Source organism: Dysidea avara, chromosome 9 (genome assembly GCF_963678975.1).
Source record: "Dysidea avara chromosome 9, odDysAvar1.4, whole genome shotgun sequence".
NCBI classification, from domain to species: Eukaryota; Metazoa; Porifera; class Demospongiae; order Dictyoceratida; family Dysideidae; genus Dysidea; species Dysidea avara.
This window is the reverse complement of record NC_089280.1, coordinates 5,283,228-5,425,624: the sequence shown is the minus strand read 5'-3', so window position 1 is coordinate 5,425,624 and position 142,397 is coordinate 5,283,228. Positions and strand designations below refer to the sequence as shown.

General features: G+C 37.7%; 8 protein-coding genes and 2 long non-coding RNA genes across 16 annotated transcripts; 7 read left to right on the top strand and 3 right to left on the bottom strand.

Annotated features, from left to right (window-relative positions):
* Positions 1 to 2,585: 2,585 nt before the first annotated feature.
* Positions 2,586 to 5,964, top strand: LOC136266909 (coiled-coil domain-containing protein 180-like). Of its 3 annotated transcripts, none has more exons than XM_066061938.1 (8): positions 2,586 to 2,726; positions 3,842 to 4,002; positions 4,206 to 4,343; positions 4,395 to 4,506; positions 4,647 to 4,721; positions 4,774 to 4,856; positions 5,561 to 5,650; positions 5,702 to 5,964. In XM_066061938.1, the coding sequence occupies exons 2-8, from the start codon at positions 3,868 to 3,870 to the stop codon at positions 5,816 to 5,818; spliced, it is 750 nt and encodes a 249-aa protein (XP_065918010.1). In that variant the 5' UTR covers positions 2,586 to 2,726; positions 3,842 to 3,867; the 3' UTR covers positions 5,819 to 5,964. The 3 variants fall into 3 exon arrangements, with proteins under 3 accessions (XP_065918010.1, XP_065918008.1, XP_065918009.1); XM_066061936.1 differs by having other exon boundaries at positions 5,687 to 5,964; XM_066061937.1 differs by having other exon boundaries at positions 2,599 to 2,740; positions 3,843 to 4,002; positions 5,687 to 5,964.
* Positions 5,909 to 18,401, top strand: LOC136266908 (kynurenine--oxoglutarate transaminase 3-like). 3 transcript variants are annotated; one of them, XM_066061935.1, is made up of 16 exons: positions 5,909 to 5,965; positions 6,144 to 6,231; positions 6,286 to 6,323; positions 6,376 to 6,427; positions 9,483 to 9,575; positions 9,624 to 9,701; positions 9,805 to 9,876; positions 9,924 to 10,010; positions 11,498 to 11,614; positions 12,644 to 12,764; positions 12,815 to 12,891; positions 12,942 to 13,031; positions 15,949 to 16,135; positions 17,968 to 18,035; positions 18,081 to 18,167; positions 18,217 to 18,401. In XM_066061935.1, exons 1-16 carry the CDS (start codon positions 5,955 to 5,957, stop codon positions 18,277 to 18,279), a joined length of 1,329 nt encoding a protein of 442 aa, XP_065918007.1. In that variant the 5' UTR covers positions 5,909 to 5,954; the 3' UTR covers positions 18,280 to 18,401. The 3 variants fall into 3 exon arrangements, with proteins under 3 accessions (XP_065918007.1, XP_065918005.1, XP_065918006.1); XM_066061933.1 differs by having other exon boundaries at positions 5,958 to 6,027; XM_066061934.1 differs by lacking the exon at positions 5,909 to 5,965 and adding an exon at positions 6,018 to 6,049.
* A 15,869-nt stretch (positions 18,402 to 34,270) lies between these two features.
* LOC136266907 (NLR family CARD domain-containing protein 3-like) lies at positions 34,271 to 48,648 on the top strand. The gene is made up of 5 exons (XM_066061932.1): positions 34,271 to 34,715; positions 44,080 to 46,973; positions 47,037 to 47,253; positions 47,355 to 47,467; positions 48,412 to 48,648. The coding sequence occupies exons 1-2, from the start codon at positions 34,337 to 34,339 to the stop codon at positions 46,950 to 46,952; spliced, it is 3,252 nt and encodes a 1,083-aa protein (XP_065918004.1). The 5' UTR covers positions 34,271 to 34,336; the 3' UTR covers positions 46,953 to 46,973; positions 47,037 to 47,253; positions 47,355 to 47,467; positions 48,412 to 48,648.
* A 9,382-nt stretch (positions 48,649 to 58,030) lies between these two features.
* On the top strand, positions 58,031 to 59,214 carry LOC136266906 (uncharacterized). The gene is made up of 3 exons (XR_010706360.1): positions 58,031 to 58,280; positions 58,380 to 58,434; positions 59,193 to 59,214. It is a non-coding gene; the product is annotated as an uncharacterized lncRNA (long non-coding RNA).
* A 19,024-nt stretch (positions 59,215 to 78,238) lies between these two features.
* Positions 78,239 to 87,657, top strand: LOC136266905 (protein NLRC3-like). Of its 2 annotated transcripts, XM_066061930.1 has the most exons (6): positions 78,239 to 78,746; positions 80,992 to 83,888; positions 83,950 to 84,038; positions 84,091 to 84,173; positions 84,226 to 84,376; positions 87,394 to 87,657. In XM_066061930.1, the coding sequence occupies exons 1-2, from the start codon at positions 78,344 to 78,346 to the stop codon at positions 83,868 to 83,870; spliced, it is 3,282 nt and encodes a 1,093-aa protein (XP_065918002.1). In that variant the 5' UTR covers positions 78,239 to 78,343; the 3' UTR covers positions 83,871 to 83,888; positions 83,950 to 84,038; positions 84,091 to 84,173; positions 84,226 to 84,376; positions 87,394 to 87,657. The 2 variants fall into 2 exon arrangements, with proteins under 2 accessions (XP_065918002.1, XP_065918003.1); XM_066061931.1 differs by lacking the exons at positions 84,226 to 84,376; positions 87,394 to 87,657 and having other exon boundaries at positions 84,091 to 84,174.
* Positions 87,658 to 91,937: 4,280 nt separating this feature from the next.
* Positions 91,938 to 92,840, bottom strand: LOC136266589 (uncharacterized). The gene has a single exon (XM_066061588.1). It carries the CDS (start codon positions 92,838 to 92,840, stop codon positions 91,938 to 91,940), a length of 903 nt encoding a protein of 300 aa, XP_065917660.1.
* A 3,894-nt stretch (positions 92,841 to 96,734) lies between these two features.
* Positions 96,735 to 103,893, top strand: LOC136266904 (ubiquitin carboxyl-terminal hydrolase isozyme L5-like). The gene is made up of 10 exons (XM_066061929.1): positions 96,735 to 96,894; positions 99,436 to 99,499; positions 100,480 to 100,588; positions 100,635 to 100,760; positions 100,809 to 100,870; positions 101,325 to 101,519; positions 101,663 to 101,777; positions 102,963 to 103,127; positions 103,620 to 103,718; positions 103,771 to 103,893. The coding sequence occupies exons 1-10, from the start codon at positions 96,828 to 96,830 to the stop codon at positions 103,822 to 103,824; spliced, it is 1,056 nt and encodes a 351-aa protein (XP_065918001.1). The 5' UTR covers positions 96,735 to 96,827; the 3' UTR covers positions 103,825 to 103,893.
* A 951-nt stretch (positions 103,894 to 104,844) lies between these two features.
* LOC136266902 (uncharacterized) lies at positions 104,845 to 106,022 on the bottom strand. Its single transcript, XM_066061928.1, has one exon. It carries the CDS (start codon positions 105,898 to 105,900, stop codon positions 104,926 to 104,928), a length of 975 nt encoding a protein of 324 aa, XP_065918000.1. The 5' UTR covers positions 105,901 to 106,022; the 3' UTR covers positions 104,845 to 104,925.
* A 1-nt stretch (position 106,023) lies between these two features.
* On the top strand, positions 106,024 to 121,002 carry LOC136266903 (uncharacterized). Its single transcript, XR_010706359.1, has 4 exons — positions 106,024 to 106,080; positions 106,659 to 106,742; positions 119,884 to 119,921; positions 120,792 to 121,002. It is a non-coding gene; the product is annotated as an uncharacterized lncRNA (long non-coding RNA).
* Positions 121,003 to 125,614: 4,612 nt separating this feature from the next.
* On the bottom strand, positions 125,615 to 139,843 carry LOC136266889 (NACHT, LRR and PYD domains-containing protein 4B-like). 2 transcript variants are annotated; one of them, XM_066061917.1, is made up of 6 exons: positions 139,379 to 139,843; positions 131,667 to 134,499; positions 131,521 to 131,609; positions 131,387 to 131,468; positions 126,745 to 126,835; positions 125,615 to 125,775 (listed from the first exon to the last, which is right to left on the bottom strand). In XM_066061917.1, exons 1-2 carry the CDS (start codon positions 139,740 to 139,742, stop codon positions 131,678 to 131,680), a joined length of 3,186 nt encoding a protein of 1,061 aa, XP_065917989.1. In that variant the 5' UTR covers positions 139,743 to 139,843; the 3' UTR covers positions 125,615 to 125,775; positions 126,745 to 126,835; positions 131,387 to 131,468; positions 131,521 to 131,609; positions 131,667 to 131,677. The 2 variants fall into 2 exon arrangements, with proteins under 2 accessions (XP_065917989.1, XP_065917988.1); XM_066061916.1 differs by having other exon boundaries at positions 131,387 to 131,609.
* Positions 139,844 to 142,397: the final 2,554 nt, after the last annotated feature.

Sequence of the window (142,397 nt, the reverse complement as noted above, 5' to 3'; positions counted from 1 at the left end):
TGGCTACCATATTTGGGGCATGTTCAAAGAGGGTGGAGTATTTACACTGCTCAGTCATGACACATAAAGCTCCATCGAAAGTCGGCTTCTTAACTGAGTCATCAACAAGTAATGCTACACCAGCCCCAATATCAGCTGTTAACATTGCTAAGAGCATACTAGAGTTAGTAGTGTTGATTGTGATCAAATGTGTAGTCTGTTATTGTGTATGTGGTGTAGGTATGTTTCTACTAAGAGGCAATTTGTCTCTGAACCTAATTTTGATGCAAACCGATCACTTGTAGGTGAGCACTTAAAATACTCTATTAAAGCAATAAGAGTTAACAATCACATATTTGAATTACCGTAAACAAGGAAAGTTTTACTGGGCAAAGCTTTTGCAACTTTCACATTTTCAAAGCAAACCGTGACAGTTTCCCCCTCTACGTCAAACCGTATGGTTGTACAGAACTGTTTAGTAGGGTTCCTCCTAAAGTGACATGTGCCATTAAAAAAGCAGTGTCGAAAAACCATCATGGAAATATCATATGTGGCAAAATCACCTTTATGGAATAGTCTTACTCAATCCATTCAGCATCAATTACAGCATTAAAAACAAGAAAACACATCTACAGGTATCTGGATATTGAATGTAAAAAAAAATTGCCATTTACTCGAAATTTTGTCTGACTGCCTGTTTGCCTGCTTTAAAAACAATTGCCACACCCCTTCAATGATCAGAGCATGCCACGACAACGATCTAGCTCTATAGGAAAACAAGGCGTTGTGTCATGAGCTTGATGTACTGCATAGCTGATTGGTGAGATCGAGGTACTCTAATAAAGCAGTCACAGCCACACGTTTATTTCATAGCTATGCTCTAACAAAATGTTAACTAGTGCAATAAAAATTATCAATTTAAATGATTCCAGCAATAAAAAGCAGTGAAACAAGAGATGATGGTAGCTACGAGGAAAAATCCCTAGCTACTTGGCATTGTAGCAATGTGGGAAATCCCTACTTTGGCATTACTCCTACAATGCCAAGTAGATTTTGGAACCCTTCTTCATTTTTAAATTAATATATTTTTATTGTACTATGTTTATTTAATTTTACCATGAAAGTTTTACCACAAGTAGTCGTGGTGAGCCTTAACCACGAAACTTCCCCATCTACAATAGAGAATGCCTAGTTTGTAACTTAGAGGCCTGTGGAAAATCATCAGAATCTGATTTAAAATAGTAATTAATTCTATTAGCAATTGATGAGGTATACATGGTTTAGGAGTTGCATATAGTGTAGCACTGTTGAGCCATCTGTCAGTAAATATTACAATATGTGTTGTCAGATTGTATGAAGTAGGGATGCTTTGATGGGTGGGGAGAGAGCATGTGATGCAAACACAGTACCATGATAAATTTTACCATAACAGCACTGACAAAATGTCAGAGTAATTTTGGCAGTTTGAACAATTCTCATAACTCCACTGTAACATTTTGCACCATCTGTTAAGATTTCCCTGTATGTATGTATGTTAGTAGCATGCATACCCTATTGTGTTCTGTAGCTGGCCATATTCCACTGTACAGTAGCAGGGACAGTGTCAGGGTAGGTACCCTCATCATAGCACAATGCACACTAGTATTTACATGTTGTCATAATAGACTTCTTCAGTAGCAGCATCTTCACAAGAAGACAAGAGGACATCTAGACAACAGAGGTAGTAGATGTATATCAGAGGTGTACCTGGGATGTGTTGAAGAGCTGAGCTACATAATGGGTGACTGTTCTATTAGAGCAATTGACATGTTTCCTGATTCCTTTATTTGAAGTTAATTTATAAAATGATTAACCACTTTTGTCTATTGAGTTCTGTGTACTAGCTTCTGCTAACATACCCAAGAAATAAAGTGTTAAAAATATTTGTGCAATATTCTTCCATGTTGAATCCCTCAATTGAAAATTTTGGAGTCCAAATTTCTCAAGTATGTCCCTTGGGAACTCCCCTGAGTACACCCTGTATACTACATACATATTATCACATGGTTGGGTTATAGTAGGAAGAGGAGAGTTGAGAGACTTATTGACAGGAAGAATGTCAATTATGGGACAGGTGATGGAGATGATAAGTCTGAGTGAGTAGCAGCCATTACCCCTAATGATGATGATAATGATGTACTTGTTGTAGTTGTTTCCTTCCCAAGATCAGGAGAGTGTTACGAGAGTCTCGTCTCAGCCTGTACAAGACTTGTGAAGTAAGTGTATAGACACTGTACATGTCAGAGAAATATATTGAGGTTTCTCAAGTGGTCTCAAGTTAAAGGGTTCCACTCCAGCTTTGTAACAGAGTTGTTATAAAGAGTGGTTGTACATATAGCATTAGTCAATTTTGTAAGTACATACACAATGACACAGGGTATATGTAAACAGTCTATATTTTGTATTGAACTGTCATTAATAGGCTCCAAACTGTCATTAATAGGCTCCAAACTGTCATTAATAAGCTCCTATTTAAACCCAAAATCATTATCACCTGTTGACTGCTTTATTAGAGAAGTTTACTACTCTACCAGTGACACTATCATATGCTCTTTTACTATAGCAATACTACCGTACTAAGGGGGCATCCCCTTCAACCAGACCGGATGATATTCCTGACACTTTTGAGGCTTGTATGGATTCCCTGATAGAATGACTACACTCCTACCAACTACAGGCAGAGGAGTACAGCAGGGAATGTATTGATGGTATGACCTCTAGATCTGTGTGTGTGTGTGTGTGTGTGTGTGTGTGTGTGTGTGTGTGTGTGTGTGTGTGTGTGTGTGTGTGTGTGTGTGTGTGTGTGTGTGTGTGTGCGTGTGTGTGTGTGTGTGAATTATATATATGAATATTGCATGCATGCATGAATGCACACACACATGCACGCACAGACACACACACACACGCAAAGTTGGTTGCAAATCACCTAGAGCATACATAAGGAAAACATTGCAGAGAAAAGTATAGAAACAAGTTGATGTTGTGCTACTTCTAAAAACCAGGCGCCATGCAGCTAGCTAACTCATCTGGAATAACCATAGACAGTATATACTACTATGAATTAACCAACTATGTATTACTACTTTACAATAGGGTAGTTTGGGTTGTGCAATAATATAATTAGCTATTTCTCGTATTTCGTAATTCATGAAATATTCGTAATTCATTCAATTATGTTGCTAGCGTTTGTTAAATAAACCGCTTTTACGAACATATTACGCACAAAACTATCTTCTAAACTGTTTTATAGTGTGACTAACGTGTTTTTTCCCACAAATTCTCTTGACAAAGCCTCAAAGCTGCTCTTCATTTTCGTTCACGTACGTAAGGGATACGCCCCCTTGAAGCAATAGGCTATTCCTGGCAGTGTACAAGGCCTGCACCGTTGTTTTTCAGTTGCTAAATGCCTGAAAACCTCAAAGGGAAGGTAGTCTGAGGAAAGTCACCACACCCGTATTTCAGTCCGCCAAAAAGAAACCACCTCAGAGCAAAGTTCACCAGTGCAGAAATTTAATACAGACTTCATTTCACTTTTACTTCTTACGTAAAAGCTGCTTTTACCATTATTAAACGATTTTGCTCACGTGGGTGCGTACGGACAAACATAGGTAGATAGGTAGATAGGTAGATAGGTAGATAGGTACACACACACACTTTTACGAAAACAATTTCAGTAAACCAGGCGCACGCCCACAGCCGGCCGAAGGCCGGCTGTGGGCGTGCGCCTGGTTTAATAAGGCTGTGGTTTCTCAAGTAGTGTGTGCAATAATCCAGTCACATACATAACATAATATATCAGATCTATTGTTGTATACTATTGTAGAGTTTAATAGTCAACTGAGAGAACTGATGACAATACTAATGGGACTACCACTAATAATATTATCAGATGTTACTAATAGACACACTGTATTGTGTAATAATGATACTGGACAACTGGACAAGGATCATCAACAATACTTGAAGTCTTCACAAGTACAACAAGTAAGTGTGATAATGTAGTAAAGTTCTCTTGTCAATTTATTATTGTGACCATTTTAAGTATGTCCCACTTAAGGTGTACTCATGACTTCATTAATAAGATCACCTCAATTTACCAATAGTGACCATGTCAAGTAGGCCCCACGAAAGTGGCTCTCATTAATACGATCATCTTATTGATAGTTATAGTTTTTATACCCGTAAAGGTACAACACAGATCATCCCTCAGACCAGCACTAGGTCACCCTAATAATGCTAAAGAGTTATCCATTCTTTGTGAACAAGAAGCTGATAGACACCAAAAGACACTGGACACTATCAATGATCACTTGTTAGCCATACAGGTCATTGTATAGTAGTAGTGTGTGTATTGTGGAGTACATTATAATGTATAGAACAAAGAGAAGGAACACTTGGAGTTATTTGTGATGGAGTTAGTTAGTAAGACTCAGTCATTGTTGACATCACTTGATGATTGTATTACTATTGATGATGTGATCAGTGGAGGTAATGCCTTGATCAGTGTCTTACTGACTGATTGTCATGTTGATCATGATACATGAATGTTAATTGATCATGATTTTGATGTTGATCATTATTCCACCATGCTATTACTGTTGATATTTATCTTGATGTTTGTCCACTAGGTAACAAGTATTGTGAGAGGCCAGAGTTAGAACAGTTACCGAGACAACACATGAAACAAGACAGTGACCCTAATGGTAACGATGCCCATCACACATTATTACTGGTACACTACACATGTTATTACAGTAACTGATGTTACTGGTACTAGAACAACTAGTAAGACTGGTGTTGACTGGCCACCACTAGCTACTGGCAACCTGCCATTTAAGGTAACATCTTGTGTGGTGAAAATGTATGTTGTGTAAAATTGGCAGACGTGTTGATGTCTTGGGTATTAAACAGTGTACTAATTAATTACCTGTGCTACTTTTTATGAGGTGTTTAGCTAATATCATGTGCCCTCCATGTGATGTAGGCCACTGTCTTTTCTAATGCAGTACACCATACCATCAGAGACATATAGTTTGGTAATGTGAGGTCTAGTGACTGTTTTATTAGAGTGGTCCTGACTGCTTTATTAGAGTAAAAGGAATTGTCAGTCATGTTATTAAATTTTTTTGAAGGCAAGTGGTCTCTCCACAATTGTGTATGTGTGAGTGAAAGCAGTTAACTGTTGACCAATAGTTAGTTAGATAACTGTACATTAACAATGGGGAAACCATCAGTGACAAAATGATTTGTCTCATATCCCTTGGCATATGCCTGGATTGCATGTTGTGGGGGATCAAGTCACTACTGGGTCTAGGATTTTTTCTCTGTATTCTTCACAGTTTTAGATACATGTTTCTGACTCCCTGTATTTACAGGCCTCACCTTCTCACAGGCCCCTAGTGGGATAGCACTTAACAATATATTATATAAAACATTAGCTAACCAATACTGATTGTTAGTTCATTGCTAATTCTTGTATTGTGAGTACTGTTACCAATGATACTGCAAATATTTGACCACTCTGTATGATTATGATGTACAGCTTGATCGTACGGTGGTAGCAGTGCCAAAGAGCAAGAAATCAACATCAGTTCATGGTGCAGTCATTACATCAAGGGATCAACTCTATCAGGTGACCATAGAGCATCACATGATACAATGATAATAGGATCATGTGAGCCAGTACAAGGAGAGGTTACGTCAGTGGGAAGGTGTTAAGACAGATGAGGAGATCAATGAGCAGAAGTGGTCAACAAGTTGGAGCAGCTCTGTAGAACAAGTCAAACAATTATATAAGTGATAAAATCATCTTTTGTTGTTCATGTTAACTTCATACATTCACAAGCAAAAGTCGACAATGAAATGCCTAATATATTTTTCTTGTGCGTATTTATAAATACAGTGTAAATCCGTGGATTAATTAAAATTAACGAAGGATGTTCTTGAGGTAAGAAGTTGAGTTTGGGCGTGTATGCAAATCGTTCACTATTATCGTGTGGCCTGTGCGAAGTAATATGGTTATTCATCATTGGTATTTATACTATTCGAATTGTGTGGTGTAACTTGTCTTCTGTAGTTGTATGTCCTCTGCTTAGTTGATCATGAGCACGTGATATCGTTTACAGGGGATTTAGACAGCTCGTAGTCACTGCTAGGAACACTAATCCTTTGGTGCGGACCATGGCCAGTAGCTCGATATCGGAGAAGTTCGCGGTAAGTCGGATAATGGTGTATATTGCTTGAGGGTAACTCGATCGCGATGTGTAGCCTGCAGCGAGACTGGAGGGCATCGACAAAAACGTTTGGTGAGTTACACAGTGAGTGTGCACGTTTCAATCAACTGTTATTCACATGCAGGGTGGAGTTTGTGTCTCTAGTATCCAAATATCAGCCAGTCAACTTGGGCCAAGTAAGTTCTTTACTGATAGTCGAAGTGCATCATATATCTTCCGCCTTGTACATTCAATACTAATCAACATGTCATTGGGGAACTGCAACATGTGTACATATAGTATTACATATGTACCATACAGTTTTCAAGGATGAAAACTTTATGTTTATTGCTGTTGGCGTGTTCACAAATCTTCATTATTGTTATAACTGCAAGTCTGGTTCAACCTCACCACTATCCTGCCATACAGTATAACTCTTGAATTGAATAAACTAATTTTGTGGTCCTACGTCAATAATAACTGTAAGTGGTTTAACATTTCACATATTTTGAGGGGTCGGACTAAGGTGAGGTTCGTTAGGGTGATTCATGTGAGGTAGCCCAAGACAATTTCTAATGTTCGTATTGAGAGAAGTTGTTTAACAGTGATGTTTGTGGACCCAATTTCAATGTATGTGAAGTACTTATATTGACGACGGGAGATGAATTAATCCACTATACAAGTTCTCACAGACTGCCTGACCTGTGATAGGTGGAATATGACCTTGATAGGTTTACTTTAAGTCATTAATGACCTTTATGAAACATGAGAAGTTGTGCTATTAACTGCTGTGCCGGTTGAATGTAGAATACAATCCTGGATCCCAGGCTGTGTGGCCTAGACTTTAATGTTATGTTCACATGTTGTAGCCTTACTTCAGGTCCCTAGTAAGCAAACCTTCTGATTATTTTTAAAATCCTGTCTTGAAGTACGTATGGTGTATGTACATGCCGTATGGTGTATGTACATGCCGTATGGTGTATGTACATGCCGTATCATACATGTTACATGATATGTACATCCGTGCATGATCATGTCCATGGTTGAACACTATAATACAGATACAAAAGGTTGTGTTTGTTCCAATGGTAAAACTCTGCTATCATCATGGCTATCAGAGGAGGGAAAAAGCATTTTAGGCACTGCTTTAAAATAATATTATGTTGATTGCGTAGTTTGTTTGGAGCGCACATTACATGATGTATTTTGTAAAAGTGCTTCGTTTTCTAGACAGATCTTATGAAACACTATTTCATGCCTATAGTGATTCTTACAATAGTCAACAATGTTTCTTCTAAACAAAGCAATGATGTTACACTTTGATACATTGTTCCTACATTTTATTTAATCAGAAAACCAATGGTTTTGTGTACTTCATTTTAATGGCGCTTAAACTGCTTCCACCCTCCTCTGTACGACTGTTATACCACTTGTCACATCACTTGTGACCTCTCAGTAAAAACCCGTTTAACTTGCACAAGTACACATCTGTGGTGAAATTACGCATGCTATGTATAAAGAAAAAATATAAGCAAGTCATTACACAGGGAAATAAATTGATGGAACATTAAACATATATGTGTCATTATGTGATCCTCTGAGCAAAAATGAGCCGTTTCTGCAAAATACTAATTTGCTATTAAATATACAAAAATAAACCGGATTAAAGTATACGTGCTACATAAATATTTTACGCATGTTTTAATCACTTCTGTATACACTGAAACTAAATAAAACCATTGGGTTTACCTGTTAGTGCAGAGTAAGAAATTTTTTTTTCATTTTTTACAGCAAAAGGTACATGAATTATGGGCCCTTATTTTTGATGTGGTAGAAATAAAGTTTACCTTCATCATTTCTTTGTTTGAAGATTTTTATTCTTTGCCACACAGCTATGAAGGGTCTGGATTGATTTTTACTTCAAGTGTTATACAGATTGTCTAAACAACCAAGTAGCACAGCAGTGGCAATCTCTTCATAGTCTAGTCTTGCAGTAGACCAGCTTCTTTCGTGAGCCATATGCATGCCCACTTTAATATTGGGAATATGTGATACCAAGATACTCCATGTACCATGAAACCACCTAACTTCAAAGGAGAATTCCAGGGTATATATCTCATAAACCATGGCCTTGATATCTGGCGAGGTAACGTTGTTTGTTTTTATAAGAATCCTGGCAGTATTCGATTGTGGGAGTTTATTATTGCTCACGTGATGAAAACCATGAATCCGATTTTGTATTCTACGGCACTCAGATGGAGGTGATTCGACCTTACCACCCATGAGTTGACAAACAGAAGTTTAAGGTGAGAACTAGTGTCATGGTTAATTTACAATAGCGTGTCCGTGTGTTTGATTATGTACCACGCCCACTTTTCGTATATCACGAGGTAACCACTCTACAGTGAAGCTTACCCCTCTGGATGTTTAGAAAACATTGTAAACAGTGGTTAAATGATGTAGCAACTTTGCAGTACTTGTTAAATTGCAAAATTGAGTGTTTCCATGATATTTATAGGATTTTTCCATTTATATTAACAAACGTAACTGCAACGTTACTTACTGCTGACCCATAATCGAATTTTACAAGACTCTCTATATAATAAATCCAGCGGGTTGCCTTGTATTGGCTTGGGTGATTAGTCGCCCACCACAGTAGGCTATTAGCCTACATGGTACATATCAGTTGTATCACGTGCCCTCATGATTTGCCTGATATGTACACCCACGCTCTCGGGTGATTTGCCTGATATGTACACCCACGCTCTCGGGTGATTTGCCTGATATGTACACCCACGCTCTCGGGTGATTTGCCTGATATGTACACCCACGCTCTCGGGTGATTTGCCTGATATGTACACCCACGCTCTCGGGTGATTTGCCTGATATGTACACCCACGCTCTCGGGTGATTTGCCTGATATGTACACCCACGCTCTCGGGTGATTTGCCTGATATGTACACCCACGCTCTCGGGTGATTTGCCTGATATGTACACCCACGCTCTCGGGCCTAACGGCCCTCGAGCTTGGGTGTACATATCAGGCAAATCACGAGGGAACATGATACAACTATTACTTGTAAGTATATTGTTCACTTATGCCTACAAGTATCACACACCAGGAGCCACAGTAATTTATCAATAAAGTGAGTTGAAGTTTGTATGACACACATAACTTTCATGTGATAAAATTTCCGGGTATACAGTATTGTATTGTGAAAATTTTTAAAATGTGCTTGTTACTCCATGAAGGGATTTCCTGACTTTGCTCCACCAGACTACATTGTTGAAGCTCTTAAGGAAGCATCAGGGAAGCCATTAATCCACCAGTACACTCGGTCACAAGTGGGTGTGTCATTGTTAATTTTTGTGTGATCACTATTGTCATCACAGGGTCATCCACGATTGGTTAAAGCTCTAGCCAACATGTTCAGTAAAGTGTATAATCGTGATATTGATGGGATGAGTGAGGTAGATGAATAATACTTTGTACATGTTATAGATTATAGAGGGTCGGCTTACGTACACCCTCTGTAATCATGATGTTTGAGTTGATCTAAATTATTCCACACAGATCATCACAACTATTGGTAGTTATAATGCTCTGTTCTACTCATTCCAGTCTTTTGTTCATCCAGGAGATGAGGTGGGTGTGGCTGGTAATGTGGGTGGGGCTCATCATTTTCCTTGAAGGTGGTAGTGATAGAACCATTCTTTGACTGTTATTCTCCAATGACCAAGATGGCAGGTGGAGTACTCAAACCAGTGCCTCTTAGACCTGTAAGTGTATCATCAAGAGTTAATAATAAGAGAGTTAACTCTTGGTATCATGAAGTATGTATGAATGCTGATATTCTCTGTTATCGAGTTTTGATCTTCACACACACCATGAATTGATAGCCACACCACATTTGTGCTATAGCCAAACCACAGAGTTTCTCAAGCTACTTTTTCGGGTAGGTTTTTAGAGGTATGTTTCTGCGATACGTACTGGGAACATACTGGAACCTTAGAATTCTGTTGGCCAGCTGGAGCATGGAGGTAGAGACATGATATCCTTGGACAGTTGCTCAGCTAACTTGTATGTGTATTTTTCTATCACTTTGAGTGGCTTGAGAGCTCTGGAGGCTACATATGAAGTCCTCAGTCATTTTCTAATGACATACACTTCAGTACCAATACCACCACCCGTGTGACCTGTATGGCTTGTGTCACAGATTGCTTAAAGGTATGTCTGTACCAGTAGGTAGCCTACACTAAAAAAAGATTAACAAAATTTTATGTAAGTGAAACAAATATGTAGCACAAGTTGCTGTAAACCTTCAGTGCTGGTCACTGCAAAGCATTAATAATAATAGTAATAAAATTACCCCCCCATCTGTGGCATCCTAACCGTGACTTCCAGTTTGTCATGTCCCATAAATTCTCGAGTTATTTGTATTGTACTGTGAAAATGTGTCTATGTTCTGTAACATGAAATATTTATACATTGTCTATCATGTACCTTTATGATGATGTGATAATTATCATGATGTACCGTATTTCCTCGTATAAAATCCCGGGCTTTTATTTCCTTCCCATCATTTTTGATCCAGCCTGTAAATGATTTGAGACCAGGAATTTATTTCAACCGATGCTCAGTGTTTAATTGAATTCGGGTGGTGGTAGAATGGAATTACTGCAATGGTAAACATAGAAAGCAGTGATATGGTGTGTTGACTAACTGTAGTAAAGGCTTAAAATGATTGGAAAATAGTTGTATCATACAAAGCTATCTGCAAAGCATGCAGACTTGCCCGGACCACTCACATGATTAGTCGTAGTACCTTCATCCCTCATAAATTCAAGTATGAAGATGCAGCAGCAACAAGGGAAACAATTAAAACCATTAACAGTAGACTCAAGTAATAGCCCAGGCCTCTATTTGAGACCGAGTGCTTATTTTCCAAAAGTGCTGGAAACCCCCTGGCTTATAATTGGAAACCCCTGGCTTATAATTGGAAACCCCTGGCTTATAATTGGAAACCCCTGACTTATAATTGAGACAGGCATTTAATTGAATGCAGCTTTTATATGAGGAAATACGGTATGATAATTGATATGACTATAACACATCACTACTCAGTAGTAAAACTGTATGTGCTCAGTAAACTACCAACAGTACAATTAATGTGTTTATCATATTGTACACTTTATGTTGTTGTGTGCTACATAATGTGTATTTTAGTATGATCATCATGATAATTTAGTTCTTATTTTCGCTACAGAAAAATGGTGCTACCTCATCAGCTGACTGGGTACTTGATCCTGCTGAGTTAGAAGCTGCCTTCAGCCCCAAGACTAAACTGTTCATTATCAATACTCCCAATAATCCACTGGGGAAGGTAATGAAGTATACAGTAGAGGATCTCATGCTAGCCAGTATAATAAAATAAAAATAAAAAACATTTATCAGGTTTGATGTTGTTTGTATGAAATAAGAAGTTTCATGATTTAACGTTAGTAGCTAGAGGTCATAAAGAGGTTTCCTACCTATAGTACGTACACTCTTTAACTATTACCTCAGTGTATAGTGGAATAGTAATAGGACACTTAGGAGGACAAAGGTAAGTCCATGATGTATGCTGTGGTAGGTAAAGAAAAGACATGTCTAGGGCCTAAGCAACATTAACCAAGCCATTAGCTTTTATATAACTACTATGGAATTATTCTATGCTTGGCTGGGTAGATGTTGATTCATGTGTAGTACTGTAATTGCTTTTGTATTATGAGAATTGTCCACAATTTCCGTAATGAGTGGACTACTTTAATTTGTTAATAACAGTGCCGGAAGGTGGGGGCTACAGGGGCTAAAGCCCCCTTTCAAAAAGCAGGGGCAAAGCCCCCCCTCCCCAACAAATGTGTTTTGTGACGTCATAAGATGTATCACACGATCAACACTGTATACGCTTGTAAGCATGCTTACAGGATCACTGTAGTGGTTCATAGTTTGAGTATTTAATGCTAAATTATAGCAATGCTTACTTGTTTTATGACTATTACTCTAGCATTACTGTGATTCAGATTATTGGCTAAAACTGCCTCCAGATTCAATTCCATAGCACTTAATTTTCAAAAAATTTCTTGGGGGGGGAGGGGGAAGCCCCTAGATCCCCCTAGAAGGAGAGCATGTTTGATGCATGTATAGCCACAATAACTGTACTCAGCCCCCTAAACTTTTCATACCTTCCCCCACCACTTAGTAACACTGAATAATGGCAGAAGTGAGCCTCAAAATGGACATGTTGTTTTGTTTTGCAACTACTCTATAATATGGCACCACTGATTCTTTATATGGTATGTGCTAGTTCACCCATCATAAATGATAATTCTTCGTATACTACTCAAATTCAATATACTACTTGTCTTTACAGATATTCACCCGGTCAGAGTTGGAGATGATGGCTGAGATGTGTCACAAGTACAATGTGTTGTGTATCAGTGATGAGGTGTATGAGTGGCTGATCTATGATGATAATGTGTTCACTAAAATTGGTCAGTGACCAATGTACAACTGATTGTGGGTTTAAGATACTACTCTACAGCCACACTACCCGGGATGTGGGACAGGACTATCACTATTGGTAGTGCAGGGAAGACATTCAGTATGACAGGATGGAAGGTATCCATCTCACTGTACATGTGTAGTGTTCACTTTGTAGTTGATGTTAGACTGGATGGGCTGTGGGGCCAGCAGGACTCATCAAACACATGCAAACAGTCAACGCTAACTCTTGCTTTACTGCTCCTACTATACTACAGGTATATCATCAGTTCTAGTATATTATCAGTAATATCAAATGTGATAATTATGGTAATGTACGCACACATCAAACAGTACTGTAGTACTGTTTAAGTAGGAAGTGATACACGTCGCCTAAAATGCCACCTTTAAAAATCATCCTAGAGGCATCTTACACGACAAAAATCACCTTTGTGCAATAATATTAGTTCATCTAATATGTTAAAAACAAGAGAACACTCACCAGTGACCGGATGTAGAATTTTTAAAAAAAGATCGCTCACTCACTGCCTGACCACAGTCGCAAGTCCAGAGGCCAAACAAAGCAGAGCATGGCCACAATTTTACGCCACAACAAACTCACCAGTAGGATGTGCCTTTTGGGTTCTGATGAGTGTGTTCCCTTTGTGCCTTGTCTTTCCTTTTATCTTCAATCAGGTTGGTTGTCTTCTTCAAGCATCAAAGCCATATCAAGGCATTAATTTTCCGTATCAACACTTTCTTTCAGCAGCATATTTAGACACCACAGAATTATTTTAGAGTTGGATATCAGAAGTACTTCAGTCCCGGTGCTACTATAAGAGGTATACTAGCAAGATATTTGCAACTTTGCAATTGGAATTGCGTTTGCAGTAGGTTCGTGACCACGCCTATCAAGTAAAGATCTAGGTGGACTAATAGTGATAGAGTACGGAGACCACACCTCTTAACAATCTAGCTACATATTCACTTAACTGTAAACAAGATGACTTCACCCCTTATTGGTCTATATAGCTAGCTGCACACCCCTTGGCTGACTTGAGATACTCTAATACAACAGTCACCCTAATACAATTAACAATATATTCTAATAGAGCAGTCACAAGTTGCACTGTAGCTAGCTTTGCTACTACAAAAACTACACTAACTAGTTTAAAAATAATAATTGTTAATTTAAAAATGAAGTAGGGATCTATGCAATAAAAGCAGTGAAACAAGAGGTGAATGATGGTATTACAGCATAGCTCAGTGGGAAAGTCCCTACTTTGGCACATTAGCTATAACAATTATTATTTTGTTCAATGCCAAAGTAGGGACTTTTCTACCGAGCTATGCTATAATACCATCATTCATCTCTTGTTTCACTATTTATAGCATAGATCCCTACTTCATTTTTAGATTAAATTGACAATTTAAAAAACAAATAATGGTTAGACTTTGAAACAAAGGATTCTACGGAATTTAGTAACCTGAAGGCCCTGTGGTGTGGCACCCAAGCAAAGCAAGGGTACTACTACAGAGCCCGAGCGTTTCTAAATTCTGTGGAACCCTGTGTTTCAAAGTCTTTACTGATGTAGCTTTACAGCTGCTTGTGACGCGGTGTTCATTAGTAATATGTGTTGCTTACTGCCTAGATGCCATGAAGATACATTGTGAGGCAGGTTTTTATTCAATATTTTATGGTGACAAAGTGCAAACTTCCATGATCCCTAATAGCAGTCAGTGAGAGTTAATAAGTGTAGGTTGAAGACCTACACACAATGAAGGATCTTTGTAGATTTTGATAACTGAAGCAAGTTTTGAAAACATAAAGATCCAAGGGCATGATCTCCTAGATAATGGAGATGTTTTAATGGGTATATAAGTGAAGTTGTTGGATTGAATTTTTTTCACTGAAAATTGTCGCAAAATTGTGGAAAACTGAGAATGTTTTCAATGAAAATCAAAGCTTGCACCTTATTGGTGCTTCCTGAAGTTAGACTTGGATCATTGATAGTGATCATGAAGTAGCAATGGTACCACTGTCTATGGAGTAACAGCAGTATAAAGAACAGGTGTATAGCTAAAAACAATTTGAAGATGTAGCTTGAGTGGATTATGATTACCATGAGTTATTACAAGTTGTTATTTATGGTGCCACAGCATAAAAGCCAGGCATGGTTTTGAATACAGACCACACCTATAGTTAGTTGAAGATGATAACAGGCTTAAAACACCTTTAGAAAACAGATGGGTACTAAACAGAATTTGGACCTTTCCATTTGTACAAACATGGCTACAAAGTACAGTATAGCTACTGTACCTCCCATAATCAAATTCTTTTATAAACTAATTGTTTTGTTTTTTAAATTCATGTTGGCTTGAGTGACTGGTCATGTGCTGTAGGCTCTTAACATAGCAAATCAATGCTTGAGGTCTTTCTGCTAGGAAGTCTCTTACTGATGTGACCATCTCAGTGCAAACCCATCTAGTTCGCACAACCTCCAATTTTTTTTTAAATTTCTCTGCATTGTCCAAGGAATGGTTCACCAAAGTTTCAGCCTTCTGTGGTGAGTAGTTTTGGAATTACTGTGCTCATATTGAAAATAGCCATTGGGATTGCGAACCTAATAAAATTTATTGAATTTAGCAGAATTCTGCATATCTACAGACATGGTAAGGTCAAAAACGCACGAGAAACCCACTAAAAGTTGGCTTGGGAAACATGGTGTCTATTTATATAGGCCTACAGAAACTAGGAACAAAGCCATGTTACTCACGTGGCACTATTCTCGAAGTGGCTCTCCTTAACTTTTGTCTTTAAACTGAATGGCCCGCTCTAGGGCAACAACTCTTTGTACAATTCCCTCGAATTATTGAAGAATTATTCATGTACACAATGTTCCAGACCGTTTTTTTGTGTTTAAACTAATTATTTTAAGGTGAATTCCCATAGTCTTGGCAATGGGTGAATCCCACAATACATTAAGTATTGGGCAAAACTTGTGCGAACCAGACAGGTTTTCGCTGAGACGGTCACCTATTTTAATGACCTTCTTAGTAGATTTTGAAGATCTTAAAGATTACTGTTATATATACCAGTAGATTACTGTAGATTACTGTTGTAATAGTGGTAAGGATGTTATTAACTCTTGTGTGATGGTATTTCTCTTACTTTGTTGTTCCCTTGTCTTGTAGGAAGCTATTGCAGTTGGTATTGAACATGAGACAGCAGTGTTGGGACAAGATGGTAGTTACTTCAAGGAACTGCCACGTATGTTACAGGTCAAGAGAGATGAAGTGTACAAAGCTCTGAAGGAAGTTGGGATGAACCCCATCATACCACAAGGAGGTTACTTCATGTTGGCCAACACATCAAATTTAGGTGTGTATGTTAACATAATTTATGGGAAAATGCTTTGATCTTAGGGAGATAATGAGATCTTCATAAAATCCACTAAAATACCTGCTAGCAGGGTCTTAAAATGGTAAAAAAAACATGCTAGCAGAGACCTCGAATTGCAAATCTCATTGTTGATCATTGATTTATGCATTTAGCCTGCAGTGGGTGGAGTCACCTAAGCTAACACAAGTGTAACTGTTCCATTCATTTGATAAGCATGCCTAACAGGTGCATTAATAAAACAGTTTGAAAACATGCCTTGAGTGATTACAATGGTGATGAGTTGCCACAAGTTGTTGGCTATTAATGGTGCAACAGCAACATAAAGACCAGACATGGTTTTTGTGTATGAGCCACACCCACGTTACTGATAACACAAAATAACCATTCTACAAGGAAGCTTGCCCATCGAGGTCTTTGGTATAGTCCATCTACAATTAGTTGCAGACAAAACATGCTTAGAACACTCTAGAAAACAGATGGGCACAAAACAGAATTTCGTGATATTATATACTGGACTTCTCCATCCATCCTGACAAATGTAGCTATAACTTTTAACTGTACCTCCCATAATCAAATAGCCGTATTCACACTGCTGTGACACCATGACACGGGAAATGACAGTAACCTGTCAGATTCCTTGTCCACATGATTATCTTCACTCTAACCCACACGTATGGGTCATTTAGAAGACTACACATCATTATAAAGTGATAATTTTACAAATGTTGATGTATAGTGTGCCTAGCCTTGGGCAGCTGTAGAGTCCTGTCTTAAAGGAAATGCACACTTTGTTATGAAAATAACTAAACTGTCTGTTCCCATGTATCTTTAGTGTGTACCCTTAGCCAACTGGTAGGCTGGTTATGTGGGTATATACTTGTGTGTCTGTGTGAATTTGTATGTGATGTGTGAGCAAAAAATTTAGCTACTTAAAAGAATGGAGGCCATTCATTTATAGACATCTGGGAAGGTAAATTTAATGCTTTTATAAACCTTTAATTAAGGAGGTGTGGCCAGTTTCTAAAATTATTGACTATGTGTCATACAGAGTTTTCAAAAACAAAATTAACAGGAGCAAATTGCATTGACTTAAATGTGGGTGGGCATTACTGTCATGTTCACCTGAACACTGTGTATTGAACTATGCATTACTATGAGTAATGGCTAAAGAATTTGTGAAAGTAACAACACATTTAACACCTGTCCCAGCCATTGATTACTACTAAGCAACATGGTCATCTAACTTTGTTTTCAGTCTTGTTACATTGTTAGCTACACAGTGTGGAATATGAGGAGGAGCTGTACCAGAATATTGTCGTTTACTTCAAATGTAGAAGTGCGGTACTAACTCATGGATGATTCCCATTTCATTATCACGTGGTAGACAATACAGGATGTCACCGACATGTTACCAATTTATCAACACCTTTGTGCACGAGCAAAGGTAAGCGTATGATGGAGGTAGTGTAGCTGCTGAAGTTGACAATAAGCCCCAAGCAACATTATGCAATCATCAAGCTTATTGTGTTAGCCTTTGTTGAGCTGCGCTTGTCTGTACTAGGATCATACAGTCAGTCAGTTAGTTAGTCAGTCAGTTATCAGAAATTTCTGTCGCCATAGAAACCTGTCAAAACATTTTAGCTTGCTCTGATATGAGGATATCTTTCAGCATGGTTATACCTAAACAGTACTATCAATTTGTCATGAATGAAAGGTGGGACTAATTTTTTTGGATTGATTTTTTGTTGGGAAAATGATTATGCATATACAGTGCTACCATATGTAACACATTTTCTGTTGTGTGTTTGTAGGTCTCACATTTGACAACAATGATGAGGCTTATGATTTTCAAGTGTGCAAGTGGATGATAGCCAATAAGGTAACTGATATCCAGCCACACCCACCAACAGACATTTTCTTGCAGGGGTTAGGTGCCATCCCACCAAGTGCCTTCTACTCTTCTAAAAATGCTCACCTCATCACTAACTACATTCGGTTTAATTTTGCTAAGGTAACCATTGTATAATCACTTATTACTGATAATAATATTGATCTTGTAGTCTGATGAAACTGTTAAAGCAGCACTACAAATCCTACAAGATTGGGCTAAAGAAATTCACTAGCTATTCAACTATACCTAATTATCACATAAACACCATCACCTTGTATGCACAGCAGTTATGATGAACACACTTACACAATATTGTAGTTACAGTATGTGTCTCATGTTATATGTTTGTGGTCACTTTGCAACATACAAACACCACATACACACACACATCTGCACATGCATCTTGCTACTGTTCTGGCCTGAATGCCCAGCTTGCAACAATTGAGGTTGGTTGCTTAGGGCATTTTACACCCGTGACGCTGACCAATGTATCTCATGCATGCAAGTTACCATCCAGAGCTGGCTATTAAGCCATTGTTTGATCAAACTGCCAGAATTGCTATATCCTGCTCATGCAGAATTTTCAATGCTTGCTCCTCAAAACTGGTATATGACAGATCTGTCAAACTAATTAATAATATTTGTGACCGGATTTGCGAAAAGGTACCTTTTCCACACATTTGACATACCAGCAAACAAAATAATGTAACACATGACTCCTTATACCAATTAACTTGCTCTTAGTATCAAAATGTAGCCAGATACTGTGGCTACATTCATTGAAACTTTCAAGCAATTATATGGTATGATCAAAAAGTTATGAAGCTTTGAAGTCCAAACAATAGGTCAAATTTTGTGTGTGAAAAAGGTACCTTTTTGCAAATCCGGTCACATTTGTAGTTTGTGTGTGTTTTCCTTGCCAGGGCTCCAGCTGCTTTAAAGCTTCTTGGCACTCCTGCTTCTAGGCTCCTTAGACCGCAACAAAATTAATCTTATGTTCCATGGATGCAGTGGGTCAATGTTTTGGCAAACCCAAAAATAAATGTAAATCACATGATCACTTAAAAAAGAGTGCTAATATGGATAATATTGTGCAAGCAGTAACAGGTGTAGTAGCAAGGGGAAGGAAATGGGTGTCCATCACTTTATTTTGGAAGGATTTTAGCTTTTGCACCTGTCAGGATCAAGATACTCATATAAACAGTCAGTTGTACCTAATTTATTTTTCAACCTGCCAGGTCACTAGAGGGCAAACAATCTGTGAAACTTGGCATGGCCTTATTTTTTTCTGTACATTTGTCTTAAACCATAAGACGTATAAATCAAAAATACTGTATCTCATTACTACAATAGCCAACCTTGGAAACCCATTTAATTCTTCTTTGTGTGTCTTTCCTCTATGACATTTTACAAAAGGTACTCATTATGTTTCGACTCCTTTTACAATTTAAAGTCCTCCTGTACAAGGCAACATTCCCTTTGTATAGTTCCACTACAGGCCACAATTAATACTTATTGGTACTCACGTTTTGTCTATTTGGAATTCTATACCACACTGCATATTGTCTCTCACCAAGGTGGAGTCCTTTCGGAAGGCTCTGAGAACTTATCTTTTTGGTTAATTTCTTGTTTCTGTGCTTATCTGTATAATGTAAACTATGAAATTGTGTGTTATGTATATTGTTTGTAAGCACCCTTGTACAGGCTGAGCGTTTTGATGCAACCCTGTCTTTAGAGACAAATTAGATAATAATTAAATACTAGTAATACTATTCATAGATATATATCTATGTACTATTAAACATGTCATCATGCCACACAAGTGCATTGTACCAGCAGTGATTTTGTCAATGAACTGATGAATGTGGAGAAAGCAAGTTTCTTACCATTAGTGTATTGCATCTACTCAAGGGGCCGGGTGTGACTCAAATGGATGCTGTATTATGATACGATCTGCGACTGCGGTCAAAGCCGGTCAAGATCGATTTTTGGTATTGACTGTTAACTTTTTCAGAAATTTGTGATCTGGTTCTATTTGTTTTTGCTATATTATTTTCATGTACTACTTACTCATGCAGCTTTAGCTGTGCTGGGGAAACAGCTTGATCATTCCCCATCAGGAAAAATTGGCCTAGCTTGAATTGTTCGTTGACCTTTTGCTTTGAACATGGTCACAAATCATGTACTGTGGCTATTGGAGTGACTCTCCCTTGCGACAGGTGGCATAGGTGTAATGCTAATACTGTATTTAGGAAAGTTGCCTTCATGTTGGCTGATAAGTGGAGTGTTAATTGTAGTACATGTCTGTGCTTGTGCTGTAGGTTGCATAAATAAGATCTGCTGTGATGTGTTTTAGGAGTTATCTATATAATCATCCTATATATGCCATTTATATTGTCAATCTGGCCTACTCTGAGGGTTGCCTTGATTCTGGCAGCCTTGGTATTTCCAGCTTTCCAGCACTTTAATAATCCATCAAAATCATCCAAATTAGTAAAAAGTAAAAATATATAAAAGTTCTGTAGCTTTAGTTAATGATCACTTTCTCTTTTAGTCTGGCTCCACTGCCCCTTCGCAAAAAGTAAGTTATGGTGATATACAGATCCCATATCATTTCAAAACGCGTGTAATTGCTGGTTATTTCAGATGAGTGGGGGAACACACAGATAGAAGTCACTTTCCATACACTCTGCAAAATGTGAAGCATGAGCCTTCTAAGTGGCCTGGGGGCATGACACCCCAGGAAATTTTGAAAATATAACATTCTGAGATTGAATTTGGTGGCAATTTTGACTGAAATTGATTTATAGTTTAACACTGGAAGTATATGAATACCAATAGTATAGCTACTGAGTTAAAAACCAGACTTAGCTATATAGCATAGTGTAAAGACCTATGTAGGCTGCTCCATAAGGAAATTTTGAAAATTTAGCATTCTGAGATTGAATTTAGTGGCAATTATGACTGAAGTTTGCTGAGTTGTGAATGTTAATAGTAGCTATATACTGAGCTAGAAAGAATTAGGTAATATATATATATATAGTATTAGATTTCCCCAAGGAAATTTTGAAAAATCTATTTTCTGATATTGAATTTGGTGGCAATTTTGACTAAAATTTGTAATATTATGAAAATTCAATGCTGGAAGCATGAATAGTACTGAGATGGTAGTAGCTATAAAGTCTGTAAGGAAATTGTGAAGAATTGACTTTTTGAAAATGATTTTGGTGCTAATTTTGGCTGAAATAAGTTGAAAATTTTAATTGAATGTTCAAATATTACCAAGCTACAAAACAGAAACATCATACTGTCCTCTGCACAAGCATCACAAAATATTTAAAAATATAGAGATAATCCTGGCATGTGGTGTGCAACTGCATGATTTTCCATCTCCAGATAATATTTCTATGGTCACTAGGGTGTGAATATAGTCAGTAACTCAGTTTATAACAGGTGTTTTAGTTGTTTCAAATGATAAACAGTGTTATGCTACTCTTGACTGTTTTATAACAGTAAATAACTGTTCTATTAGAGTATCTTGATTTCTAAACGTAGAGGGTGCTCTAATGCTATGCCTGTGTGGATAAACATTTGCTAGAGAAAAATTTATTATATAATATACACAGTCATAAACTGCATTTGAATTATGTCCAAGGTGCCTATCTATGTTCAATGAGCAACACTAAAAATTATGAAGGGGGAGGATCCACCCCTGCCAGTCCTAATTGTTCTTCAATTTGAATAAGAGTACTAGCATTGCATTACCAAGGTGATTTGTGTATGAATGTCATTAACACACATTAATTGGCTAGCACAGAATTTCAGAATCCAAATAACTTCAGGATTATGTGATTTCCATCCTTATGGTGATTTAACACTTGATCTCACACTTGATGTCTTGTCAAGTGGTATTAACAGTAATAGAACTTGACACAAATTTGGCCTATAGTGCTACCAGTAGCCATAGTCTTATGCAATCATTTGAGTGTCCAAAGTTGTTTGGATAAACGCCTATTAGTTTATTTTAACAGTTTCTAACAGTGAAAGGTGCTAGTTATATTTTATGGATCTTAAAGAAAACGGTATTAGTCAGGCATGATCTGGAATAAATTCCTTACCAAGAAATTCTTTCACCAGTGTGTACTTGTAAAGGTGTCCATAAACATTTCTCAATTCCCTATATAGGAGAACTTGTGACAGCTGCTGGAAGTTGGACTACCCATAACCTTTTTTGGGAATGGCTGCTTTGAGAGGTCATACTATGTATATATTGCAAGCATCAAACCACTCCTTGATGAAATTGACGAAAAGATCACACCCACTCATTATTATTATTAATTGGTGATGAATTATTTTTATAACTTGTGTATTTCTTAAGGGCTAGTTTAACAATGTGCCTCAGGAGTCTAGCTTCGGACTCTCCATCATCAATGCATTCTTGAATGTAATGCCTTTGCAATTTCCACATGCTGAGATACCCTTGACATCATTCTTCTTGCAGCTGCACCGTTGATTGCTACAATCTCCTTTACAATTACAGCTTATGAACTTTAGAGGCTCCAAAGGCACTATAGGGTCTAACATTGGAACTGGTTCATAACCATTACTCCCTATACTGTCCATCCATATCCACTGGGATCTAAAGATGACAGCATCCAATCCTGGGTTTGTGTATAAGCATGGAGAGAATGCTGTGCAGTTGCACCCTCTGCTGGGTGCACACACTAAACCACTTTGCCGATATCACTAATATCAGCAAGTGCATGGAGGAAGGTTTCAAGAAACATTGTCCACGCCACAAAGACCTTGCCAAAACAAGATGCTGAAGAAATTGCACTTGTTCTCACATGGCTTGAGGAAAATAATTCCTTTGATCATGATCAAGACAGACAGTTGCTTAAGTTGTTCTCAACAAGATTCACAAACACTGAAAATGATGGAGTCAATGCTGAGACCCAAGCTCAATGAGAAAAAGATTCGTCTTAAGGTCTCCAGCTGACTGATAATTATAGATGCAACAGTTGAGACAAGCTTGAGTATGAACTGACTCCCCTGCCTTTGTCCTTGTTCAGTACCCAAAATCATAAAATGAACAAGGCAAATGAAGCAATTTTTTCCAACACTAGCTAGCCTGAAGGTGTTGACTGACCCACTCGTCTTTACTGACCAGCCTTGCTCCAGTCTGATGGTAGATGGTTTCTCTACATGGTGACGTGGGAAGAAGGCCATACTTGGCAGGAGATTGTTGACAGTTACTTGAGCTATATGCAGTATCTTGACAGGTAAGAAGATCACTGTAATGTTTGATGGCTATACAGTAGCTTACCAAAAGATTATAACCAGATCCAGCATACAAAGAACTCCGGCTGTGATGTACATATTTAATTGAATATGATGGATTTGACACCAAGGACAAAGTTCCTGGACAACACGAGTGAAATCATCCATCTTCTCTCTTCAGAAACATTGAACTGGCTCATAACCATTACTCCCTACTGTGCATCCATAGCCACCGGGATCTGAACGCATGCTCTGCAACAGCATCCAGTCCTGGATTTGTAGATAGGCACACAGAGAATCCTGTACAGCTGCACCCTCTGTTGGAGGTAGATCTGGTTTGATTAGTCCAGGACAGCTATTGAGAGAGTGCTGTATCGAATGCAGCTAAAGCAGTACCTGGTACATGGTAAATGTACTGGAAAATTGAATATTACTCCTGATCATCACATCCTTACTAGCCTGTACATCAAGGAAGATGTCCATGTGTTCATCAATGTCCCCAGCACAATAGCTGTGGCTTTGTTTCCCATGGCCAGCAATTGCAGAAACAGAATCACAACCAGTGAAAACATAACAAAAGAGCAAGTAACATTGAAACAATCCTTTGATTCAGTAAAGAAGAGTGAATGATCGGAGCATTAGTTATGGCATATCAGCACATCAGCATCTTCTGCCCACACCTGAAAATAATAAGAAATAGAGATTAATGTTGGAGAATAACAACAAAGCAACCATCCATGGGGTTCACTGACCTATTAGCAGTAGCCAGCTGCAGTGCGGTCTTCACAATTGAAGTGTCAACATCATAGTCACACAGTTCTACAGTGATCGACCCTATGGCTTCTAAAGTTCATTAGCTGCAATTGTAAAGGAAATTGTAGCAATCAACGTTGCAGCCGCAAGAATAATGATGATGCCAAGTGCATCTCAGCATGTGGAAATCGCAAAGGCATTGCATATTTTGCAAAGGGATTGCATGCAAGAATTGCATTGGTGATGGTGAAGAGCCAGACATTGACTCAGATATTGTTAAACTAATCCTTAAAAATACTTGAGTTCAAAAAATAATTTAGCACCAATTAAAAACAATAATAATGAGTGGGTTTGGATCTTCATCTTGTTATTACAGAAAAATTGAGGAAACAGTACCTGGGAGGCATAGACCAACAAACAACCTCATAATTCCCAGAGTTTTGTTTGAATTGAGTAAATATATTAATGCATTTTCACAGACAATATTGTACCCATTTCTCCCATTAATGAAATTAATACCACAGGTCATGATCACCAGAAGCTCATATGAATTGAGGTCAGAAAGTCCTTAGAAATTAGTAATACATGAATGTGTCTTGTGTATTGTGTCATTATCTTGGTTTGAGTTGTGAACTGGTTGGGCAAAAATCCGATTTGTGTGCATCGCAAGTTGTGATGCACACAATTCTGCTCAGCCATGCAGACACATTACTGCTGTGTTCCCCTCCTAGGAAGAAACTGCGTGAGCTAGGTGCACATTATGAGGTGAAGATCCATACACTAGACCATATGTACCATTATTATGTAGAAATTATACTCTTTAGATGAGGTAAGGAGTTTCCATTTTTGTGTGCTGTGTATCATGATAGTTTAATTTAAAACGCGACTATTATTATTCTGAGGAAATTTGTTGTAGGTATATAATGGTCACCTATAACATGTTATCAGTTGTCTGTTGGCTTAACATGCTTTAAGTTGTTAATGGAATTTAAAACACAGTCTTCATTATAGTTTAAAATTAAAGCTTCACAAATCTTCGAGGCAGTCCAGAACAGCTTAAGATGTTTCACCCTAGTGAATATGTCAAAGGATGCATTGTTAGCCACATCCAACTCACAGCAGTGATGTTCTGACAACTACATACACGTATAGGATAGAGATAGGCGGTATTGCATTTTTGGATAACGGTATGGTATTAGGAAAAATACCTCGGTATCACTAAATACCTTGTATATTATAAACGCGGGTATGCTGTGATTTACACTTATACCCACCTTATACTAGTAGTGGAAGTTATCTTTTTAAAGGAACAAATGAAAATGACAACTGTTCCCAAAAGGTATATATTATTGTGTTTGCCTTGTCCACAGCTTAAACATGGTTAATGGGGCTAGACTTCATTTATATGTATAGCCACCACTAAACCACCAAATATTCAATTACTACATTAAATTCGGTATTCAGTATTTTTAGAAAGCCACATCGATATCTGAAAAATACTTTTATTAACTACTAATGCCTAAATACCTCCCAACTCTAGTATTATGTTAAAAAAATTGCATAAAGCTATAAAGATACTATACTGTGTAGACTCTGCATATGCATTTATAACTTTTAGGAGTTATTGTAATATTACTGTATCAGTGGTGGATCCAGGGGGGCACGGGGGGCACGTGCCCCATCCTTTTCAAAAAAATTCCATAAAATATCGAGATACTCTAATAGTAATAGAGCAGTCAATCACTCTAATAAAGCAGTCACAGTGTTCATGAGGCAGTGTAGCTTAACTATGAAGCTATGAATAAGGATCTAAATAAAGGAAAGTGCACCCCCCTTTCCAAACTCTGGAATCTGGATCCGCCCCTGTGTATTATGCATGTATACTTATGAATGACAGTAAGGAGTTTCTGTTAGGAGGACATTATTTGTTCCCTCCATGGATTTTCAAATGATTTGAATGCATGGGTTCACTCAAATACTTTGCTTTTGTCATGGAAATAGCAATCCAGGTGCAACTATATAATTAAATTTAGTATTGTACGTATCTGCTAGACACAATGACATCATGCCAGGTGAGGCATTGAGTGTACTACAACCAGTTGCTAATAAAACTATTTTTTACAACTAGCCAGACCTGAGAATGGGGGGGGGGGGGGGGGTATTTGTTACACATGTAAACAAAATTTCCATTTTTGTTTGATGTATAATATTGTATGCTATAATAATTATTGTTGTGATTGTCTAAATAGCTAAAGTAGTGAAGAGAGAACTTGCGTAGTGAAGTGTCAGTGGATGGGGAAGGCCGAAGGTGGACTGGGTGCCTGGGCATATATACTGCCCCAGGAAATTTTTGAAACATATAGTTCTCCTTACCATAAACTTCCGAAATTTTGTCACGATTCTTAAAAATCATAACTCAGTAATGGAAAATGATATTACCATTAAATTTGAAACTATGGCACAAAATTAGACATTCATTTTGAGAACCTATTTGCAAAGTGTTTGCAAGGAGACATTGATATTTGAGCTTGAAACTCTATGATTTTCATGAAAAATGTAACAGTTAAAAACATTCTACATTTACAAGATTTAATGTGCTCACCTATGGCAAAGTAAGAAGTTACAGAGCATTTTTTTGATTGTTACTTTTAAATGATTTATGTGAATAATTATGTGACAAACCCAAAACAGGTATGTACTACCATATACCTGTAGGGATTAAAATTCTTTTGTGAAGAGCAGAATCCATACTGCAATGTAGAAAACATTACAGAGCAATTTTAGCATAGCTTATTTGCTTGTGTATATATTACTCAATCTCTGCAGGCATGCAGAAATTCTTGCTTCAAAGTTTTATGAAATTAATTTAAAATATGTGATAATCTAAGCTAATTGGCTAGATTTTTGTTTAATAATTCATATAAAGCAACATAAAAGTTTATGAGGTGGTTAGGATTTGCTATTGTAAAGTTGAAAAAAAAATTTTTTAAAAATATTTTGGAAATTATGGTAAGGAGAACCGTAGCTGTGATGAGATTGAATCTGGAAGCAATTTGAGAGAAATGACTGAAATCTGGATGTTTTAAGGAAATGGTGAATTGAAAGGATAAAAGAACTATGTATAGAGGCAGCATGGTTACAGGGTTCAAAAGTAGTTTTTTAGAATATAGATTTTAGGGCAATTTTAATCGTGGACTGTAATAAAAGTAACTATGACTATAGTAAGGCAATCTCTATATAATCAAATAGTGGAGTGAAGAAATTTTTTGAAAAATAGCTATCTCAAGATAGGATCTTGAGCTACTTTTAGCCAAATCCCTGTAAAAGAGATTTAAGCTGCACACAAGTGCACATAATAATGTTATATGTAACTTTGAGGTTATACTTTTCTGTGGTGCAGCTTGCTATTTTAGCTTGACTTTTGCAACTAGCCCAAGCACCATTTACAACTAGCTAATAGTCACAACTAGCTTTTTAGCCACAACTAGCCCCTTTTTTTAGCCCCTGGATACAATACTTCTAGTTTGCTTTAACAATCTTTTCATGCTTCAATTCTTTGTGGGTTGCAGCAGTTATTTCAACTATATAATAATATTATGAGCTTAAAAGGCATTATGCACTTGTGTAACTAACAACCACAGTCTACAGTATATTATGGAATTGATCTGATGTCAAGAAAATTTGGTAATTTTGTATCGTGTTTATTTTGAAGTATAGGCCATGCTTAAAATTTGCCCAAAATGCTTTCAGGAATTTCCCAAACACTTCACCTATTATAATATATGCTTTTCAGTGTTCCCATTATGTTTGCATTATGCTCCTAGGTTGTTACAATGATCTTGGAAAATTCTAATCAGTGAATACTCTATTAGAGTATTTTCACTACAAAATGACTGTTCTATCAGATCTAAGTACAATACATTTGAGTGCCCAAGTAGAATTTGTAGTTTCCACTGACTGCTTTATTAGGGAGTATTGATCTATTTGAAAAATCTACCCAATATGCTAAACTATGCTGGCATACCACTCCAGTCTATTATGCTGACATATTTGATGCAGGCCTATATGTGAATAGTTCATACAATAACGACTACTTTATTTAGAGTGCTTTGCTACTATTACGTATCTCACATTTTGGCAGAGCACTATCGATAGTCTTTTACAATAAATAAAGTGACCATTGCATTAAATTATGGCTAATTGTCATGCTATAATTATAGCATTGATATTGTGACAAAATCATTTCAGTGAAATTCAAATCATACAATTTTTTCATATTTTCATGATGTTCCAATATCTGAATAACTGCTATGTACCCACTCCTAGCTATTTTCTCATTCACAGAATTTTTACAAAATGCACAAACACACTTGGAACTGTACACTGTACCATGAATAAAGATTGCTGATCAGCTAGCCATGTTAAATAACCTGATGAAAGTTTTCACTGTGTATAATTCACTGCTGGATTGTTTGTCCCTGTAGCTATGAAATGTCTCACTGTCACTACTGTGAGCACACCAACACAAGGACCAAAACCATTACAAGACATCATCTTAATACTTACTGCAATTAAGTCACCTTAATAAATCAGTCCTAGGCCTACTATACAACATAACGCTATTCACCATATTATTGTAAACAGCATTCCTGTGGGGTTTAATGTTGATTGTTGCATTAAAGTGTATACTGCTAATGTGCAGTGATATTCTTTTGCTACAATTTTGAGTATAAAGTTTGCAAGAGATATAATTATTGTACATCTTTCGGTGAGATTTTAATGCATACTGCACAACAGTATACATTGCACTATACCGTAATCTATGGCTGTAGTTCAGGTTACTGTAACATTTCCAGACTGTTATTTTTAGTGTGTACATCAGGCTTAGCCAGCTTATGGCTAAGTGTCACTTGGTCAGGACATTCTTATTATTTTATTATATACCAATACATTATACCTTTGTGATAGTAATTATCCCTTATATTAAAAAGGTTGAATAACTTTCCAAGCTACTGTACATACGTAGAGATCAAGGGAAACCTCTATGATGTGTGCAGTAGCTTACAGCAGCATTTACGCACATGTTGCAATGCTGATCAGCTGTCCGTTCTGTTCCTTGACTTGTTTCACTGTTGTACATGATTATGCAACCTTCAAAAAGTGATTGCTTATCCTTCCTAGTTGTTATAATTACAAAGCATGACAGAGTAGAATTTGCAAACAGCCCAACACAATTACACTCTATCATAAAGTATAGGGATCATAAAGATTTCTCACTACAGTGGCGTAGCCAGGAAAAAAATTTTACCAAGGCAAAGTTTATACATTGACCTAATTGAGAGGGTCTACTTCTGACTCAATTGATCCACAAACACTTTTAAGCAAGGGTGGTACAGGTTGACTCTCTAGTTGGATGAAAGAAACCGTTTCAGAAAACTCTGAACATTTTTCTTCTACATATCATAAGTAATGCTCCAGCTTAATGCTACAGTATACCATGCCTCAATTATTAGAATAGTTTAATACAAAAAAACCTGACTTACTCCGGACATAGTTTGAGTGGTCAGGCCATCCATGGACTGCAACGGAAGTCATTAGTGATGCACACCATTCAGCTTTTATTAATCTGATGTGATGTTTAAGTCAGAGATTATCTCTTTTCATGTGATGCTCAACTGTATGTGCTAAGTATGTCAAGCTAGGGAGTCTGGGAGCATGCTTCCCAAGGAAAAGTTTGAAAATATATGCTTTGAAATGGTGTGTGGAGGCTATTTTTTGATTGATTGTAACTGCTAATGCATGACATCCGTACATGATCAATTAGCTCAATTTAATAATGCAGATGACTCATTGGAACTTAATTCAAAGACAATTAACATAAATGCAAATGATTAATAGACCAAGCAGTGTAATGACTACAATCTGTACTGAATGCTCTATTACGGTGACTGCTCTATTAGAGTATGTTACAGTGACAGCTCTATTAGAGTATCTCGATCCTTTTCATACAAATTCAAGAAGCTGAAAGTGATTCAGCCTATGCTGGACCGCGTCACTGGGCTCCGGCCCTGCCTAGTACTACAGCCATAGAATGTGTGATCTCGTGTGTGATACAATAATTCTGTCAGGTATTAAACGTTTGAGTAGAAGACTTAGGCCTGCTCAGCCTGAATTTTTGAGCATTTTTTAGCTGCCTTGGTTGCCTCAATGGTAGCTACGCCACTGCACTATATAATCATATTGGCCAAAAGCCTGCCCTCACCTTCCTTCACAACTTGGTAGTCTAATACACTGTGCATGAGATTATTTTACAGTTATATGTCATCATATCAAACCCTGCATTAGGATTAGAATGAATATAAAAAAGACATTCTCCGAAGCTTCTTTTGAAAATGTTAATGAAGCTTTGAAGCTTTGTTACAAATGTCATCTCAACAATTTATGAACAAAATTGATGGTTATTAGCCTATAGGGTGTACACTGTAGTACAAACCCCTACACTCCAGTACAACCATTGTTTAAACTATAACTAACCAAAAAATATGTAAACGCCCCACTAAAAGGCAGCTCCCACAAGGAGTGACAATACTTGTGCAACTGATTTAACTTGTTAGTATACATGGTAACGAAGCTTTGGTGGGGTAAAGCAGCACCCAAATGTTATGAAACCAAACGAAGCTTCGAACTATTTGTCTCAACCCTACCCAGCATGTGCATTTTGGCATACTGCAATACACGCATCACCTTTATCCTACTTAAAGTCCTATTTTCAGTGCGAAATCCATAGCTATTAAGTTTGCAGGTAACAAATCAATGGACTTATAATCGTAATCATAATATTATTTTGACAAAGAGTCCACTCATTGATCAGTTAAAGCTGACTTTTGATGGAGTCTTCAATTGAAGCAAAATGTAACTTGTATATGACACGGAAAACAATTAAAATGTACATAAGCTGCATGTACAGTTTAGTAAAACTAAAAGGACTTATTTTTTAAAATAACAGTTCATTATAGGAGGTTATGCAGTGCATATTTGAACTTGAAATTATGTGTTGTAAAATTTTGCTACAGGGCTGCCAGAGAAATTAAGGAACCCAGGGCAAAGAGTTAAAGTTGGGTCCCTGGGGCAAGGAGGGTTCCACTCTGAATCACAACTTCATGTAAGTCAAAGACCAAAAACAAAGGTCATTACGTGCTGACAATGACAATAACTGCCCCTCACCAAGTATATATCCTTATTTATAAGCCTGCTACACGGCTCTTCTGAAGAATACTGTGACTGCTCTATTAGAGTATCTAGATCTTGACTGCTCTATTAGAGTATAACGGAGCCCCTTTCAGGCTGCTGCCTGGGACAAAATGCCCCAACCCTATATTGTTAGCTGCAGCCTGTATAAGTCCTGTGCCAGGTTTACAGCCTTAATACATACAAAATTAATACATACTGAAGCCATACAGGGTCATAGAATGTGTATGCAATGTTGGTTCACATGGCATGAGTAGATCAGAGTACAAATACAAAATCATTAAGGCTTATAACAATAATTTCTTTTGTTTGACAAGTGCAGTTTCACCAAGTAAGTAAGGCCTGTAAGGGTCTTGAGGTGCATTGCTGACAAATGTTCTGCTCCATACCTTGCCAGCCTACATAAGTACACATGACCAGATTTGAGATAATCCAGCTTCCATGTGCTCAAATTTAAACTCAATCATTTTTCGCCCCTACTACTACTACCTGTGTAAAAAGCTACCAAAAAACATGGCATTAGACACCCACACAGTGATAGCTAATAATTATAAGTGACCCAATTTTGGAAATCAGTCTTAATGTCATGCGTAAATTGGACATTCAAAATTCACTGTGTTACCCTTAAGACAGTTTGTACCTGTTAGGAGCTAATAATTTGTAAGGTACTGACTAACAATATTATTGCAAAGTGAACAATTGGTGCAAATTTTGCTAGCACAGCAATTGTGGAGTTACTACACAATGGTTACTTGAATCGCCAAATCTACAAACGAAGCTTTGTGTGTTAAAGCTGAGTTTTGTCAAATTCAGTCACATATGAATCATTGTACATTAATCAGTTCAAAATTCATTTCTTCATATCTACCCTGCAAACAGCTGCAGCCAACCAGGGATACATACAACATTCACTGCTATAGCTAGCTTTCATATCACAATCAGGTTGTTCATCATCACTCACTGTTTGTACTAAGCTTACCACAAAGTTTACTAATGTCTCCCCTAAACAATACACAATAGCTACAGTTCTGAACATGAAAATATGTATGAATACTACCAATAGATCTAGAAATGATTATTACTGTTATTGTTACTGGGCTGATATGCCCATATATGTATCATCTCAGCAAAGAAATTTCACTGAATGTTTTACCTACATACTATACATAGGTATACATTGTAAATCATATTATGCTTCAATATTGCCCTGTATAACTACTGAAGGGAAACATGTTTATAAAGGATAACTGAATCACATTCCGATGTACCGGTATAACTGACTTCAGCCGGTCTTACTGCTTTCCAATATGCTGGCACATGGCAAAACTTGTCCAACTCTTACTACTGATAGGCTAGTGATGGTGACTGGTTAGCATTGTGGCACACCCTGCCAGAGTTTGGAAAGGGGGGTGCACTTTGCTGAAAAAGGTTGAAGACCATAAAAAGGTCGCAAGCAATAATGGCTGTCCTTCACCAAATGTATATACTGTAAGCTATATAAAGATCCTTATTCATAGTTAAGCTACACTGCCTCATGAACACTGTGACTGCTTTATTAGAGTGATTGGCTGCTCTATTAGAGTATCTCGATCTTGTATGCAATTTAAAAAAAAAAACGGATGGAGGGGCATCCGCCACTGAGGTAGCTACCCCAAATATCTGCCTCCTCACTGATTCAGACATCATCATGCAGTCATCCTTTTAAAAAAATACTGCGCATGCCAAACATGAACCCAGAAGAAATTGTGAGCATTCTGATGATGTTCTGATTCAGACATCATTGGTCAACCTCAGGTCTGCCAACCTAGGAAACATAAAAACCTTGAGGCTTGGTCTTGATATCCAGAATGGACTGCTGTATCTGCACATTATTATAAGTAGACACAGCAAGTTGTAACAGTCCCCATGCCCATACAATGGGCAGGTAGGTCACCTTTACCATGCAACACATATGTACTCCTGCCCATCTTCATATGGGCATCAATATAGCATTTAAAACATGTTGTGCATCACTAATCTATGCATGTAATAGCTAGACTAAGACTTGCAGTAAACGTGTGCACAAGTCTTATTTCACCAGCTAAATGTACTTATTTGGAAGTCGCTGTGTTAAAACAGTTGCTCTTTTATTGCTGTGAAGTTGTAGCACGTGACTGGACTATGGAACATCCCTGATATAAGCCACTAGGTGCTTATAGTATTACATGATGACTTAGAGTTGTGTCAATTTCATCCTAGAGGATGAAAGCAAATACAATACTCCAAACACATAGTACATACCATTTGTATAGGCTACAAACCCAGGAAAGCATGCAGGTGCTCTTGTATGGGTCTCTTGTCTGACATACACACCAAGCGCCTCAGGGTTGGTAGCTAATCCTGATCAGAGTTCTGATCGCTTAAATCAACTCCAACTAATCAACTCCACCAAATATTTCCAATGTATTGGTATTAAATCTCCAATGTATCGGTATTAAATAGAAGACCGAAGTCAAATCCTTGCCACAATACACTCCTTTTATAATCACATGATCTTGCCTCTATTATTAGTTGTACCACAATTACGAACCCGGGAAATCCCCTGAGAACTGGAAAAGGCTATATAGGAAAAGAGCACTCTGAGAGCTTTGACTCTGGCCTGAGCTTGAAAGAAATCCTGAGTTTTACGGTGATGAACCGTGAGAATTGGTAGGCTTAATTAAAAATCCGTGAGTTTAGAGCTACTGCTTGTGAGACCTTGAGGTTGGTAGTGAAATCGTGAGTCTCACGGTAAATCCGTGAGGGTTGTAGGCCTGCAAACTTTAGAAATAGCCTCCACCACATTAGCATGCCAAAATACATGAACTCAGAGAAAACTGTGTATTCCGATGACGTAGCTAAGCTTATTGATTAGCTAAGCTTATTGATTAGCTACGTAAACATTTCCAAATACGGCAATTGAAACTAATGAAACACTTTCAATGGAACTCCGAAGTCGAGTTATAATGTTCTTCGCAATTGTGTAACTAATGATGTCGTCCAAAGATCCGTCCAAGAATGAATCGTCCAGTCAGTTAACTAGTGAACGAGAAGTGTTTACACGTTACTATGCTAAGTTGTGTGAGCTGTTGCCAGTGACAGTTGAAGATTCGTTACCTCATCTCGTAACCAGTAATGTCCTTAGTTTTGAAGAGGAGGAAGAGATATTATCACACTCGACCTCGTCGTCGAAAGCTCGTGCTATTTTAGTGCCCATTCGTAAGGCGTTGTTCGAGGGGATTCCTCGTCCATTTCATGAGTTCTTGAAGGTTATGCAGTCGTCACGGCACGTAGAATGCACAGAATTAGCGAAACAAATTTGTTCTGATCTGGATATCATTTCCACAGACACAGAGGACAATACATCACGTGAGTTTTTTTCAGTTTTTTGCTGTGTAAACCCTCTCAGGATGAGTATATGTGACCTGGTCTGACAAAACGGGGCTTATCGCCTATTTAGTATTGAAGTATGCTGGTTTTAAGTTTTCAAAGTGTTGTAGGTCGCCAATTGCTTTAGTTACGTGTACAAAATTTTCACATGTTTTTCACCAATTCCTTACCTTTAATACCATCCAGTGAACAAGTAGCCAACAGCCAAGTTTCCCACCATTTTAGATATTTTTTTTACCGAGGTTGACTGTGGCTTAGCTGCATCAGGCGAGCATTACAAAGGGTGGTGGTGGGGGCGGGGGGAGGGAAAGGGGTCAATGAAAGAAAATGGAAGAGGAAGGCGAAGGGACGAATAAGACCAAGTTATGGGCCATTCAGGGTTCAAACCTGGCTAAAATGAAAGTAAATGAACAGTACTAGTCTTTATCAAACACCACGGAGTTGTACAGCCACACACAGCCATCTACTTGCTGGCCAGAGCTCCATTTAGGCCCAAGACTACTCATACAGCTCACCACTGGGCTTGGAAAAAGCAGCCAGTATAAGCAGACCAGTTAAGCCAGGCTAGTTGTGACAGTGAAATCTGATAATGTGTTCATGTAGCTTTGTGTTTGTGACAAAAAATCAAACCTGCTGTTGTGGGCATTTTTGCCAGACCAAGTCACATGCATATAAACACAGATAATGTTATTGTCTGTGTGGAAGAGGTGAGCAGATAAATCATCTTAGGGATGTACAGTTCAACTGTGGATTGGGGTAATTCGTCCCATGCATATATATGGTTGAAAATAAAAATGAGTTCAGACAGAATTCAGTTCTAAATTGCAAAATGCTGATTGTGTCCACGGGTAGTCAGTGAATAGGGTGTGAAAGTCATAAAATTCTCACAGCTGGTCCATATATATTTTAATTGTAGAGCATTATTAGCTTTTCTTTGTTCAAGTGAATGAAGTGATGACCACTTAGTTGTTCTAACATGTTAGTTATGCTGCTGTAATAGGAAAAAATTTATAACAAAGTGAGCTGCTCTCTTGTACTTTTCTATCTGGTTTATCTGATAGAAAAAGTACAACATGTATTCATTCAATGGGTACATGTTGCAAGGTCTAAGTTTTGCGAAGTGAATGAAATTGCTGAGGGTTGCCAATGCTCCTGCAAAACCCCAAAATTGTGTACAAAACTCCCAGTATTAAGGATTTCCAGTATTTAATTAGTATTTCAATTAATGTTTGTAAATACAATATCAAAATGTGACTGAATTTGGGAAAACCGGTCTTATCGCCCATGTCTTTGATTTTTCACCAAGAACACAAAGCTACATGAATAACGCACCTATCAATGTCAAGCCCCACCTCCCCATCCCAATACATCTACTGGGAATTTGACATCTAGATCTTGCCCCACCCTGGGGCTTTTGACGGCAGCAGTTTGCTGAACCAAAAATTATTTTAATAGGTAAATCAAATCCCCTATAGAAACCCCTCTATTGAGATGCGTACATAGTGGGGTTTTGACATGTTTCTTAGCCCCAGTACTTGGGAATTTGACACCAGACTTTGTGAAATCCCCTGTATTCCCCCACCCTACCTGGGGGTGGGGCATGACATTGATAGGTGCATAAACTATCTAATTAAGCAAAATCAGCTAGACTTGAGTGGTAAGCTTTCGCTGGCTGCTCCTTAATGGAGCTCTGGTCATAGCTGTAAGTGGCTGTACAGCTCCATGGTGTTGAATAAAGACCTGTGCTGTAAATTTCATTTCATTTAAGCCAATTTGGAGACCTGATTGGCCCATAACTTGGCCTAGTTCATCCCTACTCCTTCCTCTAATTTTTAAAAGCAGCCTCTTGTCCTCTTTCCAGGGCTGAAACTTTGGCCATCCACTGCTTTGCTACTATAGAAGAGAGAATCAATAAAATGGAATTCGAGGAATGTGTGAAAATGACCGGTTTTTGTTCAACAGGTCACAGGTGCAAAGAAAGTAATACTATTTTTGAAGGCGTGTATCTCAAAGACAGCAGGACTGATTTAGCTCAAATTTGGAGCAGACCATGTCCCACCCTGAGGTTTAATTTTGTGCAGAAGTTACTGAAGTACGGATACGTGAAAATTGTGTTTTCTTGGTTCCTGTAAAAGTACAGTTGAGTGCCCGAATGCATTGGCTTTCCTTGGCCGCATGACATACTATTGTGTGTCCTAAATACAACAACTTCTAAATTCTTAATTTAAATTTCTAAAGACCTAATGATATGATTTATTTGCTGGAGAATTATTATTTTTGTATGTAGCTGGACTGAAGCTACAGCTATAAGGCTCCAGAGTGTTCCCAGTTTAAAATCTGCATCTGCAATGCCCAAACCTACCCATGCAGGAATACTTTGTAGCTGCAAATTTACATCCCTAGGGGGGAATAGTGCTAGGCACACCTCTACACTTAGTACACTTGCTAGTTTGGAATGCAGTCACGTGTGATCATGTTCAAGTGTTACAAGAACAGTGAAATTAGCCTAGTGACAAATCGAAGCTAAAGCCCTTCCTCTGCCATGTTCTTGGCTGATTTGCTACCAGACAATAATCAAAATGGATGAAATACAACTACTAGAATATTCTAATGTCAACAGCAAGCCAGAGAAGGCAGAGAAACCAATAGCTTAACTGAAAATGGAGACATTAGAAGACACGATCACAAGCATCTTTTATCATACAGTACGATAGTACTGTATATTAGGGACCACAAAGGAGTAGGCATGGCCCACGAAATAATATCACCCAATAAACAGCCTCAATTTCTCCTGATGATGATGAGACAGTATTGGTTAGGTAAAACTAAGCCCAAACAAGCTTTCAGATCAACCCAAAACACTTTCAACAAGTTGCTACAGAATTTAAAAATAATTTATTTAACGGAAGTTTTTAGTGACTAATTGACTGAGTAACTGACTGACTGATGCCTTCAGACAAGCACAACTTGATAACAGCTAAGGCTATGGGCTTGATTTTTTCACTGTTTGATGTCGCTTCAGCCTGACAGGTGCCTTTTGGCATAAGTTAACAAACAAGTACACGGAAAAATTTGGAATTTTCAACTACAGTAGGGACCATAGCACATCGATAAAAAGTACTGAAGCAAGCTGGAGTAGTGCATGATATTAAATCACAGTAAAACAATAAGAAGTGTTATATCCCTACTGTGCTCAAGATACCATAATGGAAATGCACAGTAGGGATATAACACTTCTTATTGTTTTACTGTGATTTAATATCGTGCACTACTCCAGCTTGTTTCAGTACTTTTTACTGATGTGCTATGGTCCCTACTCTAGTTAAAATTCCAAATTTTTCTGTGTACTTGTAACAATAATCTTTGGCAAAGTTTAACAACACTGAACCATTGAAAACCACTGTCAGTGACAAATAACAGTTGTAGTGAATGACGTCGATATGCAAAGGAGTTGCTTGTTATTGCAAAATTTGATGTTACAGCTGAACAGATGCATATACAGTGTTTCTCGGGAATTGAAAAGAAGCAAAGTTGGTGTGTGTATTATGGCACTGTACATATTATACAAAGGCCTGTGTACCAAGTTTGTAAATGTTCTAGAGCAGCCATAAGTGGTGGAAAGAAGGAGGCTAAATCCCTTCCTTAGGCTGCCAAGGGAGCTTAGAAATGATATCTTGCCAAAACTCTTCTTTAAGTGGGGCTGAAAATCATGGCAAAAGATTGATGTACTCTAACAGAGTGCTCAAATACCCTAACAGAGCATGAAGATGTTTCTAAAAGTAGTCTTAAAAATAACTAGTGTTTTTAAAAATTGTTAATTTAAAAATGAAGTAGGGATCTATGAAATAAAAAGTAGCGAAACAAGAGATGAATGATGGTATTACAGCATAACTCAGTGGGACGACCCTACTTTGGCATTGAACAAAATTGTAATAGCTAATGTGCCAAAGTAGGGACTTTCCCACTGAGCTATGCTGTAATATCATCATTCATCTCTTATTTGCATAGATCCCTACTTCATTTTTAAATTAACAATTTTTTAAACACTGGTTTTTTTTTGGTTTTTTTTTGTTGTGGCACAGCTAGCTACAATGTAACTTGTATTGGTCCACTTGTATTTTCCACGTCTGTAGGTATGGGGAAGGCAGATACCATTACTTATAAACATCTTTCCCAATTGCTCAGTGAGAAGTGGAGTCCCCATATTCTGTGATTATGGGCTGGCTTCACTGTAATTTGGAGTTCTCCTTGCTGCTCTCTTCAATAATGTGTATCAGGGGATCACAATCTAGATCCAAGCATCCCTGTGTGCCTTCAGCTGTCGACCTTGCTGTTGCTGAGGGGCACCTGTCTCCTTTAGAACAAACAATAAAGTGTTTGCTTTATTTTATCATAAAAAATATGTCTACCAGAACAATGTAACTTTAAACTGTTCTATCATACATGACTGTTGTATTAGAGTGACTGTTGTATTAGAGTATATCTCGGGTCAGCATCTACTGAGATTTTCATCAGCGTTTGAATCTGCGTGATGCTGTGCATGAGTGCATAGTAGTTAGTGTGACTGCACACTCAGCCTTTTGCCATCACGCTAACCGGTACGCTCTCATGCACAGCGTAATGCAGATTTGAATGCTGGTGAAAACCTCAGTAACTAGTGTACCTCTTATAGAGCACCAGGACTGAAGTGCTTCTGAAATCCAGCTTTGATATAATTCTGTGGTATCTAAATATGCTGCTGAAAGAAAGTGTTGATACAGAAAATTAATGCCTTGATATGGTTTCATTGGATGAAGAAGCAGCCTGATTGAAGATGAAAGAAAAAGACAATGCACAGAGGGCCTACACTCGTCGGAACCCCAAAAGGCACATCCCACTAGTGAGTTTGCTATTGTGGCGTAAGAAGGTGGCCGTGTGTTGCTTTGTTTGGCCTCTAGCCTTGCGACTGTGATGAGGCAGTGAGACAAAAATTTGGATTTTTTTAAATTCTATATCTCGGCAACAGGTGTTTTGTTATATTTAATGATGTATTATGTATTATATGGACTTTTACTATTCCGTAAAGGTGGTTTTCGTAGTGTAAATTGTCTCTAGGATGATTATTAAACGCAGAATTTTGGGCAGCGCGAGAAATTTTCACCATGATTCCTACTTAAACGGTACTACCGTACTGTTTGATCATTTCTCTTAGAGTGCACTTACCTTTCATATCTTTTGTAAGTGTTTACTAGTTTAAAGACTATAATTTGTCTTGCATTACAAAGTTTTTAAAATTATGAATAATTTTACTGCTTACTTATTACCACCCATTTTTTAATAAAAAAGAGTGATATCTATACAAAAACAACTTAGCTGTATAAGAAGGGTGTGTCCACAAAAGTTAAAGTACTTAGTGAACAAAAGAGCTGATATCCGGTGCAGCCAAAAATATTACAACTAACCATAATTCTGATCTGCTGAGTGAAAACTCAACTTGCTTGTTTTTAGATAAAATTAATTCCATTGAAATACATTAGGTAAAAATGCGTGGTAAAAAATTGTATGCCTGTTTTAATCTCCTCAGTAAACAAGGGAAGTAGGCTTATCTTCGCCATTTCTAAACTTGAATAACCTTCTTGCTTAATTAATGGCATGGGTAGAAATTGTACTATACCTTGATGAATGCCCCAGTTGAACATAAGCAGGTCACTGTTTATGAAGAATTATTATCCTTTATTATTGACTTGTGTTTTACTTCCGCTGCATTTCTAATTGGCTAGTAATTTGACCACTTCTGTTCTACAGTAACTATATTGAAAAAGCTAACCAAATTACTAACCAAGTACACCCTGTAGTTATAGACTAATTAGGAATGCAGCATAACTGAATGTAGAACACAAGTAAATAATAAAGGACAGTGTCGGGGTAGTAATTACTTTGTAAAAGTGACTCATTACTTACTACTACATGTATATTACTTGCAACTAAAGCTATTTAGTTACAGTTACAAATTACCCATAAAATAAAGTACCTATAATAATAATTTCATATATTCCACAGCACATGTGCAACTACCACCTTATTATGTGACATGACCATGTTGTTGGACGATGTGTAAATCTTGGATATAATTGTATTCGAGATAAAGCAACTGTTCAGTAAGCTTCATTCATTAATTCGATGTGGGCTTCATTACTTCGTTGTGGCTATAGGTGTTACTAAGTGGATTAGTAATGAGATTAGTCACTTCGTTACTTGCAATAATAAAATTATTTATTATTTAATATTCAAATAGTTACACGTGTTACATTTGTAAGTAAAGTACTGTAACTTGAGTTAAGTATATTTTGTTATATTACTTTAAAGTTGCAATATTACATAACTTGTTACATAGGTATCCCCAACACTGATAAAGGATCAGTGTTAAGTATTAGGTAGTTAAAGGATCAGTGTTAAGTATTAGGTAGTTGCATTAACATTCATTTTGGCTGCACCAGATATCAGCTCTTTTAGTTGCCAGTTACTTTTACTTCTAAACAATCAAGATGGATATATATTCTGTGCAAGCACTTCAGAGTGAATACTTCTTTCACACTTGGAGCATTGGCACTGCATTTGCTGTTAGACACTAATTACCTGATTATCTTACTACTATTGTGTGGAGCTATCAAGTCTTTAGTTAACACATTAATTCTACCCATAGATTTTTTTCTAAAATTGCCACTACCAGGCAGAAGCAAGTAATAAAAATAGGCTTCTGCGCAATTGCAGCTTATTTACTACTGCTTGCCCATCCAAAATTCGACAGCTGTATCTTGAAAAACTGGTGACTAGTTCATTTTTGTATCAAGCCTTGTAATAAGAGCATGTGGCAGTCTTGTTAAACACTGTGATTGACATGATGTGTGCTAATGACAGGAACTGGTGGTCAACCACAGTAATGATTGTAGTTAAGCCTCACTACTAATGTGATTGCTTGCACACCATTTGTTAAAGTCTTGTGAAAGCTGTACTGAGCCACCTTAAGCCTCTAGATTACAATCTACTATACTGACCTGGATGGACACTTGCTTTGCCTGTCTATGAAGATGCTAAGTTTTCATTATTAACCAGGCGCATGCCCACAGCCGGCCAAAGGCCGGCTGTGGGTGCGTGCCTTGTTTACTGAAATTGTTTTTGTAAAAGTGTGTGTGTGTGTGTGTGTGTGTGTGTGTGTGTGTGTGTGTGTGTGTGTGTGTGTGTGTGTGTGTGTGTGTGTGTGTGTGTGTGTGTGTGTGTGTGTGTGTGTGTGTGTGTGTGTGTGTGTGTGTGTGTGTGTGTGTGTGTGTGTGTGTGTGTGTGCGTGCGTGCGTGCGTGCGTGTACCTATCTACCTATCTATGTTTGTCCGTATGCACCCATGTGAGCAAAATCATTAAATAATGGTAAAGCAGCTTTTATGTAAGAAATAAAAGCAAAATGAAGTCTCTATCATTTAAACTTCTGCACAGATGAACTTTGCTCTGAGGTGGTTTCTTTTTGGTGGGCTGAAACACGGGTGTGGCGACTTTCCTCAGACTTTGTAAACTACCTTCCCTTTAAGGTTTTCAGGCGTTTAACAACTGAAAAACAATGGTGCAGGCCTCGTATACTACCAGGAATAGGCTATCGCTTCGAGTTGAAAGGGGGCATATCCCTTACGTATGCAAACGAAAATGAAGAGCAGCTTTGAGGCTTTGTCAAGAGAATTTGTGAGAAAAAACATGGTAGTCAAACTATAAAACAGTTTAGAAGATACTTCTGTGCGTAATATGTTGGTAAAAGCGGTTTGTTTAATAAGTACTTCCTTAGCAGTGCATAGCAACGTAATTGAACGAATCACGAAAATTTCATGAATTACGAAATGCGAGAATTAGTTAATAATATTATTGCACAACCCAAAACTACCCTACTGTAAAATAGTAATACATAGTTGGTTAATTCATAGTAGCATATACTATCTATGGTTAATTCCAGTTGAGTTAGCTAGCTGCATGGCACCTGGTTTTTAGAAGTAGCACAACATCAACTTGTTTTTACTACACTGTATTGATCACTTTTATGGTTTGCCAATACATTCTCTGTTGGTTTGATTTGTTGTGTTCTTTGTGCATGATATGATTGGTAATTTTAATGGCACCCTATCAAATATAAATGAAGACGACATTGTACCAAGTTTTGTGATATGGCTTCAGTGCTTTATTTTCTGCAGTGTGACTGGATTGATCACAGAGGCTCTTCTTGTACTATTCTTCATTTAACTGTAATGCTGAAGCGGCCATATCTCAGAGTGCTTTTGTTATACAAACAAGAAAGTTGCATACCGAAGTGATTAAAACATGTGTAAAGTTTCAAAAGGTTTTTAATTGCAAAATAGAATGTTCTGAAAATGACTGGTTTTCACTCAGTTGGTCACATATAACTTTTTTGATGTCATAGTGCGGACAGGCATACAACTACATGCATACTTTTGCAAAACACTATTTGTTGTGTGCCTGATTACTATACTGTACATACTTATGTACCACTTTAACATGGATTCAAAGGCACCGCTCGGTGTTTAGCTCGCATATTGCCCGGGAAATATCAAGATATTGCCCAGGAAATATCACGGGAAAGCAGTTTGCCAATGACTTTGATACCCAGCCAGTTCAAAGAAACGATGCGCTGTGACTCGTTATATTGAGCAACACAGAGCTTTATATTGTGAGACTCATTTTTGTAGTGGTTGCTAAGCTGAGTATATTTGCTAAGATAGACTAGTTCGTTGTTACTAAAGGATAATGAAGGCACAAAATAATTGTTTGGGCGATCATGGATATATATTTCTACCCACCGCGTATCAGCCTTTGAACAGACCACTGAACAGCAAAGCTACTACTACTACTACATTGAAATAGGTTAGTAACTTACAGTCCTAAGTACTTACCTTAATATAATAACTTACTTACTATCCCAATAGCAAAGTTAGTTGGCTTAACTTAGTACCAAAATGATAACAATATAAACTCCATCCCACAATCGCAAGTTTTCTAACATTGCGTGTTGAAGCGTAGTAACGTATAACACATAGATAGCGTTCTGATGGCTATTAGCCCACGCTATTAAAACCACGATCGATTTTCTCATGCTACTGTATAAAACAAACAGGATGAGTTCTCAGTAGTTCTTTCACCTATTAGGTATCTGCTGATATTATACACCTGCAGCCCTTGGGCTGCACCATCGGGCTTTGGTTATACATATCAGCAAATCCCTCGCAACCGTGTTATAACTACTAAATATTTGTGCTTGTTGTGTATTTTAGTCATACGACACAGTGCAGAGTGTTTTTTATATATGTATAGGTGTTGGTATGCAAGACAATGTAAACCGACCACAATTGAGCCATCACATGAGTACATATCGCAAGTTCCTGCAGAATAAGTACAAGTCACTAGAGTTGGTCTCCATTGATGAACAATTAGACTGCTCATCATCAAAGTATGTTAGTTTGACTCTTGTGAAGATTGACAGACAAGGAAGAACTACATCAACAGAGAACAGAAGAGGTGATAATGTTACTTTGTCTGAAGCACTTGATGTAGAAGGAGAGATTAAAAAGGTGATTTTGATCAAAGGAGGCCCTGGAATGGGTAAAAGTACTCTTGCTATCAACATTTGCAAATGCTGGGCAGATGGCAATTTACTACAAAATTATGATGCAGTAATTCTGTTAACCTTACGTACCCAAAAGATACAAGAATCTCATACAGTTGATGACTTATTGCTGACCCCACATGATAAGTTAAAAGGAAACATCTTCACAGAAATTGTAATGAGTTTAGGAGAAAAAGTTTGCTTTCTACTTGAGGGTTATGATGAGCTACCCTATCAATTACGCAAATCCTCAGTGTTTACTGAATTGAGAGAATGCTTTCCCAAGTGTACATTAGTGTACACATCTCGTCCTGAAGCTTGCGATGCATTGGAAAACATTGCTTCCCGAATTATTGAAATAGAAGGGTTTAAAAAGGAATCAGTTGACGAATACATTTCAAACACTTTTACAGATGTCAAGGATGGAAAGGAATTAGCAGCAATGTTGAAATTGCAACTGCATCGAAATTCAGCATTACAAGGAGTGATAACTGTTCCTATCAATGTTGCAATAGTATGCTTAATTTTCTTCTATTATTCAACATTACCAGAGACACTCACAGAATTGTACACTTTGTTGTGTTTACGTTTGATTCTGAGATACATCACCACAAGAACAGCTAATATAGATCAAGTAGAGGAACTCCGTTCATTAGATGATCTTCCAGAGGATATTGCCAAACAGTTTTCTCAGTTGTGTTTTATTGCATGTAAAGGTGTGGAGAGTAACAAGATAATATTTTCGTCTCACGAATTACAGAGCATCGGTATTGTTCAAAAGAAAGTGAGTGATCTTGGACTATTAGTGACTGCCCCCAGTACCTCAGTGTATGGCAGAGAGAAGTCATATAATTTTCTTCACAAAACACTACAAGAGTTTTGCACAGCATGGTACATCTCCAAATTGTCCCTACAAGATCAGCTGAAGTTTATAAATGCATACTGGGATGACAATCACTATAATATGACATGGAGATTTTATTCTGGGATTACTAGACTGGATAACAAGGAAATACTAAATCGTTTACTACCATATAAACTGGTGAAGTCATACCATACTGTGAGGAGAATAAACCACTTGATGTATTGTATGTATGAGGCACACAATAGTGAATTGTGTCAAATAGTAGGGGACTACCTTGATGGTATCCTTAGGTATAGTGTAACACATGTCATTGACTATTTTCTAACTCTATACAGTGGAGCAATGAAACAAATACATGGTGGACATTGGGATAATGATAACTTTCAAGAGCTAGTCCAGTCATTGCAGAGAAGACAACCTCGATATAGCAATGACAGCCTTATACTTAATATATCATATTGCAGAATTACATGCCAGTCATTTTGCTCACTTGTTCAGTTACTATCGATGCCATATCGTATTGTTGAACTCAAGATAAGATCAACTAATTTTCTATCTGTAAGTGATATGGATTGTCCTGCTGACCATCCAAATGCAAATAAAACATCCACACACTTGACACATATACAGGTACTAACCCAGCTATTTACCAGTAGTAACACTCTCAGTGTATTAGACATCAGTGGAACTGATATTGGTCCTGAGGGAGCTGCCTGTTTTGCTAATCTAAGGAATGTTTTAATTAGTGACCTTAGTATGGCAGGGTGTAAATTAGGTCCTACAGGAGCAGAAAAAATTGGCGAAATGTTGTATCACAATAACTCCATTGTGTCTATTGATCTTAGTAGTAATGATATTCAGGACAGTGGAGTGAAGAGGTTAGTGTATCATTTGAACAAGGGCAACAAACTCCAACACCTTAACCTGTGGGGTAACAAATTCACAGCAGATGGTGCTAACTACCTGAGTACACTGATATCATCTGATCATCCAACCCTCACCAGTATCGAGTTGTCAGGTAATCCTTTGAGAGATGAAGGAGTTCGTGTGATTTTATCATCGCTGACAATAACAATGGAACACATTGGAATATGGATGGTAGATATAACACCATCTTCTTGTCCCATCATTGGTGCTTCATTAAAAAACACAAGGTCTTTCCATTTTGACCTACCCTATGACTGTCCTTGTGAAGTGGTCAGTGATGGTTTAGCCAACACCACTGCATTGAAACAGCTTGACCTTTATATTAGGAGTGATTCAGTCAACCACATGATGTTGAGTGCTATCAGACAAAATGACAATATTGAAACATTAAAACTTGAATATTGGTCCATCAAGGAGTGGTGGGTAGTAGATATCACTAAACTATTAGAGTACAGTAAGACACTTACCCAATTGGTCATCACAAATTGGGGACAGCTACCTCAAAATATATTACTAATAGCTGATTCCTTTGCAGTCAACAATTCAGTAAAAACATTCAAATATGGTGACGAGTACATGGACCAGGCAACAACTCTAAACTTTTTGGAGCAATTAAAACAAGCTTACACAGTGGAGGAAGTAACATTAGGAGTGTCAGATGAGGCTGTTAGTGATTATCAGTTTATAGGAGATGTAGAGAAATGTGTCCAGCAAATCAACCACATTAGGAGCACAAAGGGTGTGTCCAGTCTACTAAAAGTAGAGATTACCAATATAGTACTGTACTGAGATCCTCCAAGTCTCTCACTAGTAAGTTAAATTGGGTCACTGTATTAATAAATTATTGTTATAATCACTCATCATATATCCCAGGAATGCTGCTCACAATGTGGTACATGATGTTATGTTATTGGACTGTTCCCTTGAGATGACCAGCACAAGTAACACCCAAACTACATCAGGTGGTCAACCCTCTCACTATTGGGTACTGTGTTATGTACCTGTTGTGACCAGACTTGTCCCTTCAAGACAGTGTAGACATTTAGAACATTTCATTGGCAATACTCTCATGTGTTGACTACTGGAAATGGTAAATTATTACATTACTCACATGACTATAAGACTGTTGTGTTCTCTTACAAAGAAACTGATCACATAAACACTTATAACTTGTTCCCCTACCTGTGCTAGGTACACATTATGAGAAAATCCATACACAAGGAGTGATCCATGTGGGGTGGACTAGACTACACTGAGTGGTAATAAAATCTGATCACAACTCCCACTTTTTTGGTGAATGCGTGGTAAGGAACTTGCTTTGTGTGTTGGTGTATACGTATAGGTGTGTGCATGAATGTGTATGTAGATGCACAGAGTGAAAAAAAATTCATAATGCAAAGGGCTCTGAGATTTCCCAGCAACAATCACCACAGCCTAAAACTAAACATTGGTCAAAAGTCTGTTTCATGTACTGGAGAAGTTTAAATGAACACTGTAACTACAAAGACTTACTTGTTATGAAGATGGCAATGCATGATTCCACAAATTAATCTTCTTGCCATGTGTTTATTTTCGATTGTGGGTTTAATCATGTGAGCCATATATATGGTCTGATGGAGAATTTAATGAGCAACATTTATTTCAAGCTGATAGGAGCAATCACCATTGAGATTGTGGATCATTTTGTAAAGATATGTAAAAGGTTTACGTGTTTCTTTGCTGGAAAGTGGCAAGTTTTAGCCTGAGAATTGTTAGAGTAAAACCCTAGGTACAATTTTAAAATATTGCATCAGTTGTGTAGCAATGGGAACTATGCTTTGAAAGTTATGGTGCTTTGTCTAAGACATGCACATTAGCTGCAGTTTTCTGGATTGTGCAAGTTGAAGTGTTAAAAATCATTCGTGGGTAGTTGTCGAGTTTGAATAGTCACCATATCCAGTTTTCAAACTAAGCTAATAAACGTAAATACTGTCCAGTATAAAACAGTGAACTGTTCACTTTACTTGTCTCCATTGGTGTATAATTATCATAGTTTTCAACTTAAAGAACAGTTTAATTTGCATATTAAAGGAAAGAACACTTTGTGCTATTACGTAATAAGCATGCACTATAGTCTGGAAAGTTTTTGGTTATCTATAAAATGGGACCCATTGATGGTACTTGCAGTTATGGTTTACCACCTTGTAGTATTAAATGTTCAAGTGTAAGTTCTTTGTTTCTAGTGTTTCATGTATATGTGTCTTTGTAGTCATGGGATATCTGATTGTCTCAGTATTGTGAATGCACCAACACAAGGACCAACAACATCACAAGACATCATCTTAAGACTCATCATGTAACTTGTACCGGACACCTTAAGGGATCAGTCCAATAATATAACACTATACACCATATTGTGACAGCATTACTGTGAGATGTGTATTCATCTGTTTGCTATATTAGGTTGAAAATGTTAATCATTGTTCATGAATTATTTCAATCATAATTTGTTTCTCACAGGAATCAACCAGATAAATGACATTCATTGCTTCTAGCTTTACTAGTGGAATCAAATATCAAAATCGGGTTGCTTGCTGGTTCATTACTGTATACTCATTATTTATTATGCAGCTATTTCAGTAGACGTACCATACAGTTCACTGACATTTGCCTTAAATCTTGAATTTAAGGCAGATGTCACTGCATGTTCTGTCACTGATGTTCTACAAATAAAGCCAATTTACATGATTCAAATATACTCATGCAGTTAAAAGAAGTAGACTTGGTGGTCTATGGTTTTGATTCCCTCTACACCAGTGTCATGATACAATGTTCTGTAGGGTGCGAACAAAGGCATTTATAGATTTAAACTTCAGGTTGCCAGATGATGAGTTCTTAATTTTCCTAGCTTAAAGTTACAGGTCAGTGGCTGCCCAGTAAATGGCATGATGATTAAACAATGCAGATAGACACGTATAGCTATAGCGTTCCTTCAACTACCCAAACCTCGATTATCTGAACAGTTGGAATGTCTGCTCTATTAGAGTATTTTGTCTAGGATTAATGTTCTGTTGGAGTATTTGAATAGGGCTTTGTATAATTATATTGAATGGGCTTTGATTACCCTAGCATTTGGACTATCTTAACATGTCTTGGTCTCAAGGGGTTGGATAATCGAGGCAGCACTGGTACCTTCCTATATCATATGTGCAGGAGTTGCTCTAGTGAATATGCTATTCATTCAAATGGGGTGACTGGATCTGCATGGATAACTTATAGTTACATAATTTCAGTATAACTAAAAAGCTACTGTAAGTACACTTTCTGCAAAAGTTTAATATTATGTTATTAGCTTGAAAGTTTAATATTCTACATATAATTCTAAATTATCCAGACATCATCTTGCTCATTTGGCAACTTATCCCACTAGTGATTAGCCACAAATTTTAATGATTTCTGGATGGATGTTAGTCTAAAATATTCTGGTCATACATGTTTTATGTCCATACGTGATAACTGGGTATGATATGTAATGATGATTAGAGTCCAATTTAAACATCCAGGAGGTGTCATATTTCGATTGATATAGCTATCTTTTGCATAGCACATAATGAGCAATAAGATAATATGGACAACCAGTGAAATAAACTTAAGACAATAACTGGACACACGGTCAAACTTTCTTAATACACACACCATGGCAGTGGTGGTGTTTTTGAGGTTTCCCGAAACTGGTCAGCTATAGTCAGGCAATTACTTATATTGATTTGCAAAAGTACCAAAGGCTCAGATCAGAATACTCAGGCAGAGCAGCCAACTATCCTAATAGAATAGTCCTGTTTAAGGCCATTTTGTATTCCTTATGGAAAATCCACAATTGCAAGAACAAATTACCTACATAGAGAGTCTTAATGGATCTAGGTTAACCTGTCAGGACACACTTAAAGGTTATTTAGTTTACTTCTACTGATGCAGTAAAAACAATCTAATAAATTGCATCTCAGAGTGTTTTAAGACTTGATTTTTTTCTGGGGACATGCAGACCCCAGAATGGCATCCATATCAATTTTTTTGTATGCATGCTTCAAACTTTACATACCGTAATTTGTTTTTTTTTGTTGTAAAATAATTTTTGTATGCAAAACTTGTATGAAAATTTCTTACACAAATTATTTAACATAAGATTGAACTACTTTAATAGAGCAGTCATTCATTTAAATCATACAAAAATATTTTTATATGAAAAATTTATCATAAAAATTTGTTGTGCAAAATATGCTAATTATGGTAACTCCACCTCTTAACTCTTTAGCCTGCTCCTGATACAGTGACAGCTGAACAGAAACAAACAACTAACATTTTTAAACTACCAGCTTTAAATTTTTAAAATTGTTAACAGATTCAATCTCAGAATGTATAATTTTCAAAAAAATATCCTGGGAAAGCATACCCCCTGATCCCCTTAAATTTAAGTGTTCATGCAACAGAAAATTTGGAAACATGTCACCAAATTTCTGGAACTGCATGCCCTTGTATACACAGGACAAGTAATGATTTATCAAATCACGTTAGTTGTAAGACTGGTTTTGTCAGGGTCACAATGTTGTTTTAAAATCATCATTGTGACTACCACTTGGAGACAACAATAAATTACTCCATTGCCAGTCACACAATACACCAATCAAATGTTACACTACACCTACCTCAGGTTTGAGTTATTATAAATAAACAAGCTAGTCCAAGATTATAATAATTTAATTACACATGCATACACTGTATATATTATTGTCTAAAGTGGCTTTGTACACTTATCTCTGATTACAGACCCAAGAAACAACTTGCTCCTGCTCTTCCCTTCCTGAACTGCAAATCATCCCCTGGGGACTACTGCATAAAAAGCTTTGCAAATTGCATATAATTATTACAATACAGCTGTCAATAAAGTCTATAATTATACAAGCCTTGACTTGAACATGTCAACAGACCCAACCCATATGTTCCAGTGAGTCTCAGTGATCATGTGTTACTTTTATAACATGCATATTATACACAATAATGCAAATTTCCCTTTATTTTGTTTATCATATGTGTATATAAATATTTTCTACACTGGAGGCAACTTTGCTAAATCCCTTACAATCCTTTATGGCTGACCTAGCAGGTGGAAGTAGCTATAATGTACAAGTGTTTAAAGCAACACACACACATAACTTCATTACTTTGTGCTATTTGACTACTAAAAAATCTCTGGACAAAATTTAATGGTTTAAGAGACTCCATTAGATGGTTGCTTAGACTGTGCAGGATTATTCATAGTTTAGAGACATAATATTATGCTGTAGTTTGACTTTGGTTCACTTTAGTTTCAGGTGAATTTGTAATAAATGCTAGTAAAATGTGGAAGGGGCGGGACATTTGCCCCAAATTATTATACTGGACAGACAGCTCCAGCTGGTTGTTCCTAGGGTACAAGGTATGTCCCAAACAATTACAGAAAAAATCAATAATTACAATAAAGCAGTATTAAGATAAATGTCTAATTGTTCCTGAAATAAATCTAGTGAGTTAGAATCAATAACATGTTGAGGGAGCTCATTCCATTCTCTTATTGCCAAATGCCCATCCTGGATCCGCCATTGCTCTGATTTTGGGTTAGAACTATTGCTTGCTGTGTTTTGGACTGCCATACCATACAATGGCAAATTCAGTATGGGGCATTTGGAGCAAATGCCCCTTGCTCCAAATGTCCCCCTCCCCTGCCATATTTCCTTTTAAAAGAGCTAGCTATAGCTATATCATTTGATATACCAGTTAAGCCAAAATTGCTCAAGAATTACTGGCATATTAAATACTTTTAGTTTGACAGGCAGCTCCCTATACTGCAAAACCAAACTCAAACTGTTACCCAGAATTTTCGTGCATAGTGACAGAGCCTGAAATTATGGTCAGACATCTGCCATTTTCTGACCATTTTTGGCTAATGCAGGTCTGAACACTTTTAGAAAAAAATTGTACAGTACTATTGACTATGTCCAACCAAATAGCAGGATTTGTCAGATCATTCCCTATGCTTTTTAAAAGTTTTTGTTACAAAGAAGTAAGCAAACAAGTAAGCGCCTTTGTGCACATTAAGTATACCTCTAAAATAATTGGCAGGTGTTTTGCAACAGCTTTAAGATGTCACCCTTCTGCAATAATAAAATTCAACAGTGAACACTACTGAGAGGTGATTATTTGCTGCTATGTGCATTCATTAACTATAAAAGATTGTAGCTAGTTACAGAGTCTACATACTATATACCCAGAGTGCATGCATGGTCTCCCCTTTGTAATGGTGTGGATCTGAATAGTGAACTTGTTTGTACCCCTTCCCTTACCAACTCCTGGATCCACCCCTGCTATACTATATCTAATCAAAAACAGCCAAGCTGTAAAAAAAGGTGCTGCCCCCATAAAGGCCATGGTGAAAAAAGATGTGAAATCCAAGGTGGCGGCCAAGAAATGGCTGTGATGGTAGGTTAATGGTTACATTTTAATAACAACAATTCAGGTGAATTTGGTGCCAAGACCAAGCGGCACAAAATTCACCTGAATTGCCGTTATTAAAATGTAACCATTAACCTACCATCACAGCCATTTCTTGGCCGCCACCTTGGATTTCACATCTTTTTTCACCATGGCCTTTATGGGGGCCGCACCTTTTTTTACAGCTTGGCTGTTTTTGATTAGATATCACTTCTTTTTGTATTTGTATACTACAAAGCCAGCCTATGGCTGGCTTTGGGGCTTTTTTAACCCATGTGTTTTTTTCTTTACCACAGGAAGAAGAAAAGAACTTAAAGAAGAATGTTAATACTTCAATTATTTTTGATTTTATTAGTAATTATACAAATTATATACATATATTTATTACATGCTCATTATTCCCCACAGGATTTTTTTTGCAGCTGATCTCTCTACTGGGTGACTTGAAATGTAGCTGAACTATATACAGGATGGTTTCTTTGTAGCTGAACTCTCTGTAACAGGTGATTTGTTTGCAGCTAAACTCTCTACATGGTGGTGTCTTTATAGCCGAACTCTCTACATGATGGTTTCTTTGTAGCTGAACTCTCTATAAGGTGACTTCGTCTAGCTGAACTCTCTACAGGGTGATTTTTTTGTAGCTGAACTCTCTGCAGGGTGATTTGTTTGTAGCTGAACTCTCTACATGATTGTTTCTTTGTAGCTGAACTCTCTACAATGTGACTTCGTCCAGTTGATCTCTCTATGGGGTGATTTGTTTCTAGCTGAACTCTCTACAGGTGAATTGTTTGCAGCTAAACTCTCTACATGGTGGTTTCTTTGTAGCTGAACTCTCTATAAGGTAACTTCTTCTCTACAGGGTGATTTGTTGTAGTTGAATTCTCTACTAGGTGGTTTGTATGAGGCTGAACTCTCTACATGGTGGTTTCTTTGTAACTGAACTCTCTACAGAGTGATTTGTTTGCAGCTGAACTCTCTACATGATGGTTTCTTTGTAACTGAACACTCTACAAGGTGACTTCTTCTAGCATGATCTTTCTACAGGGTGAATTGTTGTAGCTGAACTATCTACAAGGTAACTTCTTCTAGCTGATCTCTATACAGGGTGATTTGTTTGTAGTTGAATTCTGTACAGGTGGTTTCTTTGTAGATGAACTCTGTACATGATGGTTTCTTTGTAGCTAAACTCTTTACAAGGTGACTTCTTCTAGCTGAACTCTCTACGGGGTAATTTCTTTGTAGCTGAACTCTCTATATGATGGTTTCTTTGTAAATGAACTCTCTACAAGGTGAATTTTTCTACCTGATCTCTCTACAGGGTGATTTGTTTGTAACTGAACTCTGTACAAGTGCGTTTTTGTGGGTGATCTCACTGCAGGTTGATTTGTTTGTAGCTGAACTCACTAAAGGGTGATTTTGCTTGTAGCTGAACTCCTTGCATTGTATCTAGTTTCTAGCTGATCTCTCTACAGGGTGATTTGTTTGTAGCTGATCTCTCTACAAGTTGATTTGTGTGTAGCTGATCTCTCTGCAGGTTGATTAATTTGCAGCCGATCTCTCTACAAGGTAATTTGTTTGTAGCTGAACTGTCTATAAAGTGATTTGTTTGTAGTTGATCTCTCTGCAGGTTGATTTGTTTGTAGCCGATCTCTCTACAGGTAATCTGTTTGTAGCTGAACTCTCTATAAGGTGATTTGTTTGTAGCTGATCTCTCTGCAGGTTGATTTGTTTTAGCTGAACTCTCTACAGGGTGATTGCTTGTAGCTGAACTCCTTACATTGTGTCTAGTTTCTAGCTGATGTCTCTACAGGGTGATTTTTTTGTAGCTGAACTCTCTTCAGGGTGATTTGTTTCTAGCTGATCTCTCTACAGGTAGATTTGTGTTGATTTGTTCATTGCTGATCGCTCTAAAGGTAATTGATTTGTTGCAGGTGAACACCCTGCAAAGTGTTTTGTTTGTAGCTGATCACTCTAAAGGGTAATTTGTTTGTAGCTGAACTCTCTCCACAGTGACTTGTGTGTAGCAGAATTCTGTGTAACTGAATTCTCTAGAGAGTGACTTAATTGTAGCTGAATTCTCTACACAGTGCATGACTTGTTTATAGCTGAACTTTCTTCAGTGTGACTTTTAATGTTCTGAATCTCTATAGTGGTATATTTGCTTAACTCTCCGCATGGTGACTGTCTTCTTGCTGAACTGTCTATAAGATTAACTGTTTGCAACTAAACTCCCTACAGAATAACTTGTGATGTAATAAAATTCTATAATGGAGTAAATAAATTAGCCGAATGCTCTATTAGGGTGACTGTTCTATTAGAGTATCTCGATCTCGCATTTGCTACACGGAGTTGGCTTTCGAATCATAACTCAGTGGTTTGTAATCCGATTCTTCTGTACTACTGCAAGGACTTTCTATGAAGATTATTCCAGCTATACACCGATTTTCAGCTCATTGCTCTAAGCGGTTTGCCTAGTAGGCGTGAAAACTAATACTTTTTTATTCATAAAAATCGATCGCGTAATTGTGACACAGGTTGGGTTTTGTGTCATATCTCCGTGGTCTTTATCTCGATTCCTTTCAAACCACCAAAAGGCACTCCTACGATGGTTACTCCATCTACATAGCAATTTTCAACTCATTCCATGAAGCGGTTTACCCTGTAGGCGTGACAACAAATCGATCTTGTTTTACGCGAATAATCGGTCATAACACCTGAACCATTCATCGGATTTGTACCAAATTTGATGCTAGGATTCGCCTTTGGACTCCCTTTCTGTGTGCCAAATTTCAAGTCGATAGGAGTACGCGTTTGCGTGTTATAGCAATTTTTGCAAGTGTGCGAAAAGACGAAGAAGAAGAAGAAAAAAAAACGAAACTTTGACAGCTCGTATCTCGGAAATGGCTGGAGCGATTTCCTTCAAATTTGGAATGTAGACTCCCTTGGCTGGCGGGCAACTGTGTAGCAAATTTGGTTCCAATCAGATAAGTGATCACCGAGATACAAAGGTGTGAAAATGACGTTTTCGTTCTTCCTGTCAATATACTCACGGTGTGGCGCGCCGGCTTCTTGGGCCGCACGACACACTACCGTGTGTCTTGATTAAAGAGGATAGTCATACACATCTTAAGTAACCAATAAACTAGTACTTTTATATGCATAACGTTCACACAGAAAGACTAAATACTCTAACAGAACAGTCACTGCATTGTCCATTCTCAGATCATGGATGACATATTCTTCTCTTCAAGAGGCAGTACAGGTAGCAGCTAATTGCTGCATGTTCATTTGTGAGCTAATAAGACTGCAATTAGTTAATATATATGTGTCCATTATACGTACTTATGCACTTCAATAATGGGAACTGTGATGAATCAACTATGGGGGCCATTATTAAATGATTATTTAAGTGTCATTTACCAGTAGCCTCAAAAGGTACAGTGAAATTCAATAAATGGCTTTCCAGTGAGGTATGTTTGGAATATGTACAACCACACATTATAATTTTTTTTATGTGACTGGATTTGTGAAAATGGGTCTATCACTCACATCCTTACTTGGGAGACCATACTTAGGTGTTCAGCCAACATATCAACCTGCATCCACAATTGGGTTGTGTTGGTACCTACTACTGACCAAATTTCAAGTCAATATATGGCATTTTAATTTCCAGTCTTAAGGTATTAACTGTCAAAGTTGGTCAATTGGATGAGTGTGGAAGACCCCTTTACACAAAGCCATTATGTTGCTAATTATACAAGTTCTAAAAATCCAACCAACTAGCCACATATGTACTCAGTCTTCCAGTGTTATTGAGTGTGTTGTGCTATATAAATTTTGTCAGCAACCCTTATATCAGTTGATAACTCAGATGCTGATCTAAAAAAATCATAGAGGATGATATTGAAATGTAAATCACAAAGGAGGATGCATGCAAGAATAGATACTTATCAGCAGTCGTTTGGGCCTAATGCTTGTAACATTAAGCTATATCTAACCACATCAAAGAAATTACCTCTATTGAGAAATTTATATATATATTATTATTATTGCCGGATTGTTGTAAGACCTCAAAAGAGTATGGTGCACAAAAAAGGGTACAATTACTACTGTCAATCACAAAAGAAAAACAAAGTTATATAATTATACAATATTTACTACACAAGACTATAATATTATATACAAGTACACAAAAAATTGGAATTTTTAACTAGAGTAGGGACTATAGCACATGGATAAAAAGTACTGAAACAAGTTGGAGTAGTCCATGATATTAAATCACTGTAAAACAATAAGAAGTGTTATATCCCTACTGTGCATTGGCCAACCTTTTGAGTACAAAGCAGTCTTTCTTACAGGTTTTTGCAATTGATTCGTCGCCTTTGCGATTGAATTCGTCCCGTTTGTAATTGAATTCGTCCGTTTTGCAATAGAATTCGTCCTGTTTGCAATTAAATTAGTCGGTTTTGCAATTGAATTCGTCGGTTTTGCAGTTGAATTCGTCGGTTTTGCAATAGAATTCGTCGCGCTTGCATTACAATTCGTCATAAACGAAACGGCTCCAAGAAACCAACCGTTCATTAAGAGATGAACTATTTACGCCATGGAGAGTTACACTTGAGACACTATAGAAGGTAATTGGTAGGGTCCGCAATGCGAAAAATCGATATCCTCCAATCAACTACCCAACTATTGTCATGTGTTAGGCTAAGTGTAACTTAAATAACACCAGCGTGGCAGCCAAGTTTGTCACTTTCTTCTGGTAGAAAACGATACAAATGTCTTAAAATTACGTGATTTTTCGTTGCAGCGGTTAGTAGGGTTCTTCGTATGCCACGATATTTACTCTCAAAATTGTTCAAGTAGTCTATCATCAACTCAAAGTATTGGTGGTTTGATTTTATTGGTCAGTTTCTGGTGGCAGCACGATCTGTGCAGCTTTTTGGCAACAGACAAAATGTTTCTTGCTCTGGAGCACAGGACAAGCAGAGCAGCAACTGCGCCGTGGGTCAGCAATGACCAGAACTAGGTAAAGTACCTGCATACGGAGTATGGTTATAATTGAAGCTTGTTAGCCATCTGGCTGAGCCATCTATATGCTGAAATTCGGCCAAAATGACGCGATTTTTGCAAACAAATACCAGAATGATTGATACATCAGTGAGACAGTCTCCAACAGCACATATCAGACAATTCAATGTATTTTAATGTCATTCAGCTACAGTATGAAAATGTACTGTTTGTTCAATTAGAATTTTAAAAATAAAACTGATTCTACAAAACCTGTTAATTTTAGCAACTTTTATATGCTCAGCTGTATAGCACGTATATCATATACGGGGTGGGAGGGTGCGGAGGGGAGGGGTGGTGGGCCGCCCACGCGCAAGAAGTGGTTGACAGTGAAAAAACAGTCTATAAGTATCATACAACTGTTTAAATATATACGTTCTTTGATATAGTATATGCATTAGTTTGCCAGTGATAGTTATAAACGGCGAAAAGAATGTAATGAATTGCCCGCCCACGCCCACGCCCAATTTGCACCTTCGTTAAAATGGCCTTGCTCAAAGACGATTAAATGTCTATGACATAGTTTTCTGTATAAATACTTTGGTTTGTTTATCATGCTGTAATATTGTGCTGCTGTGTTATGCTATAATAATATTAATGCTTATATTATTTAATGATGTTTGTTTGTTTCTATTACTTTAGTGCACGGTGGGAGGTGGAAGCGTCCATGATGATGATTGGGCAATGTGCAAATAAGGTGAGTGTATGCTTTGTAAAAAGAAGCCCACGTAGCTGTGCAGGGCTCATCTTCTGTACAGATCAGCTTCTGTATAGTCTTTCATTATTTTATTTTTCCCGAGGGGTAGCCAACGCCCACGCAAAACACAGAAATGGTGTACCAGAGGGGTTGCCAACGCCCACGCAAAGCACCCAACTGGCGTGTACGAGACTCCCAATCTTATGTATTTTTAAAAGTATTTAGTGATATTGCTAACTAGTAACTACCTGTACCGTTGTTGATCTACATCTTGTTCTAGTTATTCATGATCGATCATTGTCTACTTTGTTAAACTCACTTTCTCCATTATTTTTACATGATTTTGGATTTAGGATTTGGTTTCTAATATATTTGTGTATTTCTGATTGGATTTCTCACATAGCATACAAGATTCCCAAGGCATTGGCTACCCTCACTTTTTACCAATAGCCAGTTCATCTCTAGTTGACAAAGATTGATATTACAAACTAAATTAAATTCTTGATCACAGATACACATTTCCCTTGTTGCTATATGTGGCACACCACAAAATTAACCAATGTAAACAACCATTACCATACCTTGTAGTGTTTTATTTTTATGTGAATATGTAGTGAAGTGTGTGTGTGTAGTGTGTGTGTGTGTGTGTGTGTGTGTGTGTGTGTGTGTGTAGTGTGTGTGTAGTGTGTGTGTGTGTAGTGTGTGCGTGATAAAGATTTTTTAAATTCACCAATTTAAATGTGACTGTTTTTCCACAGGTTTATACGTTGGAGAACTGCCAAACAAGTAACTTGAAATTTTTATAATGACCATTTTTCAAAATATTTATTTGATTACATGTACAAAATACAAAGATGTATCACGTGATCTAAAAAAGTTATTAGCATGATGTACAAGGACTATTGACCATTGAAAAGTTGATGAATTAAACATTCAAGAACGTAATACTTCTCCATTGCAACTCGCCCACGCAATATAGCGCGCGCGTCATTAATAATCAGTGCTCAGCCAGGGTATGCGACTATTGGATTGAGATAGTGATTTTTATAAAATTATTTGTACCGTGTAAAACGTTCGTCACGAACGGTATAGCTAGCTGAAGTATTCAAGAAAGGATAGATCTAGCCTGGTATAACCTGGAATCGTTAAAAAGTTCGCGCCTGGATTGTTGAGGTGAGCCAATATTTTCATGGCCAATGGTTCTATGTGTAATGTTAAACCCCCTACTTTGTACCATGAAGAAGGCCGTATTAAGCTGTTACATTTTACGTGAAAGTAGATGTCATGCTGGCCATTCCTGCTAGAACCTGGAAAGGGTTTAAAAGTTATCTGACGATCCATAACAGAGCCTTGAAAACCTGCTTCCAGTGTAGACGCGTGTATCTTGCCAATAAAATTTTTTTTATTAAAAGTCGCTTAATTGTTGGATATGAAGGATACGAAGCTTATAAACACCTAACAATACGGCTATCTCGCCCAATAAACGCATAGAGCAATCCAATGCATGAAATAAGCACTCACGTGATCGATATTCAAACTCGAAGAATACAACCATAATCTATTCCAATGACCTTAAAATCACTTGAAATCAAGTGACAATCAGTTTGTGTGCATTACGTTCAGCATCTCGATTAGCCCACCAGTCCAAAACTTTCCCTATGATGCTATCACAGCATAACACACACCTGTACTGGCCCAGACCACGCCTGAGCAAACAATTAGCAGAAATATTTACAAAAGGAGCACACTGCATGATTCCTATTCAGGAATGAAAGCGATTTCATGGGTATCTCCGCGATTTAAATTTTGATCACGTGAGTGCATATTTCATGCATTGGATTGCTCTATGCGTTTACTGGGCGAGATAGTCGTATTGTTAGGTGTTTATAAGTTTCGTATCCTTGCTGTTGGAGACTGTCTCACTGATGTATCAACCATTCTGGTATTTGTTTGCAAAAATCTCATCATTTTGGCCGAATTTCAATATATAGATGGCTCAGCCAGATGGCTAACAAGCTTAAATTATAATCATACTCCACATGCAGGTACTTTACCTAGTCCTGGTCATTGCTGACCCACGGCGCAGTTGCTGCTCTGCTTGTCCTGTGCTCCAGAGGAAGAAACATTTTGTCTGTTGCCAAAAAGCTGCACAGATCGTGCTGCCACCAGAAACTGACCAATAAAATCAAACTATCAATACTTTGAGTTGATGATAAACTACTTGAACCATGTTGAGAGTGAATATCGTGGCATACGAAGAACCCTACGGACCGCTGCAACGAAAAATCACGTGATTTTAAGACATCTGTACAGTTTTCTACCAGAGGAAAGTGACAAACTTGGCTGCCACGCTGGTGTTATGTAAGTTACACTTAGCCTAACACATGACAATAGTTAGGTAGTTGATTGGAGGATATCAATTTTTCGCGTTGCGGACCCTATAATTGGAGCTGGTAATACGCGAAGCTGATAGCTGTCCAGTCTAACAATTTAATTAGCTTGCTCGCGAGTGACCACACCCATCACGAATGGCGTAGTAGAGTTTGGAATGTTGCTGGATAGGCTGTAGAGGAAGAATTATTGCCTTACAAAGAGTTGTTTATTACTGTTGCACTTGGACAAGTTCTTGTAGTAGCTGCTTTTTTTTCTACACCATGTTTTCGTGTTTTCTCCAGCTGCCATTCTTGTTACGGACGAATTTAACTGCAATACCGACGAATTCTATTGCAAAACCAACGAATTCAATTGCAAGCGGGATAAATTCAGTTGCAAAACCGACGAATTCAATTGCAAACGGGGCTAATTCAATAGTAAAAGTGACGAACTCAATTGCAAACAGGACGAATTTAATTGCAAAGTCGCCGAATTCAATTGCAAAAACCTGTATGGAATAGTGATGGGATGGCTGAGATGTAAATTGAGCTTCTCTTTGTTGAGGTCTGCAATTAGGTGCATTCGCGGTGCCAGGTCCAGTTTTCGCTGTCCCATTGCTGAGGTACCGATTGCTGTGCAGGTCGCTGAGGCCCATATTTAAGATTTGTTTTTGTATAGGTCACTCCAAATAAATTCTCTGTTTCCCGTCCTGGACTCAGGCATATTTGTATGCGGGCGGGCGGTCCATTTCCATTATTCAATTATAAAATTGGCTAGCCTTTCAAGCCATTATTTGTCTGGCACAGCCAAAAAGGCTGCATAAAAGCATGCTTAAAAGCTTATTCCTTCCTTTGTAGTTGCAAAAATAACACAAACGTGAAGTTTGTGCTGACTTGATAGCACTGCTGACATGTGAGCTGACACTGTTTCAAGGTAGCTTTATGTACAGTCTATTTCCGGTTAGTTGACTAGAGAAAACGAAGTGTTAAAAGTCCCGTGCTTGAAAGTAGCCAATGAGATCAGTAGTCTTCAGTTTAAACTAGCGCCGTCCGCCTGGCGTGAAATTTCATTGGTTATTTCTATTCACGTGATATTTTGCATTTGGCTTACGTGGACAACCAACCTGAAATACAGCGGATTTCTCTTGCGTTCGAATCTTCGTATTCCGTATTGTGCACGTGCCCTCACTTTCAAAGCGCACAATACGGGCTACGCAAAATTCGAACGCAAGAGAAATCCGCTGTAGACTGTATCGCGGTTTGCGTATCCGTAGTCCTAATATTTTTTTGGATTTGACTAAATAGCCAATCAAAAGTGAGCAATTCCATTCAAATCGGCCCATTTTCACGTGACATCATAGACTTTGGTGACCACGGATGTGCAATCCGCGATACTCTATTATCTATGCTTTTACTGAGCCTATTCGTCGGGATATGAAACGTAGCGGCGCTCTCCAATAGCAACAATACATTCCAAATTTCCAATCCTCGTTGTTAATTATTTCTATGCGCTCCACGTTCTAGGTCAGCGATAATACGAAACTGTTAACCCTACTTCGTTGTTTGTTCGTTTAAAAGTGAGAAAAGACCGTGTTACTGAAAAGAAGCGGTCAATTCGGCCTTGTTTCGACGTTTCTACGCAATTAGTAAGAAACTGACGGGCCGCTGCTACAACCTATTTTTGTGTACCAATTTCATTTCGTTACAGTGGCGTAGCCAAGGGTGGGCATGAACGGGAATTTGCCCAATCATCACAGTTTCTTGCCCAACCATCACAAACTTTTGCCCAACCATCACAAGTAGCTTAAGATTCACGCGAGGATTCACAGCAGCACACAAAACCATCCTACTTTGATACTGTAAAGCGTAAACATGTACTTCATTTCTTGAACCATGACCTCAGAAAAGATCGAGATGGCATATCACGTGATCCATTACGCGGATAATCCCTTGGGAAGTCCCTATAAAAGACGCACGTGCCACGCTCCTTGGCGCGGTTTAAATTCGAAATTTAAATTGGAGTCAAAGCGTGGTACACTACAGTCGTGGTACTGTATCTCTAAGTCACAGTGAGTGATAATCGTCAGTAGGATTCAGTGTGGATGGTGCTGGCAGCAAAAGATTTCGTTTCAGTGGATTTGTCAACCGTATTCTTTTGATAAGGAAAGTACCGTATAGCCTACCTTACTGCTGATGAAAGAAAACAGGAAACGTGACTCTTCTAGATAACAATAATAGCATATGCAAGTGGAGCTGGAAATGGAGAAAAGGTCAAGTCATTATAAAGCGTCACGTGCACAAATTGTACTGATTAACCGAGTTGTGGTTTACACCAGATTCATGCAAAATGTACATTGGCTGCTGTAAGTCTGGGACGAAGCTTTCTTGGCATGCTGATATTTGTGCTATAGTTCATAAATTAGCGCCCCCGGCCTTCATTTGGGACCATATGGCGTTTAATTGAAAAAGCATTTCATATCGCTGTGGTGGTTGGTCTGTAAACTATACTGCCAGTTGATTGTGGTAAATATGTGATGAACTGTTTACATTGTTGGTTCTTGTAGGTTCAGCAGTTTGATGTCACGTGATACTCAGCTACGGCGATCGTCGGTGGATGCCTGCCCTACAAGTTTAATAGATAGCATATAGCAGGGGCGGATCCAGGGGGGGGGCTTTGGGGGCTGAAGCCCCCCCCTTCATATTTAGGCTTTACTTGCTCAATATGCTGAGCATTATAATGAAGTTTTGTCTTAGCATAATTAAATGATCACTAATAATACAAATACTCATAAAACCACCTTATAAACATCTTTCAAAGGTATTATCAGTGGATTTATGCTAAAGTTTATGTAACAAGGACCCGGATCAGCATTGGAGGTGTACAAGATCGAGATACTCTAATAGAGCAGTCAGCTAACTACTCTAATAGAACATTCACTCGAAACATGTAGTTGGTTCTGTTATGGAATTTTTCCAAATCTGCCTGCACCTATACATACAATGAAGTGCATTGGTCTGTTTAAAGTACTTCATTCATCTACTTGTGTAGTTTATATGTATGGCAATACTTAATTCAGGTACACAATTTCCATTGAAAATGCTCTCAGATTCAATCTCAAATTTCAAAATTTTCCACTTTCAACATTATTATTCTAACATGCACCTATTCAGTGTTGTGCAATTGTGAGAGGGGTGCATCATGTACTTGGTTGTCTGTACCTACCCAAACTTTTCCATTAGCAAAATGCTTTTGCAGAGAGCCATACCTATAATCTAAAGGCAGTATATAAAATATCTACAGGCAGAAAACATTATGAATTTTATGTGAAAATGTCTCCAAATTGCAGTATTTTAGCATCTATTTTTCAAAATTTTCCTGGGGGGGCATGCCCCCAGACCCCCTAGTTCCAGCATGCAAAGCATGCTGGGAAGTGTGCTTCGCACATCTCTACCCAAGAGATTAGTACCTTGAGTTAGCCCCCCCCTTTTATAAATCCTAGATCCGCCCCTGTATAGCTAGTAAATATTTGCATGCATGCAAGCAGCATTTATTTACACTATAGTATAGGTAGCTGTAGGCCTTGTGTGCATACACTTTTTAATATTTTTCTTTGATAATGTCTCACATGAAAGTGAGCGCGTTTCTTGTGTGTGTGTAGTTAAGTTGATGTTATGCCCAATCATAGATAATCTATGGCCCAACCATCAAATATTGGCTGGCTACGCCCCTGGTTTACATGATACACATACTTATAGTTTCAATCTCAAATTATGCCATGCATGCAGATGTAACACAATACACAGTTACATAATGTCACCTCATACAGCTATTAGTGCAAACATATTGTGTTTGGAATCAGGTATGCTGTGTTACACATGTAGCTAAGTATACTCCAATACATAAGTTACAAAGGCACAACTCTATTTGATCAATTTTGATGAGCAGCAAGACCTAGAAAAGTTATATCCACTTTCATCTTGCCTGGTGTAACCACATGTCTTCGTAGACACCATTCATGGTACCATACCCCTGATGAGCAACTATTGCACCTGACCTATGGAATCCACACACAAATACAAATTTGTTTGCATAACTAGACCTCACCATGTCAGTCATATCATCATCCAAACTACTCATTCCACAAGAATGACAATAATAATCAAGTGATTCTAAATAAACAAACGTTATCTGTTAATAATGCATGTGCATGACACATCTTAACTCATCAGAATATACAACAGACTATGAAAAAAATTCACTGATTCACCAAGAAATCCAACTATTCACCAAGAAGGTTAGAAAAATATAGATATATACAAACGTGTATATGTTTACTTAATAGTACAATTGGGTACACAGAATGTGATGATGTATATTGAACTGTTTGCTGAAGCAATTTAATAGATGTATAGTTATAATTTTTGTGGCATAGTCTAACTTATTTCAATGTATTTCATTTTAAACAAAGGACAGTTGAGTTTCACTCAGTGGGTAGTCTGCACAAACAGAGTAAGTCAAATAGTCACAGTTAACTGAAAACAGGTGCCAGACTTCATGTATTCATCTGAACGTACCCCCAACAATAATTAGGCCACTACACTTTGTTTTCAGCCATGTTCAGCCAGTTACACAGCATTGCATGGGAATTAAGCTCCTCTGGAACCATTCCAGTCACTACAGTAACAGAAAATACAGATAACTTCTGTTACACGTGTAGGGAAGCCATTATGTGAAGCTATAGCTACCACAAATCAACATCTTCCACTGTCAGCAAAGGTACATAAAAGAAGACTCAAGTAGGTCCATGATGTTTGCATTATAAGTACTGCGGTATGCCAAATTAAGATACCAAGCGACGTTGAACAGTGAAGAAATCAGGGGATCTGTTCCAGGTAGTTGTAAAGCGAAGTACTGTGTGAAAATACACACATAGCTAGGGGGTCTGGAGGCATGCCCCTACAGATTTCTTCTATGATCACTTACTGACTGCTCTATTAGAACAAATGACTGTTCTATAAATCTTTTTCCAAACTAATATATCAGAAAATTGATAGGCAGGCTCCATAAATTGATAGCTGGTTGCTATGTCTATGGGTATCACAAAGGTTTGGTCTCTTGCAAAAATATCAGCTAAAATCCAGCCTGACTTGTCCTTCACTACAGCTTGGCATTATTACAAACTTGGGAGCTTGATTACCTGTTCAGTATTGCTATATAATTAACCACCCATCTCCACAATGTCCAGGTCTTATGACTAATGGCTATAAATTTTTGTGATGCTTGAGAATATGATAGCATACGTAATTCACTATACTTCCATACCTCTGCAAGTATTTTCTTGTAGTCTAAATGTCCATTTTCAGTTGATGCACATACTCTATTACGTCACAAATTCTCAACTGTTGCAACTAAACGATGGTGGCCTAAAACAGTTTTGTCATTCTCATTCTGTAATTACAGAATTTTGTGAAGGGCAGGCACAAACAAAGCAGGTTTAGTTTCTTACCCTTTGCTTGGCAAGGCAAATATAGAACATCTTCCTGAACTTCACTGCATGAGCTCTGGGTTAACAAAACAAACCGGCTTCCAGTTTGTTTCAGCAATGAATATCACTTCTTTCCACTCCATTCAAAATGTCTGTTATCTTCTGCACCTTCTCCTCCATTAAGTTACTTTAATTTAATTTAATTTAATAATTGCTTTACAGAATTGGAATTACATACAGTAGAGGCTATAGTGATTACAGAGACATACAATTCTGAAGGACTACCAGTGTCCTGCACTGGTAGCCTAGAGCACTAATTACTTAACTACAAAAACTATACATGCATACATATATAATAATTACAAATAATTATAATTGGTTGGTGCAGGAGTCTTGGAGCAGCGGGTACAAGGACACAGGTAATGAAAAGTACAGGGGGTATTATCAAAGTTAGCTAAAAAATGATTCCATAAAAATGCTTTCAACTTTGGTTTGATTACATCTAGTGATTGAGATAGGTCAATTATTGGTAAAGAGTTCCATAATCTTGGTAAACGATAAAAATATGAGTTCATGATAGGGTTGATATGAGCTGTCTTGGGGTATAACTTTGTGCCAGCAGATCTTGTTGAACCTGTAGTAAAGTTGGTATAGTTCAAGATGTCAAATTTGTCTGATGGATTTTTGATGGATTTGATGAAGAATAATATGTCGGCAATTTCGTAAATGTACATTAGTGGCAACATACCAGTTTGTATTAGCCTTGTTTTATAGTCTGATTGATAGTTTGATAATATGAATTTAGTGGCTCTTCGTTGGACTTTCTCAAGTGATTCAATGTCTTTTAACAGGTATGGCCTCCACAGTGGGGAGCAATACAGTTACTGTAGTTTTGATCTAACTAGAGTGATATACAAAGATTTTCTGGCCTGGGGACAATTGGAGTCCTTGAAGACCATACGCAATAAGCCAAGAGATTTATAGGTATTAGAAGAAATCATTTCATAGTGTGCTTGCCATGTTAGCGAATTAGTAAAAATAATCCCAAGGTCTTTACAGCTGGAGGATTCATCAATTAAATGACCGTTGACATGATATGTAGAGTTGAATTTGCGATGGTAGCTCATAAACGCAAACTTTGAAAGGTTAAATGAGAGAAAGTTGTTGATGGACCAGTTGAATAATGAATTGATGTCTTCTTGGAGATGCTCAATGTCTAATGTTGATGTGATTTGTCTGAATAATTTTGTATTGTCAGCAAACTCAAATAGATCTGATGTGACAATTGATGGGAGGTCATTGATAAATATTAAAAAGAGCAAAGGACCCAGAATACTCCCCTGTGGCACGCCGGAGATAACAAGCAAAGTGCCGGATAGGTGGTTGCCCACAGAAACACATTGGGTTCTATTGTGTAGATAGAAACTAAACCAATTCCATAGGGTGCCAGTGATTCCCATGTTCCAAAGTTTAACTAGGAGTTCATTATGCGGCACACTATCGAAAGCTTTTCGAAAATCAATGTATATAGTATCTATTTCATCTTTTGATGTTATTAGCTGGCTGGCTACATTATAAATCATTTAAAAAGGAGATGCAGAGAGAATGCAGAAATGCACGTAATTCTTACATGACTCGATCACTGTTTAACCCATTTAGAAGTGGAAGAAAGAAGAATTTTTTCCGTTACATTAAATCTCTCCGTAAAGATAATTGTGGTGTGCCTATGTTACAGAGCGAAGGGGTTACATATACTGATAATTTGGATAAAGCAGAAGTATTAAATAAACATTTTGCCTCAGTGTTTACTCATGATAATGATTCACCAGCTCCACACCTGGGTCCTAGCCCATACCCTGATCTTCCATTATTTGAAACATCTATTGAAGAAGTATATACCCTATTGACACAAGTCGATCCTTTCAAGGCTACAGGTCCAGATGGTATCCCTCCCAAGCTATTGAAAGAGATGGCATTTGAATTATCTCCTAGTTTAACATTGCTGTTTAATTCATCATTGAAACAAGGAGAGATTCCACACAACTGGAAAATAGCCTCTGTGGCCCCTATATTTAAGAAGGGCAATCGTAGTAACCCTACAAACTATAGGCCAGTTTCATTAACATCTGTGTGTTGCAAAACTCTGGAACAAATAGTACACACTAATATTATGGAACATCTGAATAGTCTGAATATACTCTCAAAGTGTCAATACGGTTTTTGTGCCAAACACTCTACTGAGCTACAATTGTTACACACAGTTCATGACTTAGTGTCAAACCTTAACCAGAAAACTCAAACTGATGCCATCTTACTTGACCTATCTAAGGCATTTGATAAGGTGTTACATCGTTATCTCTTACATAAGCTGCAGCATTATGGAATACGTCATGAGATCTTAGAATGGACTTCATCCTTTTTGAGCAGCCGCACTCAATATGTTACTTGTAATGGTTCTCAATCATCACCCATCGATGTTATTAGTGGAGTGCCCCAGGGCACTGTCCTCGGACTGATGATTGTCTGCTCTATAGACCAATACATACTACAGATGATAGTCGTTTCTTACAGGAGGATTTGTTACGAATTGAAGAGTGGGCTAATAAATGGATGATGACATTTAACACAGATAAATGTGAAGTATTACAAGTTACTTTAAGTAATCCAAAACCCACAAGCTGTTTCCTGTACAATAATCAACTAAGAATGGTTAGTCATGCAAAATACCTTGGTGTGATATTGGACTCTAAGATGAACTTTAACAAGCATATTACCACTATTTGCAGAAAAGCTAATAGTGTATTGGCGCTTCTTAAGCGTAATCTATATCATTGTAATTCTCAAATACGAAGCCAAGCCTATTTCTTGTATGTGAAACCAATACTAGAATACGCATCAATAGTTTGGGCACCATATACTAAGACTAACTTTGAGAAGCTTGAAAGTGTTCAGTGACGTGCTGCCAGATTTGTGGTGTCTGATTATGATTTTTCAAGTAGTGTTACCAGTATCCTGAATGAGCTTAAATGGTGTAGCTTGGAAGTTAGAAGACAAGTAAGTAGACTGATGATGTTTTATAAGATATTGCAAGGTTCTGTCGCACTAGAACTACCCTATGAGATATCTCTCATCGACACTGTTACTAGAGGGCACAATAGAAGATATCAAACACCTTTTTCAAGAATTGATATACACAAATTCAGTTTCTTCCCAGCTACTGTCAGATTGTGGAATAGTTCACCTGACTCAGTTGTTAATTTGGATTCCTTTGAAGCATTCCGTAGATCTGCTACTGATTTCTTAAACAAATTATAATTTATAATTTATAATTCTTTTTATACTTAATTAACTACTTAACTTAACTACATACTATATTGCACGTATACTCTTTCAGAGTCCTGCAATTATTATAATAATAAAATAGATAAGTAGTTGGTGCAAGGTTGAAGAATTCTTTTGGAACCCAAATTGATATTGTGTGATACAATTAGAAACTGAGTTAATTATCTTATCATAAATTAGTCTTTCTAAAACTTTGGATGTAATGCAAAGAAGTGAAATGGGACGATAGTTTTTAACTGAGGTTTTGTCACCAGACTTTGGTACAGCTGTAATTTTGTGCAACTTCCATTCAGATGGTATGGTTCCACTGGTAATGCTAGTCATGAAAAGGTGGACTGTTTTGCTTTTGGAGGTGTGATTGGGATCAAGATATTTTCCTCCACAGAAGCTCTCTGTGCGTGATCCTTGGCCTTTCCGACGTATCTCCGAGGCTAAACTCATAGCAAGACTCATAGTGATTCGAAACTCACACCTCGCATACACTGCCACCATAGATAATGTATGCGTTCCTAATGGATTGGAAACGCCCGTTAAATTATTTTCCTATCCTAGTTACGGTGCGCCAATACATTGGGAAACTTGTTGAGTGGCTGTTTGGCTTTCTCTGGCTTGTTTGAAGGCCGGTTCGAAGGCGTGGACATTCCTTTTAACTTGTTTATTGTGTTGCGTTGTGTACTGAACAAGAACACAGCGTGTCTGTGGGTACGCACTAGCTAATAATTCAACAGCAGTACTATTAGCCAACTTCTCGTCACCGCATTTACACAACCAAAGAAATGTATGATACATTGAAATAAATTTTAAGCTACAGTACTGCTCAGCTTGAGCTAAACAATAGCACAAAGTAGTGCCTGTTTTCTGAAGTTTTATCGAAGCAGTGGAAATACACAGCGAAGCAGTGAATATCTAGCTAGCCTATTACACTCTGCCTGCTACAAGTGGTGTAAACAGCAGCAAAGAAACAATGATACACTTTCTGTTTTTTTCAGGAAATTTGCACAACCGTTTTGAAACACCATATTTCACCTTTGAACCTGAATTTTCTTACGCTATTGTTTACTGCTCTCCAGCGTCCCTACCCAGTCCAGCCTCCAATTAGTGTAGGTGGTAACTAACCTAGCTGTAAACAACAAACACTAATTTGCTGGTTACAGGTACAGCGAAATCTTCCGCCTGTCGAGGCCATAAAGTTTACGCGCATGCAGCGAAACAAGGATAGCCCATGACGTCACTATGTAAATAATACGGGCGTTTCCAATCCATGTGACATACATTATCTATGCTGCCACGAGGAAATCTAGTGATCCAACACTTGGAACGACAGTAGGTCGGCAACCGATACAACTGTAATGTGTCGCATCTCGCGTTGCCCCTTGCCATATGTCAATACGGCAAGTACGACACCTGCGCAATTTATAAATTTTTGCGCATTTTATGAATTCACCAAATTCGCAACGCAATTTATAAACTGCGCAAATTCACAGATTACGCCTAACATGGCCACGCGAGACTATGGCATCCCACCCTTCTGGATCTTGTTCTGGATCACTAGAGAAGACGCTTAACTCCAGTTAGGCTGCAAATACACAATTTAACTTAATGATTTTATACACTAGCTCACCTTCAGATACTTCTTTTAGCCAGTCTTACGTTCTTCCCATTACATGCGTGTTACCATAATTAAGCGCGTTAACAACGCGGAGTGTCAAAAGCGAAGTACTCCGTTTCATATCCCGGGTAACGAATATATAACTATGTCAGTATGCAAGAGTAACCGGAAAATAATGGAAGAATACGGAATAATGAAATATTTAGAGCTGGCAGTAACCAGATGCGGGCGGTGGACGGGAAACGGAGAATTTATTTGGAGTGGCCTTATTATGTACTGTTTTATCTTATGTCATTAATTGAGAAAACTGCATGCTCAGGATACCATAAAGGAAATGCACAGTAGGGATAGCTATAACACTTCTTATTGTTTTATTTATTTATTTATTATTGCTTTATGGTGTAAACACGCCAAAGGTCTGTTGGTAACATGTACCAACAGCCGCGAAAGTACATTACATTACATTACTTATTTGCCTACTTACTTACTTACTTATATACACACAGTGACTTAATATCATGGACTACTCCAACTTGTTTCAGTACTTTTTATCGATGTGCTATGGTCCCTACTCTAGTTGAAAATTCCAAATTTTTTCGTGTACTTGTTTGTAACTGTTTTGTAAATAATTTTATTATGACTAGTGAACGCATCTGAAATAGCACCGCGCCCCCAGCTATATCAATTATCGTCTAAAAGGTGAAGTATCCATTACGCTTCGTTGTCAACTATGTTCTACCCGTTACACAGCATTTCGAATCAAGAACTTTTCGAAAAGCACCTCTACAATCCACGCATACTAAAAGAAAGAAATCGTGCCGCGCGACCCAATCATATTAATTATCGTCTGAAAAGTGAAGTATCCATTATATAATTACGCTTCGCTGTAGGCTATGTTCAACCCGTTACACAGCAGTACGAATCAAGAACTGTAACGTTTGAAAAGCACCTCTGCAATCAAAATAGCCATGATGAAAATACGGTCGATTTCCGTTTCGAAGAGAAGCCATCACGTGCTCGCGCCAAATAGACACCTTTCCCTGTCAGCAAAGATGAATAGGACACAAAGGAGGACACTGGTAAGTACATGAAGAATGCATTGTACGTACTGCTGTATGCCAAAGGCACCTGTCGTGTAGAAGCGACGTCGAACAGTGAAAAAATCAAGCCCGTAGCCTTAGCCGTTATCGAGTTACGCTTGTCTGAAGGAATCAGTCAGTCAGTTACTCAGTCAGCAGAAAATTCCGTTAAATAAAAAAATTAAAATTCCGTAGCAACTTGTTGAAAGCATTTCGGGTCGATCTGAATAGCGATTCCGAAATTCCGTAAATTTTCTACATAAAATTTTCTCCGTGAATCCTCCATTGGGAAGATGGCACAATCGATTCGCTGCCGTACGAGTGTTTGATCAAACAATTAGATCGCTTCTAGGGTTTCTGGGGACGAGAAACACGATGGTGATGTTAGTTTCCTGCTATAAATGTGTTTGTGTGGTGTTTTATGCCAATTCTAAGATTGTTTTTCAATAAATGTAATGTTGTCTTTGCAAGAAACGACCCAACACATTTCAGTTACATCAAGTGCAACATTTTTGTCCTTGTAGTTTTCATTATTAGTATGCAAAAAGTCAGCAAATTTGCAACATAAATAACCAAGTTGTCTGGTGCATCACTTTGGTAGCTATCAAGAAACTAAAAAGTAACAGTAAAAATAACTGTATAAGCAGCTATAAATGAACAGTACAAGTCCTTGATTTGCATGCACATTGTATTTTGGATGAAGGTGACTAGTACAGAGTGTTAGCATTCAGACCAAGTGCAAGTTGTTATGTCATTTGTAATATGCTAAGTTCATGCAATTGTTAGGTGGCCTTCTACAGAGGTGACCAGGGTCTTATAATGATGGTTGCACTATAGTCCATGTACTGAGGTATTTATATCAGGAAACAGAAGTTGAAAATATTTTTGCAAACTTGAGTTATAAACATTTGTTCAATTGTGCCATTTTTGGGAGTTTTTCAATGGAAAGAAGCAGAGAAATTTTTACCATTTTAAAGGATGAAATTGCTTATAACTCCATCATCCATTGATGGATTTTTTAAAGCTAAATGTTTGTGAGATCCTTGGGGAGTGCTGCACAAGCCTGTACTAAATAGAAATTGTTTCCATCAATTTTAAAATTCTCTCGGAATCGCTAATCTGAAAGCTTGTTTGGGCTTATAGTTTTACCTCACCAATACTGCCTCATCATCGTAAGGGAAGGTTGAGGCTGGTTTTTGGGTGATATTATTTCATGGGCCATGCCTACTCCTTTGTGGTCCCTACTATACAGTTACTATCGTACTGTATGATATACACATTGATAAATTATTAAACAGTTACTAGTCCAGCTAGGCTGTGTTTGAATTGGTCAATCTCTGTTAAATCAATCACGTGTTGGGGTAAGGAATTCCAAATATTGATTGCAGAGGGGAAAAAAGATAATTTATAACAGTCAAAAGTAGAAAACAGGATAATACTGGAATTGGCCCTCTTATCCACCAAAGAACTACGTTTACTGATTCTAAGGACAAAGCTATTGAGCTGGCTGATTACTTTTCATCTGTTTTCACATGCAACAGCACTTCCCATTTACCTGAAGTAAATGACATTCCTTTGCCTAGCATATCACCATTAACAGTCCATGTTGAAGGAGTGGCCCAATTACTAACTAGCATCCAACCACACAAAGCTAGTGGACCAGACAATTTACCTGCTCGTTTCCTCAAGGAAGTTGCTTACGAGATTGCTTCTGTTTTATCAATTGTATTCCAAGCATCATTAGACCAAGGTCACTTAACAAATATTTGGCGAACTGCTGCAGTCGTTCCAATATATTAAAAAGGAAGTAAAACTGAGCCAAGCAATTACAGACCAGTATCCCTTACTTGTATTTGTTCCAAAATTCTAGAACACATTGTTTATTCTGCCATATCCAAACACTTAGAACACCACCAAACACTTTGTGATGAACAGCATGGATTTTGTAAGAGAAAAAGTTGTGAAACTCAATTGATTTCCACAGTGAATGATTTTGCCGAATGTCTGAATCAAAGGGGACAATGCGACATCCTTCTACTAGATTTCAGTAAGGCTTTTGATAAAGTTTCTCACTCGCTCTTGTATCACAAGCTAGCACATTACAGAGTACAAGGATCACTACTATTTTGGCTAAAATCATTTCTGAGTCACAGATCACAATACATTATTCTAGATAACCACAAAAGTGATACCACCCAGGTCCTTTCTGGTGTACCTCAAGGCACGGTTCTTGCCCCTCTATTGTTTTTGATTTATATTAACGACCTACCTTTTTCCATCCACAATAAGATCAAACTGTATGCAGATGACGTATTGTTGTATTTTCGAATAACATCAATTGCTGACTGCTTAAGCTTACAACAGGACTTAGACCTACTTGCTCAATGGGCCAACAGATGGAAGATGACATTCAATATCCTGAAATGTGAGTTCCTGAGAGTAACAAACCAACGCAATCCTATCTTGCACACGTATTATATTGAAAATTCTCCCATTAAGGAAGTTCCATCTGCCAAATATCTAGGGGTCACCATCGACAACAAGCTTACCTTCAATGACCATATCCAAACAATTACCAATAAAGCTAACCAAATCAATGCCTTTATTTACAGAAACCTGCGCCACTGTCCAAGCACTGTGAAATGTAACTGCTACTGAAGTATGGTCAGGCCAGTGCTTGAATATGCATCATCTGTATGGGATCCCCATACCTTAAATAATATTAATAGAATTGAAGCAGTACAGAGAAGAGCGGCCAGATTTTGCCTAAATGAGTTTTCAAGTTACTCTAGTGTTACTAACATGCTAAGCACACTTAACTTACCTCCTTTACAACAAAAAAGAGAGAGAGTTAAACTTATAATGATGTATAAAATTATTAATGATCTTATTGATATCTCCAAAGAGTACTTTAACCCTAATGATTTGTGATTAAGAAAAGGATACTACAGGCAACTGACGACAAACATTGACTCGTATAAATTTTCCTTTCCCCCCTCTGCAATTAAACTTTGGAACCCCCTTCCTCCTATATAATTAATTCCCCTTCCCTGGATAATTTTTGTAACAACTTAAGTAATTATATCTGTGCGTTATAATCATTTATGATTTCTGCACAGTAAAAACAAATAATAAGTCAATTCTAGTTATTGGGGTTAAAAATCTCTTATCATGGCCTATATAGAGAGTGTTTGTTAAGCAACTGATGTACAACATAACCAAGTACAGGGGTCTAGACCAACGTTGAAACCGGGTCACTACTGATCCGGATGACCCACTGACAGACCCGGATTTGACCCGGATTGACCCGAATTAATTAAAACCGAGGCGTTCGATAAGAGCTATGTTTCGGGTACTCTCGAGTGAGCGAGACTACATTTTGAGCGTTCGATTCGTGTTGAGTAAACGAGTAGTTATGTGATTTTAAAAAAAAATGTATTAATGTGATAACTAAGCCGGTAAGTTTATAATTTAAAATCAGTCAGTGAGTTTGGTTCCACGTGGCTACTGTGAGTTTACAGACAGCAATTTAGTGTGGCTTCATGCATACCTTGTATTACAATTTCCCGACATATTAAAGTGGGTGTGGCTCACAAAAGTGATTATCCTGCTGCAAGACTAGACTATATAAAACTCGTACCAAAAATACAATAATCGATTAGTGGGCGTGGCTCCACGTAAACTTGCAGACAGCAACGGACACAGTTTCGTGTTACATGCTGACTGCACTTACTAATAATGGGCGTGACTGAGCGTATATTTGTAACGCGATAAGTGGGTGTGGCTCACAAAAGAGCAAAGTTTGTGATGGTTGGACAAGAAACTGTGATGGTTGGACAAGAAACTGTGATGGTTGGACAAATGCCTGCCCATACCCTAGTCTCGCGCGCCAGACCCATAAAGGGTCCGGTAGTACTCAACACAACGCCGAGTCGAGTGGAAGCCGTTTAAGATCGAAACTTCCAAAATCGTAAGTCACCAATGGGATTCGAGATCTTCAATTGCGTCATGGACCTGGTTAAATGCATAGTATATCGGTAAGATCGAGTAGTCGATGAGCACAGATTGCACCTGCTCTCGGCTCAGTTGCTGAACGAAGGTCTCAACGCATAGTTAGGGTCCGCAACGCGAAAAATCGATATCCTCCAATCAACTGCCTAACTATTGTCATGTGTTAGGCTAAGTGTAACTTGAATAACACCAGCGTGGCAGCCAAGTTTGTCACTTTCTTCTGGTAGAAAACGATACAAATGTCTTAAAATCACGTGATTATTCGTTGCAGCAGTTCGTAGGGTTCTTCGTATGCCACGATATTCACTCTCAACATTGTTCAAGTAGTTTATCATCAACTCAAAGTATTGGTGGTTTGATTTTATTGGTCAGTTTCTGGTGGCAGCACGATCTGTGTGCCTTTTTGGCGACAGACAAAATGTTTCTTGCTCTGGAGCACAGGACAAGCAGAACAGCAACTGCGTTGTGGGTCAGCAATGACCAGTACTAGGTAAAGTACCTGCATGCGGAGTATGGTTATAATTGAAGCTTGTTAGCCATCTGGCTGAGCCATCTATATGCTGAAATTCGGCCAAAATGACGCGATTTTTGCAAACAAATACCAGAATGGTTGATACATCAGTGAGACAGTCTGCGACAGCAAGGATACGAAGTTTAAAAACACCTAACAACACGGCTATCTCGCCCAGTAAACGCATAGAGCAATCCAATGCATGAAATAGGCACTCACGTGATCGAAATTCAAATCGCGGAATTACCCATGAAATCGCTTTCATTTCTGAATAGGAACCATGCAGTGTGCTCCTTTTGTAAATATTTGCGTTAATTGTTCACTCAGGCGTGGTCTGGCCAGTGCAGGTGTGTTTTATGCTGCGATGGCATCATAGGGAGAGTCTCAGACTACTGGGCTAATAGAGATGTTGAACCTAATGCACACAAACTGATTGTCACTTGATTCCAAGTGATTTTAATGTAATTGGAATAGATTATGGCTGTATTATCCGAGATTTGAATATCGATCACGTGAGTGCCTATTTCATGCATTGGACTGCTCTATGCGTTTACTGGGCAAGATAGCCGTATTGTTAGGTGTTTTTAAGCTTCGTATCCTTGCTGTCGCAGACTGTCTCACTGATGTATCAACCATTCTGGTATTTGTTTGCAAAAATCGCGTCATTTTGGCCAAATTTCAGCATATAGATGGCTCAGCCAGATGGCTAACAAGCTTCAATTATAACCATACTCCGCATGCAGGTACTTTACCTAGTACTGGTCATTGCTGACCCACGGCGCAGTTGCTGTTCTGCTTGTCCTGTGCTCCAGAGCAAGAAACATTTTGTCTGTCGCCAAAAAGCTGCACAGATCGTGCTGCCACCAGAAACTGACCAATAAAATCAAACCACCAATACTTTGAGTTGATGATAGACTACTTGAACAATGTTGAGAGTGAATATCGTGGCATACGAAGAACCCCACGAACTGCTGCAACGAAAAATCACGCGATTTTAAGACATTTGTATCGTTGTCTACCAGAAGAAAGTGACAAACTTGGCTGCCACGCTGGTATTATTCAAGTTACACTTAGCCTAACACATGACAATAGCTAGGTAGTTGATTGGAGGATATCGATTTTTCGCGTTGCGTACCCTAGCATAGTAAAAGTGAAGCGGATACGAAGCATGATGCTAAAAGTGAAGTAAAGGATGGATAATCAGAATTATCGAGAGATGTTTTCTGCAAAAGAGTAACACTTTGCGGCTTATCACGATGTCATTACTGACGTAGCCACAAGTAATTGCCCGTACAAACAGTCTTGAAAGGTTTCTAATGGACTCAGCGTTGTATTGAGTGCTACCAGACCCTTTATGGGTCGGAATACTCCCCCCACCCCTGTGCAAAGTCTTCTGTAGCAAAGTTGACAGTAATTTCAGGAAACTATCCGCGCGCCCACATCCGGCTTTCAACCGGCTGTAAGCGCGCGCCTGGTTAACGAATGATCTGTGACTTAAAATGTCGTGTGAAGATCAGTCCATGAAAAAATCGTCCGATCAATCCAAGAATGAATCGTCCAGTCGGGCGACTAGTGAACGAAAAGTGTTTACTCGTTACTATGCTAAGTTATGTGAGCTGTTGCCGGCGACAGTTGAAGAGTTGTTACCTCATCTCGTGACCAGTAATGTCATAAGTTTTGAAGAGGAAGAAGAAATATTAACACACCCAACGTCGTCATCAAAAGCTCGTGCTATTTTACTCCCCATTCGTAAGGCATTGTTTGAGGACATACCTCGTCCATTCCACGAGTTACTAAACATTATGCAGTCATCACAACACTTCAAGTGTGTTGAGTTGGCGACACAGATTTGTTCTGAGCTGAAGATCATTTCTACCGCTGTGGACAGAGAAGATGTATCACGTGAGTTATGTGTAACTTATAACTTACCAATACTTACCTTCATACAACTTGTGATGGAGAGTGGCGCTGCCCTCCCTCCACAAAAGTAAGGGTTAGTCTCGCGTAGCCAGACCACTACTTTTCTTTTGTATGGGCGTCGGGAAAAGTAGGGTCTGGTACACCTGCATTAAGAATTCTGTGTAACGTTCCACTGTAGTCAGGGTGATTGTTGATTGCTGCTGATTGGCGAAGCCCTAAACTTCTTAGACCTGCAAAAGCATCACGTGCGCCCTTCAGCTGCAACACAAGAGAATGGTATGCAGCGATCAGGCTGCACTTTTTAACAGGTCTAAGAAGTTTAGGGCTTGCCAATCAGCAGCAATCACACCCTGACTGCAGTGGAACATTACACAGAATTCTTAACCCATTCACCGCTATAGACGCCATATGGCACACGTATTTATAAATCAACACTCCAATAAAACTTGTATGGCATGATGTGCTGGGATGCTGTAATCAATTAAGGAGGACACACCCCTTCGGTTGCTGGGACAAAAGAGTCCTTCGTGGTAACTGTTGGCATTTTGTGTGTAAATGACATAATTGCTAATTCTTGCTATTTGGCGGGTGATGTCCTTTCCAGTGTTTTTGCTGAAGAAGAAAGCTATGATGACTAAACAAGTTGTATGAAGGTAAGTTTTTGTGCATAAAAATTCAGTGCTGTTGGCATTCTGGCATCACGGCCATACATCAAGAAAAATGGTGACTGTGAAGTTGATGCTTGGGGAGCAATTCTGTCTGCTAACAACACTGGGCCTACACACTCATCCCAGTCCTTTCGCCCTTTTGATACAATTTTGCTCAACATTCCTTTAAGAGTCCTATTGAATTGTTTGACCAATCCATCTGATTGAGGATGGCCACCTGATGTTGGGAACTGTTCAAGACCCATAATTGAGGCAGTGTCTTGCAGGACGTTAGATAGAAATTCTGCAGCTCTATCGTGAATTATTTTATGGGGCACTCCATGTCTCCATATCACTTCTGCCCGGCAATGTGCTACTGTGGTAGCGGTCCTATCTGGTATAGCGAATACTTCTGGCCATATTTGCTCCAATGTCTCCCTCAACAGTGTGCAGTAGTAGTCAAGGGAATCCTTCATTACAGCATTTAATCAACAATTAGAAAGTGGGTCAGAGCAGCATAATGATAATTCAGTGTGCCTTTTCATAAAATCTTGCCGCCATCCTTCCCCTTTAAAACCATCCATATTTTAATCAGAATTCTTTTTCTCCACAATTAGTTTTACAATACGAAAACTTCTTGCTTGGGTTTCCCATGCCCCAGTTTGCAAGAAGTGATCAAAAATCTAGCTAAACTACTTTCCTCATCATTAGTTAGATATGGCTCAGGTCCTGGGTTCCCTCCGTACCTTACTCGACCTGAAATTCTATCTTTTAAGGTAATTAGAGGCACACCAAATTCCCTGACAGCTTGATGCACCTTCAATTCACCTGACTTCACAGCTTCCATGGCATGAACCATTGAGGTTTCATCCTACTGCTTACTCTTCATAGGTGGATCAGTGCCAGTGTAATCGCAAAAGGCCAACTTGAGGACTCACTTGAACTACCAGTGTTCAGCCTTGCCTTCCTGGTCTCGCACCCTTGTCTAGCAACATCACTTGGGACTCTAAATCCGTGAGATTGCTTTGGCATTACTCACCTGTATCAGTTTAGCATACAAATGTTTGATTATTTATGGATTCTCTGGAAAAGCTCTATCAATTTAATCAATAGTCGATAATAAGTTAAGCGTTTTGGTTGATAATAATTAAGTGATGGTTGATAATTGCTGAGTTATGCTACATGGATATGAGTAAAGAACATTACACTTTAGATTTTCTATTTCTGGTATACATGTAACATAGCTTACAAGGTTGATAGCTGTTGCAGGTGTTCAGTTAACCGGAACAAAGGACCCATTGTTAAGATGTTTAACAATATCTTCAAAAGTACACATGCACACTTCAGTTAATTGCATGAACAATTAAACTACCTTAAGAATAAAGTTTTCCAGTTAATACAGGCTGTATACAGCCTCCATTTCACAAACTGGCTGTTTTCAACATAACAATCACCTGGTGCAGACAAATGCATACACACTAACACTCTTTTATAATAATGCCTTAACTATACAATGCATACTTGGTTGCTGTGTATTTATCTATGCAACAGAGTAAAATATGTGAATTCTATATACATAGGTGTTGACAAACAAGACATGTTCAACCAACCACAACTGAGCCATCACATGAGTACGTATCGCAAGTTCCTGCAGAGCAAGTACAAGTCACTAGAGTTGATCTCAATTGATGAACAGTTAGACTGCTCGTCCTCAAAATATGTTAGTTTGACTCTTGTAAAGATTGATGGACAAGGAAGAGCTACATCAACAGAGAACAGAAGAGGTGACAATGTTACTTTATCTGAAGCACTTGATGTAGAGGAAGAAATAAAAAAGGTGGTTTTGATCAAAGGAGATCCTGGGATGGGTAAGAGCACACTAGCTATCAACATTTGCAAGTGCTGGGCTGAAGGTAGTTTATTACAAAATTATGATGCAGTGATTCTGTTGACATTACGCACCAAAAAGTTACAAAATGCTCAGACAGTTAATGACTTATTATTGAGTTCAGATGATGAGTTAAAAATAAAAATATTCACAGAAATTACAAGAAAGTTAGGAGAAAAAATTTGTTTCATTCTTGAGGGGTATGATGAACTACCTTACCAATTGCGCAAATCTTCTGTGTTTACTGAATTGAGAGAATGCCTTCCCAAATGTACATTGGTGTACACATCTCGTCCTGAAGCTTGTGACAGATTGGAAAGTGTTGCTTCTCGAATTGTCAAAATAGAAGGGTTTAATCAAGAGTCAGTTAATGAATACATTTCCAATACAATTACAGATGTCAACAATGGAAAAGAATTGGCATCAAAGTTAAAATCACAACTGCAACAAAATTTAGTATTAAAAAGAATGTTGAATGTACCAATCAATGTTGCAATAGTGTGCTTAATTTTCTTTTATCATTCAACGTTACCAGAGACACTCACAGAATTGTACACTTTATTGTGCTTACGTTTGATTCTTAGGCACATAACCACAAGAACAGCTAATATAGCTCAAGTGGAGGAACTTCGTTCATTAGATGATCTTCCAGAGGATATTGCCCAACAGTTTTCTTGGTTGTGTTTTATTGCATATAAAGGTGTGGAGAGTAACAAGATAATATTTTCATCTCATGAGTTACAAAATATTGGTGTTGTTCAAGAGAAAATGAGTGATCTTGGACTATTAGTGACTGCCCCCAGTACCTCAGTGTATGGCAGAGAGAAGTCATATAATTTTCTTCATAAAACACTACAAGAGTTTTGTACAGCATGGTACATCTCCAAATTGTCCGTACAAAATCAACTGAAGTGTATAAACAGTGACTGGATTAATGATAAGTATATAAAAGTTTGGAGATTTTATTCTGGTATAACAGGGTTGAAAGACAAGAAAATAATGAATTATATACTACCACATAAACTGGTGGAATCATATCTTACTGTGAGGAGAATACGGCACTTGTTGGATTGTGTGTATGAGGCACACAATAGTGAATTGTGTCAAATAGTGGGGGACCACCTTGATGGTAACATTGATGTTCTGTTTTGTAAACCACATGTTGTCGACTTTATTCTTACTCACTACAAGGGAACACTGAGACAATTACATGGTGGCTATTGGGCTGATGACCAGTTTCAAATAGTACTCCAGTCATTAAAGAGAAGACAATCTCGATGCAACAATGACAATCTTACCTTTAATGTCTCGTATTGTAGTGTTACTCCCCAATCATTTTCCTTACTAGCTCAATTACTATCAATACAGCATTGTATTGTGGAACTCAACATTAGAGCAATTAAATTCCAGTCTACAAGTGATATGGATTCTTGTGACTATCCAAACTCAAATGTAACTTCTACACAGTTGTCAGATATACAGGTACTATCCCAGGTATTCACCAGTAGCAACACTCTCAGTGTATTAGACATCAGTGGAACTGATATTGGTTCTGAGGGAGCTGCTTATTTTGCTAATCTTAGAAATGTTTCAATTTGTGACCTTAGAATGGCACATTGCAAATTAGGTCCTTCAGGAGTAGATAAGATTGGCGAAATGTTGTATCACAATAACTCTATTATGTCTATTGATCTTAGTAATAATGACATTAAGGACAGTGGAGTAGAGAGGTTAGTGTATCATTTCACAAATGACACAAAACTACAACACATTAACTTGTGGAGTAATAAGATCACTGCACTTGGTACTAACCACTTGAGAAGGCTAATAGCAACTGATCATCCAACACTCACCAGCATTGAGTTATCGGGTAATAATCTGGAAGATGAAGGAGTACATGTGATTTTATCGTTACTGACAATAACAATGGAGTATGTTGGATTGTGGTGGGTAAACATGACATCATTATCTTGTCCCATCATTGGTGCTTCATTGAGCAAGATTAAGTCTATCAGTTTTAACCTACCTGATGATTGTGAAATGATCAGTGACAGTTTAGTCAACTCCACTGTGTTGAAAAAACTCACTATTCGTGATGTCAATTGTGATTCAGCTAACCACAAGATGTTGGGTGCTATTAGACAAAGTGATAGTATTGAAAGCTTAAAACTCCACTATGCAATCTTCAAAGGGTGGGCAGCAGATATTGTTAAACTATTAGAGTACAGTAAGACACTTACACAATTGACCATCACAAGTACAAATCAACCATTACAAGATATACTATTAATAGCCGATTCCTTGACAGTCAACAATTCAGTAAAAATATTCAAATATGGTGATAGAGATATGGACCAGGCATCAACCATAAAAGTTTTGGAACAATTAAAACAAGCTAACACAGTGGAGGAAATAACACTAGGGGTATCAAGTAAGGCTGTTGATGACTATCAGTTTTTAGGAGATGTGGAGAAATGTGTCCAGCAAATCAACCACAATAGGAGCATAAAAGATGAGTGCAGTGTACTAAATGTGGAGATTGCCCTCTTTTATGATGTATATACACTGTAATACTTGAACTCCTCACTGGTAAGTGCTGAGTCCACTGTATATATATGATCAATTGTTAGTTACATATCACATCTCCCAGGAATGTTGCTCACAATGTGGTACATAGTGTTATGTTATTGGACTGTTCCCTTGAGCTGACCAGCACAAGTAACACACAAACTACATCAGGTGATCAACCGTCTCACTATTGGTCACTGTGTTATGTACCTGTTGTAACCAGACTTGTCCCTTCAAGAGTGTAGTGGTAAGTGAGACAAGAACATTTCATGGACAATACTCTTTATGTGTTGACTACTGAAAATGGTATGTTACCTTAATAGACTAACATGACTATATTACTGTTGTGTTCTCTTAGGAAATAACTGAGCACTCATATATACCTGTGCTAGGTACACACTAATAGGAGAAGATCCATACACCAGGAATGATCCATGTGGGGTGGACTAGACCACACTTACCAGCTGAAGTGGTAGTAGGAACTGATCACAACTTTTGCTGGATGTTTGGTAAGGAAGGAGCTTCAGGGGGACTTTTAGAAAATTTGCTGACTGGTTTCCAAATCAAAGGCAGAAAAGCCCATCAGGGGCAGGGTCCAATTCTGAGATGTTTTATATTAGCTAAATATGATTAAAATCACCCTAATAAATCGTTTTACAGTTAAATCTTACCACTTAAATCTATATAAGAAAGATTCGATGCATTATGGAAGAGCCTCAGAAGTCATAATAGCTCAGTCGATTATCATTTTTAAAGGTGCTTAACACGTTCAAGACTCGAGAGAAGCAGTTTACATAGTTTGATTGCTAAAACTTACTATCTTTTAGTATACGCTTCGTTTTAAACTTAAAATTCACTAGCTGAGCTTTCAATTTAAAAGGCTGACTAGCTTCTGGAAAGCAGTGTAGAACCATGCCTGAGGAGCTTCTTTGTTCATGTTCTAGCTGTGAATGTGTAAAAATAGCAACCAACTGGTAGATAGTTCATTGCTACATTTCAAACACTTTTTAGGCATTACTGGAGGTGTTGACGACGATCACTTGTTTTGTACAGATGCTATAGGTCTCCCTTGTGACATTGTACTAAAATAACACAATACGTTAACAATTATATAGCAGTATTTATAGTTATGCAAATACATGACTTACAAAGATGGGGCACTGCAGTGAATGAAGGTTAATTACACTGTTTACATGGCGTGCTGCAATAAAACTAAACTCTTACTCCTTGCTCAATAGTAAGTGATATTTATAAAAGCCACTGGTCATGTATGCCTAGTGACTTTACTCTTGGAGAGGAGTCTCAACTTGTCAGAAGGTACGAGGAGGGCTATGATCTACCTGATTCTGATCTTAGCTACTTAGCACCATCTGACAGAACTGATAGAGTCAATACTTTTCAGATGCTGTACCTCTTGAGCCAGTAACATGCATAGACTCAACTTCCTCTGAATGTGAGAATAATGATCTTCAACCAACCATAACTGATGTCACTCCTGGATTTACTCAACTCCTCATATCAACTGTGCTGCCAGCTATACCTGAGGTTACTCCTGGCTAATTAAACAAGAACACTATGCCATCAGGCAACCAAAACGATTACTGGCTAAAAGACTTGTAGTTAGTTGTTTTCAATACTTAATTTGTCTACAGTACACACTCAATAATGATCCCTCCCACTGATGTTCATTATTGACTGACACAATCACATCAGCTGCAAAGCCATAAATATTGTACACTTCTGGAACCACCTTAATCAATGGCTTACTACTATGTGTCAACAATAACTAACTGTAAGAAATTTGCTTTAGTACACTTAGTTGTGAGATAACATCCTTTTATGTGAACAGCACCTATATATAGTGTATCATAAAATACAGTACTGTATAGTAGGGATCCCCCTAAAATGATGCATGCTCCCAAATGCCACCCAAAAAACCCCATCATATACTGTATAGCACGGTACAAAAAGCACCTTTACAGAAGAGTCTTAGCTAATGTGTATACCATAATTTGCATTTTTTCATTGTAAAATAATTTCATATGCAAAACTTGTACAAAAATTTCTTACACGAAAACTTTTACATAAGATCGAAGTACTCTAATAGAGCAGTCTTTTACATAAATTATACAAAAATATTTTTACACAAGAATTTTTATCATGAAAAGTTTTGCACGAAAATAAAGTGAATTACATTAGAATAAAAACCCTACAGAAAAACAAATACTGAAAAAGGATTCAAATCTGAACATTAGTCTGCCTGCCTTACTCCCCACCTGACCACAGAAGTGACGCATCATAGAAGACCACAATATCAAACTCACCAGTTTTGGGTTCTAGCGAGTGTCTGCCCTCTGTACCTTGCCTTTTCTTTTATCTTTAATCATGCTGATCATTTTAAAAATCATATTGAGGTATCAATTTCCCATATTGACACTTTCCATATATAGATGCTGCAAAATTATTTAAAGCGTTCATGTTATTATACTGGGTCTGGGATTTTTTTTACGTTCTTCACAGTTTTAGATGCATGTTTCTGACTCCCTGTATATACAGCCCTAGGCCAGGCCTAGCCTTCTCACAGGTCCCTAGTAGGATAGCACTTAATACTATATAATATAAGAGGTATTACTATAGATCTATTATATAGCTATTGTATGATATTTGATATATAGTTACTATATGTATTATATAGATAATGTATGGCTATTTCCAATGCATGCACCGTACCTGTACCAGCACGATAAGGTTGAGTATGCCCTTTTATGATCTAGCAACACCAATAACTGATTGAGAACCGGACACACCTCATAATGACCTGTAGCCATACAGTACTTAGTGCAATCTATAATATCGACCACACCTGTTACTGATAGCATGCACATGAAAAGGAGGCAGCTGCAGATGCCCCTTAAATATCGTGTATAGGCCAGTTGTCTGAGGCTCACTCGAGATACTCTAATAGAGCAGTCACCCTAATTAAACTATAGACTATAGAGCACCGGAATTCCCCCACTATAAGTAAATAGCCATATTCAATTTTATAATAGAACAGTTGCATGTGCATATCATAGCTATATGCTACAACAAAAAAAAACTAATGTGTATATTTAAAAATGAAGTGAGATCTAAGCAATAGAATCCATTGAAACAAGATACGAATGATGATAATTATTACAACATAACCCTATGGAAAAATCCCTACTTTGGCACTGAACAAAACAATAGTTGCGATATGACAAGGTAGAGATTTCCCATGCACAGGGTTATGTTGTAATACAATCATTCATACCTTATTTCATTATTTGAATCGTGACTTTGTTTTTATATTAATATTTTTATTATTATTGCAAGCATGCTAGTTTCTATTGCAAGCATGCTAAATCCAGTCATCAAAATGATGAATTCTATTGTAAAAAGCTGTTATGATACATTTCTAAGTATCTAGAATAAAAGTTGTGAAATGTTTTATTGCATAATTGTTCTTTAATGTACATAATTACGGATTGTTCGTGTGTCTTTGTAGCCATGAAAGGTCTCACTATTGTGAACACACCAACACAAGGACCACCAACACAAGGACCACCAACATGACAAGACATCATGTTTAGATTCATCATGTAACTTGTGCTGGTCACCTTAAGGGATCAGTCCAATAACATAACACTATACACCATTATTATGAATAGCATTCCTGTGAAATGTGTTACTTTGATTGCTATTATTTTAGAATGTGTTATTAATTGTATTCTGTTGTATACATGTTTTAGTGGGTGTGTTTAAGCGCAGTTACAAACTGATATATTCAGGGAGGTTACAACAAATCACAAAAATATATAATTAGATTTAATTATAGTTTATCTAAAACACTTCCTTCTATAGTGTCAATGGTATAGGCCTGCGGGAATTATGCTCCAAATTTCCATCATTATTCTATGCTAAATTTCTCCTAAAATTTCATCAACATGCTCGTTTATATTCTTTTTATGCTTCTGATATTATTCCCCGCTGAAATATAGTTAGTTGGTACATATGTTCACCAAACCATAGCAAAACTGTCTAACATATATGCACATGCAAAAAAAAGTCTAGCAAAACAGTGCATACTAATTTCTTATGTAACTGTCAATAACTGCATTATTATACACACATACCGTATTTCACTTTATTTTCGTGCAAAAAATTTTCATGTAAAAATATTTTTGAATGATTTACGTGAATGACTGCTCTATTAGAGTGTATAAAAATTTTCGTGTAAGAAATTTTCATACAAATTTTGTATACGAAATTATTTTACAACGAAAAAAAAGCAAATTACAGTAATTTACCTTTTTTCTTAAGGCTTTATAGCACAAGTGCTGAAGGTCTGTAGGACACCTGGTCCTACAGCCTACTCTTCATTAACAAACAAACAAGCTAACAACCACATTAACTTCATTAAGTATGTTTGAAAAGTTGAAGAAAGAAGAAAAACATCCATGACTGGGCCTGGGCAGGCTTAAACCTGCAGCCATCCGATTTAGTGCTCATATATAGGTAAAGTTCGATGACTATTATACTGCAACTTTAATAAGGACACCTCTATGTAGTCTTGTAATGAACTTTGCTGCTGGGAGTTGAAAGAAGACTTCAACAGTGAAAAGACTCACTTAGACGCTGCTGATAATGGCTGCAATGTATTGTTTTCTGTTACTTAGTTTGCCTGGTGTTAATTGAATGTGCTGATTATTCATGTATTATTTTCATTTATTTGCAATATTCCCAAATTATGCTAGAACTAGAATAATTCCAGCATAGCTTCTGCAATCAAAATTCCCAAAAATTATTCCAGCATAATTCCCACTGACCTAGTTATTGGCTAATTTGTTCCAATCACAGATAGATTTGGGGTGGTATATAGCTGAATTTGTTCTAGCAAAAGGGATCTCAAAATGGAGAGGGTGGGACATGGTGGTGGGTGGGATAAGTGGTGCTTAAAAAATAACCAGGAATTTTAAGAACTGCATGATGATGTAGAATAATTTTAATCTTGTTATAATTATATTGCTGATATTGGAGAGAATGCATGCCATTGCAAATTTGTTAACAAAGTTGAAACACTGCTGTTGTATCTTTGACCCAGCGAGCAGCACGTCATTGTACCATCTCAATATTTTGTATGCCCTTCTGTTCTATCATGAACCACAGTAGTGGTTCTCATGAACCACAGTACATAGAGATTGCCTATATTTTTGCCAAAATCCTAATAGAACACACACCTAACACCACCTTAGGAAGATCCCCAACCACAAAAGAAGCCTTAGAAGTAATTTTGAAGAAGTTTAGGTCCACTGGGAAATATGAAGTCAAAAGGAATGAATAAAAGTACTTTTTAAAATTTCTGAAATACGCCATTTTTTGTATCATCATCTTATTATTTTTCTACAGCAGGCAGACCACAGTTTTATCCTCAAAAAGTACTCACATGTTGCTCTAGCTCTGCAGAGCTAGAGCAAAATGTGAGTACTTTTTGAGCAAAATGTGAGTACTTTTTGAGGATAAAAACTACATAACTTTCCTTCCTATATCTTTCTTCACGTCCATGACCTATTTTTAAACACATAAAATAATATTACAATGATCGATAACACCCATTCTCAAGAAAATTTGCTTCTTGTAGGTTCACTTTGTCATTGATCTGAAGACTTAGATTCTGCAAGTGTGTTAAGTGTTTAAAAATAAATATCCAATCTATATATTTATGTTAACAAGTTCATTTGGAAACCTTACATCATTACCTATAATTATTATATAGCACAGTAATGTTCATACCTGAGTAACAATGTTGTTGTGTACCACTGTGTATACTTGACTTATTATAAATCACTTGATGCTTTTCTCATGTTTTAAAAAAAAATATATAGTGGATAAGTTTCTAGTTACTTTCATATGCTTGTTTGTGATTAACTACTGTGTACATATATGCAGTTCCCGAAGTATTATTAGTTACCAAGCAAAGTAGCCATTTCAGCTCAGTTCTAACTAAAATACACAGCCTTAAACATGGGGTACAGTACACAGAATGTGTCTACTTATCTTAGTTTTAGCATGAATGGTGCAGAGTGATAATATGGATTCAGTTTTTAAAGCATGAATGATTACAACCATGTAAATAGTTACTATAAGAGTTGGGAGTAATGCATGACATATATAATAATATTACTTTGCAGGCCTAGGGCCAATGATTTCTAATGTACATGTATGCATGGTGTATACAGGTTAAAAGCTTCAGAAATGTTAGTGTTTGGGGTTATATAGGTTATAAAGTATTGTACCACTGGTATATGTGTTTGGTGTATACTATAGCTAGTGTGTATATATCCGTTGTGTATAACCTGGCTGTGTATACGCATGCATAATATACTTATGTATAATATACTATGCATACTTAAGTATATACCGTGCATATTTATGTATATCTGTGCATACCTACACCCTGTGTATACCTGTGTACAGGTAGGATTTCAGGAGAGGGTTGTTACCAGGCATTAATAATAGGTGGGTGAAAGTAACTGATTGGTTGGTACAACTAGCTCCACAGTGTGCAAAGCACACTCAGCATACTCTATCTAGGGGGGGTCTGGGAGCGTTACCCCCACTGGAAAATTTTGCAAATGTAGTCTAATTGAGATTGTAATTTGGACCAAAAAAATGATATGTCACTTTGTTTAAGTGGCTTACAAATCTTATAATAATAACAATATGATGTCATTATTCCCTGTAGCAGTTGTGATACTAGCTGTCATGCACAGCCAGTATCTTAAAATCTAATCTTAAAGAACAGAAAGGGGGAGAAATGCACATGATCAACACCAAACTATTTTGCCATTGTGTTTCAAGTATAGTGTGCTTTTACAATCTCATGCATGGCTCAAACTTTATAGCTAAATGTCCAAAATATAGTCAACAAAAAAAGCTCGAGGGCTTGTGTGGTAAGCATCAGTGAAGGGGGTAGGTTGACTCACCAGAGTGTGGAATACATATGTGTACACTTAGGATGTGTAGCATGCTCCAGCTAGGGATTCTGGAGCAGGGGAGGGGGCGTGCTCCCTCAGGAAATTTAGGAAACTGAATAGCTATCACAAGATTGAATTTTAAATCCAATATCTCATTCGGGAAGAAGTTCAATAGAACTATATAGTAGGGTTAAATCAGCTGGAAACATTTAAATTTTAATTAACAAAACGAACTATACTCCGTACCGTGTTATTGGATTTTATTTTTAATACAATGTATAGTAGTGGACTGTCAAACAGAATCAGGGGTGGAGGAAGTAGTTGATATGAAGGGGGGCTGGGCTGACCCAGGCTTATTTCAAGTTTAGTAAGGTGAGACAAAAAAAAAAAAAAAGGTCACAACCAACTGACAAGAGCTTTCCACCTCACCAGCTACCATTTCTAGTTGATAAACTACATAAAAATCCTTACATAGCTCGCTACACACTGACTACTTTATTAGAGTGACTGCTCTATTAGAGTATCTCGATCTTTATCACAGTTTTCAGCCCCACTCCAAGAAAGATAATTTCGGTGTGATATCATTCTGAGGGGGGCTAAGCCCCCCCTCAGCAGACCGAGGGGGGGCTTCAGCCTCCTAGCCCTCCCCCCTTTCCGCCGCCTATGAACAGAATAAAGAGTAGCTATATACTGTATGGATTAGACTGAATTGTAAGGCAAATTAAATGGTGGAGCAAAAAGAGATTTTCAAAAACACATGCAGGATTGGATCTTGAAGTCATTTTATCACATGTAGATATTTAAAAGACACATGCACGTACATAACTTCACCAGACTTTATAGATAGCCATGCACTGTTTTGTGATGTAAGTTGCGAGAGAGAACCATCATTATTATAAATGAGAAAACACAATAAGTAGAGTTAGCTTACAGTATGTGTGACCTCAGTCTCATGCGACCACAATCAGATCGTAGTAAAAGATCTGTGTGGGCACGGCAAGGTAAATACAAGAACAAAACTGACAAACATACATACATACAGAAAACAAAAAAAAAGTGATTAGTAGTTACAAATTTAAGGAGACCACTCACTGCAGTTCCTAGAAAAGAAAATTTGTTGTGAGCATGTAATGCAAGTGTTGGCTGCTCTATCTAGAGTCTGCCTTATGTTAGATTTGGTGGCAATAGACGGCTGAGTTAAATCAATAAAACTCTTTAAAGCGTGAGTACCGCTAGGCAGATAGTGACCTAGCACACTAATTTCTACTGTTTCATAATAGTTAGGAATTTGTAAGCGGTCAAATTCTGAAAGCAGCTGTAAATATTCAGTCTTGTTTTGCTTCCTGGATCTTGCTTCCTGAATGTGATGCTCAGAGTCCAAAGGACAAGTCAGTTCTAGTAAAGCTACAGTAGATGCTTCAGAGTTGTAGACAACAATATCTGGCCTGTAAGGTGTGAACAGTAGGCTTGATGGTACAGTTCCTTGAGGTCCTTCACTGGCTCGTAAGCCATGTATGTCTGCATACACTTGAATTGATGAAAAGCCGACAAAAATGTCCACAAGCCAAGATGCCAGAAGATAGAGAACCTTGTCATGCCTATATGTATAGCGCTGTTGAGTTAGTGTCACAGGACAACCACCTAAGATGTGAGCTGTTGTAGGGCGAGAGTATGCACATAACGTGCAGTGTATGTCAGACTGAATGCACCATTGTCTCAAGTTAACTGCTGTTGGTAGTGTATCAGAAGCAGCTCTTAGTAAGAAAGACAGTTGTCCAGGATTGAACCCTGCTATCAGTCTGTTCCAGGTCTTACATGAATCCTCCAATTTAGCAGAGTCGGCAAATTTACACTGGACTGTTAGTGTCTGTAAATGGGTGTTACAGTTAGATTTGATATTGTTAGATAATAATTTCTTTGCTTTCATGTACAAGGATCGTGCAGTTGGCAATGAGGATAGTTGTTCACTAGCACGCATCAGTAGGGAGTAGTCAGTATCACGTATTTGTAAAGCAACATTTCCAAGTTGTAACTGTAATCCCAGCTCTTGAAGCCGGGAGTCTGAAGAAGCACTAACACAGGATAACAGGCTTAACTTGGCTTCTCTGGAAACTTGCGTGATGCTGGAGCAGCAGATACCAGGATAATAGAGTAAAACTCAGCTAGCACTGCGTGGGAGATTTAGCCACTTTTTAAGATATCGAGTGGCTGTTGATTCTAGTTGTGAAATTGTTGAAACAGAAACTGAGTCAACACAAAGGGTAAAACGTAGAAGTGAAATTATGTAATTCCTGTATATCCACAGTTTATATTCCCCATGAATCTGAAGAGAATCAGTAGCTGACAATAAACTAGTCAAGCGAACCTTCACATGTGCACCTGCAACCTTCTTAGTGGCACTTATAGATACATCAATAATTTTCCCCAAAAACTTGGTCTCTCCTTCAACAATGGATTTGGTAGCACCCTTAGACAACGAAATTCCCTGAGGAATAATCTTCAAACCATCAAATAAGTAAGAAACACACTTAACTGGCTTGAAGGAGAGATCTAAATCAGCTGCTTTTTTATCAATTGATTGCAACACTGAGGTGTGGATAGTAAGATCAGTCGAGATCAGAGTGACATCATCTGCATACCCTTTTAATGAGTGTTCCGACGAAGGTGCATATTTCAATCTGACTTTTATACAACTATGGCCTCATCACCATATTTTACAACTAGTTTAAAGTTATACAACTAGGTTTCTAGGGACTTGTCTGTAAGTTGTCTGTAAGTTAATATGTAACCGGTTACAATTTTAAAGCAACAACCCCAACTTAGGTCACTACTTTACTTTCTGGGCACAGAAATTATTCAAATTAAGATTGAATCTGGTGGCAATTCTGACTGGAAGGAATTGAATTAACATCATGTTTAGGCTATATATAGTTACTTTTCAGAAAGCTGAATTTGGTGGAAAATTTGTAAATAATAATAATTACTGAAATTCATGATCAACACTGAAAGAATGAATGCTACTAAGCTGAGCAGAATTTAACCATATGTAAATATACTGTACTCTCCAAAAGAAATTTTGAAAAATTAGCCTTCTGAGATTGAATTTGGTGCCAGTTTATACTATATAATGGGGTGTATCCATTCACTGGACTGGACTACTGCACTCACATAAAATTTGCTCAAACACATTTTTTTCAACCACAAACACATTTTTCAACCACTAAAAGTGATTACATAGAGCAGTATACCACACATGGGGTTAAGGCCCTCCATGTCTTCAGGGGCGGATCCAGAGTCTGGAAAGAGGGGGGGGGGGGGGGCACCTTGCTGAAAAAAGTTGAAGAGCAAAAAACAAAAAAAAAAAAAGGTCACAACAATAATAGCTAGTTATCCTTTACCAAATTATATCATGTATGTTATGTAAAATAAAATCTTATTTATAGCTTCATAAGTAAGCTGCACTGCCTCATGAACATTGTGACTGCTTTATTAGAGTAATTGACTGCTCTATTAGAGTATCTCGATCTTGTATGCAATTTCTTGAAGGGGGGGCATTTGCCCCAAATGCCCCATCCTGGATCCGCCATTGGTCTTGTCATATAAAAATCAACAAAGAGGCACATACAGTCTATTTTAAAAAAAAATTATAAAACTATTTATTAAGACTTTATTAAGTATGTTTGAAAAAGTTCTATAGTTTTGGTGTTCTGTTTAATGGTATTACATTGGCTTTTTACTCTTGTTACACTCACTGCATTTATTTGCAAATATATGTAACCTTACCTTGCTGTTTGAAAGTGTGCGCATTGGGAAGCTTAAATGTGCCACTGCGCACTCATTGCTATTTACAAACATTAATAACCAAAGAGCAAGCAAAGCTGAAGTGAATACACAGGATATAGGCGATTTTATGTTACAGTAACGTAATGTAATTACATGTTGTAAAACGTATAATGGTGTGCTATTTTACAAAAGAAGGCTAGAGAAGACAGACATGCATTAACAATGCTAACAGTGCACGAAACATTGCTAGCAGTAGGCAAATTATTTTTGATAATAAACTGCACTAAGGTTTTAGTGTAATTTTTGTGATTAATGTACAAGTTTTATGTCTCATGGTGTCAGTTACTAAAACACTAGTTTGGCGATAAAAACATAAGAAAACAAAAATATCTGAGTCCAGTAGTCCAGTCCAGTGAATGGATACACCCCTATATAATGTTTATTGAAAGTTCAAATACTACTGAGCTAAAAAAAGTAGTAATTTAAGGTGTAGGCTATAGCATGCACATCTAAATAGTATCCACTATATAGACTCTGCTGGTGTGTAAAAGTATAACCAGAGGAGAATTTCTTGTCACATTAACTAGGGGTCAGCTAAACTCTATAGATATTTTACGGTGTTCATAATTACACTACTCCTGACTGTTTTATTAGAGTATATGACTTGACTGCTCTATTAGAGTATCTCAGTGTAAAGGGACAATTAGTTTCCCATGTTCACCTTGTGCTATGCCTGTACATGGGTAGCAATTTCTATGACAGATTTTGGACATGCTATACACAGACATAATTAAACTGCACCAAAATGTTTGAATTATTTTTAAAGTGCCTAGCTATGTACAGTGAGCACACTATGAAAAAATTCTGAAGGAGTTTGGGGGGGAACCCTAAATCTGTTCCTGTGAAAATTATGAATACTTCCTAACCCTACACAACACATTGCTCAGGGACATGCAGTATGTACTTACTAACTAGCACTAAACTGTGACTATAGCAGATATTCAACATATCTCTGTTGTCAGCAAGCTAAGCGTTAGCTCCTAATTTATTCCATAGCCAATTTCATTGACATACGTACGTTACAGTCTACAAATATTTCAGCCTGTGTACAACTTCTTAAATTCTTAGTTGTAAAATTAATATCGTAATCAAATGCTACTTTTCATTATTATGTTTCATTGTCATTCCCGGGGTGACCCTTGCCACCACCTCCAGCACTAGATGGACAAAGTAAGACTGTAATCATAAAGAGATTAATGGGATGGAAGCACTTGATCCTCAGATATTGTAAGATCAGGTGCACCACTAGTCACTGGACTGCCAAAATGAGACCTTGCTCCATATCAAACAGGTCACAGCCGACCTGAGTAAGAAAAGCTGGTGGAGCATCTAATCCAGGATAACACATTGCTATAACTCTGGTCACTCTGAGCAGCAAGCACAGACGTCAACTACTTGTAAGCAGTTGTAGCCGCACTGCCCTTTCCCCCAAAAATAAAGATACCAATGGGATAAAGGAGACATCCCGCATACGCTGTTCATACCATTGCTGTTCGTTACGCTCCAGATGAGTAACTGCTATAAGATACCATAACAAGGAACAGTTAGATTAAGTCTCTTACATCAACTGATGACGGTTTCCCCAGAATCCTTACACATGAACACCTCATCTTCCACATTGGCCATGGCATAATGAAGACTCGCCAGATAAGGGTTACAACACTGGCTCAATCTCCACATCATGACAAACCTCAGGCAACGCAGCTGTGGTGAAATCCCTAAGTACACACAGTGCGTAGGGAAACCACCAGATGCACAATTCATTGCATGATTTACAGTGAAGTCATGACCACACACATACTAGGGAACACACTGGGCAACTACCCATATAGCAAACACAATGTATTCCTAAAAAGATGTTCTCACAGATAACCAAGACGACAAAGGCTACTACTCCAAATAATGCATACCATTTATCGAATTTTTAAACTTCACGAACGAGATACTGAAAATGTTCTTAAATCCGGGTGATATTACGTAACACCTCATGATCAGAACTATAGTCATTGAGCAGTCTCGCGGCATAATTTGCTAGGCTTTACCTCAGAACCCACAATCGATTTGGTAGTGTAGCAAGAGTTGAGCAGCCAATCCGCTCTAGCCAACTTGCTGGCCACGAAACATGTCAGAAGAGTGGTGTTTGATTGAGAGCGATCCTGGAGTATTCACTGAACTGATTAAAGGTTTTGGTGAGTTTAGATTGTGAATTAACATCGATTTCGGTGGGGTACGTAGCTTAACGACTGTTGCTGGTTGTGTCAAATCAACAAATTCTTATCACAGTCCATGCCAAACGAATATCAAGTGTTTACTGTTATCATCGTATGTACAATTACTGTACGTATTTGCCCCGTTTCACCTTGGGATATTTTGCTCGCTTAGGCTTCTAGGCTAGAGGTAAATACCTCGTACAGGCTCCTTCTCCTTCTGTGTTCACCTCCAGTGCCTAACCGATTCCCCACCACAGGAGGTTACAAGTCCCCATCATATATTTACTCTGACAATATTATAATATCAGATAATGCTTTGACATGCTTTACACACCCAAGATAGAAATCTGCTGTTTTAACCCTCTGCAATCCGCTCTGCACTCTAACCCTTTGTGCATTTTGCCAATCCACTCTGACAAGTTTTACTTCAGTTTGATAAACAAGGGATTGGTAAATGCACAAAGCGAATTATAAAATAAGAGAATGTTATTTCAGGTGGCCAAAATTTGTTGTATCATTGTTCAAGTGGCTAAATTCAAAGACACACTGTCAAAGGAGAAATAGACTAATCACTTCATTGGTTCAATTGCTCGTCCTCAGTTATACTTTTAGACCAAGTTTGACGTTCATACGGTGTACAATTTGAGACTTACAGGCACAATCACCCAAAGTTTCAGTTGCGCATGTCTCTCGGCAAGTTTTGTTGCTGTTATTTACCTCCACAATTGCCTTTTTGCCTTATTCACAGTAGAGAACAAGACTACTGCATGTAATAATCACAATAATATAGCAGCACAGTGCCTTAGACTTTTGCTAATAAATGCTGCAGACAGTCTAGTATTAAAATACAGCAAGTATGTTTGCATAGACTCTCTTTCTGGGTGCATGTGTGTACAGCCAAGGATCTATGACCATTGGAACACTAAAAGTACGTATACTTTATGTTTGCTGCAAATGCCCCTACCATGGGGGTGGCGAAGGTGAGTATAGCAATGATAGGTGTATACAGCAATGGTGGACATGCCTACTGTAGTTTAGTGAGATCAACCTTTAGAAATATAGATATGGGCCTCAGTATTGTTTTAGGAGTAACTACAACTTGCAGCATGCATACTATAAATATTGTGTCATGAATATTTAAGTTGTTGTAATGAAAGTATTGAAAATTGTTGTCAAAAATTTCAACACTGGCTCTCTTGATGAAAATTAAAATGGCAAACTAATATTTCATTATCATATCTACGTACTTGGTGGGCCTCATGACACAAGGCTACAGTGCACTACAAACAGAGCTTGCATCCAACAGAGCTGATACTGTTCTGTAGATGCAGTCCAAGGGGGCAAATATGCATGCACAACACACGATAATACAGCTTTTCGTAGACATTGTTTTGTTTCTACTACAGTACACTATATTTAATGTCACCGAAATGTGATGATTATAAGCTGTGTACAATTCTTTAAGATAAACATTTTGTATTGGTGATACATGTGACCTGAAACAGGTAATTTTTTTTCTATTCAGTGAATTTTTTAGTGGAATTTTTGTCATTTTCAGACAAGCGTAACTCAATAACCACAAAGGCTACAGGCTTGATTTTTTTACTGTTTGACGTTGCTTCAGCCTGATATGAGCCTTTTGGTGTATTGCAGTATCTTCAATGCATACGTGGACTAACTGCACCTTTGTGTTTGGCATCCCATTTCTCTTTACTGGGTGTTGACTTGCAGTAAAGTGTGATGGCTTATATGTACCTTCAATGCGTAGTGACTGGATTGATTGTAGTGGTGCTTCTTTCATTTGTAAAACTGTGTAATGGGATGAACGTAGCTGAAAACAAAGCATTATGGCCACTTCACTTTTTCAGTAATTGATAGAGGTGCATTCAGGCGTAAACAATCACAGAAATAAAAAAGTAGTGAAACATGATACACCTGCAGACTGGTGTACCTTGTTTCAATACTTTATATTATTTCTGTGATCCCTAAAATTCCTTGTAATTGTTTTTGTAACATTATTATGATGGGTGTGAACCATCAACCACATAACAAGAAAGAATGGCACCAGGATTATACATAATTGAGCTTAAAATTTCTTTTACTTGCTTGTTACAATTCCCTGAAATACAGTTGAACGAGCAAAGGTTTGCTCTTATATAGACTCACTTCAGAGGGTTTACTTACAACAAGGGAATTTACACACACCATTACGTAGCTAGAAATAGAGTAATCACATTATCTGATTAGACTGAGATTTAGCACATGTAAATTGGGTCCACTGTGCATGTTCCCTGCACAGTAGTGGATCCAGAGGAATTACAAGGGTTCCACATTTCTCCTGTTGAACATCCTACCAACTTTTAGCTGAGTCAAAACCAGTTATCACTAAAGAGATTATTTACTGTGCAATGTAAAGTAACATTTATAGTGGTCAAATCAGTAGTCACATTTATTAAGTGATATTGTACATTTCCACAATTCCTCTGTGTTGTTTTTACCATCCTGCTGTCTTGTGTACAGGGGTAGAGGATGCTCAGGTGGAAGAGATGTTCTCACTGGATGACTCATCATTTGATGATTTGAAGTGAGTAAAAAACCTGCCCTGTGCCTTTTGAATTTACCGAACAGATGGCTGTACACAAAATCAATACACTGTACAGTGAAGCCTTTCTCTTCATCCACCTCTTTATACACATAGTAGGTATGGCCACCTCATTATAGTGGTCATGTCAAGTACTGTAGGTCCCAAACATAACCAAATTGTACCACACGGCCTCATTAATAATTACATCATATATAACTCAGTGACCTCAGACCTCAGTGTAGTGTAGAGGTGTGGGTAGGTTGTTGTCACTAAGGCTTGTCACTCAGTAATGGGTAAGACTAGGATTCATGCTGTAATACTGTATATCTGCTAGTCTATATATTTAGCAGTACAGTTGAACCTCTCTCTGATATACACTTTGGGACAAAGTCCACTTTTTCTGCAACGAAAGGGTTTCTTCTTTTCAGAGGTAAAGTATTATCGTCATTCGGGTTTGCTATGCTGTATATGTGGAGTTAGTGGATATAGTTTTCATCTCAGATATTTACATACAGTAGTAAACTTATATTATATACACACAATACTTAAGACCTCTATCTGAAATGACATCACAAACATAAAATGGCTGCCAATAGTGGGGGGACTTTATTTTCGAGTACAGATGCCTATAGAGAAAATATTTAAATCGGCCATATTTCAGTCGAGAAAAGAGATACGGAGCTACAGCCAACAGGTATGGTTATAAAACATTAGAATTAATCATTTATGCATCTTTTGGAAGCTTTTTGATCGTAGATTTCGACTATAGTGTAAGGTCATCCTTGTATTATTTATAACCATACCTGATAGTTAGAGCTCCGTATTTTCTGTCTCGGCAGAAATATGATCGATCAAAAAATTTTCTCCATAGGCACCTGTACTTGAAAATATTAAAGTCCCCCCACTATTGGCGGCCATTTTATTCCGTGACATCATTTTGGATAGAAGTCATACTTAGAATATATGTATTCTAATTTTAGACCAGTGTATGGACTAGTATTTCTGTTCAAATGGTTGCCAGGAGACCACAATAACCAGGGATCAGTGGTAATGGATAGTAGACGGACAGAGATATTCTTTGCTAAACAGGTGTGTCGTGTTGCTATGGTTACAAGTGTGTATCACATGACCTCAGGTGATCACCAATGCTTGTGCTACACAAGCCATACTCAGCATACTCCTGAATTGTGAGCACGCCGACTTCAAATTAGGCAAGACCTTAACTGATTTAAAAGACTTCTCTATTACACTCCCTCCAGAGGTGCTGTGCAGTTATTCTAATTGTTTTACTCAAGTGTGATTGTTACAGATGAAAGGGCAAGCGCTAACAAATGCTGACATCATCAGAAAAGTACATAACAGCTTTGCAAGGTGCATATGTACTTGTGTATTGTATGAAACTTCTTTACAGTCGACACTTGAACCAACAATCTTTAGACCTACAATTGGCATATAAACAAAATGTGTTGTAGTGTTTGTTATTGTTTTCTCTGTTGCAAAGATTTGATGCAAGTGGTCTAGGGTGAAGTTGACATAAAGTGAATATACATGTATGTACAGTACATGTCACCTGTATGTTCTATTAGAGTATTTATTTTACTAGCTAGTAGATAGTTCTTTATAGATGCACTTGACAAGGGGCCTGATCATGAAGTGTAAAGTTAGGGGCTAAGTATGCTTCACGTGATGCTGTATGACTGCAAGAGCTTCGTAAATGATTTACACACAGCTGTCTTTAGTTGATGCTATTTTAATTTAGAGATTTTTGTAAAACTGTTTGTACAGTATTGCGATGTGAATATTACAAGGTACACTTCTTTTCTAGACAACAAATGTTTGATTTTGACAAGAGCTTTACCAGCAAAGATGATGATGTGTTTCACTTTGTAGCCTTTGTTCCCATTAAGGGACGTCTCTATGAGTTGGATGGGTTACAGGAAGGACCAATTGACCTTGGCCCATGTGATCAGGAGGACTGGCTTAGTGTTGCTAAGCCACTACTGGATGAGCGTATGCAGAGGTAGGTGTGGCTGGTGATGTCAGAGAGGGACTTTCCCTTTTGTATGATGATGTCATAATGAAAGTTTTCCTTTTGTGTGGGTGTGGCTACTGGCTAGTAATATCTTGTGCTGTACAGGAACTTACCCTTTGTTGTGTATTTAGTTTCAGTGAAGGAGAGATACACTTCAATTTGATGGCAGTGGTTGGCGATCGCAGGAAGAGATTTGTGAAGGAGATTGAACGCCTTGAGTCTCGGAGAGACTTAGCTGCTAAAATGGTGGGCTTACTTTAAAGGTGTAAGGCTGTGGTCTGCAGTAGTATGTGCACTGGAACATGTTAATATGGTATTGAAATAAACTGCATATAAACTTTTTAAAGAGGAAGTGCTTCAGAGTACAATGTACAGGTTAACATTCCTCATGGTATACCTTTAAGGGCAATTTTACAACATTTTACTAAAACATAATTTACAATATTTACTAAAACAATATGTTGGAGATGTGTATGAATATAATGCGTACAAGATATCTGGTGTACAACCATCTAAAAATGATAGCAGATAATATTCAGCTGTATGTGAACACAATGTGACTCGCTAAGTAAATAACCGACTTGTTCGCATTTTCCTCGAACTTTGTTTTATGACTTTTTTGTTATCCAGAGGGAAAAACTAATGAGCTGTTCAGCCTTATCTGGTAAGTGCTATCGGAGTTATAGTGATAGACAACAAGAAGAGCAAAATAAGCAGTAGTCTATTATGCTTTTTAATCTTCCAATTATTCTTTCTGGTAATTCTTTTTAAAACCTGGAATTTGTGCAGAAACAAGCTTATTAGTTAGCATTTAAATAAGTGACTGCATTAGGACTTGTAGTTGACTGATCTATTAGAGTATAAGTGACTGCTCTATTAGAGTATCTTATGCTTGCGGTTTCAGTGTTGTGTCCAAAAGATTTTTGCATCACACTACAAGAAAAACTTATAATTTTGTGCAAACTATTTTGTAGAACTTATCCAATTATTTGGGAATATTTCCCAATTCTTTCCACTACCTATTATTCCCAAAATTATTCCGGCGTAATAGACGTGTCTCTAGAGCAAAACAATCGATTTGTACATTGCCTATATGAGAAAAAACTACAGACGTTTGTTTAATCGATCGTAACTTTTGATTGCAACAGGCTACAGAGTTGGAACTTGTGTCAACCTATTCACCATGAACTGGGACATCTGTCAAGGTATAGTTTTTTGGCCTAAACACACTTGCTATTAAGCAAGAAGACTGTTCAATCTTAGAAACAGTGACAATAAAGTTATGTTTTACCGCAACATAAACAAACACGTGTAACTCATGTTTGTTTTATGGTACAGAAATGAAACAAAGATATTCTTTCTTAGCGGGTAACAAATGTTTTGTTGAGATTCCAAGTACAGTGTTAAAAATGCTCTTTTTGTGTTCCCAAGATTGAGGCCATTGTGGGTGGAGAAGATGTTGAAGCAATGATGGCCGGCTCTGATCTCCCCAGTGATCCTGATGTACTACAGATGGTGATTGAGAGCTCACAAGCTGAAGTTGCCAACCTACAAGCTAATATTACTGAAGAGGACAGGAAAATGGAACAATATCGAGTATGTTGTTTATCACATACCATTAAGCTAGAATGTCGATTTAGTACTTCACAGTAGCATAATGAATTAGAAACCACTTGTGTAACTGCTGTAGGCCTGTTACAGTTGCTATGGTTGCTTTTGTTGTTACTGGTTACTTGTTGTGGTTACTGATGCATACATTCAAATGAGCAAAAGTTGCAAGGCTAAAAGGAGAATGATCAAAGCTATTTACCCTTCCCTTAGTTTGCTTAATCTGAACCACAAGCTTTAGGGTTTCATGAGGTGTATGTATGTGTCCTAAATCCTGATCAACAAAGTGTCCAGGATGAAGGGGGGTCTGTGTGAACACTAATCCCAATCTTTGGTTGATCTCCTTGTGAGATGTGTATGCATCTTGTGTACTTACATACCTTTCCATCTGGCTTTTTCAATATGACATGTAGTATCTGTCTTGCTTTGTAGCTTCAAAAGAATTATGAACAATGTGATAATTCTGTGTCCCTTTCATAGATAGAGAACATCAGGAGACGTCACAACTTCCTCCCACTAGTGATAGAGTTGTTGAAGATATTAGCCAAGAAGGGTCAGCTTGTACCACTGACTGAAAAGGTGAGGAACTGACCAATGGTAGCACCTCTTTACCAGCCACTGTTACCTTCAGGCTAAAGAGAAGGCAGCAAAGGAAACAACAAAGAAGAAAAAGAAATCGTCATGATGTGTTAACTCCAGCAACTACACTCTACCCCTGAGAATGTACCACTTTCATTAGAACAATTTAACCATAGTACGTATTGGTCATTGTTAATGTACAGTAGGCTAGGGCTGAAAATAGATACTAAATTTACTGGCCAGACAGATGGTCACTTGCTTCACACAAGTTATATCATGAAAACATCGGAACAAACAAGCCATTTAAATAATTGTAGTGTACACAGTTGTGGTTGTTGTATAATAAAGAAAGTTAGGCACAATCAAGAGACTGATCCAATAGTTAATAAAGAAGGCTTTACCCACTCTCAAATGTAGCAACTATGGCTTTAAACAGTTGCAAACTTTGCAACAGATTTCTATTATAGTGATATCTGTTTCAGCTCTAGTGTACAGTACTAGTAGTACAGTATACACTAGTAACTATGCCATGTCCCCAACATGGACTTGCCTTACTGGAAAGGTCAACTCTCAATGTGATATTCCCCAAGTAGTCAACATGTGTGTACATGATTCATTGACTGACCAAACATGGGAGTAAAGTACACAAGGGGGAAAACCAGGCATGTCAGAAACTGTGGCTTTTGGTCTTGTGCTAACCACTTCCACCAGTGTGAAAAATACTACACTTGTCCACCTACCAAGCTATGCTAGCCACCTTGAATATTATGTATGTGAAACACTAGGTATGTACTGCAGTGATACCTGCATTCCCATTACCTTTGGACTAAAATTATCATGTGGTTTGATTAAGCAGGTCATTATGCACACAAATGACAACACAGTGTAATAATACAAGTGACGAATCAGCACATATAGATACTATAGGTTCAACACATTGTGAATGAACAAAGCTATCACAGCCTCTTCTCCATCATCAACATTGTACATGCACGTTAAGGTGGACCTTTTCTTGAAAGTGTCAAACAAGCCCATGTATGGTAGACTAACATACCTACACCTACAAACATACAATGCACATCTGCATCAGACTTGTTGGTACGCATGCAGCTATACTCTCAACTAGTGCAGGTTATTAGTTCAATACATAATACTACCATTTCCACATAATTATGTACAATCAACTTATAAAATTTTTTCAAGACAATTAAAAACCTGGGTTTCTAGACTTTCCTTTGCTTTTCACTTTCTTGCCCATCTTCTTGGCTTTCTTGGTATCAATCCTCTCCTTAATGTGTCTCTGTCTTGTCTCCTGTTTCAGTTCTATCCTCTTCTGCTCCTGACCTTTCCTAGCCTTCCACTTCTTCTGGCTACTTCGCTTCTGTTGCTGCTTTTTTTTAATTGTCTTCTTCAACAAAATGGGGTCGTCTTTGATTTTATCACCTCTCGCTTTGCTAACAGCTCTACTCCAGTTCAGTTTTTCCTCTAATTCTTCACTTCTCTTAGCATCCTTCTCTTTAAGGGCCTTTAAGCTTTGTTCTTTTGCCTCGGCTTTGGCAAGGAGTTTTTTGTAGTTAACTTTTTTATTCTTATCTACCTTGTCACTTGGTTCTGATGTAACAGTAAAGTCAAATTTACTAAACACCACTTTGCCGTCCTCTCTGACTACGGCTGGTTTTTTCACTGGAGTACTAGCAACTGTGACTGTTTTAGACTTTGGTTTCTTCTTTCTATCCTGCTTGGTTGTCACTGCTGCTTTCTTTTTCTTGCCACCACCAGGCTGCACACCTTCTCGTCTTGTTTGTAGTCTGGCTATCTTGGATCGTAGTTTCTCTTTCAGGTCACCCAATGACTCACTGTGTGAGTTTTCTACGCTGAACCCCTGAAGTATTGAAGATGGTACCTTTGGCTGGTTATCTTGCTCAGTGACTTCTTTACCATGGCCATCACTATGTTCTGGGTCAAGTTTTAATCTCTTTGCACGTTTGCTTGCTTCTTTGATTGCCTGTTTAGGCTTCCTCTCTCTTTTGTTATGAAAAAACTTTCCACCTCTTTTAGACTGCTCGCCTTCGTCTTGCTCGTGCAGATACTTGGCTGGTATCATGGCCAACATTGAGCTAAAGTATGTAGAATGAGCCTCAAGACGCTCTAAAACTTCCTCTGACATTCTTTCGTCATCCATCGCTTACTTGAGTGTCTCTAGGGGCGAGGATCAATCTTGTACTGCTTGAATGAGAGAAATGCTCACACGTGCTTACTATAACTTTAGATTCTAATTAGAACACACTTCGTGTTTGTTCGCCGTCATGATCGAGATAACCTGTAATGACCGACTGGGGAAGAAAGTCAGAGTGAAATGCAAGTATCCTTTTTGTGACATACACACACCGTGAAAGAAACTCACGTAGTCCGTCTGCTTAAGCATTTATCACAGTATTTTTAATGCTGAATTCGTTAGGGCTAATTTAGGGGCCGCCTGTTCTTTAAGCTGGCCCACCATCCGCTACAGTAATGCCCATAATATGGTTGTGTTTAGTCACTGACTGCAGTATAGAGATGCCAACCTCTGAACACTTTTAGGAGTGAGACCTCAAACACTACCAGCAATGTGGACCAGATTCAAGTGCAGCTCCAGGATTTTTGGTAGTGAAGACCAAAAAAAAAAAGGTCGCTGCATGTTCTAAGTACAAAAATTAGCACAGGTCTGCCCAATTTTAAACACAGGGCTAATTACGAAGCAGATCAGGCGTGAGAACTAAGCTGAAAGAGTGAGAAACAGAGGGTTAGGCGTGAGAGCGTGAGATTACTAGCCAAACAGTGAGACTCACGCCTAATGTGTGAGAGTTGGCATGTCTGGCAGTAATGGCTCTCTTCAGTGTACATGGTTCAAAGTGCAGTATATTAAATGTTTACCAGTTGCTCACCTTAACTATGGTGTAGTCCTGATGACACAATAGGTGATCTGAAGAAGTTAGTGGCTGCTCAGACTGGCACAAGATGGGACAAAATTGTGTTGAAGAAATGGTGAGGAGTTATTGTACTCAGTCTGTTTTGTGTATCCCCTATACAATAGCCAGTTCCTAACAAATGTCAACTCAACATGTGCTATTACATACAAAATGGCTACAACATGTTAAATTGTAGAACAAGGGTTACCTATGTGTCCATACATAATATGGGTCAGATTTGAACTGTCATGTTTTGCATGTATACATCTAATGGAACTTATCCCTTCCAATTGTTGGGTTAGGTATATGCTCTGTACATGTCGTACTGTATGGTTATCTAAATAAGGGTTGTGACTAGAGATATCACCATGTCTTCAAACTTATTCATTCTGTGCTCCGTAGCTAAGTTCTATAAAAATTTCTACCTACAAGCAAGTCTCAGTAGGAGCATGCATTGAAGTACATGTATTTGTGATTGCCTGGGTGGTGTAATTGAGGCCACATCATCATTGGTATTGATTCCAGTAACAATACTGTGATCATTATTCGAGTAACACATTTGACCAATAGCTTAGTGTGAGATTATAAAATGCTACCTATAACATATCAGTCATTACACACATAAATAATTATCGTATTTACTTGGTTAAAAGCCGCAGTGTTTATTATCTTCGTTTTAATAAATTGATGCAGCGACTGTTTGAATTTGATCACCACTCAAAGTTCAAAATAATGGTGCAGCCAAATTGATGGTCCATCATTAGATGTCAAATTAGTACAATCAGTTTTAAATTTCCTGATCGGATTGGTATCAGTAAAAAATCAGTAGGTTCAGTACATCTCTATTTGTCACTAAGTAAACATGAACCTGTATGTATGATCTCTCATTGGTAGACACCATGAACAGACAGTTTTACTGAATGAAAATATTTCAGCTGAAAAGTGAATAGAGTGCTATGTGTGAATGTTGGGTGTTTATACTAACAGTTAATTTGCTCAGTAATTTGTTTATCTCCTGTACTGTTTATCAAATTAGTGACCAGTGTGGAGAGTTGTGGGAGTATGTCTTGTTTCAGAATTACAAAGAAGAACATGCATGCACAGATACAATAGTTTGCTACAAAGAGCCATCAAACGAAGAGCCAAAGCAAAAATCAAGCTATCATTTTTGCTTATTCCTCGAATTCCATTTTATTGTTTTGCTATTGTTTATAGTAACAAAGGAGTGGACAGCCACAGTCTCCTGTTGTATGTCTTGGAATTACAGTGCTACACGCAATAAAATTTAATTTGATTTGTACATAAATGGCAAATTGGGACTTGGCTTAATGGCTCAAGGTACAGTATGATGTTTTCCCTGTACTCCTCTGTTTGCACATTCCAACAAAGAAATGATGGTAAACGTTAGTAAATAGGCTCCCATCCAAATTGTATACCTTTTACTTTACAAAACACGAAGCAATTTTTTTTTTACTCTATGAGCTGACTGATCCGTTGGTGGACACCATATAGGTTGTTGATGAGCTTTGTGTCATTTTGTACCAAAGCAATTAAAATGTGCATGCTAATTTTATCTAAGTTTTTATAATTTTGCAAAAATGACGGCTTTTTGCTCAGCCAGTCATATACATATCTGGTGTGTTTTTGAATGGGTGGATCGAATTACAGCATGTAGCAGGGAATGAAACTATGAAGAGGCGTATGAGTATATGCATACAGCTCTACTGTCATTGGACGTGGCATAAAGGAATTTTTTTTGAAGGGTATTACTTTTACAAACTACATGTACACCTGTATAATCTGCATCAGCACTTATAGGTGGTTGATGCAGGAAACGTTGAGTTACAAGTACTTGCAAGCGAAACAGGTGTCACACCCATTAATAAAGAAGTGTTTTAATTGCTTGCACTTTCGTGAGACGACATTGCGTTTGAGTGGTATTGTATGGGTAGAAGCTGATGTGGAGAGTCTACGGGGGTGTATCACAACTTAAAAATATATCTGTGGCTGCAAATTAATCAGAGTAACAGTTACAGTAGGAGTGCCAGGCCACAAGTACCACAGAGGTACGATGTGCTTATTGGCTCCTGATATCCAAAAGCTTAACATGTGCAGTCAAGACACTCTAATAGAACAGTTATTCCAGTAGAACATTCATACAACAAATACATACACATGTAAAAGTTGATATTACTGTACATGCTGTTTACAAGAGAGGTGGCCAGCTTAAAGCCTGAAAACAATTGAACTACTGTGTCTATGATTTAGCATGCTGCAGTTACAGTCATTTCTTGGCCGCAATCTTTGATTTCACCATTTTTCACAAGCTTTTTTGGACCATCTTATTGTACTATTTTCATGATCTAATTTCTAACACTAGTATCTAGTATCAGGTTGCGTTTGGCTAGTATGCAGAGGAAGTTCTGGACCTATCGTGTTGTGGCTCTTTGGTGTTTATATAGACCACATTTTACTAGAGGACCACTGGTCTGGTATATTTTCCCTAAATTCAAGACTCTCTGCATTTACAGGATTTCCATGTCTATGTCCCTTTTTTCTATCAGTGAAGATTCTTCATCAAGTGTCTGCCATGGCTGTACACTGCTAGGAATATCTTTACAATACTTGGTGGTATGGCGTTAAACTATGCACCATTAGAATCGTCATGTGTAGTGGCATGCAGTAGATGATTATATAATGGACGCTAGTAACATTGAAAATACTGTCAAGTTTCAGCAAAGACAACTTCTGCTGTTCATTGCTTCAAGTACTCTTTAGTGTTGTTTAAAATTGTTTACATCTTACTGTAGTGCATGAAATTAGCTACTGTAACAGTTAGGGCTCGAAATAATGTTGACAATCAGCCAATTTCTGATCAACATTGCATATTGTCTGGTTAATTTTATTGTTGTCTGGGCATTGTGGCTGGATAAATCAGAGTGCTATGTACACTACAGCTGGAGAGAAGCCTTACAAAGTCAGCAATATTTAATTTGGCTGTTTCTTTATCGTTTGTGGCCACAAGCTTTACCTCAAGCCAAAACAGTGAGGTTTGAACACCAGCCTACTTGTACTTGTCAGCTATGAATTCGTAAAATGAATTTAAAACCATGCTATCCGTTGACTTGTGGGATGCATGAAGTTTTATTTAATAGCTTAAAAACTATTTTACTTGACTAGAAACACTGTGTTACATTATTTTATGACATGGTTACATTACTTTTGGCATGACTATAGCATCTTGAGTACTGAGAGCTTAAAACTGGGCACCAGTACGTTTTTATGTTTTGGCAGGACAAAATCTGTGTTGTACTGGCAGTTTGACAGTGCGCTCGGAGAGCTCTGCAGTATAGGTTTTATTTCATGTATAAGAATATCCTGTTGTACAGTAATAGAAACCTGATGCTCTGCCCATAGTTTGCACTTACGTATTACTTTATTTCATGTTAAAAAATAATTCAATTAATTCCAGATTCAAAGGGTTAAGCATTCACAATTCCTGATACACTCATACTTGAAGTGATCACCTCAGAGTTAATCTTACATATATAAATGACCCATACAGCAGCTCAATATAGTATTCAGTACCTCAATGTTCTTGCATATTGTGTTGGATGCTTCTACATGCACATGTTCACATGGGTGCACGGTGCAGGTAGAGTCAAACCATATCACCACCCACAAGCACACAACTCACTTGGGCATTAACAGGAAAGAATTATGTATATTGGAATTTTGGGACTGTGGTATTTAGCATGGAAAGAAAAGCCACCGCCATTGTTAGAGGAATGTTAATCTTCACACATTAATGTATTACAGTGAAACCTGTCTAAAGCGGTCACCTTCGGGCCAGAAATATTTGGCCTTTATGGAGAGGTGGCTGCCTAACTCAATATCCTCCATAAAGCAGCCATAGGCCATAAACCGAGGTTTGGCCTTTAAACAAAGGTTCCAGGGACTTATAAACTCAGGTTTAGTTACATAAAAATGCATTTAGCTACGCTCCAGTACACCGCCTACTTACACAGCGGACAAATTAGCAGAAAAGAGCCTGAAGCTACTCTGAGTTTGGAGACAGCAATTGAGCTGATTATGATTCCTAGCTACAAAGTCTTTGAAGTAAAAACAGAGACTTCCTTAAAGACAGTGAACTGTTAATGTTAACTAAACAATTACAAATCCAGGAATCAAGATCGTGAGGTAAGCTTTAATTAGAATCACACGAAGAAGCAAAGCCATGGAGTGGCCGTGAGCTTTTCTATACTGTGAGTTTATAACTTTTCCGTATTACAGAAGTATGAAGTAGTGCAGCTAGTTTACTCACCGTAATGGCTATAGCTGGCTGCTTTGTGCGAGGTCTTTTGTATAGCGAGGTGCTGTTCGGGACTGCTAAAGCTGGCTGTTATACGTGTTATAGAGGTGACCGTTTAATGCAAACTATTTCTGTACAAACTGATTGGGAATTGGTCGGGAGCGTAGTCACGTGGCTGTTATGTTGAGGTGACCGCCCAACTCAGGTGACTGTTAAGGGAGGTTCCACTGTACATGTTTTTCTGTCCCTCTGTTCAAACACTGCAATTTTCAGAGTGCATGGGTGACTGTTCTATTAGAAAGTTTCATTGCCTGTTTGTGTTCTACTACAGTCTTGCATTGCCAGACCCTTTTTTTCCTGCAGCGTGCTAAAATAAAAGAGTCTGGTACAATCACTGCCAAAATCTGTGTTGGCTCCTACCTTAGTAGCGGTAGGCGATGATTGGTCAGAGGCCGAAAACAATAGGTGGCGATGACCACCACTTAAACTTGCTACATAGTCCGGCTTCTTGCAGTCTACAGTGCCCATTGTTAGAACTAGCAATGCAAAATAGAGCTCACTCTTGCTTTGGAAGAAGCAGTGAAGGATGCTGGCTTTGGATTATTAAAGCCAAAGCAAGAAGAGGCATTAAAGGCATTCGTATCTGGTAAAGACGCTCTTCCAATGGACTATAGCAAGTCCATTATTTATGCGATTTTGCCAAATGTGTATGATAAGCTCAGAGGTATGCTCATGTATTATATTTCCATTACTTCAATTTGGTGTATTGAACATGTAGGGACTGGAAATGCTATTATTGTGTGCATATCACCCTTTACTGCGATCATGATTGGGCAACAGAAAATTTTTTACAGAGAGGGATAAAAGCAGAATTTGTTGGAGAATCACAGACTGATCCCAATGTTGACAAAAGAGTTCTTTCGGGAGATCTTCATCTACTGTATATTAGTTCGGAGAATCTTTTGAAAAACCGCAAGTATAGATTGATGCTATTGACGCCAGTATACACCAAAAATATGGTTGCTTTAGTTGTCGATGAGGTCCATTGCATAAAGACTTAGTGAGTATCCTTTTATGTGGTATTCCTATTCACATAACATATTTACAGCACTCACTATACATTACGTATGTCAGGACAATCAACACTCATGCTAAATGCACTGGTAGCTATCAATAACCTCAATTTGCCATTTTCTGTCATACATAAATGATTCTAAAATTTTCTTTTCATATGATCAAATGATGCCCAAGTGTACATATCCACCAGACGGTGTTTATGGAAATCTGGAAAGCCGGGCGGTACAGAGAAATCTTCACCAAGCAATCTTCTTAGTGTTCGGTACATTTGTGAACATTCTCCAATTGTTTAACAAAGTTTTAGGGAACTCGGTACGACTGGTACGAATGTACGTGGCAAACATATCACAGAGGTGAGCTATTGCTAGCAAAGGTTCAACATGATATGTAGTGTTATCACGGTTAGGAGAGAGTCCAGTAACAACAGGATCTTTCAAGGACAATCTTTTCATGACACAGTCAAATACATCAGGTGTGGTGGTTCCAGTTAAAGCCAGCACATGAGCATTTTTCGGTATAATACTTCTTAGGTCCCCAATTTGAGTAAAAGCAAGTTGAAAATCATCTCCCCTAATAATATCAATAGTGTGATAATCATATCGCAGTGGTTCATTATCGTGATATGATAATAGCTTGTGATTATCGTGAGCACCAATATTATACATTCTTACCTCGCCAGAATTACTCGAACAATTAAAGCATTAATTTGTTTATTCAATTATGTTGTTTTCTGGGATTGAACACTTTGCTGTATTTTGGCAGGACATATGTAAATTCGGGTATACAGGATGTACGTTTACCTATAGTCATAGAAAATAACTAAAATTAGTGCATTACGCATCTTATCATTTGGATTTACCATTGTGATAACTATCGTATCGTGATGCAATTATCGTGATCAATCGATATAGTTGCAAACTTATTATCGCACATCACTAGTAATGTAGTTCACATGGGCCCATCGTCGTCATTGGTACAATATGTTCAAGAATCTGGCAGAGCTGGACGAGACCGAAATTCATCTGTTGCCTTGCTATTGTATGGAAGTGCTGGGAACCATCTGCAACAATCCATGAGGTTATATTGTACTAACAAAACAGGATGCCGACGTAATAAGCTATTTAAAAATTTTCTTTATTATACTGACAATGAAGTTTTGGATGAACAGTGTAAGTGCTGTGACATTTGTAAAGAAAGTTGTACATGTATAGCTTGTACAAAATACTTAAATTAATTATAATAATAATTTACAACTTATGTCACAGTTCCATTTAGTCTGGTACTTTGCGTTAACCAAGTAATGAAGTTCTTGTACTTTAGCTGCTGCAACAAATTATTGGCAAATTTGAATGATGAGTGCTTACATGCACGTGTGAGGCTATACACCTGTTGGTCCTTCAAACACTGAACAACAAGCTCAAAATCCCGCTGAATAGATGGGACAGAGTGTGTGTTAGAATTTGGTGCACTTTTGCTTGTACACTCCTCAAACTTTGAACAGATTGAGTGTACTACTTGAATACACTCAGCTGCAAGCTTCACACTGTTGTCTGTCATGTTGGACCCCATGTTTCGCATGTATTTAGGAGCCTGTTCAAGTGCTCAAGATGCAAATCTGTTGGATTGTTGCGTACAATGATGTTTGTGGTATTGATACATCTAGACCACTTCAATTGAGCAGCCTGTCGAGGTGAAAGAATAATAGTTAATTTGCAATTCCAGGTTCAAAGCTTTAATACTGTAATTCTTTCGCCTTGCTGCTTTAAATATCAATAGCAAAAATTTTGAAATTCTGATAAGTCGCTCTCCATCCCCTTCTCGAGTGGCATCATGAAAATTTTCCCAGATTAACCCTAGAGTCATAACTTCTGTGGCATACATAAAAATGTTTCAGGGCTTGATGGTGATGGCAAAGAAATTTTAACAAATTTTTCAACAATAATCATCCAGGCTTAAGTCTCTACTTGAGGCAGTGCATATTGTTTCAGCAGCAGCTGCAATATACCCTTGCAGCACCACTTGTAGGAAGTCTTCTGCTGCTTTCATGTTGTCTCCAGGGTCTGGGAACTGCACTCCAGTGTAGCAAATTTTTCAGTCGATACAACGTACCCTTCTCTGCAGCGGAGTTCGTACAAAATAAGCGTTTCCATATAACCTACAGAATTACACATGAATCAGTACTGTAAATACAAGAACTTCATGCACAATAACTAGCAAACGAAACATAAAGATCAAGAATTATAAACATACTCTCATCAGTGTTAATCTTGCATGCCAGTCTTCAACTACTGCTGTAAGACCTTCCAGCCGTCCAATTGAGCTGTCATCATGGCTTCTTGCAGATTGTGCACCTCGACTTATGCAATTGTTGTGAATATTATCATAACGTTGATCATGGTCACCATTGTCATTATCGTTTGCTCTACTAGCAACGCCACCATTATTCACTACCTCATCTTCATCATCACTACTTTCGCAATCTGAAATTTCTTCAGTTCCTTCAACCCAATCTAACATTACTCTTTTCCTCTTGATGCCAGCCTACAGTGTAGCAACATAATTATGCAATCCACGAACAATTGTATGTAGCAATTTATACCTGAATAGTTCCAGCCAAACTGCTTTTCCATTCCACAACTTTAGTATCATACGTCTTTGCTAGCGTTTTCATCTGGTCCATGGTTCCAGTATGGGAGAGGCAAACTATTAGTGGCTGGAAACAGTTGTACATCTATATAGCAGTCAAAATGCACACATTTCACACATACATACATACATACATACCTGCTTACTGGAGCCATTTCCATACATTAGGCAGGAGATCACTCGCTGCACCATTCCTATACCATCGGATCTCCACTTCAAAATTAATGATGTTTTAGCGTAGATGTTTTCCTTTATTGGTTTGGCACTAGTGCTAGGGTTGTAGAGATGAGCCAGTGACAATTCTTAGCAGGGTAGCTGTAGGGCACCGCCCGGCGAGGTGATGGGGCTATGCAAATAAACTGGCTCATCACTACAGCCCTAACACTAGTGCTATAAGTACTGGAGCAACAAAAGAAAAACATCTAAGCTACAACAATGGCCTCTATCACGTTTTATCACTGCTAGTATTCGTGTATCGTAAATGTATTCTAATTAATTAGTGCACACGCTAGTTTGTTGACTTGTAAGGAAGAGCAGTATTAGCAGTTGTAGCTGGATAGTGGTGTCTCCAGTGTTGCAAGAGATGGATAATGTCTAGATTATTGTTTAAAAACTGTTTCCAGCTCAGTGCGTGAGTCCAGTCCGCGAGTCCAGTCCGTGAGTCCAGTCCGCGAAATACATTAGGCCACTCAAGATGCATTAGATGTTGACACAAGTTAACACTGCTTCTTCATTATTGTACTGTATATATACTTGACTGCTTCTGGGCCCAAATGCTAACTTGTTAATCAACAAAGAATGCTGTAATATAGTTTCTCTAGGTTTGCTCAGCCTCCTGATGTAGTGAAAGGAAATACTATTGGCACAGAATTTAGCTTAAGAGTTGGTTTCGTCCCTCCAGGTTTGACAAAGTGTTCTGGCTTAAAATGGTGGAAGGCAATGCAATGCCCTGTTGGTGGGTTAAGTTATAGAATAGTATCATTCAAAATTTTGAATGCTTATCAACACTTTTCCAGAAGGTCAGAAAACCAGACTTAGACTAGCGGTGTGATTCTGTAGATTCGTAGAGAATGTGAAGCCCTTCATATTAAATGTGTTTGTGTAGCTACAGTGGTTTTTAGGCAGGTGGAACACTACATGTTTTATTACAAGTTTTCCGTAAATACAAGCGGCATGCAGTAATACTGTTTCTGTATGCACAGTTCGTTAAATTCACATAACTAATGTCTTGTGGATGTTGAGTTGTTTGTATGGACATGTTCAAGTTCCTCGTGTGTGTGTAGACAACACCAGCACTACCACTATTGTACAACTGTACATGTACATGTACATACATGCTCGTACATGCATTAGATGCTTTGCATTTTCAAGAACTTGGAAACCTTGGAAAACTGTGATAGTGACACAGCCCTCGTACATCGCTCACGCTCCAGACCATGTTATTCTGCCGCATTATGTGACAAAAGCTGTAGGCTCTATGGGAATTTCTGGAGCATAGTTGATACTGAAGTTATTAGGGCTGTGTAGAAGCATATTTGGCGTGTTTCTTCCCAGTGGTGAAGATATAAGCCATCATAGAGTTTGTTTCACTCGAAGAAAGTACAGTCTTAATGTCTTCACAAAAGTATCGTAAAATTTGTTTCCACATAACCTGGATATTAACCTTGTTTAATTACTTGTGTTGAAATTTATAAGGATTCAGGAGTCCGACCACTAATAGTGGCCACTAAGTGAGGTTTCACTGTACGTACATCTGCTTGTGTAGAAGCAGGCTATGTAATTTGTCATCTTGCCATAATACAGTAGACAGCTATTCTGATCAAACATTATGGTACTTGTACTCTTGAAATCAATAGGAAATTATTTACATTCAGATCCAGTAACGTCAAGCCACAAGTAAGTATTGACGTCAAAAGGGTTTGGGATGCTTACTTGACGCAGCCACTATAGTGAGGTAGTCTTATTGATGAGGCCATGAAATACACTTTAGCTATGTTTGGGACCTAGGTCACTATAATGAGATAGTCTTGTTAATGAGGCCATGAAGTACACCTCAGCTATGCTTGGGACTTACTTGATGTGGTCACTATAATGAGGTGGTCTTATTAATGAGGTTGTGAAGTACACCTTACCTATGCTTGGACCTCCTTAACATGGTCACTATAATGAGGTGGTCTTGTTACTAAGGTCATGAAGTGCACCTTAGCTATGTTTGGGGACCTACTTGTCATGGTCACTATAATGAGGTGGTCTTTGTTAATGAGGTCATGAAGTATACCTTAACTATGTTTGGGACCTACGTACTTGACGTGGTCACTATAATGAAGTGGTCTTGCTAATTAGGTCACAAAATACACCTAACACCCTGTTCACACTATCCCAGGTTAGCCAGAGTGTTTTCAACTTGGGCTATTGAACTCAGGTTAGCACTTGTTCACACTACTGCATCTGACACGAGCTTGATAGTGCGAGTGCCGAATACTAATTAGCTAAGACAAGTGCACGAGCTTTTGATTATTTACACGCTTAATAAAAAGGCATTAGAATTGTAATGAAGAAGCTTAGAACCAGCTGAAGTATGTCATACAATGTTATAGACGCCATGTTTAAGCTAGTGGTGCTCCTTTTGAATATTAATGTGTTGTACGAGTGTAACTGTCACAAAGTCTACCAGAACTACAGTACGTTATAGCCATTTTGAAGAACAGTTTTAAAGCATAGAATACCGTATTTCTATAAATATAAGCTGCGAGAAATTTTCAAGAGTTAAATTTTCGTGTTAAAAAATTTTCACCTGTGTCCTCAAGTGACAAAAAGTTTTTAACAGTGAATTACGTAACTTTATTAATTCTATACGGCCTTTTTCGAGGTCTTTTTTGAGGTCTTTTTCGAGGCCTTTTTGTATACAGGAGACGCAGAATGACAAGCAGCAAAACTGAATTGTGGCGTCTCCGTTCCGCGGCCATGGAGGCTGCACCCCAGATTCAGAAGTTGTCTGTCACAAGTCAAGCAATGAACTGGAGTGAAATGGCTGTAGCTAGAAGCTCATTTCATCAACTTGCATATTTGTGCATATATACTCCATTTAATGTGTCCTGTAGTAGTTTTCTATCACGGAATCAGATGGCATCATTACCAATGTGCGGCAAAATAGATCGGCAGCTCCCTTCTCTCCTAGGATGAGGGAGGCCTTTGTTTTTAAAAGACCGCAGCAACCTCGATCCAGGTGGCCAGAAAGCAGTTAACCGAATTCATTCAACTTCTCGAATATTATGTTGGTAAAAAAATTTCGCGTAATAAATTTTCGTCGGATGCTAGCTTCGACGAAATATTTTTAACGGTTTATAAATATAGAAATATGGTATACTCACTGTGTGGCCAACAGAAGCAAGTTATACTGTTAATCTGAGTTGGCCAGCTCGGAATACATTCACACTGCACCCTATCCCAGGCCAACCTGTGCCAGCCCACCTCTCCTTGTCATGCTGTGCTGGACCTGTTTTGGCATGGCTCGATTGATTCACACTGCAATTTGTTTCGAGCCATACCGTGCTCTACCCGAGTTAGAATGTAGTGTGAACGGGGTGTTAGCTATGTTTGGGACCTACTTGACATGGTCATTATAATCAGGTGATCTTATTAATGAGATACAGAACATCGTTAAGGTATGAAAATTAAAGTAAATGAAAATATCTGTCTGTGTTTGCATCCAACCATATCCACCTTTTCAAACTAGATCAACTTAATATAGCTATATAAAATTAAAGACGATTCTTGTTATAAAGTAATAGCCAGCATGAAAAGCAATTCACATTAGTGATGTGCAATATGTGATATGTATTGATATATTATGATAAACTTTTTTATATCGTGATATGATATAGAATCATTATATCGTGATATAAGCCTAGGTATAGATTTAGCTATAATTAGAGAAAAATGTACCCATGTATCGTGATATGTTGTGTGCAATAATCGTGATCGGAAAATATTATCCTGTATTGCACACCACTAATTTACATGCTACCCAAGAACCATCACTTGCTGTAAATTGGGAAAATTTCACTGCTGAACAATCATCTTTAAAAATTTGACTCGACATACTTGCATGGTCATTTTATAAAACAACAAAAAATTATTATGGCGAATTTAAAACACAGGGCAAAATAAATGATTAATACTGCAGGTTTGATTTCTTCACATTTCATCCTCACATACACTAATGCATGCCTTTATAACCTACCACAGCAGCCACAATGCATGCATCATCCTCCATCCTCCCCTGTGTCCCATTCCTTTTCTCACTATTACACAATATAAATGAGGAAAATTTGCTATCAAAAATTTTCATTGTTAGCTCATCATGTACATATCTTTGAAATAAAGTAGCCACTAAATCTACCACAGCTACTGTATTCACTCAGAACAGTAACAGATCTGCTGGTGCTGAAGTGCAGTAGAATTAACTGTCCCAAGTAAACTTCACGTGGGTGCATGGCACCATGCAACAGCTAGTGAATTGCAATTTAGTCACCATTTTAAAATTTTTATCAATGCAAGTCAATTTTTACTTGGCTGAAGGGCATTAGTTAGTTAATATAGATGCTGATCACTCTGAGCACATGAGTACCTAACCAATACTGCTAAAATCAATGCGTCGACTATTTGAATTTGACTATCACTTGATGTTTTAAAATGTTGTTAAAGTCAAAATCAATTATGGCACCATTTAAGAGCAGCTACTATTGAAGGTGCGGCATTTAACCAAGTAAATGCGGTAAATGTAAAAGAAAATGTTTGTGTCCGAATCACGTCCATGTCTGTGTCCAACCATATCTGTCTTTTCCAACTACCTGGCACTACACTGTAACCCGAAATCTTATGTTAGGTAGGGATTTTGTGGTCACCACCAAACCACCTAACTTAAATCAAATGCCTGAAACCTGACGTCTGGCCTTACTCACAGCGTAATACATTCATGCGGATATTTTAAAACGAATACCTTTTAACTAACAAATTGACAATACTGTGGTATACTGCCCAGCACTTCTACCAGTATATAGGCAACCTCTCTTGGGTCTACTTGGCCACTATATGACAAAGAAATATTATGTATACTGCATATTGAGTGTTTCATTTATGATACATCTTAATGTATTGAACTATTTTGTGATCATTACAGGTACACTGTTTTCAAGAACCACATCACTCTGGAGGATTGTATCCTGCTGCTTGTGGGTGTGGCTATTTTGTGTGGGTGGGGTTCATGACCTAAGCTAAATTATATATAACCATGCTGTAATGCAATGATTACGGTGTGGTGGCTGTCCAGCATGTATACTATTGGGGCCTTGTGTCATTCCCATTAAAATATTTCTTGGAGGTTAGTGTCAGTGGCAATAACAATGTCAATGCACGGTGCATAATATTATTACATGTACCTGGTTGACTGTTATATTAGAGTATTGACTGCTCTATTATAGTATAAGTATTGCAAATACTGGACTTGTTGAATTATTAGCAACAGTAGTATAAGTATTGCAAATACTGGACTTGTTGAATTATTAGCAACAGTTTTTGGTATGAAAGTTGATATTGTTTTCTTCTAATATATTTGGGTGGTTATGCCATTCTTTATAGTCATGGTTGTTTGTATGTCAGAGTCCAAAAATGTATCAATTACTCTCACCAAGTGGTTTCAAGAGTTGGCTGGTAGAAAGATTTCTTGGGGTTGCATGTTGTGTCAGTCATCGCAGCAGTTATTGTTTCTTCCAGCATCTTTATCTTTACTTTGTTGTACAGTGAGTAAACCCTCATTGTCAGGCTTCCTGCAAGGTTGAAAACAAAAAGCTCTTCTAGGATACTGATGTTAGTTGAGTTATGAAGATGAACCATGATGTGCACTTTACATAGTGACCTAATGAAAGATTGTAAGGATGTGGTGGTAAGCAAGGCTCTACTAGTTTGGTGAAATAGCTGGATATGTTGGGTAGTAGCGACGAGGTAGTTTCAGCAAAGTTTTATGTAGTGGTGTAATAAAACTATTGGACTAAGTAATGCCCAATGAGTTCCTTAACTTAATCTCACCAGATGAAATTCATGATGGAATGAACCTGGAGCTGTACTACCAGTGAGCATCACATGATACACCACCAACAAACAATTGCTGCTCTGCTAAAAATGATCTTCTGTAATTTATAAACTTTTTGTGATTAGTTTACTACATTTAATGTCATCTGTACTGCTTGTCAATGTGCATGTGATTGATATAAGATAATGGCATGAGTTGAAGAAAAGTGAACTGTGATGTTGTAATAATGATACGTTAATTACAGTCAACTTCTGGTAACAAACTCTTTGAATTAAGAATACAATGGGGAAAACCCTCCATAAGAATGACACAGATTTTTTCCAAACGAGTCTGACTCCACACATTTTACAACGAATCACCCTGTCAGGATGAATTTTGTAGCTGAACTCTTACAGGTGACTAGGCGTGCACATGTACGCCACTACTCAGGCACAGCTTTGACTTGTAGAAACCTACTAAATAAGCATCCGATTATAAATTTTATCTTCACGGTTATAGCAGTGAGCACATATATAGTTAGCAATTTTTGTGACTCGGGATTTCATCGGTATTCAATGTAAAAGTGCTACTATACATAATTATGCAAATACGCACCATATGGAACAACTGTGTAGAAGGTGAATGTTCTATTAGAGTATACTATATACCTCAAAATCAGTTACATACATGAACCTGCAAATCTAGTTCCACTGGCCAGTGACTGTAAAGGACAGTTTAAAATTTTGAACGCAGCCATGTAATCAGGACACTTGTCCATGGTCCTATATATCAGAACACTGTAATGAGGACATGTACTTCACGTGATGTGCATTAGCACAGTCCCAGGTACCTGCTGAAATAGAGTGGTCCTGTATAGGTATAGTACTAGCTATAGTAGTGGTACAAATCAACATTTATACAGATTTACAAGTGATTGTCCATAGTGCAACAAGCTCAGTGTTTGTATAGGGTTTGGCTTAATGCATGCATACCACTATGGCATCCAATATCTTTTAAGTACACCCACTTTATTATGTATCATTACAAGAATTCATGATGTTTGAGTACAGGTTGAATGCAGAGGAAATCCTGGATCCCAGGCTGTGTGGCTCCTCAGGCACTTGCCTAGCTGTAGACTGCAAGCTATCTGTGGATCAAGTCACCACGTGGTCAATTTTTTTTCTACATTCAGCAGAATTTTAGTATCACTTTCCCTAGTGGGATAGTGACTAATAATATAATTTATTGTGATGAAGTAGACAACCAGGTTTGGATTTAATTTTGTTGAAGGAAAAATTGTAGGGTTTGACTGTTTAATGATGAATCATATTTAAAAGATCATCAATGTGACTGTTGCAACATAGGGCAGGCTTACTTTCTCAAAATTAATTACTTATGATTGAGCAATTGCAAGCATGTGCAGTTGCATGAATAGTATAGAGTATACCAGTAGATGCTGGTATGTTATGTATTACGTGACAGAAGCTTAAAACAAATCCAGTGATCGAGTCGACTTATGTCCCAGCTGTCTCATAGATTAGGGATTAGATTATCATAGTAGTGATCATTAGTCGACCACAGATAAAATCAGGATTATGTTGCTCTCAATTTCCTATACTTGTATGGGAAAAATGATAATCGGTGTATTGCCCTCACTATGTAGTAGAGAGTACAAAGTGCATGCATGCACATGCCAAGCCAACCAAGTTGTTCAGACTTATGTACTTACTTACATGCATACGAATATACAAAATGAATTCTTTTGACTATCTACGGTGATCATGCTACTTTTTATAACATCATGCATTCAACCTCATTATTAGCATTATTATGCTTATAATTGTAGCTACGTCAGTACTTCAGAAAAATTAAACACTAGCTAGGCCAACACAAAGCTAATTTGGGAGAGTACTAGGCCTAAAAGTTCCAGAGCTACAGTTCAGGTGATTATATTATTCACAGGTTCAACTATATGATAGCCTTCACATTACAGTAGTAAAGAGTGCACATGCCTATAGTAGCAAGGTCACATGATTTTTAAAAGTAGAAGAAAATAATTTTTTAGCTATTGCACATTGTAAAGCATGAAAAATGCTGCAGTTTGATATAAGATTACCACTTTTGCCTTTGTATACGTAATAGCTAGTAACTAACAAGTAGGTGGTTCATGAGCACCATTGGTAGCCATATGGCACTAACCAAAAACAAGTGATGTATGCAGAATGTATTATGAGGTGTGTAGCATCACCAATAATAATATCATAGACACTTAAGTTGTTTTTACAGTGAGCAAAACCATTCAACTCATGAGCTGGACCAGTTCTCCACGTGGCGAGCAATGAATAGTATTCTCCTGTAGGTTTTCTATAGAAAGAAATTACGTTGGAGCTTAACCAAACACCTCTCTGCTTTGATCATGAAAAACTCACCAGAAGCGCACCAACTTTCAACACTATGATGATCCTATATATATAAATACCGTATACAGAATGCAGAACCATATTATTATGTCACTCTTATGCAATTTATGGGAGAAAAATTCTCATTATTCATACAGGGATTTGATGTCACTACCTATAGCTATATTTACATTAGGCCCTAATGTACGTGCTCTCCTACATTTTGAAATCAATTATAATATTAATAATTATAATAAACAAGCAAAATACTATTATACATTAATGTGCTATATGCCTGCTTTGTGTAGTAGATTTCTAAGCTATAATAATACTGTGTTCTGTAGCTAACAGTATTAATGTGTGTGTGCTTGTACAAATTTTCAGTCAGTGCATCCTGTTGTAAATTGCAGGCATGACAAAGTAATCACTTTGTTAATAGGAAAGTACCCGGCACAGCCAAACACCTAACTATACTTACACCTGCAGTCTGAGGTTACACTACATTTGACATAGCAGTACATGGAATTATAGGGAAAATGTGACCGGAATTGAGAAAGGGGTCTTCCACACACATCAAAATTTGCAAACTTTGACAATTCATAACTGTTGGATAAAGGTATTGCTTTGAAACCTGGTCAGTAGTGAGCGCCAATATAACTTAGTAAATGGAGAAAATTTCAAGTTCGTATTTTTCTTGAACACAAAGGTGTGGTCTTCCAAGTTCATAGAATTGGATATGTGTGGAAGACTCCTTTTTGCAAGTCTGGTCGCAAATAAAGTCTATGTGTATAAAGCTATTCATTCAGCAAAAACAACCAGGAAGCAAGGGAACTAGTGATAACTAACTTTTCATGGCCTTATTGCTATCAGTTAGTTCTATATGCAGTTTAGTGGGCAGAAAGGGAAGTCACTACAGAACATTCATGGTCACTCCCCTGGGCTGTAAAAATCCATTCAGTATCACCTAGCAAAGTTATTACTGGAAGCAATAATAGGCATCCTCCTTGTGCTTTCATAAACCAAACTTCAAAAGCCACATGACTAATTTGGGCTGTCCAGACAATGGAGGTGCCTGGATAATAGAGGTCCGGATAACAGTGGTGGATCTAGGTGGTTTCTTAGGTTTCAACAAAAAGCTCATTTTGAATTTAGTTTGGTGCATGTGGAGGGTACATAGGTAATGAGCCAAAATCGTCTACAAAGTTTCAAAGATGATTGCCCATATTTCATCTTTCAGAAATACGACTGCCAATATTCATCTTTCAATACTAATTTCAGTTCAAATAAATTAATTTTAAAATTAGTAAACCCGTAAATTTTAGACTTTGTAAACTTCCATAAATTTTTCGTTACATCTTCAAACTTCCTCTTTCAAACTGCCTCTTTCAAACTGCCTCTTTCAAACTGCACAAATTTTAGACAATGTTTCATCTTTCAGAAATAATTTCAGAGGTGATCATGATCTACAAAATTTCAGGTCGTTACCTATCCCTCAGATGCATGGTACTGTGACTTTATTAATGGTGTATATATTGAGACATACATCATAGCTAAATGCTATATACCACTGTACTGCATGTAAGCGCATCGAACTAGCATCCATTGTAGCTATTAAACTTTCAGTAACACTCTAATTTTCACCTGCCTTTTTTTGCATTAAAAGTGATTGAGATACTCTAATAGAGCAGTCAAGTAATTTCTCCCTACAGCATAGTTAAAAAGCATTGGGTGTACTGTGATTGTTAACTAATTATAAATTAATTAGCCTAAAACCCAACCTCAGCGCCTCTACATCTCAGGCCCATACCCTTGGATTTTTATACCTATAATTTTCAGCAACCCTGGAACTTTTCCAAAATCCTATAGCTAGATCCATCACTGGATAAGGGAGGCTGTTAAAGTACTGTAATTTGCTTTATTTCTGTGCAAAAAATTCCTTAAAAATTTTCGTATGGTTTACATAAATGACTGCTCTATTAAAGTAGTATAAATTTTCATGCAAGAAATTTTCGTACAAATTTTGCATACAAAAATCATTTTACACCAAAAAAAAAAGCATATTACAGTAATTGCAATCCATATTGTATAATGCCTATGCAGTTGTGCCTTACTATTGTCCACATAATAATAAATTATTGGGCTTTTGTATCTTGACAGCTCTATTAGAGTCTCGAGCACATTAATTTTGTGAACGTTCTATTAGGCTATTTTGAACACATGGTGACTGTTCTATTAGAGTAACTTCATCTTACTGTTATGCCTCTAATTGCGCTAGCTTAGGCCTTGCCATAATTTTTAAAATCTTGTATGCATACTCATTCTGGTCTCCATTTCCAATGGATATTAGACACACATACCCAGCTGTACACATTCCACAAAACATGCACACATTCTAATGAGGTTCATACACAGTGACAAACCTTTTCAATACACTTACTACAACAAACACGTAAACCAAATAATATCATGATAAAATACATCTCATAGGAATGCTGTTCACAATATGGTGTATAGTGTTATGTTGTTGGACTGATCCCTTAAGGTGACCAGCACAAGTTACACGATGAGTCTTAAGATGATGTCTTGTGATGTTGCTGGTCCTTGGCTACAAAGACACAAACCAACAGTAGCTACATGAAACACAATAACATATTCTACAACTCAAAGAATTGATGGGTATTAACATCACTATTTTAAAAATTAGTATATAAATCTTTGCTTATCTGAACCTCTGCTTTGCGAACATCTTGACTACCTGAATTACAAAAGCGACTGTTCTATTAGGGTATTTTGTCATTACTGGGCACTCTATTAGAGTAATTGATGAAGCTCGGTATATAAATCAATGGACTTCAGTTAACAGTGAGATGATTCAGGTGACAAAACCTTTGTCATTCTAATATATGCGCTATCCAGCGCTGCGTGATGGCTTCCTATGTTTGGAACAGGAGTTTCCATTATGACTGGATTGATTGCAGAGGTTCTTCTCGTAGTGTTCTTTGTTTGTAATGCTGTGTAACTGGCTGAACATACATAGCTGAAAACAAAGCATAATTCCCACTTCGCTATTTCAGTAATTGACAGTTGGGGCACGTGTTCAGACAAAAACAAATAATTCCTTCTCCTAATGTGGTATGCACACGCTCACCAGTCGTTAAAAAAGAAAATGTAAACAAACAAGTAGAAGAAAAATTAAGAATTTTTAAGTTTGATTACAGATCAAAGCAAAAAAAAAAATAGTAGTGAAAAAAGGGAGGTCACCTACACCTGAAAATATGCATACTAGTGGACATTTAATCTGACTAAAGTAGGGATTAAAGGTCCACTAGTATGTCTGCAGATGTAGGTGACCTCCCTTGTTCCACTACTCTTCATTTCTTTGATCCCTACTCGAACTAAAAATTTCCTTTAATAATACACACATCATGTAACAGGTGTGTCTGAGAATCAAGGTGTCCACTTTTCAAGGTGTCCATTCTATGAGGTTCTGGACTATCTCTTCCATCAACACATTCACCCATCAAAATATTCCACACCATACAGTATTCACTACACAATCACTTGGTGTACTCACTTGTCCTGTACCACTGACATGATGGGGTGATGGCTCTCACTGATCATCCTCCATAACAACTGGACTAGTACCAGATGGGAATATCATGTCCCTACAAGATATACACATGAATACGTATCATACAATTGTGTCATACAGAATGGTAGTACTGTATAGTAGGGGTCATGAAGTTTTTCTGCCAAAAAATATTTCAGACCCAGTATTTAGCTTGGCAGTTAGGCATGCATCTATTGTGCCAGAATAATTTTGGTAGTTGAAAGAATTAAGGAATATTCCAGAATAACTGGATAAGTTCCAAGAAAAATTGACTATAATAGTGTAACGTAAGAATCTTTTAGATAAACCACGGAGATATTTACATGGTTAAAAATATCAAGATACTCTAATAGAGCAGTCACATACTCTAAAAAACAGTCAACCAGTCCAATACCTGATCACCAGTTCATGTACATATATTTGAAACAATTCACTAGAGGTCAGGCATTTGAACAACTATGCATGCATGCACATAAACTCAAGGAAACTTCTAATACTGTGTAATGGGCAGAATTGAAAGTGAAGTTGAAATGGACACGGCATATTTTTGCTACAATTACTGATAGTCATGGCATGTGTTCAAATGCAAAATTTGCTTATGATGTCTGGTATCAGATGTGGTATGCGCAAGTTTACCAGATAATTATGTGACATAAAAGTAAACAAACAGGAAAAGTAGGAATTTTAAGTTCGATTAGGGATCATAGAAATACATACAGAGACGAAATCAGTGAAGAAAGATTGAACACATATGATCGCTTCGATGTGATGTAAACAATCCATCATAACTCATGTATCCTTTAGTCCACTGCAATGAAACAAAGAATTTCAAACTCCTCTTGAGTAGGCGAACAAGATGATATCCAGGTTTCTTCACAAAGCACAAAGCGTTTAAAAGTTTTACAAATCTTTTTCAATCATGCAAATATTTTACCAATAGAGGATATGCACAACTCTACAACCGAAAACATTCTAATAAAAAATGTGACATCACGACAGTGAACGAATGTATTGTAGGCATGCATAGAAAGTGCGAATTGCAAAAAGTAAACCGGTTACAAGAGTTTCTCCATAATGATAGATTCCTTTATGTGTATAACAGAGTAACTGGAATGAGTAGCCCATCCTTAGTTCATATGGTGAGCTATAGTCTGAGCTGCATTTGCTACCCGTACTTGTGTATGGGATTCACGATAGTTGTTCACCATCAAAAATTCTTGGGCACACCGTTAATCTCATTATATTGATCATTTTTCATTCAAATAATAAATGCTCATATCCTCTATTGCAATCATTGACAATGGCTTATACTGAAAATTTAGGCATACGCCATTATGTTGGGTTTTCACAGAACCAGTCACAATTATTAGTGTCTTCTAGCGACCAATGCACATATCTTATCTGGTGTTATGTGTGAACATAAATATAGACTAGACAAGTTTTAACACTCTAATTGGTAATTTCACTTTACTGATTAATGGCCTTGCATAAAGCATCTGTAGCGGTGAATGGGTTAGTTAAGAAGGAGGCAAAATCAAGCCTAATCATGTCTATACAGAGTGACTTGAAATACTTCCAACAAGTTCATGAAATCTTAATTACTTTCTTGCTTAACTATAGCTGATACATGCAGACAAAGCTTATGGATAAGGCTAAGAAATTGATTTTTTTACTGTTCAACATCATTCAGTTAAGCTTGAGATGTGCCTTTTCGACCACCATGCATGCACAGCTGCTATCATGTCTCATGAACTTGCCTTTGTGTCTCATTTCTTTTTCCACTACTGTGTAGGTGTTGATTTGAAGGTAGTGCATCATGGTTTCTTGATAACGTACATGTGGATAATGGAATCTCTGTGGTAACTGGGTTGTTTGTTCATGGAGCATTTGCTCAATAAACACTCTTAGTGTTAATACAGCAACTATTGGTAAAAATAAATTACAGGTGCTTACAAAAATGGCTGTAACTTATCAACGCAATGCAGTACAGAGTTGCAACTTGAACCATTGTGTTCGCCATGAATAGGGAGTCCATAACTGGGTAAGGTTTTCCTTCTGTCACCTTTCTTCACTGATTCACATGAGTAAACTCACAATCGACATTAAAACAAATGGCTAGAATTTTGAAACACGGATATGCAAGTCACTGTTGCTCCAGGCATCACTTCATAACAAGCAAGTTGCTGTAGTTACAGTATTCATTTAACCTTCTCCAAGTAGCCCAGCACAGTGGACAGAGTTTAAACATCGTGCGGTTGTAGGCTATAATAATTGAGTTACCACACATAGTGTTGCCATGCATGTCCATATTGTGTAAACATGCATTTTCCAAAAGTTCTTTGTGAGTTTGAGGGTTAATGTGGCTTGTTCGAATAGCTCCTTAATAATGGAATAGGGAATTACAAATAGTTCATTAATCATTACAAAATATGAAATTGCAATCACTAATTAATTTGATAATTCTGTATGCATTAACACAAAAACAAAAATAGCATAACCAAGAGTATATAATGGGGAGAGAGTGTTGAACTACGCTATACACTGAGAAAAATGAGCCCGTAAAGTCTCATAGCATCATTCAAACGACTCGGTGATTAGTTGATTGGTGACTTAATTATAAGCACAGTGGGTGCACTTTGTACATGCGACTACTGAGTGAAAGAACGGTGTGCTCGGAGAAAAGTATGGTACATCACGCAACGGAACTCGCTGTACAAAGAGAAAGATACAAGCAGCTAACCTGAAAACAAACATCAAGGTTCAAGCGAGGTCAAGATTTTGATATTTCACCATGGTAGAGATTTCATCATGGTTGCCATCCCATGCCTCGCCTCGACAGTTTAAAGTGACACGGCTAGATGGAATTTCAGCCATTGCAATTCCATACGGATCACCCGTTAAAACATTTAAGGTGTTAAATCTGAGCAATCAACAGCGGTCAGGTTTACAAGAAGAAACGAAGGTATGCAGGTTACTTTACGGGTTCATTTTTCACAGTCTATAGTGTATATGTAGTTCGATACTCTCCCTCCCCATTATATACTCATAGCATAACATGTAACATTAATTTATACACTGTTGAGGCTACAGCTACCTACATGATGCATTGTTTTTATAAGTAGCACAACAAATTGTATTTCTCGAATAAAAGCCTGGGCTCTTATTTCTTGCCCAGGAATTTTGACCCAGCCCGTAAACAAATGCAGGATTTGTTTGAGACCAGGCATTTATTAGGATAGGTCCAAGTGATACCCAGCATTGTCACTATTCTACCGCTAAAATCAGCAACACCACAATTTGCCTGTGTAGAACAGTATTGTGTACAGGCTTAATGACATATGAATAACATTTTGCGAGTATCATATAGTACACACTTTAAACCCATGATCGATGGTTCGATACATTTGTATAAAACTACTAAGGCGAATGCAGGTTTGCCTTTTCATCTAATAGGTGAGCACACCTGAGTGGCATATTATTATTACTTGCCACTCGGGAATCTCCTGATAACACGCCTTTGTCCTCAGGCTTAATAAGACAAAGTGCTTGTGGCCATGGTATATCTATTATAGAAACTTTAGTCAATACTAAAATGTTTGGAAAAATACATAAGTATCTAACATACATATATGTGACCGGATCTGCAAAAAAGGGACATAATCGTACAAGCCTAAATTTACAATATAAAGCATTGAATACATTAGGTGAAATACTTGCGTATTGTTGAAAAAATTCCGTAAATATTTTTAATGTCTCTTTCTTGGTGAAGGAAAGGACTAACAATAAAATCCTGTATATCATCTTATTCGTCCGCTCAAGAGGAGTTGGAAAATCATTGTTTCATTGCAGTAGACCCAAGGATACGTAAGTTATGAGTGCTTGTTTACATCATGTTGCAGCGATCGTACGTGATCAATTTTTCTTCACGAATTTCGCCTTTGTATGCAATGAAGAAGGGCGAGTAAAGGAAAACTTACCCAGTTATTGATCCCCCTGTACATGGCGAACACGATAGTGAAACTTTTAGCTCCGTGCCTCAAACCGTTGGTAAGTTACAAGCATTTTTGTAAGCGCCTGTAATTTATTTTCCCTATACTTGCTGTACAAATCAATTTTTCTGTTGGTGCTATTTTGTAGGGCTGTAACTCCAAAAGTTATTGGCATATGAAGCTGAAACTTTGCCAGTGGGTACACTTGGCTAAGTAGATTATAAATATTTAATAAACAGGAATTTGAAAAATATGTGATTATGTCCTGTTTTCGCAGATCCGGTCACATATGCACACACGTAAACTTGCATGGACTACTCATGTGATTATTTGTAGCACCTTCATCCTTAAACAAAGCTCCTTTACTATACTCCTCTACGTATATGGATTAAAGTCTCCTTTACTTTTGTTCACTAATAACACCAAATTGACAAAACCACGCTTTGTAACACACACACACACACAAAGCCACACTTTGTAACACACATTGTAGTATGGTCATTATTGTTATTACATAAATTTAACTTACTGATGCACCAAACATTTTTTTGAGGTAACCTTGTGGCTTCTTTGTAAGATTACAATTACCAGTAAACTTTAACTTTAAGGTAACATACCATTTCCAGTGGTCAACACTTGAAAGTATTGTCCATGAAATGTTCTGGTCTCACTGACCACTACACTCTTGAAGGGACAAGCCTGGTCACAACAGGTACATAACGCAGTGACCAATAGTGAGAGGGTTGATCACCTGATGTAGTTTGGGTGTTACTTGTGCTGGTCAGTTCAAGGGAACAGTCCAATAACATAACACTATGTACCACATTGTGAGCAGCATTCCTGCATGGGAGATGTGATATGTAACACAAAGGATCATATAATTTATGGTGTACTTACCAGTGAGAAATCTACATGTAATAACTACTGATGGTGTAAGAAATCTCCACCTTTAGAAGACTAGACATTCCTTTTGTGCTCCTAATTTGGTTGATTTGCTGCACACATTTCTCCACTTCTCCTAAGAACTGACAATCATTGTAAGCCTTAGCTGACACTGATAATGTCACTTCCTCCACAGTACAAGTTTGCTTTAATTGTTCCAAAAAATTCAGAGCAATTCCTTGGTCCATATTCCAATCAACATATTTAAACTGCTTTACTGAATTGTTGACTGTCAATGAGCCAGCTACTAGTTGTAAATCCTGAGGTGGTTGTCCTCTATTTCTGACGGTCAATTGTGTAAGTGCCTTACTGGACTCTAACAGTTTAACAATATCTCCGACCCACTCCTTAACATTCACTGAATAGTCAAGTGTCAATGTTTGAATACTATCGCATTCTCTGATACTGCTTAATAGCTTGCGGTTAGTTAAATCACTCGTAACATCAAGCACCATATGTTTCAACTCAGTAGTATGGATTAAACAGCTACTAATCAGTTCACAGTCACCAAATAGGGTAAAACTGATGGACTTTACCATGTCCAATAAAGCACCAATGAAGAGACAAGATACCAATGTCATGTCTACCCTCCTCAATCCAATGTGTTCCATTGTTACATTCAGTGGTGATAAGATTACAAAAATCCCTCTATCACCTAGAAAGTTATTTGACAACTCAATACTGGTGAGTGTTGGATGATCAGTTCCTATCAGCCTTCTTATGTGATCAGCACCAACTGCAGTGATAAAATTACCCCCAAGATCAAGGTGTTGTAGTTTGTTGTTCTTGTTCAAATGATACACTAATCTCTCCACTCCACTGTCCTTAATATCATTATTAGCAAGATCAATAGACACAATGGAGTTATTGTGACACAGCATTTCACCAATCTTATCTGCTCCTGTAGGACCTAATGAACACAATGCCATTCTAAGGTCACAAATTAAAAGGTTTCTAAGATCAGCAAAACAAGCAGCTACCTCAGGACTAAAATGAGTTCCACTGATGTCTAATACACTAAGAGTGTTACTACTGGTGAACACTTTAGAAAATGCTTGCATATCAGGATGTAAAGATTCCACCTTGAGTTTTCTAATAGGATACTGTGATGACAGTAACTGAATGAATAAAGAAAATGACTGGTGTGATGCACTGAAAAGATGTATATGAAGATTAAGATTGTCATGGTTATATTTTGATTGCCTTCTCTGTAATGACTCTATTAATGATTGAATACCATCACCAGAAAAAAACCTTGTTTCTTGAGATGTATATATTTGTTTCAATGTTCCTTTATAGTGACTTAGAAAAAATCCCATGACATACGATGTGTGATAACCATGAACAAATTTACCATCAAAGTGGTCTCCCACTATTTGACACGATTCACTATTGTGTGCCTCATACACACAATACATTAAGCTTGGCATTTTCTTCTCAGTGAGACGTGACTTCACCAGCTTATAAGGTAGAATAAAATTTAGTACTTCCTTGTTATTCAGTCCAGTAATGCCAGAGTAAAATCTCCATACCATTATATAGTTATCATCATACCAGTAAGTGTTTATACATTTCAGTTGATCTTGTTGGGACAATTTGGAGATGTACCATGCTGTACAAAACTCTTGTAGTGTTTTATGAAGAAAATTATATGATTTGTCTGTGCCATACACTGAGATACTAGGGGTAGTCACTAATAGTCCAAGATCACTCACTTTCTCTTGAACACCACTGAAACTACGTAATTCATGGGATGAAAATATTATCTTGTTACTCTCCACACCTTTATATGCAATGAAACACAATTCAGAAAACTGTTTGGCAATATCCTCTGGAAGATTATCTAATGAACGAAGTTCCTCCACTTCAGCTACATTAGTTGTTCTTGTGGTGATATATCTCAGGATCAAACGTAAACACAATAAAGTGTACAATTCTGTGAGTGTCTCTGGTAATGTTGAGAAGTGAAAGAAAATGAGACACACAATTGCAACATTGATGGGAATGTGTAATATTCCCCTTACTATCTGATTCTGAAATAATTGTGATTGTAGTTGTGATGCTAATTTCTCTCCATTTTCAACAGTATCAGATGTGTTTGAAATGTATTCATCAATTGATTTTTGTTTGAATCCTTCTATTTTAATAGTTCGGCAAGCAACACTTTCTAACTTGGCACAAGCTCCAGGACGAGATGTATATACTAGGGTACAATTTGGCAGGGTTTCTTTTAATTTCGTAAACAATGAAGACTTACGTAACTTTTCAGGTAATTCATCATATCCTTCAAGAAGAAAACAAATTCCTTCTCCTGAGTGATCTATAAGTTCTTCAAATACATTTTCTCTTAATTTTCCCGCAGTTAATAAGAGGTCACTAATTGTCTTCGCTGCTTGTATCTCTGGGTCTCTTAAAGTCAACAGAATCACTGCATTATAAGTTTGCAATAAACTACCTTCTGCCCAGCATTTGCAAATGTTTATGGCAAGGGTACTTTTACCCATCCCAGGGTCTCCTTTGATCAAAATCACCTTTTTAATCTCTCCCTCTACATCAAGTGCTTCAGATAAAGTAATAATGTCACCTTTTCTGTTTGGTGTTGATGTAGTTCTTCCTTGTTTATCAATCTTCACAAGAGTCAAACTAACATACTTCGATGATGAGCAGTCTAATTGTTCATCAATGGAGACCAACTCTAGTGATTTGTACTTGCTCTGCAGGAACTTACGATATGTACTCATGTGATGACTCAATTGTGGTTGATTGGTTTTGTGTTGAGTATCAATACCTACACATATACAGTACAACACATATAGCATACGCGATCATTTTAAATTTAATAAAAAGATTGATCAGAAACCATGCAACTCCACAATACCTTCACAGTGCCTTAACAGTATTGCTTAGGTATAAGTAAATCCCAAAGTGTTTTCAGTGCAACCTGGAAATACTTCCAATAATTTTAAAACATTGTCTAGTGGAATTTTCGATTAACCAACTAGCCAATCCACAGACTGACCGATCAACTGAATTTAACTGATCAACAGATTGATCAACTGACTAACCGAACAAACTACCTACAAACTAACTACAGTGGAACCTCAGTTATCCGGACCCCACTTATCTGGATTCTCAGTTAACCGAACCACAGAAATGACTGCTCTATTAGAGTAGCAATTGTTCTATTAGGGTAATTGAAAATACAGATAATTTCAATTTTTTTCTTTCCGTTTAAGTAGGGATTGCAGTGAAACTTTTGCGTGCCGCCCAAAATTCCGCCTTTAAAAATTACCCTAGAGACATTTTACGCGACCAAAATCACCTTTACGGAATAGTACTAGTCCATATAATACATAAAACAGCATCAAATGTAACAAAACACTTACAGGTGGCCGGACAAAATTTTTAAAAAATCGAATTTTAGCCTCACTGCCTCACTCACTGACCACAGTTGCAAGGCTAGAGGCCAAACAAAGCAGCACACAGCCACCATTTTACACCACCCACAATAACAAACTCACCAGTGGGATGTGCCTTTTGGGGTTCCGATGAGTGTAGGTCCTCTGCGCCTTGTCTCTTCTTTCATCTTCAATGAGGCTGTTTGTCTTCTTCTTCATACAACGAAACCATATCAAGATGTTAATTTTCCATATCAATGCTTTCTTTAAGCAGCATAATAGATGCCACAAGAATATTTAAAACGCTTAGACTATGCTATGCTACCATGTGGAGGTACTGGTACTACATAGCTACCTGTATCTTCACGATAGGTCACAAGATCAAATATTAATAATCACGGCCATTCTTTATTCTACACATTATCGATCTATCCATTGAAACCACAATGACACACCCCTTTTACGCTAGGTGATGGAATAGCAGTGGCGGATCCAGATAGGTTTCTGGGGTTTCGACAGAAACCCCCTTTTAAATTTAGCTCAGTGGCAGTCTAAATACATAAACATTGTTGCACTGACAATTTGTCATAACAAACAACTATATACCATTGTGTTTCAGTAGCATGCATGCAGTTGCACCTAACTAACACCATTTATAGCTATTAAATCCTCAGCAACACTTCACTTTTCATCTCCCACTTCATTAAAAACGATTGAGATACTCTAATAGAGCAGTCAAGTAACTATACTCTAATAGAGCAATCAAAGCTACAGCTTGTAGTCACCATATTTGCCCTATAGTTAGCTATAGTATTTACAGTTTAAAGCATTGGATTTATTGTAATTGGTAACTAAAAATAGCCTAAGATCCGATCTCAGAGATTCTAAAATCTAAAAATTTTCTGGAGAAATGTCACCAGATGCCTTATTCAGCTATACAATTGCAACTTTCAAAAACCCCCTTTTAAAAATCCTAGATCCGCCACTGAATAGCTAGTCAGTGACCACACACCTTCAAGTTGGAAGGCTGACTCTAATACTCAATCAAAATCATGATGACCACGCCCCATTTGGGCAAGCGCACATCTTTGCAGACTGACTTGAGATACTCTAATACAGCAGTCACCCTAACAGAACAGCCACATGTTTATAGCTAGCTGTATGCTTTAACAAAAATTTAAAAACTAGTATATTAAAAATTATAAATTTAAAAATGAAGTAGGGATCCAAGCGGTAAAAAGTAGTGAAACAAGAGATGAACGATAGTAGCTATTACAGCATAGCTTGGTGGGAAATTCCTACTTTGGTGGTATAGCAATTATTTTGCGTACAATGCCAAAGTAGGAGTTTCCTACCGAGCTATGCTGTAATAGCTACTATCGTTCATCTCTTGTTTCACTACTTTTTACCGCTTGGATCCCTGCTTCATTTTTTAATTTATAATTTTTAATATACTAGTGCTATTTATACACAGTTTCAGAGATACATACCTTTCATACTAATGGACCACCCCTTGTCCCAAAGGGTTTGGATAACGTTCCACTGTAACTGTTTGATGCCTTCAAACAATTAAAGTGTAGCTCAAAATGGCTATAAGCTCTGTTAGCCATCTGGAAGTGCAATGCAGATATCAAGGATTACCTTGCTATAGAACCGGGTTATTAAGTGCATGTGCTTATAATTTTTAGAGAAAACTGTTGTAAAACTACTGTAACAAAATCTGTTAGGTGCCTACACCTAATCAGTGATTACGCTGACGGAATCACTATGTTGCAATAGAGTAGCTCGCGGACACCACGCCAGTGTATAAGGATATTTGACTCCATTTCTGGGTGAAATTCTTCGTGACAAACAAGAATACTGCAATCCAGAAGGGGCTGATTTGCTGTACACACAGTGACAGAAGACCTCAAGGAGACATTAATTTTATAGTACTTCCAGCTTTTCTTCCCATGCGTAGCTTTGTTTCCTGTTGAGCCTCGCATTGGGGCACGTGCACTTATCAGCAATGGTTAATAACAAGAAATGTGTATGTAACATGCGCTTAATAGACACATGTGCTTAAAAACCCAACTCTACATATTCTTGGTAGCCTACAAGACTAGTTATGCTATTTTGGGGTTGTTTTACCCATTGTGAAAGGCATTTCATAACGTCTGAAGTCAGCAAAATCGTTTCACCCATATTATAAACTGAAGTTTTAATTGCCTAGAGCTTAAAATATAGGCTTTCATTTCTCACATACAGACTGCTTTTAGCTTACAAAGTTTTACTCATGTGGATGCGGAAAGACAACAATGTACAAACACACACACACACGTTTTTCAGAAGAAAAAAAACCTAAGTAAACCAGGTGTGCGCCCACAGCCAGCCTTCTTTAAGTTTTTCACTAGTCTCAGTCAACAGATGCCTTTCGGCATACTGCAGTACATACAATGCACACATCTTGCACTTACCTTCGTCCTCCTTTGTGTCTATTTCCTTTTGCTGACAACCCAAGGTGTCGATTCGTGGTAACTCGATGGCTTCCCTATGTTTGCAAAACATATTTTCCATGGTGACTGGATTGATCGCAGAGGCGCTTCTCCTACTGTTCTTCGTTTGTAATACTCTGAACAAAGCTAAAAGCTAAGCATAATGGCCACTTCACTTTCAAGTCAGTAATTGATATTGGGGCATACGTTCTGTTGAAAACATTACCTCTGGCACAATCCTTTCTTTTGATGCGGTACGCACAGGTTCACCAATCATAATGTTACAAAAAAGTAAACAAACAAGTATAAGAATTTTAAGTTCAATTTGGGATCATAGAAAAAAGTAGGGAAAAAAGGGAGGTCAACGATACACTAGTGGACATTTAATCCTTAATTCAGTCATGGATAGACTAAAGTAGGGATTAAATGTCCACCAGTGCATAAGTGACCTCCCTTGTTTTCCTACTTCCCTAATCAAACTTAGACTACAACAAGTTTGATACTGAAATTTGATTGGCTGAAAACGTGGTCTCTAAATCTCGTAGAGCCATGGTCATGTCCAATAGAGACCACGCTCTGAGGCGATACGAAACACGATAATTACGCGCCTGTAACATTGGCAACGCATGGGCGTTTAAATGGCTAGTAACAGCCGTACTGAATTAGAGGGAGGTGTAATGGGCTTGTTTGTACTGATCAACACTACATTACTTGCTTACAAGCAGCTGTCGAGGCACAACAACAGCAACAATGAGTTGTAGTCCAGTCGCTGAGTCCAGTACTTCGATACATAGCACGCGCCTGTAACATTGGCAACGCATGGGCGTTCGCTGAGGTCCCACCATGTAGGGAGGTGTAGAGGGCTTGTTTCTAGTAATTAGCCATACATTTCCCATTTACAAGCAGCTGTCAACTCAAGGTACAATAACGAGTTGTAGTCTAAACTATTATTTAAAATTTTTATTTTTCCTTTCTGTTATTGTTTATCCCACATTTTACAAACTCCCTTAAAATTTGCTTTACAAATAGCCTTTCAGTTTGTTTCATGTTTGTGTTTTAGTCATGTAGCATAGTATTAATAAACAATATAATAATAATGACATAATGATGAAATCTGTCTGCCCACATTCCCCTTTCACAGTGAACAGGACTAGATAATGGTGACCAACTGCAGTGGCCTAATAGATCAAAGCTTTACTAGAGCAGCAAAGCTCTTTACTGGAGCTGGTCTGGTCACTCTAGCATTACAGAATTGTAACAATGGAATGTAACTATAATGATGTCACAAGAATGGCAGCAAGATTCATACATCCAACAGCCACACAAATAAATAACTAGTTTCTAAACAGATTAACAAACCCCTGCTAACACTGTAACAAATTGATTAGGTAGCATTACAAGCACATATAAATTCCAATTACAAGGACCTTTACTACCACCATCTTTTGCTTTTTTAAAGAGCATCCCATTGGTGACTATAAGCAGCCTTTACATTGCATCTTTGCAGCCTCAATTATTTTTATCAAATCTTCACGAAAAACTCTTCCACACGCTACAAATTCTATAGCCGGTACTACACTGTAGTATACAGTTATGGAAACTTCAAAACAAACATCACAAAAATTACCAACAATGTGTGTTACCTGAGGTGCTACCTGTTTTCTGTAACAAGCTACAAAGTTTGAATGCTAGTGACCAGACCCTTCCTTTATGCAAAGGGCGGCCAGACTACATTTGACCCGACATTTGAACATATACAAGTATCGTCATGCACTCAAGCGTTATCATGTTTTACCTTGGTCACTGGTTGTTATGTTCAGTTCAGAACAAATCTGTCTAGCTAATTCAGCACACTCTGTGTGCCGTGATGACTGCATAATGGTTAGGAACTCATGAAATGGACGAGGAATTCCCTCGAACAATGCCCTACGAATGGGTATTAAAATAGCACGAGCTTTCGACGACGTCGTCGGGTGTTGTGATAATATTTCTTCTTCTTCTTCAAAACTAATGACATTACTGGTCACGAGATGAGGTAACAACTCTTCAACTGTCACTGGTAACAGTTCACACAACTTAGCATAGTAACGTGTAAACACTTCTCGTTCACTAGTCGACTGACTGGACGATTCCTTCTTGGACTGATCTTCGTTTAACATTATTAACAGGAACCCATAAGTGCGAAGAAGTGCCGCAATTTGATTCAACTTGAAGGCGTCCGCTACAAAACGATGTAAAGCGACACTGGCTCACATTTAAATTACCGTATATGGCAATGACGAAAGTAACATGGTCACGACACCTGTAACTTCCGTATTTGTCTGTAAATTAAAATTCTCCGTAAACTATAGCTTTCATCGCCAGAAATTGTACGTGAATCCCTACAATTATTTCACTGGACTGACCTTTATTCTTTTTTATTATTATTACTGGGCAGGCAATAATGTTACATGATATATTTACAAGCTATACATCCACAAAGATAATAATAGAAAACACTTAAACAATGGGAAGAGAGGCAAACTCTGCCCAGTCCTGGATGATGGTATTGTTGCCTTTATTCTTAGAGTACAAGAACTTGGTTGAGCAGTAGCTAGCTAGCTACGTAGCTATACACCTCGCTAGACACAACTACTATATATTATTGAACAGTCACTGCATGAACATAAAAACAAGGGAGGTCATCTATGTACCTTCAGCTACATCTAATCCCTATTTCAATCATATATAACTGTACTATATTGACAGACTGTATGTGACTAAAGTAGGAATTACATAAAATTAATGTCCACTAGTATAGCTGCAGGTTTAGATGACCTCCGTTGTTTCAATGTTTTTATTTCTATGATCCCTACTCAAATGTATAACTTCTAATTTTCCTTACAGTTTATCTTTTAAACAGTGAGGCCATGCACTCTAGTACAATGATACTGAACTCTGTTCATCTATCTTCTAGGCCAGAACAAAGTCAGCCATGGTTGTAATAGTGTCGGGTTACTCACATTGACAAAGCCAGACAGTTCAATAAACAGAAAAGGATAGCTACCATGTATACATAAAAAGAATTGAAGTGTTTTATAGTAGCAAGTATTTGTACCCAACCATAGGGTAATTGAGTTTGTCTCTTGCTGGTGATGTGAAATACATGAAATACAGTGTGTATAATAAATATCTCAAGCTATTACGAGATACCCTCTATGACATAGCATCCTCAATGAAGATGTCTGTATAGGTAAGACAGCGGCGGAGGAAGTAGTTGATATGAGGGGGGGGCTCCGCTGGGCTGACCCAGACTTATGTGTATAGTTTGGTAAGGTGAGACCAAAAAAAGAAAGAAAAAAAAAAGGTCACAACCAACTTACAAGAGTTTTCCACCTCACCAGCTACCATTTCTAGCTGATAAACTACATAAAAATCCTTACATAGCTCGCTACACACTGACTACTTTATTAGAGTGACTGCTCTATTAGAGTATCTCGATCTTTATCACGGTCTTCAAGAAAGATAATTTCGGTGTGATATCATTCTGAGGGGGGGCTAAGCCCCCCCTCAGCAGACCGAAGGGGGGCTTTAGCCCCCTAGCCCCCCCCCCTTTCCGCCGCCTATGAGGTAAGATGTACATTGGATGTAATGATGGCGTTATAACATCTCTCTGGTGATCATAGTGACTGGTAACAGACATTTTGAGCAAGAGGTTATTAACATTAGAATTCCTTACAAAACAGAATTATTGCTGAAGTCACTTACTACAGAAGACACAGACAAAAGTGTCTATACCAATTTTGTCATGGGATGAAAAGTATATGTAACATAAAATAAACTGTGTATTTAATTTTAAGGATCTAAATGGTAAAAACTAGTGAAATAAGATTGTGGTATTACAACATAGCCCTTCGGAAAACCCTACATTGGCATGTCCTAACAATTATTGCCAAAGTAGGGATTTTCCAGGCTATCTTGCAATTCATACTTTTCTTTTCATAGCTTGGATCCCTATTTCACAAATACAATTTTTAAATGCATTTGTTTGTTTAGTTTTTTGCAGCTATGATATACACATGTGACTGTTCTACTAGAATATTGAATGTGGCTGTTGTATTAGGGTGTTATAGAGTATCTCAAGTGGGCCTCAGGTGACTGGCCCTTACAATAATATTATCTAGGATTGTGGTCTTTCCTCACCAGTTAGAGGCATGGTTAATATAACTGATCACAATAAGTACAGCTAGATCATGAAAGGGCATGTCATGGTACTTGATCACTATTGGTGCTGTTAGATTGTAGTAAAGGGGCATGGTCAATCCTAACATGCAGTTAAAAGCTTGTGTGATACCTCTTATACCAGTGCAATAATTTTGTGGTGTCTAAATACAGAAAATGTTGATACAGATATGGTTTCGTTGCATGAAGATGATAGCCAGCATGATTGAAGATAAAAGGAAAGAGACAAGGTGCAGGTGATCGGAACACTGGTGGGTTTGTTATTATGGCACAATATGGTGTGATCATATGATGGGTTGTTTAGCATCAAACTTTTCAACAGTGGTCAGGTAGGTGGCAGTTTTTTTGGGCATTTTTAAAAATTCAACATTATTTTGTTCTTCTTTATTTTTATGCTCTATCTGGCATTAGCAACATCATAAAAATGCTTTTTGTTGTGTAAGATGCTTTCATGATGGTTTTATGACTGAGCAGCATTTTGTTTTTTGGGGGGGGGAGGGAGGGGATCCCTACTATACAGTACTATGATACAGTAGAAATGCAAATTTCCATGATATTTTTAGACTTGAAAATGAGTGTGGTCTTTGTTTGAA

What these genes read in the sequence shown, in the direction of transcription:
- LOC136266909 (XM_066061936.1), top strand. Translation starts at nt 3,868, where the DNA reads ATGACAATACTAATGGGACTACCACTAATAATATTATCAGATGTTACT. An exon ending in ATCACTTGTTAGCCATACAG is followed by an intron (nt 4,344 to 4,394) that starts GTCATTGTATAG and finishes TATAATGTATAG; the next exon opens with AACAAAGAGAAGGAACACTT. An exon ending in CAAGGGATCAACTCTATCAG is followed by an intron (nt 5,651 to 5,686) that starts GTGACCATAGAG and finishes CAATGATAATAG; the next exon opens with GATCATGTGAGCCAGTACAA.
- LOC136266908 (XM_066061933.1), top strand. Translation starts at nt 5,990, where the DNA reads ATGCAAATCGTTCACTATTATCGTGTGGCCTGTGCGAA. An exon ending in CGATATCGGAGAAGTTCGCG is followed by an intron (nt 6,232 to 6,285) that starts GTAAGTCGGATA and finishes CGCGATGTGTAG; the next exon opens with CCTGCAGCGAGACTGGAGGG. An exon ending in CCAATAATCCACTGGGGAAG is followed by an intron (nt 11,615 to 12,643) that starts GTAATGAAGTAT and finishes TTGTCTTTACAG; the next exon opens with ATATTCACCCGGTCAGAGTT.
- LOC136266907 (XM_066061932.1), top strand. Translation starts at nt 34,337, where the DNA reads ATGATGTCGTCCAAAGATCCGTCCAAGAATGAATCGTCCAGTCAGTTA. An exon ending in CACAGAGGACAATACATCAC is followed by an intron (nt 34,716 to 44,079) that starts GTGAGTTTTTTT and finishes ATATATGTATAG; the next exon opens with GTGTTGGTATGCAAGACAAT.
- LOC136266905 (XM_066061930.1), top strand. Translation starts at nt 78,344, where the DNA reads ATGTCGTGTGAAGATCAGTCCATGAAAAAATCGTCCGATCAATCCAAG. An exon ending in GGACAGAGAAGATGTATCAC is followed by an intron (nt 78,747 to 80,991) that starts GTGAGTTATGTG and finishes CTATATACATAG; the next exon opens with GTGTTGACAAACAAGACATG.
- LOC136266589 (XM_066061588.1), bottom strand. Translation starts at nt 92,840, where the DNA reads ATGCGTGCTAGTGAACAACTATCCTCATTGCCAACTGCACGATCCTTG.
- LOC136266904 (XM_066061929.1), top strand. Translation starts at nt 96,828, where the DNA reads ATGTCAGAAGAGTGGTGTTTGATTGAGAGCGATCCTGGAGTATTCACT. An exon ending in TGAACTGATTAAAGGTTTTG is followed by an intron (nt 96,895 to 99,435) that starts GTGAGTTTAGAT and finishes TCTTGTGTACAG; the next exon opens with GGGTAGAGGATGCTCAGGTG. An exon ending in TCATCATTTGATGATTTGAA is followed by an intron (nt 99,500 to 100,479) that starts GTGAGTAAAAAA and finishes TTCTAATTTTAG; the next exon opens with ACCAGTGTATGGACTAGTAT.
- LOC136266902 (XM_066061928.1), bottom strand. Translation starts at nt 105,900, where the DNA reads ATGGATGACGAAAGAATGTCAGAGGAAGTTTTAGAGCGTCTTGAGGCT.
- LOC136266889 (XM_066061916.1), bottom strand. Translation starts at nt 139,742, where the DNA reads ATGTTAAACGAAGATCAGTCCAAGAAGGAATCGTCCAGTCAGTCGACT. An exon ending in CATAACAACCAGTGACCAAG is followed by an intron (nt 134,500 to 139,378) that starts GTAAAACATGAT and finishes GTATATGTGTAG; the next exon opens with GTATTGATACTCAACACAAA.